The 142,153-nt window shown below is 39.3% G+C and overlaps 13 protein-coding genes and 1 long non-coding RNA gene across 19 annotated transcripts; 9 read left to right on the forward strand and 5 right to left on the reverse strand.

Moving 5' to 3' along the window:
* Window positions 1-3,395: 3,395 nt before the first annotated feature.
* On the forward strand, window positions 3,396-6,199 carry Miox (Myo-inositol oxygenase). The gene is made up of 5 exons (XM_017610089.1): window positions 3,396-3,610; window positions 4,186-4,357; window positions 4,928-5,504; window positions 5,569-6,032; window positions 6,076-6,199. Exons 1-4 carry the CDS (start codon window positions 3,590-3,592, stop codon window positions 5,675-5,677), a joined length of 879 nt encoding a protein of 292 aa, XP_017465578.1. The 5' UTR covers window positions 3,396-3,589; the 3' UTR covers window positions 5,678-6,032; window positions 6,076-6,199.
* Window positions 6,200-7,055: 856 nt separating this feature from the next.
* su(w[a]) (suppressor of white-apricot) lies at window positions 7,056-15,376 on the reverse strand. 2 transcript variants are annotated; one of them, XM_017610082.1, is made up of 7 exons: window positions 14,838-15,376; window positions 13,546-13,718; window positions 12,312-12,511; window positions 11,264-12,239; window positions 10,755-11,201; window positions 10,557-10,697; window positions 7,056-8,801 (listed from the first exon to the last, which is right to left on the reverse strand). In XM_017610082.1, exons 1-7 carry the CDS (start codon window positions 15,125-15,127, stop codon window positions 7,597-7,599), a joined length of 3,432 nt encoding a protein of 1,143 aa, XP_017465571.1. In that variant the 5' UTR covers window positions 15,128-15,376; the 3' UTR covers window positions 7,056-7,596. The 2 variants fall into 2 exon arrangements, with proteins under 2 accessions (XP_017465571.1, XP_017465572.1); XM_017610083.1 differs by having other exon boundaries at window positions 10,569-10,697; window positions 14,838-15,375.
* Window positions 15,377-16,702: 1,326 nt separating this feature from the next.
* Window positions 16,703-18,650, forward strand: LOC108358646 (zinc finger and BTB domain-containing protein 48-like). Its single transcript, XM_017610086.1, has 2 exons — window positions 16,703-17,429; window positions 17,485-18,650. Exons 1-2 carry the CDS (start codon window positions 17,117-17,119, stop codon window positions 18,588-18,590), a joined length of 1,419 nt encoding a protein of 472 aa, XP_017465575.1. The 5' UTR covers window positions 16,703-17,116; the 3' UTR covers window positions 18,591-18,650.
* A 211-nt stretch (window positions 18,651-18,861) lies between these two features.
* Window positions 18,862-19,803, forward strand: Rpp21 (ribonuclease P protein subunit Rpp21). 2 transcript variants are annotated; one of them, XM_017610091.1, is made up of 3 exons: window positions 18,862-19,196; window positions 19,273-19,594; window positions 19,655-19,803. In XM_017610091.1, exons 1-2 carry the CDS (start codon window positions 19,036-19,038, stop codon window positions 19,553-19,555), a joined length of 444 nt encoding a protein of 147 aa, XP_017465580.1. In that variant the 5' UTR covers window positions 18,862-19,035; the 3' UTR covers window positions 19,556-19,594; window positions 19,655-19,803. The 2 variants fall into 2 exon arrangements, with proteins under 2 accessions (XP_017465580.1, XP_017465579.1); XM_017610090.1 differs by having other exon boundaries at window positions 19,273-19,688.
* LOC108358651 (uncharacterized) lies at window positions 19,657-21,809 on the reverse strand. Its single transcript, XR_001846808.1, has 2 exons — window positions 21,733-21,809; window positions 19,657-20,232 (listed from the first exon to the last, which is right to left on the reverse strand). It is a non-coding gene; the product is annotated as an uncharacterized LOC108358651 (long non-coding RNA).
* LOC108358647 (gamma-butyrobetaine dioxygenase) lies at window positions 19,939-21,740 on the forward strand. Its single transcript, XM_017610088.1, has 4 exons — window positions 19,939-20,444; window positions 20,500-20,626; window positions 20,688-20,996; window positions 21,061-21,740. The coding sequence occupies exons 1-4, from the start codon at window positions 19,964-19,966 to the stop codon at window positions 21,386-21,388; spliced, it is 1,245 nt and encodes a 414-aa protein (XP_017465577.1). The 5' UTR covers window positions 19,939-19,963; the 3' UTR covers window positions 21,389-21,740.
* Window positions 21,810-22,248: 439 nt separating the features above from the next.
* Window positions 22,249-24,561, forward strand: Pex5 (peroxisomal biogenesis factor 5). Of its 2 annotated transcripts, none has more exons than XM_017610085.1 (2): window positions 22,249-22,381; window positions 22,559-24,561. In XM_017610085.1, the coding sequence occupies exon 2, from the start codon at window positions 22,559-22,561 to the stop codon at window positions 24,308-24,310; it is 1,752 nt and encodes a 583-aa protein (XP_017465574.1). In that variant the 5' UTR covers window positions 22,249-22,381; the 3' UTR covers window positions 24,311-24,561. The 2 variants fall into 2 exon arrangements, with proteins under 2 accessions (XP_017465574.1, XP_017465573.1); XM_017610084.1 differs by lacking the exon at window positions 22,249-22,381 and adding an exon at window positions 22,388-22,483.
* A 22-nt stretch (window positions 24,562-24,583) lies between these two features.
* LOC108358650 (cytochrome b5) lies at window positions 24,584-28,064 on the reverse strand. 3 transcript variants are annotated; one of them, XM_017610093.1, is made up of 4 exons: window positions 27,785-28,039; window positions 27,622-27,710; window positions 27,029-27,097; window positions 24,584-25,039 (listed from the first exon to the last, which is right to left on the reverse strand). In XM_017610093.1, exons 1-4 carry the CDS (start codon window positions 27,896-27,898, stop codon window positions 24,958-24,960), a joined length of 354 nt encoding a protein of 117 aa, XP_017465582.1. In that variant the 5' UTR covers window positions 27,899-28,039; the 3' UTR covers window positions 24,584-24,957. The 3 variants fall into 3 exon arrangements, with proteins under 3 accessions (XP_017465582.1, XP_017465581.1, XP_017465583.1); XM_017610092.1 differs by lacking the exon at window positions 24,584-25,039 and adding an exon at window positions 25,046-25,389 and having other exon boundaries at window positions 27,785-28,064; XM_017610094.1 differs by lacking the exon at window positions 24,584-25,039 and adding an exon at window positions 25,396-26,902 and having other exon boundaries at window positions 27,785-28,041.
* Window positions 28,065-29,483: 1,419 nt separating this feature from the next.
* LOC108358653 (polyubiquitin-C) lies at window positions 29,484-42,269 on the reverse strand. The gene is made up of 3 exons (XM_017610095.1): window positions 42,049-42,269; window positions 38,727-39,927; window positions 29,484-31,620 (listed from the first exon to the last, which is right to left on the reverse strand). Exons 2-3 carry the CDS (start codon window positions 39,912-39,914, stop codon window positions 29,608-29,610), a joined length of 3,201 nt encoding a protein of 1,066 aa, XP_017465584.1. The 5' UTR covers window positions 39,915-39,927; window positions 42,049-42,269; the 3' UTR covers window positions 29,484-29,607.
* Window positions 42,270-46,425: 4,156 nt separating this feature from the next.
* On the forward strand, window positions 46,426-51,204 carry LOC108358656 (uncharacterized). Its single transcript, XM_017610099.1, has 4 exons — window positions 46,426-46,454; window positions 50,081-50,166; window positions 50,256-50,453; window positions 50,549-51,204. The coding sequence occupies exons 2-4, from the start codon at window positions 50,148-50,150 to the stop codon at window positions 50,890-50,892; spliced, it is 561 nt and encodes a 186-aa protein (XP_017465588.1). The 5' UTR covers window positions 46,426-46,454; window positions 50,081-50,147; the 3' UTR covers window positions 50,893-51,204.
* Window positions 51,205-51,770: 566 nt separating this feature from the next.
* On the forward strand, window positions 51,771-52,457 carry LOC108358657 (uncharacterized). The gene is made up of 2 exons (XM_017610100.1): window positions 51,771-51,863; window positions 51,921-52,457. Exons 1-2 carry the CDS (start codon window positions 51,810-51,812, stop codon window positions 52,158-52,160), a joined length of 294 nt encoding a protein of 97 aa, XP_017465589.1. The 5' UTR covers window positions 51,771-51,809; the 3' UTR covers window positions 52,161-52,457.
* A 6,139-nt stretch (window positions 52,458-58,596) lies between these two features.
* Window positions 58,597-77,436, reverse strand: HERC2 (E3 ubiquitin-protein ligase HERC2). Its single transcript, XM_017610096.1, has 16 exons — window positions 77,115-77,436; window positions 75,078-77,013; window positions 74,118-75,021; window positions 73,492-74,063; window positions 72,877-73,431; window positions 71,905-72,815; window positions 71,697-71,850; window positions 70,677-71,636; window positions 69,511-70,616; window positions 68,917-69,290; window positions 61,550-68,851; window positions 60,959-61,484; window positions 60,400-60,883; window positions 60,110-60,286; window positions 58,818-59,121; window positions 58,597-58,714 (listed from the first exon to the last, which is right to left on the reverse strand). Exons 2-15 carry the CDS (start codon window positions 76,023-76,025, stop codon window positions 58,969-58,971), a joined length of 15,126 nt encoding a protein of 5,041 aa, XP_017465585.1. The 5' UTR covers window positions 76,026-77,013; window positions 77,115-77,436; the 3' UTR covers window positions 58,597-58,714; window positions 58,818-58,968.
* A 1,127-nt stretch (window positions 77,437-78,563) lies between these two features.
* Window positions 78,564-84,978, forward strand: LOC108358655 (gamma-tubulin complex component 6). The gene is made up of 10 exons (XM_017610097.1): window positions 78,564-78,974; window positions 79,032-79,406; window positions 79,467-79,928; window positions 79,990-80,143; window positions 80,205-80,340; window positions 80,394-80,610; window positions 81,432-82,521; window positions 82,756-83,931; window positions 83,987-84,524; window positions 84,595-84,978. The coding sequence occupies exons 1-10, from the start codon at window positions 78,564-78,566 to the stop codon at window positions 84,815-84,817; spliced, it is 4,782 nt and encodes a 1,593-aa protein (XP_017465586.1). The 3' UTR covers window positions 84,818-84,978.
* A 5,777-nt stretch (window positions 84,979-90,755) lies between these two features.
* LOC108358641 (myb-like protein X) lies at window positions 90,756-114,020 on the forward strand. Its single transcript, XM_017610079.1, has 5 exons — window positions 90,756-91,397; window positions 94,476-94,833; window positions 108,579-112,708; window positions 112,774-113,466; window positions 114,013-114,020. Exons 3-5 carry the CDS (start codon window positions 108,583-108,585, stop codon window positions 114,018-114,020), a joined length of 4,827 nt encoding a protein of 1,608 aa, XP_017465568.1. The 5' UTR covers window positions 90,756-91,397; window positions 94,476-94,833; window positions 108,579-108,582.
* Window positions 114,021-142,153: the final 28,133 nt, after the last annotated feature.

Consider the following 142,153-nt stretch of genomic DNA (forward strand, 5'->3'; position numbering starts at 1 on the left):
TGATTTTAATATTCGCATTCGCAATAATTAATGCGGAGCTTTTGCGAATGCGAATGTGGGCAAGTGCACTGATGAAACGTAAATCTGGCAAACAAATTGTATACAAGCATTGTAGCCTGAAACATCTGGTTCGGCTAGTGAGCGGTGTTTAAAGTGTTTAAAGAACGGTATTACCATAATAGGTTTGTTCGTCGAAAATCCAGCAAGAATTATCCAACACTCAAAATATCAGAGAGTAAGAAAAAATTCTCTCAAATTCTCTCTCATGTTGCATTTCAAACATAAAAAATTTTTATAGAATTTTTAAAATTCTTTCGGATGGCCAAAACAGGATATACATGTATATTTCTTGTTGTTCTGACTTTCTTTAACATACATTTCAATTTCTTCATCGTACTAGCTGTCGGGTTTCTTAAATCGACTCTGGTTGCAATTGCATTCCGATTGCGAATACCATTTTTTTCAGCCGAATTAAGTTCAAATCATTGGAATTAACTAAATTAATTATATCAACAATTATTTACTTCCTTTTTTCATAAAAAAATCGCTCGTGTTTATAAATTTTTAAATTTAACGAACTAATTTATTCAAATTATTGTAGACAAAAATGCAACCATGCGCCACAACCACATGTTTTTCGTGTTTGCAAATTCTTGCTGGCAAAATTTTTTCCAGCAAGAATTTGCAACTTCTCTCCAAGAGAACTGTCACTTTGCTCTCACAATTTTTGAGTGTTGGATAATTTTTTGGTCTGCACGAACGCGATTTGGGCAAAAATCGTGATAATTCGTACAAATTCGTACAAATTTTTTGCTCGACGAACAAACCTAATGCTAGATTCTTCAAGTGAACTTGAAAATTGTATGTATCCTCCATTAGCAACACCGACGGAACTTTTTATTCTTGTACCGCAATAAAAAAGAATAAATAAAGAAAGTCCTCTCAGCTGTTGGAGTGTCAATCGAAACGAATTTAAAATATTGGCAAAATTCGCACACAGATATTTGTCGCCTTCACCAGTAAGTACAGGTTTGATTTACGGCCCTTTAAGAAACAGACTGAAACCTGAAAAGGTAGCAACATTATTTTTTATTAAATACATTGCCGCAATTAAATTAATTCAAAAATTAAATTTTTTTCAATTACCTCAATTACCTACTAAATTACTTACCTAAATTATTTCTTAAAAATACTTGACATCCGCATTAGCATACGCGGATTTCTAAAATTCCATATTCGCAGCATCCCTACTACTGATAAAAAATGGTGCTACGGTAAATCTATGAATTGATAAGCCTATTCTTGCTAAACAAAAAAAGTATAATAATAATTAACGAAACACACTTGAAAATTAAGTTAGCAAGGATGCGAAGAATTTTTCGCTAATTCAATATTCATGTCAAAAATATCGATTTCAAGCAACATTTTCCAATAGAACTTATCAAGATTCATAAAGAGCGTAGAGTTTATAAGACTTAGGGAAAATACAAACAGCTGATTAGAATGTTTATTGATGATAAGAGTTTGGAAAGGTTATCTTCATGGAAAATTATTAACTCATTGATTAGGTTTTGAATGCTTTGCGCAAGTGAGAGCTAAATTTATAATTTAGCAACGTGAATGCCTTTATTATAAACAAAAAATTATTTTGAACAAAACTGAATTGAAAATCATCAATCAACCAAGGGCCGGTGATTACAGCAACGGATTGAACGTCATTTAAAATGTGATGCTTTAAAGCGCAGTTAGCCAACGACGTAAAATCGGAGAACGGGTAAGCTGACACGAAGGGCTTTGCTTGTCAACTAAAACTCACCACCGCATGACGGTGACATTGTCGTTGCTTCTTGCTCTCTCTCTCTATTAACAGTAAATTTGATATGTCGCTACGTACGTTTACGGTACGTCGTTAATTAATTTCGCCTTAAAACTGAGTACGTAAAACGAATGATTTTCATGGAGATTTGCATTTTTATGGCTAGTGTGCTTATAATGAAATTTCAACGAATTTAATTAAATAAATTTTGATAAAACTTTCTTTAGGGCCCTAAAATGCTCAAAAAAAATTTAAATTCAAAAATAAAATGCAAAATTACAAAAGAAATAAAATTAAACAAGAAATAATATTAATTAAATTTAAAATATATAAAATACAATAAATGTAATTGGAATATACATATATGTATTTATAAACATAAATTTACAATTTTACATATTTTTTTTTTTTAGAGCAAGGAACTGGTTGAAAAGCTTGTTTTGAGGGACCGGAAGTTACGCGCACGCAATGAAAGATTAAACGACAAGCAGTCAACTTTTGAGTCACTGAGCGGAAAGGTCTAACGGAAAACCAAATTTATTGAAACTGGCTCTGAAAAAAGGCTTGTCACCATGAATTTATATGTTCATATACATATACATACATATGTCTGTACGTACGTATGTACAAATATTTTTGCAAGTCGTTAGATATTGTACTAACTTAAAAACAACAAAGCAAATCTTGATTATCATCTGGAACAAGGATTTACTTTGCATTTCAAGTATTGTTATACATAAGTACATATGTACATAGATGTGTATGTAATTCCTGTAAATAATGTATGTACGAGTCAAAAATGATGGTGGAGGTCATAAGGATCAACGATAACCATAAACAGCACGGACGGTCATAGGCTATATTATCTAAGGTTTACAATATTAATATTCACAGCCTCTCATATTTATTTTTATTTTTTTTAATATTTTTATTTTTTCTGCTGAGATTCGATCGCGCGATTTTTTAAGCTCAATCATGTTGTTGCGATTTACTATTATCTGCATTTTTTTCAATCTTTTTTTGTGTTCAACAACTTAGGTGAATGCCTATCAATGTAACAATATATTAATAACTGACAAAATGCTAAAGTATTTCTAAGTAAACACCATTGATATTATGAAATAGCAGAAAATACATTATTAATTGAAGAAAGTCAGTCCTACAATTGTGCAGTAACAAATGGCGTCAAAACATAAAAGTAAGATTAGAAATTTTTGCATTCACTACATATGTCTGTATGTAAATACTTACGTTTGTACGTACATATGTACATACATACTTGGTGCGCGTATTATGAATAATTGTACCTTATCTCAATTCGTTTTTAATTTTTATATTTTTTTAATTTTAATTTTATTGTTGTACTTTTTTTTTTGCACTTCGATCATTGATTGCGCGCCTCCATCGAAGAGGCACTGCCCCGAACGTTCCAGCGAGCGATTGTAGTGATCAAGATTCGCCGTATCGACGACGCTCGTTAGCTGTTCGGCGGTATATTCCGACGAGCCAAACGAGATCGCTCGTCGATAGTTAATACACATTGATTGACGGCTATACCTACTGGTGAGTATAAAAATTGCCCCGCTCCTTGCTCAAAAATTCAAAAGCGATTTAGAACTTGCAAAGTGCGGATCGTAAGCGAACGCGTAGTTGTGGAAAATTACTAAGCGAAAAAAGAAAATTAAATAAAAAAGGAACTATACTGTTGAAAAATATTGAAAATTTAATAAAATTCCTTATTGTTAAGCAGTGCAATTATAGTGTCCTCAAAAAATGCGTCTGTTGTTGGATCAGGTAAAGGGGATGAGATTTGATATTTTTTAAATTTTTGAAGAATCGAAAAAATATTAAACAAAAAAACAATGCATGTGTACATATGTACATACATAAGAAAATATGTATTTTATAATACGTGACAACTTAAACAGGATACAAAGTGTACGACGACCCTTCTAAAGCAAAAAATATACAAAATCTAAAATGTTGTATATTAAAAAAAATGACAAAATGAGTGTGGCGCAAAAAATGATGAAAGATTTTTTAAGAAAAAGAAATGAAGAGCTAAAAGATTTAAATATTTTAATTTCAACAAAATTATTCACGAAATTAAGACATTAGAGATATTTTTTCACTGCTGGTAACAATTCTTCGTTTCTTCAACTTTTTCTTTTTATGATGTATTTTGGATCCACACCCTGTCGGAAACAACAGCAAATAATAAGGAAAAATTTTATTTTTTACTTGCGTAAAAATATTTTTCTAAAATATTTGAAAAAATTAAGTATTGATTCTTTCTTTTCTCTTTTTTTGTATTGTCTCTAAACACATAATAAACAAAAAAATATTGAAGAATCCAACAATTTTTGCAGCAAATCGAACTCATCGATCCTTCTGAACTCTTGCGCCCCGAAGCGTCATTCGCAGACAAATGCATCTCGAAATTCCGCGACTACAGCATCGATACCGAAGATCCTTTGAAGGAGCGTGTTCGCAGAACCTATCGCGAAATGCATCTGAACCAAACTGTGGATTTTGTAAAAAGTAAGCGAATGTAGTTTTAAAATAAAAAATTTATAATTTAAATTTTTTGAAAAAAAAAAAATAACTACGAAATAAAAACTTTAAGGAAAATATAAAAATAAATTTAATTAAATAAAACAAGTCAAATTAAATAAGTTACAAAATTAATGCAAAATATGAGCGTTTTTGTAAGTTTAATCAAGAATAAAAAAATATTGGGAAAATATTGAAAATTATTCTATAAAAATTTTCTGCAATATGCATAAATTTATAAAATTGTAAGACAATATTCTTTGAAAATTTGGATTTTGAACATTTTTTTTTTTTTTTTTCGTATTTACTTTCCAAATTATTTAAAATAATCTCGAAGTGTTTTGCAAAATTTTTCTTAAAATAATTTACTTTTCCAAATATTAATTTTTATCTAATGTTTTATTTTTGCAAATTTCATTAAGTTGTGATATACATATGTATGTATAATTTTATGAAAATCTCTTCGAAAAATATTTTAAATTTTAGTAGAATATAGACAATATACCTTGTACTTTTCCACACTAACTTTCTCATCTCTCTGCCTTCCCCCTCGCACAGGCCGTCACGCACGATGGCTGAAGTTCAACACCTTCAAGGCCACAGTCCGCGAAGCGCTTGAGAAGCTCAACGATCTGGTCGACGAATCTGATCCCGACATCGATCTGCCCAACATTGTACACGCCTTCCAGGCGGCAGAACGCGCACGCGAAGAATTCCCGGAACTCGATTGGCTACACCTGACCGCACTCATACACGATCTTGGCAAAGTGATGGCCTTCTACGATGAGCCACAATGGGCCGTGGTGGGCGACAGCTTTGCCGTGGGCTGCGAGTGGGGCGACAGCATTGTCTATCGCAGCGACAGCTTCGAAGGCAATCCGGATGGCGAGAATCCCAAATACAACACCAAATATGGCATTTATGAACCAAACTGTGGCATTGGTAACCTGCTAATGTCCTGGGGACACGATGAATACATGTACCACGTGCTGAAGCACAACAAAACCAAGTTGCCACATGTGGCATGCAACATCATACGCTTCCACTCGTTCTACCCCTGGCACAATGGTGGCGACTACAAGCACCTGGAGGCGCCCGGTGACGACGAGACTAAGAAGTGGGTGCTGATCTTCAAGTGAGTGGCGGATATTCGGGAAATTGTGAACTCGAAAATCATTTTTTTCTTTTCCTCTTTTCAGCCGCTATGATTTGTATACTAAGAGCGAAAGGATGCCCGATATTGAAGCACTGTGGCCCTACTACCAGACATTGATTGACAAGTATCTGCCTGGTGTCTTGGAGTTCTAACATTCTGGCTGCTTGATTTGGAGTTGAGTTTTAATGGAGAAAAGCTTTAAAGTCGCATCGCAATCATTTCACGGGGCTAACTATATACCTACAACATTTACATCTCAATATACATATATAAACTATATATAATATGCATGTATACCTCATACTTATGTATGCACATACACTATTTTTATAAATGTAAATTAGCTTTTAAGCCTTAAAACAGCAATGACATGAGCTTTTGTATACAGTGGCTGTCAATAGACTTATAAGTTTAATTTTATATAATGCCAGCGAATTTATAAAAAAATATAATATATAATTATATAATATAATTTTATAAATTGCGTTAATTATTAAAAACAAGTGGTTCATAAAAAATAAGAAAATTCGACCCCTGCACCACGTAGTGGCAAATTTTTTTGTGGAATTATTTCTTTACATTTAAGTAATATAAATATGTTCTAAATACGAAACAAATGGGACCATAAATGCAGGGTTTTCAAATATCTCGACACCTGCGCCACCAGCGGATTACTTCCTCTTTTATAATGCTCTGATCATCATCGGGTTCTGAGTAAATTTTGAAGTTTTACGCCTCTAGATCATCGAGAAAACGGTCAAACATTCATTGCAAAATTTTATTACACACAAGTCAAGAAAGTCAATAAAAACTTGCAAACAAAACAGTTAATTAGAATTAATAGTAAAATAAGTGTATTTGGTTGCGATTGGTATTTTAAAAATTAAAAATTCCGAAAGGGTGCTAATTTTTATATTGAATATTCATATTCACGTAATAAAAATGGCAGTACTGCAGCTCTGATGCAAATTTACAATATTGTTGCAACTTCCCAACTGATAAATTGTTAATAGAAATTCACACCAAATGTGATGCCTTAAAAATTTGAGCGGGTGTGATTGCAACTCGAACAAACCCATTAATTTTTCATTTTATTTATTAAACAATAATAAATTCATTGTACGCACATTCCCCGCAATTTTTCTATTCTAAAAGTATTGAAATTTGGCTGTTTAGAGCAATAGTGGAAAATTCGAATTTTCGAAATTTGCTCCATGTCTCAACTCTATCAATCCGGAAATTGTTTAGTGCTTTTCATAATAAGAAGTTTGAAAATTCAAAATTAGTGTTCGAAAATCCGAAATTTGATTTTTCAACAAATTTTGCAAAAGCTCGGAAATTCAAAATGATGTTCGAAAGTTGGTGCCCAAGTCGGGTAGCAAACCAACATCGTTAATTCTTAATATCTCCATTTTTAGCATTGCAAATGAATTTACACTTTTTGCATTCTCACCGCGCCTGATACCACAACATTTTAATGCGAAATTATTTACCCCACTCAACCCTTATCTACATCACGTTTTCTGTAACATAAATAGTATGTCCGAGAATATCGCTACGAGTAATGAATAAGAAGAAAACTATGAATAAAAATTCCTGCGAACAGACGCCGATAAAATTTTTACTTCCTCTTAGCCTTCACAAGTTCTTGAGAATCAGTCTAGTTTGAAGTGACACGATAAATTATAGTTCACTTCTTCGTTTTATTTGCTTTATTACTTTACAAACTGCCGCATTAACAATTACAGAAACAAGGATATGCAACACGTGCCACACATTCAGCTTACATAGCTAGTACAAAAACAATAAAAAAATCAAAAAATATTTATGAAAATGCATTTGTGTGTCGCGCACACGCTGTGCCGCGTGCACCCAACGGCCAAGTCACACCGCAAGGCAGCGGCAACGCACCCTAAAGCGCGCCACTGCCTTATCGCTCTTTGGAACGACAAACCCACTCCCATGCGGCAGTTATCACCGCCGCCTGAGGTTGCCCAATCTTACACATGTGCTACATACATGTGTTTGTATGTATATATGTAGTGGCTTCAGCGTTGAACTTCACTGTGCGCTAACGTTCGTGTTTCTTCTTCTTCTCCTTGCGTGCTGGTGTGTCGTAGCGACGCGTTGGCGTGTGTGGGCGATCGCGCTCACGTTCACGTTCACGTTCACACTCCCGTTCTCGTTCTCGTTCACGTTGCTTTTCATCGCGTTGCGCGCGTCGCTCACGATGTTGACGATCTCTCTCTCGCTCACGCTCATGCTCACGTTCACGTTCACGCTCTCGCTCGTGTTCACGTTCCCTTCTCATCTCTTGCGAAGCACTGCGCTGCATGCGTTCCCGTCGTCGCTGTAATGAGCTATCTGTGGGGACGGGCAATGTGCTGCGCTGACGATTTTGGTCCTCACTGCGGTGATGACGTTTGCGCCGCTCGTATTCTCGCTCATATGCGTCCTCTTGCACTCGCTCGCGTTTACTGTTATGTGTGCGCTCCCGTGTGCACTCAAGCGCTTTGTAGTCTTTGTACTCTTCAATGCTTCTGTCCTCACGGCTACGCACACGTTTTTTCGATTTCTTCTTGCGCGCTCTGCGACTCGCTGACTTGCGGGACTTTGAGGACTTTCGTGTTTTAGGTTTTTTCCCAGTTTTTGCCATGGATTTGTGTTTCCGATGCGAGCGTGAGCGCTCAGTGTCAGTGCTGTCATCACTTTGATACGTAGACTGAGAGTCAGAAGTACTTGAAGATGATGACGAGGACGTTGACGTTGTTGAGTCTGAAGAGGAACTGCTGTCATCATCATCAGACGATTGGCTGGGCGAAGGACTCCGGCGCCGACGCGCGTGTTTGCGCACGCGTGCTGTGCTGGACGAAGCGGGTGTGGCGTCTGGTGAACTATCGCGTGCACGCGAACGCAGGTTACGTTTTCGCTCTTTGCGTGGTTTGGACACGGAAAGACGCGCCGCCATTGGCTTTATTTCGCCCACTAGTTGGACGTCATCGTCGTCGGAGACGGTCACTGTGGCGGCAGACTTAGTCTTTGGTGCGTCTTTCGTTGCTAAAGTCGAGTTGGTTGGAGCAGGTGTGGGCGTGGCGCCGGCGATATGAGTTGTGGGTATCTCAATCAAACGTAGCTTCTCCTCCTCATCAGACTTGCCATCATCCTCTGGTCCATACGAAGTTATAGGTATTGAGTGTACAGATTCTTCAGAATCAGAGGCATTCTCCTCCGCATTAGTGCTGTTTTGGTCCGCATTCGAAGCACTGGAGGGGGCGCCTGAAGAGAAAAAATATATAAGATCAATCTCTCTGGACGTAGATGGTAAATAAACTTGCAATAGGATCGGAATTCACTTATTTTTAGTGGCAAGCTTCATGAAAGAAATGCGCTCGATAATCGGTTTTTGCCGATTGCTTTTCTGTATACAATTTTTTTAGTCCACGCCATCATACAAATTACTAGTGGATTGGACGTGTTCTTTAAGCTAAGCCAACTCGATTATTCCTCTTAACAACGAAAATATATTTGAACTAAATTTTCTTCGACGATAGATCCATCATACTTCAACTAACTGGAACCCCGAAGAATTTCCGAATAAGCGCCGTAAAATTGGCCCCACATGGAATATTTTTATGAATCTATGTCAATGAATATGTTGATACTTTGACTTTGCTTCTCGAGGCGTCATTATCTTTAATTACTCTTAACACGATGTGCTAAAATGAATGAAGCTTTCAAGCCGCGCGAAATAAAGCAATAAACACTTGTGGCCTGATAAGTGTTGATTATAAATCCAACAAATAGTAGCTCCCATGGCGATTGTAAAATACATACATATGTACAAACATATGCCTTGACGTACTAAAAATGCTATCAACCCAAACAGTGGGCAGGGCAGGTTTAATGTGCCACAAGTAGGTAGGAGGGATGGTTCCGTTCTGCGATTGCTATGCATTAATTTCTCAAAATATTCCAATCAAAATCAAAATATGCTGTTAAAGTGATTTAGAAACGTCTGTGAAATATTTTCAATGTGCTTGATAGCATATCTCTGATGAGTATATTTGTTTATTATGTTGCTGCTATTTTTGTGGATACATAAGCTTTGGATTCATACTGAAAGTCATAAAAGGACGGCAATGAAAATTTTAAAATGGTCTTCAATGGCGGCAGTTGAGGCTGAAAATCCAAAAGGTTTGATCGGCATGACAAATAAAAAAAAAGTTTTAAAGAAATTCTTCTTTCATTAGTTAATTTAAAAAGTATAGTTGAACGTCTAAAATTAATTAAATTAATTAATTATGGAATCATGGTTATTGGGCAACTTTTTTGAATTTTTCTAATTTTTGTACATCAATCAATGGTATTATTTGTACCATACCACGAGTTTCTTTATTTTATTGGAAAACTGTGCTTGTAATGTACTGTAAAAAATGCTTTTATTTTTAAATGGAGATACTGCGAAACAGGATTTTTGCGCAGTAATATTCCTTTTTGTTTTTTTTTTGTCCGACAAACGATATGCACGTTATGACGGATACCAAGGCGAATTTGCGGTGACGAGCATCAATTTTTTAGCACAGAGTTTACAATTTTTGCAATAACATTACTGAATGGCTGATGAAAGAGAGCTCAAACGTACATATCGTCGCCACCATGTCAAACTATCGAATGCGCAAAAATGCGTTTTCATTTACGATAGCTTGCGCATGCGTTTAGAACGTAAGTTGGCAAATCGTCGAATTTCTAGCCTTCTTAGAAGCAGAGGATACTGTCGAATCCCACAATTTTCCCTAATGACAACAACATTTTTTACAACAGTTTCTATGATCTCCTGAAAAGTACCGATTGTCACATTGTCGATAGTTTGACATGGTAGCTAGGATATGTACATAGATACATGTCGTAACCTTAAAGCTTCGATATTTTTCAATAGGCACTGGCAATATTGCTCGGCTATGAAAAATAACTGCCGCTATGCCTCCTATCCTCTTGAATAATAAATAATAAGGGACAAAGTTAACTAAGTACCTGCAGTATTACCTTTAATTTGATTAAGAAACGCCATCGCCTTGCGTTTACGCTCCAACTGCAGCTGTTTTTCTTTTGAAATTGGCCCGCCTAATTTTTCACGTGCAATTTTAGCCAATTTGTCCTTCACTTTCTCCTCGGCTATGTGGGAGAAAAGAATATTTAAAAAAATGTACAGCTGACAACTCGCGCACTCACCTTTTTTCAATTCTTTCTGCCGATTTTGTTGCTGCTGTTCGAACAAAGCATTGCGCTCCATTTCCGCCTTGGAGATCTTCAGCTGCGTCTTTGTCGAGTTGCCACCAATGCTGCTATTATAATCGGCATCGAAACGATTGCCGGTCGACTGCTGCTGGTGCTGAATAGCTGGCGCGCGCAAGCCCAATAACGGGGGCCCGGCCATTACAGCATTGGCCGCGCTACGACTTCCTACCGTGGCCGCAATTTGCGCATTACGCGCCATCAACTGACTCTCCACCAGCTGTATAGCCTTCTGCACATGTTCTGGAACCGAGCGCGCTTGCCCCGTAGCCGCAGGCTTCGCTGTGCACTCCTCATCGTCGTCACTGGGCTCGTGCGGTAGAGCAGGTTGCAAAATAGCCGCAGTGGACTCTTCCTTCGGTTTAATAGAGAAGCAAACGGGCGCTAGAGAAGTAGAAGATTTGAGTCAGAAATTTAATTGAGCAGAAAATTAATCAATCGCTTACAGATCGCTTTTTCGGCCGTCTGTAGTCCCTTTTTACTCATCAGCGCCGCTGCCACTGCAGCTGCCTTTCGCTGCTTCTGCTCCTTCGATGCCGCATCTGGATCACCGGTGACCTTATACAAATAATAGGGATAAAATTCGTTGTCGTAGAGCAAAAATGTAAAACGATCGACACTTTTAGCACGCAGCGTCTCCTCGAACTGACGTCCATTCTTGATGACATATGTCGCAGTCTTATCAATGATGTTCTTCAGAGTCTCCGTTGGGACAGGAAAGTTTAGCACTGGCTCAAATTTAGGTGGCGGTGGCGTTTTCGGTTGCTGCTCCTCCGCTTCCGACTCCGTATCAGAGGCGTAATCCTGCGCCAAGGCCAAAGCGCTGGAACTCATCAACACCTCAACCTCCGTTTTCACATTACCATTCGATTGAGAATTCGAATTCGAGTTGGTGGTGCCCTCTCCCGCCTCCGACTCAGCAGAAACGTACGTGCTGTCATTGTACTGCAGCAACACGGGTGTAAAATTAGCGCCAGCAGCTGTGCTTGGTATGGGCGAATTCGATGTTGGCATATTGGCCAATTCGCCGTCGATGACAGCTGGCAGTGGGACACCCTTGATTTTGCTTATCAGCTGTGTATAGGCGCAATTGGCCGATGGCTTGTACTTGATGGTGGGCACGGTGATGACTGGTTTAGTAGGCATATGAGCGGTATGCCCCGTAGCTGTGCTGCTGCTGGCTGCCCCAGTTTCATGTTTTTCATTGGGCGGTGGCGTCAAACGCTCCGCAGGATAGGTGCCATTTTTTATAGCGTTCAATATGAATTTGTAGTAGGGATTGAGAGCGCCATTTATGGCGAGAAATTCAAATTGTACGTTATTTGACTGCTTGGCTTTCAGCAGTATCTCCATTTGCATACCTTGTGAGGCTATAAAGCGTGCGGTTTTCTCGATAATGGCGTGTTGCTTCATTGTTTCAGGCTGCAGGGCGAGTACAAAGTATTTAGCGATTTAATTTTAAAGTGGCAATAAAGTGCACTGAGAAGAGCTCACCAATAGTATGCTGGCAGGCACTACGAAATCCTTGGGCAGACTAAAAGTCTGCTCGGCTTCCTCGCCACTTGGTGAAGTACAGTGCTCCTCGCGACTCGGTCCATGTGGCACAGCAGCCACGCCATCGTTGCCATATTGGAAGTCCACTTGCGCATAGTTGCCGCCTTCGACATCCTGCTTGAGGCGCTTCAGATCCTCCTCTGTGTAGAGGCGCAAGTAAGACATCGACAATGGCATTGGTGTTTTATGGTTTGAGATATGTATGTACCCAGCAACATCGGCGTTTTACGTTTCAACCAAATAAAACAAAAATGGCAGAGAAAGAGAAACCAAAATGAGTCTTCGTTGGTAGTGACTGAAAAGCAGCTACGCCTACACAAATTGGCAAATGCAGTTGCATTAAATGTGAACTTTTTCTTTTCTTTTTTTTATAAATTTTTTTGGGTGGTTTTTTTTTTTGTTTGATTTTTTAGGAGAAAAGAATCTGTGGTTTATCAAATGCGATCTCAACATAAGCAAAACATCTTACACAAGAGTATTAGCGTATTCGTTTTGTTATAAATTAAAAAATAAACATTTCAAACAAATTGTAACAGCCTTTAGAGCTAGAGACATTAGAGTGAGTTGTACGAAGTTGGCTAATATTTCGGCAACAGGGAAGTGTTGTCTGAACGGTCACAGCTGCCGATGCTACTGCTGCTACTCTTACTGCTGCAGATTTTGATGTTGGCATTTTTGGCGCAGCGATGCGCTTTGATCTGAAAGGGAACATTAGTACCAAGCAATGAAATACACATATTTACCTGGTCACAAGCGAACCGAACATGCAAGCGACGCAGAGGCCCCGTATGGCGAGCACGAGTCCCTCGCTGTCAGTAAACGGAGTTTATCACACTTTTTCGTCGCATTTAAGTTTTAAAGCTACTTACGTGTAAAGCGCACTACAGTTTGTCATTCGAAATTTCGTTTTTATACACGATTCTTAAGCTAAATAAGCTAACATCTAATTAGATATATCGCAATCATAGCTAATGTGTCTCTCTTTCATTGTTTTGAGCATCGTTATTTTTTTGCACGTTCTCAAATAATTACACATACATATGTACATATGTATTTACAAAAAGTTTTTGAACATTAAAGAAACCAACAAGTGGTGATAAACATTCTGTCGGTTGATAGCTTAGCAGCTTGGCGGGCTTTTTGGCATAGGCCTTGTACAGTCACTTTTGCTTACCTTGTCGCAGTATATGGTCCTCTTCATTGTTGTACAAATACAAATAACGCTCTTCCTCGCACAATTGCTCGGCGCGTTGCTCCTCGGCGCTCAGGTAATCGAGGCGATTGCCATAGCCGCCCGGCGGCGGTTCATGCGGAGCCAATTCAGACAAAGCGCCACGTACGTCATATCTGTGCGATATCAACAACCCCAAATAATGCGCGACGAGAAAGAATTTATTTGGATGCATTTTTTGTGTGCGTTCAGGAAGAAGCGTTCGGCGAATGAAAAAGAAAGATAAATTTAAATTAAATATAAATTCGAAACCAAATTTTTAAAAATAAAAGGCTATAAAAATGTTTATAACTGAAAAAATACTTTCGGTAAATGAGAAGAAAAATATTACAGAAAATAGCCGCACTGCGCTTACTGCATTTTGTAAGCATTATTGTGCTTTATTTTCTATAGATATTTAAGAGCTCATATTAAAATATGTAAATTGTTAATCAAAGTTTTACAAATGTTGTATACATACCGTTCCTTTGGCTAAAAAATGATTTTTGCGATAAAGTGATTATTAGAAAATAAATTTGTTTACAATACTACGGTGGTTATGCAAGATTATGAGGTAAGATTTTCAAGCGGTTATGAAACAAGCTGAGTGACACGGTCATAAGTCGATTTGCAAAGCCGCGACTATTTTTCTTTGACGTCAACATTAATTTTTGTGTAGCAAGCAGTTTAAGTTGGAACCAGCATAAGATTGGATTGATATGTAGTAAGAATCAAAATTATGCAATAGTTACAGTCCCTGTGACAAAGCATATAAGAGTAAAACTCCTTGTATTTATCGAAAGTTCGATTCGAAACTAACCCGTATCGAAGGCCAACTAACGTTAACTGTAAAAAAAAATTTGTCCGCAAATATATGCATATTTATATTCAGGTAATAAGTACAACTTCTGCGCCTATAAAATTCTGTTTTACACATTTTAAAACAAAACGAATGAACCTTGCTACATGTCCAAAGCCATTACCGATATAAACATGCTAAAATAAACTCTGCATTGAAACAAAAAGTTTAATAGTCAGCGAGACCTTTTGGCTGTTCTTGTTTTGTACTTGTGGTGCGACTGTTTGATGTTCTGCTTCTTGGAGGTTATAAAACTATTACATACACTGCACTAATGCACGAAAAATCATAATAGTAGACATTACAGTTTATAGATAAATTAATTTTGAAATAGGTACAAAAATCTTACAAAATTGGAATATTTGTAGTATACACATAGGTAGCAACAATTATTAACCTGTCGATCTTGAGCGTTGGGTCGCCCATCCATGGTATCATATGCTTGCCATGATCGATGTCTCGTGCCTTATCATCGTCACGAAACAATTTACAGGCGTATCCAAAAACAAGCAGATCCACTTGACGGGCTTCGCCTGCATTCAGGCCCGTTGTGTTGGATGTGGACGTGTAGCTGTTGTATACGCCATTGTTGGAGGATGTGCTGCTGCCACTTTTGCGTAGTATGCCACCGACGCTGCCGCCCGCGTACTCGCGCACTGGTTGGCGGGTCATATTGTAGTAAGACATCTTTTTCTCATGCAAAATAGATCTCTTTTATCACGAGATCTGTTGTAAATCAATTTTTTGCTTTAAAACACTATTTTTACTGCCGAAAATTCCGATTTTTCAGAATTTTCACACGATTATTAAACTCCCAGTAAAAAAATGTATGTCTGCAATGCAAAATTCAGCTGGTGCAGAGTTGTATTAGCGCAGAGAACGTACGTTCTCTGATTAGAGAATAGGAGTGTTCGCTATGCAACTGCCAGTAAGAATTAGCCAGTAACAAAATTCAGAGAACAAGGTACCTTAATCTCCCAAAGAGAGAAACTTACTAAGTTTTGCGCGAGCAGGAATTAGCAAACATTAGCAAGCTTCACTGCCAGCTGGCGTCCACGGTTGCATTTCGAGCATAATAATTTTTTTAAATTATTTCAGGTGGAAACCAAAACCGGACCTATACGTATATTTCGTCTTATTCTGACTTTCTTAAACATACGCTTCAATTTCATTGTGGAAGTCACTGTCGGATTTCCTATATTGACAGTGGTGTCGAGTGCGTTCCGATTAGTAATACAGCTTTTTCAGCCGAGTACCTATCAAATGCTTGGAATTAATTAAATTAATTGAATAAACGAATATTTACACACTTCTTGCATTAATGAATCGCAACAAGATTGTTCAGTTTTAAATTTAACGAACTCGTTTATTCAAATTAATGTTGACAAAAATGCAAGCGTGTGCCACAATTCTGCTTGCAAATTCGTGCTGGGAAAATTTTTGCCCCTCCAAATGAAATGTCAAAATTGTACTCTCTCCTTGCAAGTTTTACTGGGTTTTTGGCTAAACGAACACGATTTGGTAACAATTGGTACCAACTTGTACACATTTTTTTGCATAGCGAACACTCCTAATACTAGTTCACGGTAATGCCATTTTCCCACTCCCCCAATTACTATCGCGAATTAAACCATTCCTACGAGCACGACCTTAATTCGATTTGACAGTTCTCTGTGTATGGGCCAGTTTTTCAGTGCACTTCCGTGGCTTAAACTCAGTTTAAACGCCCGAGCTGGAGAAAAAATGCAAATTCCGATATGTGAGCTAGTTTCGATAAATTTCCGATAAAAATTAGAAATGGCAACGATTTATTCGTGGTTCGCATGGTAATTGGATCTGAATTACCATCAAACGAGGTAATTCGCTCGCAAAATTTTGTATGGCGAATTACGTAAATTTGAAGGGTAATTGGAGTGAGAATTACGAATGATTAAGCGAACTACGTAATTAGGGTGGCGTGGCAAAGCCATATAAGCAAAGCAAGGGTTTTTTTGACGTTTCGCCTTTCAACTAATCGCTTTCAATGAAGTTGGTCGGCTGCCTTCCTTCGTTCAACTTTTGGTTCAACTAATCGCCTGCGAAAGTTGAATAATGTAAATTCCCTATAACTCACACAGAATTATAGGGCTTTCGCACGCGGCGATTTTTCAGGCAACTTTTGCGTTCAACTCAGGCAGGTTTGCACGAAAAAAAAATGAACGGCTAAAAATAACAAAATATAAAAAAATATCAAAATATTCGCCATAAAAGGCGTTTGCATTGTTCAACTTTGCATTCTACTTTTGGTTGAACGGCCTTTCAACTAATCGCTTTCAACAAAGTTGGTCGCCAGTCAACATTAGCCATTAAACTTTTATTCGTGCAACCCTGCGTGAGTTGAAAGCAAAAGTTGAACGCACAATTGCCAAGTGCGAACACCTTTTTAGCAATAGGACTGGTGCTTTTATAAATCGAGTTTAAAATTTTCGATGCATCGAAGCAAAACATCGATACTTTCTACGCATCGATGTTTTTCTGAAATACCTAATTCGATGTAAACAATACTACAAAAAAAAAATTTTAAGCGCCGAGTGCGTCTTAAAATAGTACAGTGTATAAATCTGAAAGAGAATTCTAAAAAACATACATAGATTCTGGTATTGCTTGGACTAGGTTCATTGCTACATTAAATTAAACATGGATCCTATAGAGATTGAAGATCCATTTTCCGGCGTGCACATGCCGATAGATTCTACGGAGGTCACCATAGAAGACATCAATCGTTTGGATGAAGATTCGATGGATGAAATAGAGGGCGCCGAAGAAGAATTATCCCTTATGGAGATAGCTATGGCAAAAGCCATGGAAAATGTTAACCCAGTAATCTTCACACATTTCCTATGTCCACGCTGCGGTGAAACATTTCCATCATCTGCTCTTTGGCAACAGCATTTGCATAACGTGCACTTCTTCAACAATTTAAAAATGCTGCCAGGCACCTTGGACGAAGGTAATTTCAATGCGAATATAAAGACATTGCCTTAATTGTTTTTTTTTTTTTTCAGATCAAAAAGTTTTTCGGTGCAGAAAATGTCTAGCCGAATTCAATCAACTGGATTATAAAAAAATTTTGCATCACAGCTTTTCACACATGAATTTCAATGCTTTTTACAAATGTAGTTTATGTGATCATTTGGAATGTACAAGCCTCGAAATGGATCGCCATATTAGGCGGCATATGGAAGTACATATGCTTAAAGCGAAAATCAATGGAAAAATCGTACGCCCTAAACGGTTTTCATTGAGCGAGGGCATAGATTACGAAAAATTTTTGCTATATATGTGTCCTGAATGTCAGTCAACCTTTAGACACCGCGATACTTGGATGTGCCACGTAACCGACAAGCATGCGCTCTTTGCGGAGGACAAACTTAAGTTTAAAACGGCCAATATAGACGAAGCTATTGAGAAGAAAACTTATCTTTTTACCACTTGCGAAGTATGTGCTACCACTTTATCTGGTAACAACTTGGAAGAATGTCAGCGAAAACACTATCTGACACATCTACGTAGCAGAGCTTTCCGTTGTGGAATTTGCAATCTTCACTTTAATTATTCCAACGAAATTAAGATGCATATGTTGCTGCTGCACTGTAAAAATGCAGCAACCTACGAGGAGGCCATACTACCGGCAAATTTGCGCCCAAAGAATGCAAAATTTGATATGACCATTAACATTACGGATGCTCGAGCCAAATTTCTACCACACATGGAATTCAATTGCCCGATTTGTGGAGTAAAATTTGGAAGTCCGGAAGGCTGGCGTTTACATATCAATGAAAATCATGACTTCTTTAGAGGACCACATATGGCATTAAACATAGCCAATTTCGGCGCATCGGCCGACACAAATCGGAGCTGCAAAAAACGACGCCTACGACCATACTGCGTTCTTTGTGATCGCGTATTAGATGGATGCACGAATTATCAGCTCTTGTGGGATGAACAATTACGTCATACACCTTATCGCGCCTACAGTTGCCTCATTTGTAAAGAACAGTTTTATTCCATACGAATTTTGTTGAAGCATTTTTATTCTCTGCATAGAAATGCGGATGGTACTATTAATACTGTAGCAAAACAACGTCGAAACAATGCGAAGGAGCCATGATTAAAATAGATAAAATTATTTTCTAGAATATGATTTAATAAATACTGCTATTTACATTCATTCAACGCCATATGCACCTATTTTCAAGATGTATGTATGTGGTACTACCCAATGACTTGTTTTCATGACCAGAAATCAACCACTTTCAGCTGTTCACAATAGTTGTAAACAAAGGCCAACAGGACCTGTAAGCCTAGTCCACTCCTTTCAATTTTTATAGATGTAAATACATATATCACAAAGCGAAAACCGCAAGATAAATATAAAATATAATTTCGCTTGTTTTTACAACGTAGGAATTTCTTCACGTTAGAAAATTGTACAGTAAATCTTTTTGTCTTTTACGCTGGGTGGGTCTTTCAAGAAGAAGAAGAGCGTAATTTTAAGCTTATGCTGGCTTGTGCATATTTTTCCATTTGTAATAGCGTGGTTAATAAATAATAACATGTCCGGCAAAAAACATCAAGCATTTCAAGGAAAAGAATGCTTTAGTCGAATGAATTTTCTCTATCAAGCATCCATGTTGATGGCAGGCAGGAACAACACTTTAGCTGCTTACTATGGCCAGCTGTGTCGGAACATTGGCAAAAAAGCTGTGCTTAGGATGTAAGTAATTGTTTAAAAAATTAGTATTATTTGAATATATGTATAGTACGTATAAATTATCGCAATACAACCACAGTGATCCGGACTTAAAACGACAGTTTTGCAAGCGTTGCTCCCTTGCGTTGCAGCCGGGTATCACCGCTGATTTGAATGCACTCTCTCGTCGGAGGCGTCGAAAATCTGCAAAGATTGCAGAAGACATTGATGAAAACACGAGCTTGCAGTTGACATGTCGCCAGTGTGGATTTAGGCGTCAGTATGTAGTAAATCCGGATCATAAATTCTGGTTGGAGAACGACGAGTCTGTGGTGGAATCTATTACTGTTGGAAATGAAAATACGGAACATAAACAAAACTAGCATATTGCAACAACGCCTTTAGGAAAAATTAACAACTTGGTTAGCTTCTAGGTATAAAGCTCAAATAGCAAGCGGATTTAGACAGTTTTTCTTTTATAGTATAAGAAAATGGACGCTTACTACACAAATTCTACAACGTGAACTAAAATTTAAACTGCACTTCGGGATATTTAAGCTTTCATACATATATCGCAGAGAATAATTTCTAATAAGGCAAATATGCTAAAATAAAGTACATACTTTTATTTTCAATACTCAAAAGCACTTTTTGTAATATAAATAATAATATACGCTTAGAAGCAATGAACTTTCTCTCCCCAACCGCGTTATCAAGCCCAACAATCAACGTACGATTACTTACATATCACATTAATGTAGCTGTCTCACAGTGTATAGTGGTATATAAAGATGTTCACAAGGCAACTTATCAAGAGCATTTTTCACCAACTAACCGCTACGCGGAACTGCTGGCCGTTGCATCGCCAACTTACCGCGTCTGTGGCCGGAGGAAATGTCGTTGTACTGCAGGGACCGGATCTTGGCTCACCTTTAAAATTTCCCAGTGTTTGGTTACGCGACAACTGTCAGTGCAGCGCCTGCTTTCATAGGAATACTAAGAGTCGACAAGCAAACTGGACACGTACCAATGTAGAGGCGCGTATTCGGAGCATAAATGTCTGCCAACAAAAGAAAGTAACAATTGATTGGTGGGACGACCATAGATCGAGCTTCACGCTAGACTGGCTGCGGAACAGAGATTTTGCACCGACGAATCGCAAGCGATACATTGAAGAGATTTATAGACCACCATGCCAGTTGTGGTCAAAGAAGGAATTTCCAAACCTAATTCGTACTTTCGAATTTACAGAGGTTATTGAAAAGGATGAAGGTGAGTTGAAGTTGTGTATACCACCATGAATAACAGAGTCCAAACTTATCTATAGCTCTTTTGGCTTGGCTAGAATCTCTGGCGATAATAGGTTTTTGCTTTATAAAAAATGCACCACATGATATAAGTGTGGCCAGACAACTGTCCGAACATATAGGCTTTATAAAACGTACCACTTATGGGTAATTAATTCCATTATGAAATCGTTAATAATTTAATTATTTTCGTTTACTAAATGAACAGTGAAGAGTTTGAGGTAAAGTCCAAAGAGAATGCCAGAAATTACGCCTACCTAATGGCTCCTCTGCCTCTACATACAGATTTGCCATATTACGAATATAAAGCTGGAATCAATATAATACACTGCTATGTACAGTCCGAGTCGCTTGGTGGCAGTAATATTATGGCCGATGGCTTCTACACCGCAGAAAGATTACGCAAGGAGTTTCCAAAATTTTATGAAATACTCGTAAAAACACCAGTTGACTGGTGTGACTTGGGCGAAGACAATGGCGTGGCGTTTCATAATATTTGGCGCTCACCAGTGATTTGGTAAGCATTCACTCGTTAATTTTAAATTAAACGCATTCACATGAAATTAACAATTTATTGTTAGTTTGGACGTGGATGGCTGTTATCACCGCATCAATGAGAACAGCACCAAACGCGATAGTCACTTCACAGTACCACTTGAGCAGGTTGCACCCTGGTATGAAGCCTACGACAAGTTCGTCGAGTTGGCCTATGCAGAGGCTGTGGAGTTCAAAATGGCATCTGGCGATGTCTTTGTCTTCAACAATAGGCGTATGCTTCATGGACGCACAGCATACGAAGACACGCCTTACAATAAACGACATTTAATTGGCACCTATGTCGACTGGGATATAATTTATTCGAAAATACGGATTCTTCGGGCCCAACAAAATGAAGCGAAACTATATTAGAAAAATAATCGGGTACTCTTTATGAATTTGTACAACGATTTTGGGTTGCTGTGCCCAAACGCGTGAACCGGATGAAAAAACTTTTACACACTTGTAGACAGCAGTAACAAAAATTTAATTTACTAAATTTGTGCACTAATTTAACAATAATGTCGGTTGGAAATATGGTATTTGTTGCAAATTTTTGTTACAAAAATTTGTATATACATTTTTATATACAAGATATTTTTATAAAACACCCAGTTACCAAAATAGACATTACTGGGGCGGCACGCCCCGCCCCCTCCGCCCCACCCCTAAATCGTTGTACAAATAGCTAAAGATTTCCAAAATAATCTACATACGTGTAAAATAAAAGAATGTTGTATGCTGACGCCTTCTCATTGCTTAAAAAAAAAACATGATTTTGCGAAAATTTTAAGTTGATATTAGGAGTGTTTCTTAACTTTTTACAACTGTTGACAGCAGGTTGGCGAAGAGTATAATTTTACGCACAAAGAGATCGAAAGAGGAAAAAGTAAAGAAACGAAAAGTAGCAGCAATTTCCAATCACAGTATACACACACACACACACACACACACCTTCAAATGCATGCACAAATCCTTACATTCTGCAATATTTCAATGTGTTTTGATAACGATGCACTCATTTTGTTTTATTAAAACGAAGTAAAATAAACTTGCGAACTTTTTCCTTGTGCGTTTTGAACAGCTGCTTCTTAAATATATTGCAAATTTCCGTTTGCAGAAATTTGCAGCTCTCTCGGTTTTTCATGCTCTCTTTTTGGCTATCTTCTGCAAATTTTTTGTGTTAAGAAACGCTTTCCAGCAGAATCCAGTTAAAATTTGTGATAATTATCTGTTAAGAAACAAAGCTATTAACAAATTCTAAAGAAAATCAGGGAAAAGAAACGATTAACAGTTAATTTATTATCGACTTTATTTCGATACTGTCAAGTCTACATATCTTTATCGATATCTCCAAATCAGCTGGTAATTGTTGCTATTTATCGGAACTGTCAAAATTATTTACATTTTGTTGTGGACATTAGACTTTGCTTATCAATCAAGTAGAGAATCCTTTGCAGTCCTTCGGTATTATTGGCGACATTCACTACAACTCAGTACAACTTCTATTTTACTAAATATTCTATTTACACGACTTTTAAGATGTCGCTGAGGCAGCTTGTTGAAGGCGATTGTGGTGGCGTTAATCCGCTCATGCAACTCGGTGCCCAATTCACGCGAGATGCCGGTCGTAAGGATGAAGGCTTCACTAATGCCCAATTTGAACGCAGTATGCGACCTGATGAACAAATGGTCAGTGAATTTCTAGGACAAGTGGCCGCACCACCACAGTCTTTTCAAATGAACGCACTACTAGAAGAGATGCGTGAAATTGAACAGGCAAATACCATGGGTGTGCAGCATCGTCAACCGGAGCCAAGTCTCATAGACGATGTAACTAGGGATCAGTGGTTTAAGGAGTTCAACATGCAACAGCAAAAGTCATTGCCTGCCCCTGCTTCACAAATGGTGCACATGCAGCCACAGCAGCAGCAGCTGGTTCTTGTGCGTGAGTTTTTCGATGAAGACGCACCAGGCACATCCGCGTCTTTAATTGGGCATTTGCCTAGAGCGCCCAGTATGTCACTTCAGCCGCTCCCGCCGCCGCACCTTGCCATTTGTCCGCCCTATCAGCCCAGTACAGAAAAGTTTTTTGAGGAAGCCAACGAAGGGTCTGAAAATGTGTTACCACAAACGCAAACTAACGAGTATATCGAGAACTGGATCAAAGATTATCAAGAGAGTGCGCGAGAGAGACAGCAATCTACCAGCAGCTATAATGAGGCATTCTGGCAGCGCCTGCAGGATGAGTGGCAAAAATTATCTGAGGGCTCTGAGCATCCCTGGTTATCCGAATATAGCGAAAATTATGACCCTTACAAAGAGTACGAATTCACCGAGGAAAACCCGATGTCTATGCTAGAAAACGCTTTGGAGAAGGGCAAGGAGTATATGCAAAGGGGCGACATACCAAGCGCAGTACTCTGCTTCGAAGCAGCTGCCAAGAAGGAGCCTGAAAACGCGGAAGCATGGGAACTGTTGGGCCTCGCGCAGGCTGAGAACGAAATGGATCCACAAAGCATAGCTGCATTGAAGCGTTCATTGGAGCTGCGACCGGACAACAATCGTGTGTTAATGGCACTCTCCGTCTGCTACACTAATGAGAGCCTGCAGAGTCAAGCGCTCCGCATGCTGGTCAACTGGATGCAGGTTAATCCGAAATACAAACACCTATTACAGCAGCATCCCGAATTGCAAACTGATGGCGGCGGTGTAGCTTCCTCACTGGTTACGGGTAGTAAACTAGAAGCTGTACAGAATTTATTTCTCGACGCGGTGCGCTTGAATCCACAGGAGGTAGACGCAGACGTTCAGGAAGCTTTGGGTGTGCTCTACAACCTATCCTCCGAGTACGACAAGGCAGTCGATTGTTTTCGTGCTGCGCTGCACGTTGATCCGCAGAATGCTAAGGTCTGGAACCGCTTAGGCGCCAGCTTAGCAAATGGCTCGCGTTCTGTAGAGGCAGTGGAAGCATACCAGCGGGCGCTACAACTCGAACCGGGTTTCATTCGTGTGCGCTACAACGTCGGCGTATGCTGCATGAATCTGAAGGCATACAAGCAAGCGGTTGAACATCTGCTCACAGCGCTGAATATGCAGGCAAACAGCTCAGCAGCTACCCGAGATTTGCCAGCCGACGCGGGTGCCATAGGTGGGGGTCAAGCACAGATGTCAGAGTCCATTTGGAGTACATTGAAAATGGTAATTTCGCTGATGGGTCGCAGCGAGCTGCATGATGCGGTGAATGAGCGCAATCTAAAGGTGCTGAACGAGGCCTTCATGGATGCAGCTTGAAAAGGAGGATATGCGCGAGAGATATGGGACTTTACCTGTGTTAACGACGTATGATTGTTTTAAATTTCGCATGATAAATTGTGGAGAGTGTTGAATGGCTGGGAGCTTTGAACTGAGTTTGAAGAAATTGGTATTTAAAGTGTAGCGTTTATGGTGTTGGCATTGAACTAAAATTTTATATATTCTTCCAAACGAATCACTATGTAGACCTTTTTAAATAAAAGTAATAAAAATAAATATGAGTCACACACAAATAATATAAAAGAGTTTGAATTGAAATACATGGAAATTTCGTATATATACATACACGGTTTTTATTTTATATTCCCGTTGTTACAACTTCCGCTAAATGAAGAGGAATAACCAACCGGATTTTCGTATATATTTCCCCTTGTTTTTGATTTTTCATATAAATATTTTTTACTTTTCATATTAATGCGTATCGTACGTGCATTTTTTTTTTTTAATAACTGCACTAAGTAACAACTCTTGTACAAAATTATGACTACATATTGTATATTACACTTTTCCTGCAGGTCAGGCTATTTATGGAAATGTTGAGTTATTTGTGGCATTTTAGCTAGCAGTTCCAATTCGTTTTAATTAAATTTTCGGTGTCATTGTACTTGCTGCAAATTTTATTGGTTTCACTTGCCGGCTAAAACTTTGCGAATGATGATAACCAGGAGCAGACCAGTAGCGAACGCTCCAACGGCACAGCAAATATGTCTGTTGTGAATTTGAGGAGGAAAAAATGTGTTAAAATTCTAGCGACGGCATAGTAAAATTCACAAAGTATTCCAAAAGAATTTGGTACGACACACATTGAGTTTAAAAAATGCGTTAAGTTCTTGTAAAGTGTTATAACATATATATAAATTTTTAGAGCAATTCGAAAACTGGTTTCATTTAAAGATTAAGCAGATAGTTCATGCGATCGGATTTAAGCGAGCGTGCAACATTGCTTTTCTGGCGGTGCAACAACTTCTTTGCCAACAGTGGGCGTGGCCGTCGCTACCGGCGTAATTATTGCCGACTGGCTTGGTGGTGTTGGTGTTGTAGGTGACACTGATGGCGTGCTGTTTTGATTTATGTTTGAGAAGCAGTAAAAGAAAATCGTATTTTAGCAAAGCAACCAATAAAGACAAAAACAAAGAAAACCCACGAACGCGAGGTGTGCCGTATGAAAGTGTTGATGTTCAGATGTTTTGAGTTAAAGTGTAATCACAGCTATTTAAACATTTTATATTAGGTAAACATGCATACAAATTATGGTTAAACTTACGCATGATTTTATGATTTACAAAATTTTACTTTTTTGGTAGAAAAATATTTGAAACTATAAAAGATATAATTTTTATTACTCCTAGGATTTTACTAATAATGAACTATATTGTATTGTATAGTAATGGCCGTGCACGATGATTATCATATCCAGCCCTAACCGCGAAAATAACGTAACCGACATTCTTTCTCAAATTTTTATTTTTGATGCAGAAATGTCGGTAACCTTATTTTCACGGTTAGAGCTCGATATGTACAAAGTTGGGTTTTCAAATATTACAATAGAATAAACTGGTTCCTAATTGAAAGTGATAATAAAAGCTAGTAGGCTACAATATTTATAAAGAATAGTCTAAGAGCGCTTTCCAAAGTAATGTCGATGGAACGGGCATACAAAAGTATTTTTTCGTTTTAGCCATTTTATAAAACTTACGCTTAGTATTTCACCCTTATTTCGAGTGTGGACTAGTAGTAGATAAGCGACTCTTATTCGATTATAGCTTTTCTATGGTATTTCGATTTCTCGTTCAATAAGCGTCTCGTTCAATAAGCGTCTGTGAATAACTTTTAATTTTAAATGCTTGTTTGTAGAAGGATGAGCGACTATAAACTATTCTCATTCACTTATTGAACGAGAAAACGACTTTGAGAATACCACGGATAATCGATAATCGACTGACAGTCGTTTACCTACTAATAGTGGAGACTCGCAATAGGGGTGTTTATCAGTTGAGGCTTTAAATATTTGCAACAAGAGGGCGTACGGCTATCAGTTTAATTTGATAAGAGTTCAAATATCAAGAGATGCATTTTAATGAGTTTTTATGAATTTATATGGCTTTATGAAGAACACTTAAGCAGGCCTTAGTAAATGAATACTGCAAATGCATACACAAAATGGAAGCTTTATGATTTACATACAATTGTCCAGAACCTCTACTATTATGACGTAATCGTCTGAATATTTATACATGTGTATATGCGTATGTATATGGATATGTAAATATTGGACTATTATATTGCGATCATTGTTTTTGCTGCGCATTTATATATAATACAATGCGAATTTAATTATGGCAAATGAATATACTGCATGCATGGCCACCAAGAATTGATTGTTGTGAGCAAAGTAGAGGATTGGATCATTTTTGGGTGGTTAATTACGGCCAAACTAATAGAGGCACTGTCATTTCAAGATTCTTGTTGCTTTTCAAATTTAGCAGTTTCACCAAACCGGGTTTCCTTGCAGATTTTTTGTCTTTGTTCTTTTTCTAATCAATTATAGCCCACTTTTGCCATTATGACGTGCTTATCACGCAATTTTTTGTTAGTTTAGATTGACATGAAATATAAATTTATTTAACTTATTAATTAAATACGTAAAACATGCAAGCGCAATATCTTGTATGCTATCAAAAGGAGCAGATCACTTACCTTACTGGTAATTTACTTGTCCAGTCGCTGGCCTCCAGATCACCAATGTAGTACTTTTTCAGTATTTGCCTGAAAAGAAAATATCACGCAATTTCAATTTTATTTATGTAATCGGTCAATAAAGTTTAGGTACAGCGAATTTTATACAATACCGGTAAATACTTTTAAAAACTTTATTTTTGGCTAATTTTTTATAAAAATATGGTTAATTATACAACAAAAAAGCCAAAAATCAGAGTTCCAAACCTTATGCAAAATTAAAAAAAATTCTGCAAATTTTTATAAAATAATGTGCGATAATTTTTTTTTTTTCATATGGAAAAAATATGCGACACCTTAAACAAAAAAACAAATTACCAAAAATCAATGGTAGGTCCTAGCTTCCTTATACTTGCACTTTATTGTACTAAAATTGAATGGGTTAAAAAACTGCGTACTCAACTTTTTTCTAAAGAATTTAATAAAAATTGCAATATTTGAATGAAATTTCGCATAATTTTCTTTAATTTTGTACAAGATTTGGAACTCAGATTTTTGGGATTTTTGTTGTAGAACTAACTGTAGGCTTGCGTATTTTTAAATAATTTGCTAACCTCGCCTCTTGGCTATGCCCCACATCCAGGAAATCACGTGTTGCGTCGCGACCAGCCACTTCGTCCAGCGTTTCTTCGCCTCCAGGATGCTATTTTATGCATATTTATATACACACATGAACATAAATGTACGCAAGTTAAAGTCCATTAATCTTTGTAATACCTCGTTTCGGAATTTTGTCACATCATACACTTTTCCCTCGATGACTATCCAGAGATCATCTGGAGTATTATGCTGCTTCACAGCTTCCAGGTTGTATGTTTTTGGTGCCGCCATTTTATTATGAATAGAACCGGAATTTATAACTTGGAATTTTCAGCTTTTTACACGACACGCACCAAAAGCAAGGATGAGCCAAAAGCAGCAAACGAATCTCCAAAAGACTCAAATAAAGAATGACAGCTGCTAGTCAGCTGAGTTGCTTAGTCGATGTTCAGACACGGAAACTTTTCTTGCGTCAACTCGAAGCTTGTAGCTGATTGCAAATTTTTGTCTCTACACTAGTACGGGACAATGTCATCCAAGACGAAATGGCATAACTCTAGGATGTCAACAAAACGAAATGGCGAAAACTATCTCCTATTCCCTTTCGTTTTAACATCCTGATGTACCAAAAATCAATAACAAAATAAACGGGACTTTTATTTATATGCAATTGCCACCACCTTATATGGATGCGCCTTGGTACACGGGCAACACGCTTTGAGCTCTCGTTCGTCTGAGTAATGCCTCAGTTATACATACTTTGCATTGCATAAGAGTTGTCACATAAGAAATCTGTTAAATGCGCTTTGCGTGTAAACGGCTACTTATCGCGGGGCATTACCTATGTACATGTCCGTTGGTTTGGATTTCTATGTAGAAATGACATGCTATGCAGTGCTGCGCAAAATATGCATAACTGAGCTATAATTCAAGTTTGCGGACAGCAACAATTGCGACAACTCGAAGTTTGCGGGAAATGGCGACGAGTAGCTCGTGCTCGGGCAACACGCTTTGTGGTCTCGTTCGTCTGAGCCATTCAAGTTGGCGGTTCACAGCAGACAACAATTGTGTACAAAATAGTTGCTGTGTGAACGCGAAGGGCAACACCAAAGAGAAGTTGCCGAAAATGATAAATAAAAGTTGCTCTGTGTGAATCCAGTCTAAACGTGATTATGAGTGTGGGCTTGTTCGAGTTCCAATCACAACCGCCGTGTTGCGCGAATTATTAAAGTATCAAGTTCTGTTTAGATTTTTGGCAACGTTTTATCAATTGGGAAGTTGCAAGAGTCATGCAAATTTTCATCAGCGCTGCAGTACTGCCGTTTTTATTACGTGCCTCGAACAGGCCCTGTGTTCAGAAATGCATCAAGCCTAAGCATCAGACGCATTTATTTCTGAACCATAATTGATGGAAATGCCCAATATGCGCAACCAGGGTTAAATGCCTAATTGGAACTTAGTTGCGTAAATAAGGCATTTGCTGGACATTTCCAACAATTAAAGTTTAGAAATGAAAAGCGCTGTTTTTTGAAGTAGGCATTTACGAACTGACCCATTTGCAAGAAAAAAATCAAAATATGCCTAATCATTGCTCTTTTCTAAAATCGCCAAATCTCATCGGACTTCCAAGGAAAAAAGATACCACCTTTGCCTAAGCAGGAAAAACAAGGCTGTATTCGAACCATTGTTAAATGAGATCTTTATCCTCGCCCACTTTTTCAAACCAGCTTTGCAAGATATTTTACATTCCTATGCTGAAATAATACCTACCTAGGAAAATGTCCAGTCATCTTTAGATAAACAAACAGATCCAACCAATAAAATAACAAATTTTTCCTCATATAATGCATCAGAAAATTTATTTTCTTTTAAAACATAAAAAACGGTATATTTCAATTTTTACTCAGAACTGATTTAAAGCGTTAAAATACAAAATAGAGCTAAATTAACGAGATGCAATGAATACTCTGAATTTTGAATTTGGTTGTTTCCATTTAAATTTAGAATGCGCCTCCGCGAAGACGAAGCACCAAATGGAGAGTCGATTCCTTCTGAATATTGTAGTCGGACAAAGTACGGCCGTCTTCCAACTGTTTACCGGCAAAAATCAAACGCTGTTGATCTGGAGGAATACCTTCCTTATCCTGGATTTTGGCTTTAACATTTTCGATGGTGTCTGACGGCTCAACCTCCAAGGTGATGGTTTTACCGGTCAGTGTCTTCACGAAGATCTGCATACCACCGCGAAGACGCAGGACCAAATGGAGGGTAGACTCCTTTTGGATGTTATAATCGGACAAAGTACGGCCATCTTCGAGCTGCTTGCCGGCGAAGATTAAACGCTGTTGATCTGGTGGGATACCTTCTTTGTCCTGGATCTTGGCCTTAACGTTCTCGATGGTGTCTGACGGCTCAACCTCCAAGGTGATGGTTTTGCCAGTCAGAGTCTTGACGAAAATTTGCATACCACCGCGAAGACGCAGGACCAAATGGAGGGTAGACTCCTTTTGGATGTTGTAGTCCGACAAGGTGCGGCCGTCTTCCAATTGTTTACCGGCGAAAATCAAACGTTGTTGATCTGGAGGAATGCCTTCTTTATCTTGAATCTTGGCCTTGACGTTTTCGATGGTGTCTGACGGCTCAACCTCCAAGGTGATGGTTTTACCAGTTAGGGTCTTCACGAAGATTTGCATACCACCACGGAGACGCAGGACCAAATGGAGGGTAGACTCCTTTTGGATGTTGTAGTCCGACAAGGTGCGCCCGTCTTCGAGCTGCTTACCAGCAAAAATCAAACGTTGCTGGTCTGGAGGAATACCTTCCTTGTCTTGAATCTTGGCCTTGACGTTTTCAATGGTGTCGGATGGCTCAACCTCCAAGGTTATAGTTTTGCCAGTCAGGGTCTTCACGAAGATTTGCATTCCTCCGCGCAGACGCAGAACCAAGTGGAGCGTAGACTCCTTTTGGATGTTGTAGTCGGACAAGGTGCGGCCATCTTCGAGTTGCTTGCCGGCGAAGATTAAACGCTGCTGATCTGGAGGAATACCCTCCTTGTCCTGGATCTTAGCTTTGACGTTCTCAATGGTGTCGGATGGCTCAACCTCCAACGTGATGGTTTTACCAGTTAGGGTCTTCACAAATATCTGCATACCACCACGAAGACGCAGGACCAAATGCAGAGTAGACTCCTTTTGGATGTTGTAGTCAGACAAGGTGCGGCCATCTTCAAGCTGTTTGCCGGCGAAGATCAAACGCTGCTGATCTGGGGGAATACCTTCCTTATCTTGGATCTTGGCTTTAACATTTTCGATGGTGTCTGATGGCTCAACCTCCAAGGTGATAGTTTTGCCAGTTAGGGTCTTCACGAAGATTTGCATACCACCACGGAGACGCAGGACTAAATGCAGGGTAGACTCTTTTTGTATGTTATAATCGGACAAGGTGCGGCCATCTTCGAGCTGCTTGCCGGCGAAGATTAAACGCTGTTGATCTGGTGGGATACCTTCCTTATCTTGGATTTTGGCTTTCACATTTTCGATAGTATCGGAAGGTTCAACCTCCAGAGTGATGGTTTTGCCAGTCAATGTTTTAACAAATATTTGCATACCTCCACGTAGGCGCAAAACTAAATGCAATGTAGATTCCTTCTGAATATTGTAGTCAGACAATGTGCGTCCATCCTCCAACTGCTTGCCAGCGAAAATTAAACGTTGTTGATCTGGTGGGATTCCTTCCTTATCCTGAATTTTAGCTTTGACATTCTCAATGGTATCGGAAGGCTCAACCTCCAAAGTGATGGTTTTACCCGTCAAAGTTTTGACGAAAATCTGCATGCCACCACGTAGACGAAGAACCAGATGAAGTGTAGACTCCTTTTGGATGTTGTAATCGGACAAGGTGCGTCCGTCTTCCAATTGTTTGCCGGCAAAGATTAAACGTTGCTGATCTGGTGGAATACCCTCTTTGTCTTGAATCTTGGCTTTTACATTCTCAATAGTATCGGATGGTTCAACCTCCAGAGTGATGGTCTTGCCAGTCAAAGTCTTCACGAAGATTTGCATTTTTGAAAGAGAGCTGCAAAATACACGAACAAAATAAACAAATCGATTAGTTTTTTTTAATATTTTAGTCGTTTAGACCTACAGATGTCGAAAACAATCAGCCAGGTAACAGCAGAAAATGCTGCTTTGTTTATAAATACATAAAACATGCAAGCCTACTTGTCGACGAAATAGCCCTAGATGACTTTACAGATTAAAAGACAAATGATTGAACACTTGATACGATTGCTTATTGTAATTCCAGAAAGATCTATTCGATGACTCATCCTTTTTTACACTATCGAATTTTCAGCCAGAAAAAATACAAGCGATTAATTTAATATAGATGTATGTATAAGTATATACAGTGGTGGACAAATAAATAGGGACACAGTTTTTCAAATTTTGCCTATTTTTTCTTTCGTTTATTTCAAATTTATAATTTTTTTTTACCTTTATCTAACAAAAACCAAATAAATTCATATTTCAAACTTTGTGCAAAAATTACAAAAATTCTGCTAAATTTTCAACTTTTTAATCAGATTTTTTAGAATTTTTTGAGTATGTAGTTATAAGCCCCATTAAATTTGAGTGGAATGAAGTGCAAGTTTTAAGTTGCTAAAAAAATGCGTTAATTTTTGGCAATTTTTTTACGCATTTTCTTCCATACAAACAATTTTTTTGTATGAAAAAACGGTGCGTAATACATTCAGAATAAAAATTATAAAAAATCAACGCGATTTTTCAGGAACTTCAAACCTGCACTTTATTCCATGATACAAATATTTATAAATATTTTTATCATGCTTTATTCTACTAAAATTGAATGGGCCATAACGCCATAATCAAAAACATTAAACAAAAAATTTAGGCCGTTTTGCGAAATTTTTGCATAAAGTTGGAAATATGAATTTATACGGTTTTTGTTAGATAATGAGCTATACTTTTTATAAAGAACATAATAAATAGTACACAAAGGAAAAACAGGAAAAATTTGTTAAAATGTCGAGTGCCTATTTATTCCTCCACCACTGTATATACATACTATGTATATGCATAGTGAGTAGCAGAAATGAGAGCACGGTGATTTTTGTTAAATATTTGCAAGGTTTTTTAAGAAATTTTTTTTGTTAGTTTTTCATAAAAATATGGTTCATGCTTTAAACAAAACCATACACATAAATCAAACTTTATACAGGACTAAGTAAAAATTTAACAAATTTTTATAATTTCCATTTTTTAACAGATTTTTTTGGAATTATTTTAAGAATGCAGTTCGGTTGCCCATTAAATTTTAGTATAAGTGCGAGTTAAAGGGTTGCAAAATCGCGTGGACTTTTGATTTTTTTTTCGATATATGTACATACATATGTAAACATGAATTTCTTATCGTTTGCAAAAAAAAAAAATAAAAAAATTCAACGCGTTTTTATAAATTGAAAAGAGAAAAATGCAAAAGCCGTCAGAAAGAAAAGGGAAATTTTACTTATTTGTACAACGATTTTGCGGGGCGGAGGGGCGTGGCTTAGAGATTATAACCCTCACTAAGTAAAATTCTACTTTGTTGCCGAAGAAGAGGCGAACACCTTTTGCAGAGATGTTTCGTAGATATTTTTTGTTTGCAGCTGAACCCGGAAATTTGAAAAATATACCATATTCCCAACCGACATTATTAATAGATTAGTGCCGATTATTTAAAATCAGAACGATTTTGCAATTCCAAAAAACCAGGAGAAAGTCGAAATTTTAATTAAAAAAAACTGTTAATTTTATAAGCGCTGTATAAAGTTGCAGTTTCATTTACATAGTTTTGGCTAAAACAATTTATGAAAAAAAATTTTTTAAAATTTACTTTAAAAACCTTGCAAATATTTAACAAAAACCACCCTGTACTTATTTCTGCTCCCCACTGTATATACATAAATATGTATGCTCATTGAATCATGAGCTGCGATTGGCTCATGCATTGAATGGGGACACACGACGCCATCTTGCAAGGCGGAAAATCGATTGATTTCACAAGCGCAAGGCAAATTGCATGTAGACACAATTCTACTTTTATTCAACTGCCCAAAACGAAAATTTAGTTTATATAAATGCACTTCTCACAATTTTATTAAGAAATAATGCATATGTATTTGCATAACTCACTCACCTTAACCTCTTTTTTTACACAGAAATTGGTTTTTCAATATAATTAATTGATGGTTCTTCTGCTCACGTTTGCTTATTTTCTTAAAAATATTTTCTTTCCCTTTATATATATTTCAAAGCTCACTAGTTTTCACAGAAAATTATCACTATCAACAAGCGCTGGTAAACCTCAAAGTGTTTAATTCACAAATGTCTAATATCGTTTAAGCAGTGTCATACCAATTCTCCGTATTTATAGCAATGGGCGAATATAGGGGAAAATATATAATTTCCTTTATCTGCCTGGAAAGTTGGGCGCAATGGCCGCTATGTACAACAAAGAGCACATTTACTATCCCTCTCGCACAGTTTTTGTTCGGCTTTCAAATTATTTGCCATTTCCGCACTACTTTATTTAATCGCATTAAAATCTTTGCTTACTTTACGAATTTAGTGCGTGGTTTGATCGTGACATATGAAGTGCAGTTGAAATTTGTTGGAAATAATTGTTTTTACATCACATTCGCCAACTGCGTATTTGTGAAAAATTAATTTTCATCGGTTTTCTATCTCTTTCGCGTGAGTGGGATATTTTTCGTGGAGTGTTGGTAACTAGCGCGAAGCTGCGTTTCTTGACTTTTTCCTTGCATTTACGTAACTTACGGCGCGTTTACATTGGACAATGCTTTCAGGACAATGAAGATATGTGTATTAAGCGCAGCGCACAGCGCGATTCTAACGCTGCGAATACGTTGCGAATTCAGTTGTTAACTTCGAATCCGCAAACGTGCGCAATTGCGCATTTTTTCGCGTCGAATTCTGATGTACAATTCACTTAATTTTCCCTTTTTTCTTGTATTTGTGCACTCGGCGTGTTCAAATCGTAAAAAATAGTATTATTACGAACGTGTTCTATTAGTTTTTGGACATCAGACGTTTTTTTTTTCTTTGAATTTATTGCTATGACACATTTCTTCCTCTTCTTTGACGCCTTCAAAATGCTGCAAGCCGCGTTTCGAACGCGTCAAATGAGGGGAACATTGAGACTGCATTTCTTTATTCATTCTGAACGTTTGGAATAAACTTTTTTGTTTATTTATTCTTTAGAACGTTCCTGATGATATGTTGACGTATATTTCAAACGCATTCTGTTTATTCCGGCTGTGAAATTGGATTATCCGGAATGTATAAAGAAACGCAGCCTGAATGTTCGAAAAATTCGCAGCGACAGAATCGTGCAAGAGTGCGCTAGCTCATTAAAATATATCGGTGGCATTGTTGTAAATTATAGCTCTGCGGATTCGCAACGTGTGAATCGTGCTAATGTGCGTTTCGCTTACCGCAGAACTCCATAGGCAAACACCGATGGCCTAACAACTGTCATTTAGACGAGCAATATGATTGCAAGTTTTTGTGTGTGGGCACTTTGATGTCTTGAAATAAGCATTTGCCGCATGACGCCACTAGACAACATTTTCTCAATTTCGGTGTGTAAAACTATTTAAATTTTTAAAAAACTTGCTGAATGATTTCCTAAAACGTATTCATAAATAATCCAATAGGTAACAGATTTTTATTTTGATTTAATATCAAAATTTCATCGATGTTACCACCAACACGCTTTCTTTCAAAATGAAAATATGGCTGTCAAACTATTTTGTGACATGGTTATCACGACATCAGTGTTTTCCTGTGGAGACAGGGCCTTAAGTTGTCAAAATTGTTCCAATGGAAAGGTATGCATGTATTAGTGAAAAAATGTGCATGGATTGCTATTGTCATGACAGTATTGTCCGGTGTAAACCCTGAGTTAGCTCTGATCCGGTCCTTTTCGTGAAAATCCTGTAAAAATGTCACATAGGAAAATTACTCTCTATAGCGAGAGTAAAAAGAGAGTTGCAACCAAAAATAACCGAAACAAAAATAGGACTTTCCTGTAAAAACGTCAAACAGCTTATTGCTTGACTCGTTTAAACGCCGCAAGCGTCGTTCGGCGTGAACTTCATATTTTAATAGAAAAAATAAAGATTTCCATCACTCAAAATAATTTTTTTTTTTTAATACAAAAGTTAATCCATAACAAAATTAGACGATTAATTATGTGCACCTTGTACAAAGTTTAAGTAAAGGGACAGAAAATAAAGAGGGAAAGCTGTTTTATTATGTCACCTGTTTATTGCGCCATGAAAGGGGCCCATTTCAACTAAATATTATACTGAATCCTGCTGTAGTCCCCGAGTATTTTTTATTTTGTAGTTAAATGTTGTCTATTAAATTGTTCGGCAGAATGTTTTTTTTTTTTCAAAATAAAATGAATCATTTGCCTATTCAGTTTTGGCTTTTCTCTTAATAAAATCACAGTGATCACTTTCGTTTAGCGCTTTACAACACTGCCAGAAAAATTTGTCCACTGCTCACCATAATATCCCAATAATGCCCCTGGAAATTATGAAATTATCTAGATAATGTATGTACACATGTATGTATGTACACATATATGTACGTACGTATACAAATATATAAAAATAAATTTCCATATGTTTCTATATATTTAGCTAAGTACGTTTATATACATATCTATATATATGTATATGGCTACATCTATATATGTACATAGATATGTATGAAAGTAAATAATTTATTCATAAAACACAAAAAACAGCTGATACTGGTGTTCTGCTTATCGTATATTGCATTAACTGGCGACGCTGCTTATCTAATGGGAAATGGAAACAATTAAAATACGTGGCGAGGGCACAGTCTGCTTATGTAAAATTACTATTCTTGTACTTTCCAGAACTGCAAAACGTAACGTATTATAAATATCATAACTCTTTTATTTCCAAACCACAGGAGATGAAAGTATATAAATTGCGCCATTCCCACGACAATTGGGTCTACGTAACCGGAGCGAGCCAAATTAACTCGCAAAAACTCCTGTGGAGGACTCATGTTGAGGCGTGTACTTCCAAGGCTACGAGAGCGCTGATGATGTGCAAATGTCTCGTGATGAAATACTGGTGATGGGCCCCATCATGATTGTATGTAGAGCAATAATAACTTTTGTGGCAGTGGCTTTGGCTTCCATGACTACTCTGGCAACAGTAACGCAGGTTTCTCGCCAAGACTCAATGTCTGACGTGTTTGTATCACTGAACCTAGGAGCACATGTCCGAAGGTAGCGCTGGAAATAATCCTTGAACTGTAGCCACTTCATCTTACTGTTGAACAAGCGGCAAGGCGAACTCTCCTAAACTTCGCGAGTGAGCGCTTTGCCAAAGGTAAGGTCCCATCTTCTAGGAACAGGGACAAGCTAGACTCCAAGCTCCCACTAGTGCGCAATAGACGTACTTACTCTATTGATATCTACATACATATGTACATACGTATCTATTTATCTATCCCCTAAAGCGCTGCAAAAAACTATGTACATACATACGATGTACAGATGTATGTATATTGAAATTAAATACATAACAAAACGCATTCGTTCAATGAGATCGACACAAATGACCCTCCACCCCACCACTATTTTACTTACATACTTTTTCTCTGCTTACACTTTATTTGCTTGTTAATTTGCTTTTGTTGTAATTTTCACGTTGCATTTGCATGTGAAGAGGTACGAATTTGGTAAGTTTTATAATTTTCTTTTTATTAACGAAAAATCAGACGTAGAATGTTTCAAATAAGCTTAAACAAAACAAGTTAGAACTTTAAAATTTTCCAGTATATTTTTTGAGGAGTTATCAGTAAGATGGAGAGGGGAGCAAGAATTTGATTTGAGGGGCTTTCTAAGAATTTAAAAATGTTTGTGGAAAAAGTAGAAGTCGTCGTGTATGATGAAATTCGCAGGGGAAAAACGATGATGTGGCGCTCTTGTATCTACTACAGTATTTATACATATCGTCGGTGATACTGCAAAACGGTCTATGTCTATTAGTACCCTTGACACTTAGATGGTCTCTTACTTGCACCGGAATGCATCTGCAAATCGTTACACCCTAAAAAACGAATGATAAAACTGACTACCATTGGCTTATGAAGATAAACGATTGCCAGAAGCGAATCGGATACAGATAACAGATCAATTAAGCACCAAAGGTAATAAGGACATAGAACGTTTTGCAGACATATATGTATATGTATATATGGATGCGCTTTGTCTGCGTCAAGTTAAGTAGCAAAGACAGCAGAAAGCTTTTTGTTCACACAGAAACCAATGAACGCTGGCATTGTGATCCGCAATATCTTTGACGCTTCGTAGAGGAAGCGCTTTGTTTATAATTTTTGGCAGATGTGTATATGTAAATACCTCCATACGCCTCCATATATTTACTTTTTGTTACAGATATACATACAAACATATATACATACATACATATATATTAGCGTGGGCCGAAAATCCGCTTTTTGGAATTTTGATTGGTAATAGCAGAACCATAAAAAAAACTGTGGGAAAGATGAAATTTTTGGTTTATATCTTAGGCTCGCCCAAGTCTATCAAAGTTGAATGTGCTAAAAAAAATAAAAATTAATAAATAAATTAGATAATTATTATTTTTTTACTAAAATTGCCACTATCTTTGGAAGTATTAGTCCTACATATTTGGTATATGGACCTTTTTTGCAGAGGCTCTAAGTAAGCTAAGAGAAACTTTATTTTAGCACCTGAACTTTGATGGACATGGGCGAGCCTAAGATGTTGACCAAAAATTTTAATCTTGCACACAGATTTTTTTAGAGCACAATGAACCATATTTTTGATATACATATATACATACATACATAGTTACGGAGATCAGCGGGTAATTTTGGAAAACGAGGCATGGTANCCCGTCTTCGAGCTGCTTACCAGCAAAAATCAAACGTTGCTGGTCTGGAGGAATACCTTCCTTGTCTTGAATCTTGGCCTTGACGTTTTCAATGGTGTCGGATGGCTCAACCTCCAAGGTTATAGTTTTGCCAGTCAGGGTCTTCACGAAGATTTGCATTCCTCCGCGCAGACGCAGAACCAAGTGGAGCGTAGACTCCTTTTGGATGTTGTAGTCGGACAAGGTGCGGCCATCTTCGAGTTGCTTGCCGGCGAAGATTAAACGCTGCTGATCTGGAGGAATACCCTCCTTGTCCTGGATCTTAGCTTTGACGTTCTCAATGGTGTCGGATGGCTCAACCTCCAACGTGATGGTTTTACCAGTTAGGGTCTTCACAAATATCTGCATACCACCACGAAGACGCAGGACCAAATGCAGAGTAGACTCCTTTTGGATGTTGTAGTCAGACAAGGTGCGGCCATCTTCAAGCTGTTTGCCGGCGAAGATCAAACGCTGCTGATCTGGGGGAATACCTTCCTTATCTTGGATCTTGGCTTTAACATTTTCGATGGTGTCTGATGGCTCAACCTCCAAGGTGATAGTTTTGCCAGTTAGGGTCTTCACGAAGATTTGCATACCACCACGGAGACGCAGGACTAAATGCAGGGTAGACTCTTTTTGTATGTTATAATCGGACAAGGTGCGGCCATCTTCGAGCTGCTTGCCGGCGAAGATTAAACGCTGTTGATCTGGTGGGATACCTTCCTTATCTTGGATTTTGGCTTTCACATTTTCGATAGTATCGGAAGGTTCAACCTCCAGAGTGATGGTTTTGCCAGTCAATGTTTTAACAAATATTTGCATACCTCCACGTAGGCGCAAAACTAAATGCAATGTAGATTCCTTCTGAATATTGTAGTCAGACAATGTGCGTCCATCCTCCAACTGCTTGCCAGCGAAAATTAAACGTTGTTGATCTGGTGGGATTCCTTCCTTATCCTGAATTTTAGCTTTGACATTCTCAATGGTATCGGAAGGCTCAACCTCCAAAGTGATGGTTTTACCCGTCAAAGTTTTGACGAAAATCTGCATGCCACCACGTAGACGAAGAACCAGATGAAGTGTAGACTCCTTTTGGATGTTGTAATCGGACAAGGTGCGTCCGTCTTCCAATTGTTTGCCGGCAAAGATTAAACGTTGCTGATCTGGTGGAATACCCTCTTTGTCTTGAATCTTGGCTTTTACATTCTCAATAGTATCGGATGGTTCAACCTCCAGAGTGATGGTCTTGCCAGTCAAAGTCTTCACGAAGATTTGCATTTTTGAAAGAGAGCTGCAAAATACACGAACAAAATAAACAAATCGATTAGTTTTTTTTAATATTTTAGTCGTTTAGACCTACAGATGTCGAAAACAATCAGCCAGGTAACAGCAGAAAATGCTGCTTTGTTTATAAATACATAAAACATGCAAGCCTACTTGTCGACGAAATAGCCCTAGATGACTTTACAGATTAAAAGACAAATGATTGAACACTTGATACGATTGCTTATTGTAATTCCAGAAAGATCTATTCGATGACTCATCCTTTTTTACACTATCGAATTTTCAGCCAGAAAAAATACAAGCGATTAATTTAATATAGATGTATGTATAAGTATATACAGTGGTGGACAAATAAATAGGGACACAGTTTTTCAAATTTTGCCTATTTTTTCTTTCGTTTATTTCAAATTTATAATTTTTTTTTACCTTTATCTAACAAAAACCAAATAAATTCATATTTCAAACTTTGTGCAAAAATTACAAAAATTCTGCTAAATTTTCAACTTTTTAATCAGATTTTTTAGAATTTTTTGAGTATGTAGTTATAAGCCCCATTAAATTTGAGTGGAATGAAGTGCAAGTTTTAAGTTGCTAAAAAAATGCGTTAATTTTTGGCAATTTTTTTACGCATTTTCTTCCATACAAACAATTTTTTTGTATGAAAAAACGGTGCGTAATACATTCAGAATAAAAATTATAAAAAATCAACGCGATTTTTCAGGAACTTCAAACCTGCACTTTATTCCATGATACAAATATTTATAAATATTTTTATCATGCTTTATTCTACTAAAATTGAATGGGCCATAACGCCATAATCAAAAACATTAAACAAAAAATTTAGGCCGTTTTGCGAAATTTTTGCATAAAGTTGGAAATATGAATTTATACGGTTTTTGTTAGATAATGAGCTATACTTTTTATAAAGAACATAATAAATAGTACACAAAGGAAAAACAGGAAAAATTTGTTAAAATGTCGAGTGCCTATTTATTCCTCCACCACTGTATATACATACTATGTATATGCATAGTGAGTAGCAGAAATGAGAGCACGGTGATTTTTGTTAAATATTTGCAAGGTTTTTTAAGAAATTTTTTTTGTTAGTTTTTCATAAAAATATGGTTCATGCTTTAAACAAAACCATACACATAAATCAAACTTTATACAGGACTAAGTAAAAATTTAACAAATTTTTATAATTTCCATTTTTTAACAGATTTTTTTGGAATTATTTTAAGAATGCAGTTCGGTTGCCCATTAAATTTTAGTATAAGTGCGAGTTAAAGGGTTGCAAAATCGCGTGGACTTTTGATTTTTTTTTCGATATATGTACATACATATGTAAACATGAATTTCTTATCGTTTGCAAAAAAAAAAAATAAAAAAATTCAACGCGTTTTTATAAATTGAAAAGAGAAAAATGCAAAAGCCGTCAGAAAGAAAAGGGAAATTTTACTTATTTGTACAACGATTTTGCGGGGCGGAGGGGCGTGGCTTAGAGATTATAACCCTCACTAAGTAAAATTCTACTTTGTTGCCGAAGAAGAGGCGAACACCTTTTGCAGAGATGTTTCGTAGATATTTTTTGTTTGCAGCTGAACCCGGAAATTTGAAAAATATACCATATTCCCAACCGACATTATTAATAGATTAGTGCCGATTATTTAAAATCAGAACGATTTTGCAATTCCAAAAAACCAGGAGAAAGTCGAAATTTTAATTAAAAAAAACTGTTAATTTTATAAGCGCTGTATAAAGTTGCAGTTTCATTTACATAGTTTTGGCTAAAACAATTTATGAAAAAAAATTTTTTAAAATTTACTTTAAAAACCTTGCAAATATTTAACAAAAACCACCCTGTACTTATTTCTGCTCCCCACTGTATATACATAAATATGTATGCTCATTGAATCATGAGCTGCGATTGGCTCATGCATTGAATGGGGACACACGACGCCATCTTGCAAGGCGGAAAATCGATTGATTTCACAAGCGCAAGGCAAATTGCATGTAGACACAATTCTACTTTTATTCAACTGCCCAAAACGAAAATTTAGTTTATATAAATGCACTTCTCACAATTTTATTAAGAAATAATGCATATGTATTTGCATAACTCACTCACCTTAACCTCTTTTTTTACACAGAAATTGGTTTTTCAATATAATTAATTGATGGTTCTTCTGCTCACGTTTGCTTATTTTCTTAAAAATATTTTCTTTCCCTTTATATATATTTCAAAGCTCACTAGTTTTCACAGAAAATTATCACTATCAACAAGCGCTGGTAAACCTCAAAGTGTTTAATTCACAAATGTCTAATATCGTTTAAGCAGTGTCATACCAATTCTCCGTATTTATAGCAATGGGCGAATATAGGGGAAAATATATAATTTCCTTTATCTGCCTGGAAAGTTGGGCGCAATGGCCGCTATGTACAACAAAGAGCACATTTACTATCCCTCTCGCACAGTTTTTGTTCGGCTTTCAAATTATTTGCCATTTCCGCACTACTTTATTTAATCGCATTAAAATCTTTGCTTACTTTACGAATTTAGTGCGTGGTTTGATCGTGACATATGAAGTGCAGTTGAAATTTGTTGGAAATAATTGTTTTTACATCACATTCGCCAACTGCGTATTTGTGAAAAATTAATTTTCATCGGTTTTCTATCTCTTTCGCGTGAGTGGGATATTTTTCGTGGAGTGTTGGTAACTAGCGCGAAGCTGCGTTTCTTGACTTTTTCCTTGCATTTACGTAACTTACGGCGCGTTTACATTGGACAATGCTTTCAGGACAATGAAGATATGTGTATTAAGCGCAGCGCACAGCGCGATTCTAACGCTGCGAATACGTTGCGAATTCAGTTGTTAACTTCGAATCCGCAAACGTGCGCAATTGCGCATTTTTTCGCGTCGAATTCTGATGTACAATTCACTTAATTTTCCCTTTTTTCTTGTATTTGTGCACTCGGCGTGTTCAAATCGTAAAAAATAGTATTATTACGAACGTGTTCTATTAGTTTTTGGACATCAGACGTTTTTTTTTTCTTTGAATTTATTGCTATGACACATTTCTTCCTCTTCTTTGACGCCTTCAAAATGCTGCAAGCCGCGTTTCGAACGCGTCAAATGAGGGGAACATTGAGACTGCATTTCTTTATTCATTCTGAACGTTTGGAATAAACTTTTTTGTTTATTTATTCTTTAGAACGTTCCTGATGATATGTTGACGTATATTTCAAACGCATTCTGTTTATTCCGGCTGTGAAATTGGATTATCCGGAATGTATAAAGAAACGCAGCCTGAATGTTCGAAAAATTCGCAGCGACAGAATCGTGCAAGAGTGCGCTAGCTCATTAAAATATATCGGTGGCATTGTTGTAAATTATAGCTCTGCGGATTCGCAACGTGTGAATCGTGCTAATGTGCGTTTCGCTTACCGCAGAACTCCATAGGCAAACACCGATGGCCTAACAACTGTCATTTAGACGAGCAATATGATTGCAAGTTTTTGTGTGTGGGCACTTTGATGTCTTGAAATAAGCATTTGCCGCATGACGCCACTAGACAACATTTTCTCAATTTCGGTGTGTAAAACTATTTAAATTTTTAAAAAACTTGCTGAATGATTTCCTAAAACGTATTCATAAATAATCCAATAGGTAACAGATTTTTATTTTGATTTAATATCAAAATTTCATCGATGTTACCACCAACACGCTTTCTTTCAAAATGAAAATATGGCTGTCAAACTATTTTGTGACATGGTTATCACGACATCAGTGTTTTCCTGTGGAGACAGGGCCTTAAGTTGTCAAAATTGTTCCAATGGAAAGGTATGCATGTATTAGTGAAAAAATGTGCATGGATTGCTATTGTCATGACAGTATTGTCCGGTGTAAACCCTGAGTTAGCTCTGATCCGGTCCTTTTCGTGAAAATCCTGTAAAAATGTCACATAGGAAAATTACTCTCTATAGCGAGAGTAAAAAGAGAGTTGCAACCAAAAATAACCGAAACAAAAATAGGACTTTCCTGTAAAAACGTCAAACAGCTTATTGCTTGACTCGTTTAAACGCCGCAAGCGTCGTTCGGCGTGAACTTCATATTTTAATAGAAAAAATAAAGATTTCCATCACTCAAAATAATTTTTTTTTTTTAATACAAAAGTTAATCCATAACAAAATTAGACGATTAATTATGTGCACCTTGTACAAAGTTTAAGTAAAGGGACAGAAAATAAAGAGGGAAAGCTGTTTTATTATGTCACCTGTTTATTGCGCCATGAAAGGGGCCCATTTCAACTAAATATTATACTGAATCCTGCTGTAGTCCCCGAGTATTTTTTATTTTGTAGTTAAATGTTGTCTATTAAATTGTTCGGCAGAATGTTTTTTTTTTTTCAAAATAAAATGAATCATTTGCCTATTCAGTTTTGGCTTTTCTCTTAATAAAATCACAGTGATCACTTTCGTTTAGCGCTTTACAACACTGCCAGAAAAATTTGTCCACTGCTCACCATAATATCCCAATAATGCCCCTGGAAATTATGAAATTATCTAGATAATGTATGTACACATGTATGTATGTACACATATATGTACGTACGTATACAAATATATAAAAATAAATTTCCATATGTTTCTATATATTTAGCTAAGTACGTTTATATACATATCTATATATATGTATATGGCTACATCTATATATGTACATAGATATGTATGAAAGTAAATAATTTATTCATAAAACACAAAAAACAGCTGATACTGGTGTTCTGCTTATCGTATATTGCATTAACTGGCGACGCTGCTTATCTAATGGGAAATGGAAACAATTAAAATACGTGGCGAGGGCACAGTCTGCTTATGTAAAATTACTATTCTTGTACTTTCCAGAACTGCAAAACGTAACGTATTATAAATATCATAACTCTTTTATTTCCAAACCACAGGAGATGAAAGTATATAAATTGCGCCATTCCCACGACAATTGGGTCTACGTAACCGGAGCGAGCCAAATTAACTCGCAAAAACTCCTGTGGAGGACTCATGTTGAGGCGTGTACTTCCAAGGCTACGAGAGCGCTGATGATGTGCAAATGTCTCGTGATGAAATACTGGTGATGGGCCCCATCATGATTGTATGTAGAGCAATAATAACTTTTGTGGCAGTGGCTTTGGCTTCCATGACTACTCTGGCAACAGTAACGCAGGTTTCTCGCCAAGACTCAATGTCTGACGTGTTTGTATCACTGAACCTAGGAGCACATGTCCGAAGGTAGCGCTGGAAATAATCCTTGAACTGTAGCCACTTCATCTTACTGTTGAACAAGCGGCAAGGCGAACTCTCCTAAACTTCGCGAGTGAGCGCTTTGCCAAAGGTAAGGTCCCATCTTCTAGGAACAGGGACAAGCTAGACTCCAAGCTCCCACTAGTGCGCAATAGACGTACTTACTCTATTGATATCTACATACATATGTACATACGTATCTATTTATCTATCCCCTAAAGCGCTGCAAAAAACTATGTACATACATACGATGTACAGATGTATGTATATTGAAATTAAATACATAACAAAACGCATTCGTTCAATGAGATCGACACAAATGACCCTCCACCCCACCACTATTTTACTTACATACTTTTTCTCTGCTTACACTTTATTTGCTTGTTAATTTGCTTTTGTTGTAATTTTCACGTTGCATTTGCATGTGAAGAGGTACGAATTTGGTAAGTTTTATAATTTTCTTTTTATTAACGAAAAATCAGACGTAGAATGTTTCAAATAAGCTTAAACAAAACAAGTTAGAACTTTAAAATTTTCCAGTATATTTTTTGAGGAGTTATCAGTAAGATGGAGAGGGGAGCAAGAATTTGATTTGAGGGGCTTTCTAAGAATTTAAAAATGTTTGTGGAAAAAGTAGAAGTCGTCGTGTATGATGAAATTCGCAGGGGAAAAACGATGATGTGGCGCTCTTGTATCTACTACAGTATTTATACATATCGTCGGTGATACTGCAAAACGGTCTATGTCTATTAGTACCCTTGACACTTAGATGGTCTCTTACTTGCACCGGAATGCATCTGCAAATCGTTACACCCTAAAAAACGAATGATAAAACTGACTACCATTGGCTTATGAAGATAAACGATTGCCAGAAGCGAATCGGATACAGATAACAGATCAATTAAGCACCAAAGGTAATAAGGACATAGAACGTTTTGCAGACATATATGTATATGTATATATGGATGCGCTTTGTCTGCGTCAAGTTAAGTAGCAAAGACAGCAGAAAGCTTTTTGTTCACACAGAAACCAATGAACGCTGGCATTGTGATCCGCAATATCTTTGACGCTTCGTAGAGGAAGCGCTTTGTTTATAATTTTTGGCAGATGTGTATATGTAAATACCTCCATACGCCTCCATATATTTACTTTTTGTTACAGATATACATACAAACATATATACATACATACATATATATTAGCGTGGGCCGAAAATCCGCTTTTTGGAATTTTGATTGGTAATAGCAGAACCATAAAAAAAACTGTGGGAAAGATGAAATTTTTGGTTTATATCTTAGGCTCGCCCAAGTCTATCAAAGTTGAATGTGCTAAAAAAAATAAAAATTAATAAATAAATTAGATAATTATTATTTTTTTACTAAAATTGCCACTATCTTTGGAAGTATTAGTCCTACATATTTGGTATATGGACCTTTTTTGCAGAGGCTCTAAGTAAGCTAAGAGAAACTTTATTTTAGCACCTGAACTTTGATGGACATGGGCGAGCCTAAGATGTTGACCAAAAATTTTAATCTTGCACACAGATTTTTTTAGAGCACAATGAACCATATTTTTGATATACATATATACATACATACATAGTTACGGAGATCAGCGGGTAATTTTGGAAAACGAGGCATGGTACCTCCCATACAAACTGAAATTCTCAAATCGCTTTCCTATTGAACCCCTAATTCGACACAGCTATTTATGCTCTCAATAACATACTTATGGAAAATTGGGATTTAGGCCCAATGTTGACAAAAACCCGTGTAAAAGCGCCGTTAGAGAAGGACACTAGCACAACTTCGCTCCGGCTACTGCACCAGGTTAAACTCCTACCTGAGTAGATTGAATGAGGATGTGCCAAATGAGTGTCCGGCATGCGGAGAGACCCCACATGACTCGAAACATCTCTTCGCATGCCCGGAAAACCCGACAACCCTAACGACCTTGTCCCTGTGGACCAACCCCACAGAAGCTGCGCGCTGAGATACCAACCGTCCTGGGCGGGGTTGTTGTAGCCGCTACAACAACAACAACAAGGATATATTTAGTCTGTTCCAATAGCAGTCCGGTTTACAGGATTTAGTCAGAACTTACAGGAAGTCGTTCCTATTGACATAAAACTGTAAGTGGGAACACATTTGAGAGAGTAACTGAGCAACTGTTCCTAGTCAGAAATTACAGGATTTAGTCCGGAGTTTTTTTCCTGCAAGTTCATGAAAAGTGTCAAACGATCAGCTGATTTGCATGTGCAAGCTAAAACAAACAGCGGTGAAAGCAAAGTACCTGTTTAGTCTGTTCCTTTGAACTTCGGAATAAAACCTGTGGAACTGTCAAACTACAATTTTACGCTCTCAAATGAGAGTAAAAGAAGAACAGATGCAGAAGTGCATAGGAACGCAAAAAGCACTATTTCCTGTAAAAACGTCAGACGGTTTGTTTACATATCATTGGTACTACACTGATTTGGCTGAAATATCACTAAATAATTATTAAAATCTATACATATTCAAATATTTCGTTGTTTACTTCCATTTTTTAACAAATATAAGGTTCTTTGCTTTCACCGCTTTCTGTTTTTGTTTGCACATGTAAATCAGCTGATCGTTTGACACTTTTCATGAACTTAGTCTGTTCCAATAGCAGTCCGGTTTACAGGATTTAGTCAGAACTTACAGGAAGTCGTTCCTATTGACATAAAACCTGTAAGTGGGAACACATTTGAGAGAGTAACTGAGCAACTGTTCCTAGTCAGAAGTTACAGGATTTATCCGGAGTTTCTTTTCCTGTAAGTTCATGAAAAGTGTCAAACGATCAGCTGATTTGCACGTGCAAGCAAAAACTAACAGCGGCGAAAGCAAAGTACCTTATATTTGTAAAAAAATCGAAGTAAACAACGAAATGTTTGAATATGTATAGATTTTAATAATTATTTAGTGATATTTCAGCTAAATCAGTGTTATACAAATGACATGTAAACAAACCGACTGACGTTTTTACAGGAAATAGTGCTTTTTGCGTTCCTATGCACTTCTGCATCTGTTCTCCTTTTACTCTCATTTGAGAGAGTAAAATTGTAGTTTGACAGTTCCACAGGTTTTAGTCCGAAGTTCAAAGGAACAGACTAACAGGAAAAAAACTCCGGACTAAATCCTGTAACTTCTGACTAGGAACAGTTGCTCAGTTACTCTCTCAAATGTGTTCCCACTTACAGGTTTTATGTCAATAGGAACGACTTCCTGTAAGTTCTGACTAAATCCTGTAAACCGGACTGCTATTGGAACACACTAATTATATTTTGTTTCACACCTTCGAGGTACTTTTTTTAACCTCTACCGATTCTGATGAAAATGTGATGGAAGTGTAGTTTTTAACCTTCCAAGGGGATCGCGGACCAAGATAATCGAATAACGCATTTACAGTCTGAATTGGTATTTGTTTAACATATAGACAGTGAGGAACCGATAGGCATCTCATCTGTACATACAAGTACATATATATGTGTATTTGTTATAAAAGAAAATTAAGGTTTATTTTTTTCTTTATGATTTCGAAAGCTACTTGAAGAAATTTAGTTTTAGGTTTCCTGTAAATTCGCCATAAATTTTGGTGGTGGACTTCAAAATCGTAATTCGCATAAAAGAGTCAATATTGGTGACAAGCAAAATTCTAAAGTGTGTGAAAAAAGATGTCGAGTTTCGACAACCGAGCGATACTTGTATACATAAATGTACATACATATAAGAAATTAAATAGGCAATAACCGCAATGATAAGCTGTAGAACAATAGAAATTTCGTTCTAGAAGCGTTTGTTTGCTCGCGTTTTTCTTCAAGGCCGATTTAACAAAAAAGGCGATTTTTTAAACTGATAAGATTATTTATATGCCTGAGTTCAACAGCATTTGAATTGAACACAACAACTTTATATTTTTTGTCTCATTTTCGGCATCTGCGCCTTCCTCAAGGTAAATAAAATTATAGTTAAAAAACTAAAAACACGCTTTTACTACAAGAACTAAAAAGTATAAAATAATTTGTAGATATAGCGATACCATTTAAGAAGAATAGGAAGTTCCCTAACCTGATTTAATTTAACTTTTTTAAATTAGCTAAAAATAGGATTAAAGTGGTCTATAAATTATTAAATAGGTCTAGGCACGTTACCGAAGATTTTGTGACCGGAAAATTGTATTACCAAAAAATGTTGCCACTTGCCACCGCGATTCTAGGTACGTTGGTAATGCAGTGGAAATATCTAGCAATTCAGCTATGAAGATTTGTGGAAATTCTTGTACTGCATATTTCACGGGGCAATATTTTGTTACCAGGTTATGAGATGGTATCCAAATTTACCGGTTACAAAAGCGCGCAGAACGCAAAAAAGGTTTAAAAATTGACAGACACTATAATTACCGGTTACAAAATTTATGTTACCAGCGCAGAATTGGCCTGTAAATCAAAATAAAAATCTGTTCTCTATTGGATTATTTATGATTACGTTTGAGGAAATTATTCAGAAAGTTTTTTAAAGATTTAAACGTTTTTAAACACCGAGAGAATGTTGTCTGGTGGCGTCATGCGGCAAATGCTTATTTCAAGACATCAAGGTGCCCACACACAAATACTTGCAATCATATTGCCCGTCAAAATAACAGTTGGTAGGCCATCGGTGTTTGCCTGTGGAGTTCTGCGGTAATGACGGCTCAATGGGCTAGAAATTTCAGTTTTCAAAAAAACATCGATAATCGATACATCGACTATTTATACACCGAGTGTAAAATTTACGATGCATCGATGTGTTTCCGACATTCCTAATTCCAAGCGACGTTTGAATGTAAACCGTTACATTGCTCAAAGCGCTTCGGTTGCAGAAATAAATTAATCCTTGACAAATTAAGTTAAAATCTGTACAATAAACAAAAAAATGGCTGCAAGGAGAAATGGTAAGTTCCGCTCCGTCAAGCACTAGCGCGGTAGTTTTTGTGCCGCTCGGAAAAGCCCCACGTATGTTGACCTTTTTCCCTTTGCACAGGTAAAAATCGCTCTTCGGCAAAGCTTCGCAGCTTTGGTCCTTTGTTAAATCAAAGGCCCACACAAGGCCTCTTGGCTTACAATTCATGGCAGGCGCAGGTGTTCATCGAGATGTTGGGCACAATGCTGACGGAGCAGGAGTTCAGCGATGTGGTATTACAGCCTATCATCGAAACTTATGCGCGCTTTGTGCGAGAAGGTAATAAATGCATATTAATCATGTGAAAGGGAATTTACATAATTAAACTTTTTCGAAGATTAAATTGTAATATTTTTATTTTCTTTGCTGCCTAGCACGTCGGAATATTTGGTCATTGTCGTTTAGCCACCGCCTGATGGTGCGCATGAAATACCTCCGTCATGCCCAGCGACTAGTTGAACTATTGGGCGCAATTTTACCATGGCGTCAATTTAACAATATGATTTTAAATCCAATCATCATGACATTTATAGAATTATATGCAAAATTTGTTTTGGACATATCGTTAACCGGTGATGGTCTGCAAAATAGTAAAACATTGATCGACATTGATTGGAATTGCACAGTAGAGGCTTTTTCGTCCACACCATATCGAAAAATTCGTTTAAATGAAAGCACTTGTGGTAATTCACGTTCTGAGTTGTTGCCGTGCGATTGAGGGACATATGGCATTGCACTAATTACGTTTTATAAGTATAACATAAGCTAATCTTTTAGGAACATGAACACTTCCTTGTAAAAATAAAGTAGCTTTCAGCTTTTGAAAGTGTTACAATTAAATTGTATTAGTTTTTTCGTTGGTTTTCATTCTGGATTTTATTAAAAAAATATAAAGGAGAGAAGAAATCTATTTTCTATGAAAATTAACGTGTTTCGAAATAATTCGCGAGTGGGATGGCTGGCAAAATCCTGGCCAATATAATTTTATTTAAATATTCTAAAATTAAATTTATTTTTAATTTTGCACTGATTACATATGTATACGCTAATTGAAATCATAAAGCCTATATATTGTGATATTTTATTATTACCTAACTTACTGAAATTGCTATTATTACCTAACGGCCAACCCAATATGTAGGCCAGGAAAAAATAGACTACAAAACGTTTTCACATTCCCTTGGCTTAATATTTTCGATTGTTATATACATATATAATTTTTCAGTAAACAAATGAGTGCAAAATTTAAAAAAAATAATAATTTTTGAACATTTAATTAAATATATCCTGGCCGGGATTTTTTCTGCCAATCCACTCGGGGGAAATATTTACTTAACTATACGCCCCAAAAATGGCAAATATATGTGTCTTATCTGTTTTTTATACCAACAATATGAATTGATAAAACTGCATTTTCCCATGGTCAAAAATATGTACTAATTTCCTTTATGCGATATTTTTACATCGTTTATAAAATACTTGAATATTTTATAGACTGCTGGGTTAATGAAAAATCAATTAAATATTACAATTGTTATAAGAATTTGTAATTTTCCTTTTAATTCATTTGTAAAATAAACACATTTAAAAGGAAATAGTGCCATTTTCTTAATCCCAAACACAACTGCATTCAGGATGTCCAATTTCCATAAATTGTTCAATAGTGAAACTATCACTGGACGAGCCAACGTGAGTAATAAGAAAAACGTGTCACTCGAGCCTAACACTAACTAAACGTATTGGCAGGTTGCCAAAGCCACATACGCCTCATTCGCAGTGCTCTACATAATGCATCGCTTACGAAAACGCTCAAAAGCAAGCCATAGCGATACACAAGCAGCAGCAGCAGGCAAGAGTGTGACTGAAGGTAAATCTGATCCAGAAATTTGGAAGGGCGAACTTGGCAGCGAGAAATCTCCGGCGCCACCTGGAGATGATGGCGATACAAATGAAAGCGCTATAAGCGCTGTAAGTATCGGCAACTAGAAGTGATGGAATTGGCGGTGGAGAGGGTGTTGAAGGAAGAGCAGATGGCACGCACAATCAAAATGTCAAAGTGAATTCACGTGAGCACGAACCCCCCGTGGTGAATGCAGTCTGGGGTTGCGACATCTAAAGGCTCCGTTGGTTAAATATATTTTTAGAAATTTTGAATGCACAATTCAAGGAGAATTCGTACATATGTATAAGTTGTACTTATATCGCACGTTTAATAATATAGGTATATAATTCAAAATTTACGTATTTTGAGATTTCATCATACAATTATATACACAATTAATATATATACATATATAGATATTATATAGAATATGTTCAGCAAAACAGATGACTAAAGTTCCCAAAAATGGCGAAGATGTGTGCCTTTCTATCTGTCTTTTGGTATACCGAATGTATGAATTGTTCAAACTTTGATAACGTTTTCCCACAAAATTGAAATTTTGAAATAATATTGTGTATTATTAAACGTGCGATATGTATGCATATATTTTCATATGCATATGAATTCGCCTTACAATTATTTATTGGAAGCAAGGCATATTATTCTATTCAGGCAGGTTCCGCAATTCACTTCCGAGTGAATTTCGACTAAACTAAATGGAGTTGAAATTCAATCGGAAGTGAATTACAGAATCTGCCTGATTTTTGATATGCAGTATACACATAGTTAAAATAAATTTAGTTTCAAAGGAAATATTAGTTTTTTAGCCTCTGTCAGTTCTCTTGTGGACAACATGCGTACATATCGTCGCCCTTATGATAGCAGCATGAATGTGTAAAAATGAAAATTTTGGGAAATCAAGTTTGAAAGTTTTTTGACCACACTTAACTCTACATTTATGTACATAATTGAAATTGTAAAAAAACGTGGTTTCCGTGGACGCATGGTACTCTGGGTTTTGGTATAACATAGAACATCTAAAGGTTAATCAAGTTAACCCAATAACTCGAGGCTGATAAATTTGCACATTCATGCTTCTTGCAAAGAAGATACGATATGTCTTGTGAAAGATAATAGGGACGCGATATTTTGGGCAGTTTTTGCTACTTTTCTTACGTTTGGTTTAATGTTTATTATTTATTATTTTTAATAAAAATACCACTCATTACCTAACAAAAACCATATGCATATGTAAGTGCAAATTTCAAACTTTGTAGAAAAATTAAAAAAAAATCAACAAAAATCAATCAGTTATTTTAGTCCTTTGTTCAAATCTAAGGCATTTTAATTAAATGTTTACCTTTCACTTATGTATACGTAGGTAATTATACTAGTTAATAACGATGTAGTGTACAGCCGATTAGCGTAAATGAATGAATAAATAAATAATTTTTCAACAACAAACTTTTTATTAGGAACTTTTAGAAAATGTATGTATGCAGTTTAGAGCCAATTAAATTTTAGCTTTTGAAAGTGCAAGTTTCAAGTGGCTAAGAATTCGCGTTGATTTTTGATATTTTTTTTGCGGATGGTGTTATTATTTTCATCCATACCGAACACGCTTTATATACAGTATCGGTCATATCTATAGCACGCCATTTCAAAGTAATATAGTGTGCCACTTATGTTTATTTATAAATTTTTAAGAATTTTCAATTAAAATATAGTTCATTCTCAGACAAACCCGATACAAACCCAAGCTTAATTATTTGTTGAAAGCTACAAAAAAGTACAACAAATTTTCACATAAATTTCAAACTTTTTTCTCGGAAGTGTTAGAATTTTTTTGAGTACACAGTTTTTTAGCCCATTCAATTTTAGTCTGATAATGTGCAAATTTGAAGTGGCTACGAATTACCGTTTATTTTTTAGAATTTATTTTGTCGCATTGGCTTCCATATAATGAATAAACTCAATTTATTTGTATATGGAAGAAATCCGCAACACCTTTGGCGAAAAAAATTAAAAAAAATCAACGGTAACTTTTAGCCACTTGAAACTTGCACATTATCAGACTAAAATTGAAGGGGCTAAAAAACTGTGTACTCAAAAAAATTCTTACACTTCCGAGAAAAAAGTTTGAAATTTAGGTGGAAATTTGTTGCACTTTTTTCTAGTTTTCTACAAATTGTTACACTTGGGTTTATATGGGGTTTGTCTGAGAATGAACTGTATTTTAATTGAAAATTCTTAAAAATAAATAAATAAACATAAGTGGCACACAATATCACTTTGAAATGGCGTGCTATAGATGTGACCGATACTGTAGAAGAAAATGCGTAAACCCTCACAAAAAAAAAAAATTATTGAAAATGACGCGAATAAACTAGAATTTAATGGGCTGTAAAACTGCATACTCAGGTTTTCTCTCAAAATTCTTAGTAAACTGATTGTTGTTGTTCTAAATTAATCTACAAAGTTTGAAATTGGGACTTATAAGGTTCTTGTTAGGTAATGTACTGCATTTTTACAAAAAAAAAAAAACATACAAACAATACAAAATTAGCCAACATTTGTTAAAATGTCGTGTCCAATTATTTTTCACATGACGATATATAAATACGTAAAAGGCAAGTTTTTATGCATAATGCTATTCTAGAAAAATCTTTAGGCTCTTATTTCGGGTTCGGATGGTGCATTGGTTCCAGCTCATGGTATTTTACCCGACTCCCGTTCAAATGCCCTAGATCTAGATAAGACATTTTTTTTTTTTAACTGGGATTAAAAATGTAACAGATGACTCAACAAACCGGGACAAGTTCAACTTCTACAATAAAAAAATAAAATTTTTGTACTAAGACATGACCAAAAAAACAGTTCCAAGTTTGTACAAAATTATGAAAAATTCTTCAATGTACGAAATGCATCAATATCGGACTACTTTAAAAAACATTAACCTGTTATTACATATTAAATAAAATAAAAATATTGAAATTATTTTTCTGGACTACAAAAAGTGTTTTCTAAATTAGTATCAAACTACGAATAAAATATTAACAAATGTTTTAATTTGAATTGTTTTTTATTATTCATTTCCAGCTTAATATTTCATAAAATTTCCATCGAATCGCTACACAACAACTGCCAAATTCAAATACATTTCAGATTTATAGTTCTCTTACAATTCTTTTAATCTCTACTTTGCAGTCGCTACATAAATTCTTAATTTTTGGCAAATAAGTTAAGATTTTCTTGCCAATGCACAGCTACATATGTACATTGTAAGCTAAAATACGTTAGAAATAAATTGTTTGCTAATTTTGCGTGTAGAATGTGAAAAAGGGTATTTTTAGCTGTAAAATGTACATAAATATTTTAGGTTGTGTATGTGTGTGTGGGTGTGTGTTAATGTGTGCGCATCTAGTTAGACTGCAATTTGCCACGAAAAACTAAAACTAATTTTATAAACTAGATTATTTCTACTACTAAGTTTACTAAAGATTTTAGGTTTGAATCCATCTTTGAAAAAAAATTGCCAAAATCGAAATTCAGCGGCTTAGCAAAAGAACAAACGACACACGCGCACACGCGTATAAACATGTGTTGTTTTTGTGCTCTCTACTAGGTGAACTGCCATTCAAAATATTTTAAGCAAAACTAAATGCTACCGAATCTTTCCTCCAATGAAAATATTCCTTTTTAATGGCAATTTCAAACACAATGAAGCATACTTATTTTTACTTCGATTACAATTAATTTTAATAATTATGTATAATAGGCGCTAATTGCTTCTGGTTATAATAAATATTTTTTCCAAGGCGATTTCAAATTTTACATTGTAATTCTTGTAAAAATGTGGTTGTTTCTACAAAATTGCATTAAAAATATAAAAAAAAAAANGAATTAACTAAACTTATTACTTACCAAACTACGTTCGCTGCTACTACAAACTACAATTCCATTCACAAAATTTATATATGTATGCATGAATATTTATCCAATATATATGTATATTTAAATATTTTTGTTTTACTGTGAAAATCACGTTCACGTTCCACTAATAGTTAATTTTGATTTAGGCCTCATTACTCGCAGCCGATTCCAGATCGCTGTCGTCCTCACTGCCCGTCGCTTCGGTGGGATCACCCATGGCAACGCGCGCATACTCATCCGTATCGATACTCTTGCAAAAATGTATAGCATACTTTAGCTTCTCTAGCAGCACAGCCTGAGGGAATAGAGAACGAGTTCGAAACATGTGAAAGAGTGAGGTTAAAGACGATGTACTAAATTGTTTGATGAGGGTAAAATATGTATTAGGTTGTATTGTATAATAATGAGCCATGAAATGGAAGGGCGGTTTGTGAGGTTTATATTTTCATATTCGAATTTTCGAATTCAATTTATTTGTTAATTAAATTTTTCAATCTTTTACTATGACCAAAATAGGGGATTAGGCGTAACTTTAAAAAATTTGTTATTCTAACATTTTTCTCGAATTTTCGTAAGAGGACGATCGTAAAATAAGTTATTATAGCTATAAACTATTTTGACCGAATCTTTCACTAATATATTCATAAAATTGAGAGGAAAATTAATTTGCGACGAAAAAATGAATAGGGGTATAGCGCAGAATTTTTGACGATTTTTTCAAGATAAGCCATTTGCAAACTTCGAATACTTATCTTCGAATTTTCGAAATTTCGAAGTTGATTTATCTGAAGTCACTTGGCAAAATTTCAGGCTGATATCTTTGAAATTAATCATGCAAGGAACCAATAGATGGTTGAGACCAGGTTTTAAAAATTTTCTTATTAGGCCGTATGAATAAGGACTAAGCAATTGGGTTTTCTTAAAATTTCAGACCTTTTACTTGGTTTGTTGAATAAATTGAAGTTAAAGGTCAGAAGTTTTAAGAAAGAGCACTTTCATTTTTTAAGCTTTGCATTATCTTTGATTTTTATGAAAATATTCAAAAATTCTGAAAGTTATGACTGACCTTTCCACTAAAAATGTCATCTGGCAAAATTTCACGCGGATATCGTTCAAACCAATAAATGCTAAAATAAACTTAGAATAAAAATTGGTCTACCACCAGAAAAAAACAATATCTCCAAAACGGCCAGTTTTGCTGCTAAAAAAAAGAGAGTTATCGCGAGCCGCGTTAAGTGTCGAGCGTTTGGTTTTAAGTTTTTTTTTTAAATNAAAAATAATTCCAATTAAAATTTTAAAATAGTTTAAGTTATTTAAGAACAAAAAAGTTTGAAAAATAATTGAATTAAAAATGAGCTAAAATAAGAGAAAAAAATTTACTAAAAGAAAATGGTTAAACATGAAAAATAACTAGAAAATTAATCTTACGAAAACTTTTGATATTTCAAATATTTTGAAAATGAAATTTATCTCAAGAAATTGTCTTCAGTTCGGAAAACTGGAAAACCTAAAAGCATTTCTCATAGAAATTTTTACAACCTAATCAAAGTTTCGAAAGTTTCAAAGTTTTCGAAGATTTTTCCATCCTAAAGGGCCGTCTGCGGTTCTCAAGGAAAAAACAGAAGAAATACTTTCATTATTTCTGTTGCTTGAGAAAGTACTTTATACTTGAGAGCTGCATAGTAAGCAAAAAATTTCTTTTCCATTTCCTGATCGTTATTTTATATGTAGCTCGTTTGTGTAGCTCTACCAAGGCGAATTCATATGTAAATTCGCCGCCTTGTTCTCTACTGCTAATGACGGACGTATATTCTCTACCAGTAGAGAAATAATCGGTAGAGAAGAGTTACAGAAACGTGCTACTGAGCTGCGAATACCCCTGTCGTTTTTTGTTTTAGTACTCTTCCATAAAATATACTTCAACATTTTTTGTGTACTTGAAAGAAAATATTTTCATTAAACTAGGAGCTAATTAAGCTAAAACTAAAACGGTAAAATTTACAAAATAAGCATGTTTTGCGCTCATAAAGCGAAAACTAGCATTAGTAAATTTTTGTTACATTCTTTTTCTTCGTTTTCAATTAAAATTAACACATACATTTTTAAGTAAATATAAATTTATAAAATTATTTTATTCTATTTCTTGGTTAAAAATTCAATTGCAAAGATTAGAATGAAGTGTCACCAGCTTATATATAAGTTAATGTTAAACTGGTTATTATTATTATTTTTTTTTTGTTGTTATGAAAGTTCACGAAAAATAATACATAATAATAAATTCATTGAAAGTGCAAAAAATTTTATGGAATCTCATTAAACGGTAAATAAATGTATGAATGTGGCAAAATCGTGTATGTATGTGTGTTAATGCGTATTTAATAATTTTTAAGCTATAATTATGACGCTGATCTTTGTTGTTATTGCTGCATGACGTCGCTACTGCTTGCGGGCAGCACTGACCAAATGATTTTACGCCATTTCCTTTCTCATCACAATTAAAATTTGTAATACTATTTTGTCTGTTTTTTTTTAGAATTTTGAACTTCTCAAATGAATTTGCTCGCCACGCAACAACAACAGTTGTTAAATAATGAGCGAAAGTTTTTGTTTATAATTCAATTGAAATTTCTCTCGTTTTTAGACGCCTTTGAGGCCTTTATATTTCGCTTGGGGGGTCATCTGTTTTTTGCTTTGCTTCTGTGGGGTTGAGTGATTTTGTATGGTGCTGGAAAGCAAAAGAAAAGTTTATTTTGGATTTTTTTTTTTTTTAATTAATATTTCTTGAAACAATTTCATTTCGAATTGAATTAACTAAACTTATTACTTACCAAACTACGTTCGCTGCTACTACAAACTACAATTCCATTCACAAAATTTATATATGTATGCATGAATATTTATCCAATATATATGTATATTTAAATATTTTTGTTTTACTGTGAAAATCACGTTCACGTTCCACTAATAGTTAATTTTGATTTAGGCCTCATTACTCGCAGCCGATTCCAGATCGCTGTCGTCCTCACTGCCCGTCGCTTCGGTGGGATCACCCATGGCAACGCGCGCATACTCATCCGTATCGATACTCTTGCAAAAATGTATAGCATACTTTAGCTTCTCTAGCAGCACAGCCTGAGGGAATAGAGAACGAGTTCGAAACATGTGAAAGAGTGAGGTTAAAGACGATGTACTAAATTGTTTGATGAGGGTAAAATATGTATTAGGTTGTATTGTATAATAATGAGCCATGAAATGGAAGGGCGGTTTGTGAGGTTTATATTTTCATATTCGAATTTTCGAATTCAATTTATTTGTTAATTAAATTTTTCAATCTTTTACTATGACCAAAATAGGGGATTAGGCGTAACTTTAAAAAATTTGTTATTCTAACATTTTTCTCGAATTTTCGTAAGAGGACGATCGTAAAATAAGTTATTATAGCTATAAACTATTTTGACCGAATCTTTCACTAATATATTCATAAAATTGAGAGGAAAATTAATTTGCGACGAAAAAATGAATAGGGGTATAGCGCAGAATTTTTGACGATTTTTTCAAGATAAGCCATTTGCAAACTTCGAATACTTATCTTCGAATTTTCGAAATTTCGAAGTTGATTTATCTGAAGTCACTTGGCAAAATTTCAGGCTGATATCTTTGAAATTAATCATGCAAGGAACCAATAGATGGTTGAGACCAGGTTTTAAAAATTTTCTTATTAGGCCGTATGAATAAGGACTAAGCAATTGGGTTTTCTTAAAATTTCAGACCTTTTACTTGGTTTGTTGAATAAATTGAAGTTAAAGGTCAGAAGTTTTAAGAAAGAGCACTTTCATTTTTTAAGCTTTGCATTATCTTTGATTTTTATGAAAATATTCAAAAATTCTGAAAGTTATGACTGACCTTTCCACTAAAAATGTCATCTGGCAAAATTTCACGCGGATATCGTTCAAACCAATAAATGCTAAAATAAACTTAGAATAAAAATTGGTCTACCACCAGAAAAAAACAATATCTCCAAAACGGCCAGTTTTGCTGCTAAAAAAAAGAGAGTTATCGCGAGCCGCGTTAAGTGTCGAGCGTTTGGTTTTAAGTTTTTTTTTTAAATTTGGTTTCTAACCTTGCAGGAATAGCGTGGCATTTTCAGCAAAAAGAAGCACGTGTAACTCTCTGGTAGAAAATTATCCGGTGGACTCTTTTCCAAAACCTGCAAAACGAAGTCGCGTCCTCGAAAATCGGCAATTGTACGTGGTAGACGAGTACGACCCCAGACAAAGCGCAAAAACAGCGAACGTTCCTGAAAAGCAAGTGGGGTTTAGATAAGTCACTGATTTCTTTAAATAAGTAGGAGTTGAAAATCGCTACAGCTTGGTCTCTATAAGCAAGCCTACGAACTTCACTTCAACTCACCTGATTGGAGAACTCTTCCATTACTTCCCAGAACCACGTCACTAACGCCGAATTCGGATCGAAACCCTTGTAGGTGGCCACCGACTTGAGCAGTCCCAGCGGTATGTCAGGCGAACCGCAAACCATCGCTTGCAGTTCGGGCGCTGAGAAAAGTGACAGCAGCGGCACTGGTATCACCTTCGACATGCCATCACGCACAGCCTTAACCTGTTCGTCAAACTCATGCAGACGAAAATTCAAAGCCAAGCGCACATATTCTTGGCGGTTCTGTGGGGAGATGCGCGTGTAGCGGGTCGACAGTGGCACCTCATGACCTTTGGCGGAGGAAGTTGAGAAAGGCAGCTCGAGCGTGCTGAAAACCTTCGGATCGTCGTCCATGTTGCGTATGCATAGCAAGCCAGCGACATAATCACGATCGACTTCGGTGAGATCGGAGGGGCGTAGTTGCTCGCCGGCCAATTGGCGCCAGACGGCCTCAGCCAAGCTGAAAGTAAATTCAACGTTAATCATTTTTGTCGAAACTCCTAACCTTTCAATCTCGCGCGTTTGCTCCACTCACTTCAGACTCAGCGGCGAGCCAGTGCGCACCGCTATTCCCATCAGCACGCCCAGAAAGCGGAACATGTTCATCTGCAGTACAGAGCCGAGCGTTGGGTCGAGCAAGAAGCAATCTCGATTTGCGCCCGCTTCACCACGTCCGTTGGGTGTTGTGATCAGCAGTGGCACGCTGCCATTCTGCAATTCATCACACATCTCCGCAATTGATTCGCTATAGCCTCCGCCGCAATCGTCTACGCTTTCGCCCACAAACTTCACCTTCCAAACGCGATGCGGCAGCGAAAGCGCCTCTTGTGTCAGCAGCGGCAGCTTCTGCACCATCTGACCGAAAACGCTCTTCATGCCGTCGATGCCGGCTAGCCCATTGCCCGACTTGTTGCGCGAACGCTTTACCTGTATGCGATTTAGCTCAATGACCGGTCCGTGTTGCTTGTCGCGCACCATGGTTGTTTGTATGACCTTGCGGAAAGCGGCCTCTTTGATGGTATACACGAGCACATCTTTCAGCGCGCCCAAGCTGAGTTCACCTGTGGGAGAGTATAATGGAAAATATTAGTGCCTTGCCTTGGACTCAGCTGAGCGTCGTGCTTACCTGTGATCGGCAGCATGGCCAGGCAGGGACAAAGCAACTCGGAGAAGTGATGCAGCAGCACTAGACGCGCATGCAACGCCTCCGGCGGCATTTCGCGCACTAAATCATACTCCAGCGGCGGATTGGGTGGTGGTCGCATGCGATCTGTCAGCTGCGATGTAGACATGGCAATCGTGTGCGCCGAACCACAGGTGACTTTCACGATGTGTTTGTTCTGCAACGCCGCCACGAGTCGCGGACGTTGTATAGCGCTCACAGTGCCATCGCCCAGCTGGCCTTCGTCGTTGTCGCCCCACGTGTAAACCTCGCCCGCGTCTGTGCAGGCTACGCAATGCAGCGACCCAGTCGCGATAGAGACGATCTTTTTGCCCTGCAGCGCGGCCACCTTCTTTGGCCTTCGGACATGGTCCACAGTGCCGTGACCGAGCCGATGGAAATCTCCCTTGCCCCAGGTGTAGACAGCACCGGATTTGGTAAGCGCCACGGAAAATTGAGAACCACATTCCACTTTTATAACTCCCAGACCAGCGAGACTTTCGATTTTGTATGGCAGCTTGCATCCATCCGATCCGCCGCGTCCCAATTTGCCATAGTCCCCATCACCCCAGCTCCACACGTTGTCGTCGTCGGTGATACAGAGCGTTTGCGCATCACCTGAGCCGCAAGCGACGTCAATAGCACGATAGCCAAGCAGTGCCTCGACTAATTTAGGACGCAGCTGATCTTCAGAGTCGCCATGTCCAAGGCGTCCGTAGCGCCCTTTGCCCCAGGTAAGCACATGGCCCGAAGATGTGATGGCCGCTGAGTGTGCGCTACCGCAAGCAATGTCTACAATGCCAATACTAGTGAGATCCTCGATCAGTTTCGGACGATCGTAGCTCATGCGATTGCCATGGCCCAGTTTTCCGTCCTCACCTTCGCCCCAGGAGTACACCTCGCCTTCAGTGGTGAGTGCAAGACAATGCTTGCCGCCCGAGTTCACGGCCACTTTCTTGACAAAAACATGCTGCAGTGAGCCGATTAAAGTTGGTATAGCCCAGGAGTCTGTGCCACCCACGCCGAGTCGTCCGCCAGAGCCGTAGCCGGTAGCGAAGCACTTACCATCGGGTGTGACAGCGAAGAGTGTCTGCTCGCCGCCCGCTAGTTGAACAGGACGCAGCAAGCTGAGCGCCTCACACGGTGTTGGTGTCTTGATGCGACTGCCTTCCAATCCGCCTAATTGTCCACGATGATTATGTCCCCAGCCGTAGATGGTGCTGGCGCCGCCCCAAGATAGTGCCCAGTCGTCTGGGCGACGATTGAGCCACTGCAGCAGCTGGCAGTCATGCGCGCCCTTGAAAACGCTGTGGTCCTCATGCAAAAATTGTAGCGTATCATTGCCTGCGGAGGGCGCCAAAGGTGGTAGGCTGGTGCAGGCAGCAGCGCTGGCGCTGTTCGGTTCATGCAGGGAAAGTGACATCATCGAGTCAATGTATTGTATAAGGTTGCTGGTGCTGGGCGTTAGTGTGTTTACCATCGTAGAGCTGGGCAGCGGTGGCGGCGGTGTAGGATTGCTGTTCGTACTGCCCGCAGACGAAAGCGATGTAGTCGAGTTCATCATTGAACCCCCGCTGCCGCCGACAGGTGAGTGACTTGGTTGCGGCGGTGGCATCATTTCGGCGAACTTCTTGCGCACCTCCATGCAGAAGAGGCGTGGCAGTTCGGTGCGCTTTATCAGTGATTGCGCCACGCGCACTGCAATGCAATACCTTTTGAACCATGCCCACTTATGTACGTCAGCTGGCGGTAGCGCGGCATCTAACTGCATGTCGCAAGCAAGAGCTGCCAGCGTTTTGAAATAGTCTGAGTGCATAAGGTGTATTCCGCCGCGCACCTGTGGCTCCTCGTACTCGTATTGCCGCAGTAGCTCTGGGATTAGTGGCATCAAAATGCTATTCAGCGATGGATCCAACGGCCTCGGCGCATGTTTGGAGAGGAACACAGTGTGTAGTTGCTTCAGCGACCAGATGCGCTGCGTAGTCGTGAGCGAGTTGAGCTGCGCACAAGCAGCCAGCGCGGCTGCCAAGCGCAACAGCACGCTCGTGTTGTGCGGCCCTAGGCGCTCGTTCAGCAGCGCCATCACAAGTGGCATTGATGGCTGCGAGAGCACCGCACGATCGGAGCCGCGTTCATGCAAGGCGGTTGCTGGCATGATACCGTGCACCCAAAAGCGCCAGCCCCAGCCGTTCACCGAACTGTCCGAGGTGAATTTCCAGCGCATTTCATCGCCGAGTATGCGCACTTCAGGCGCCCACTGGGCGTATTCGCGCCCGGAGCGCACGGCAACCACGCGACCAGAGGCGTCCATAATGACCAGCGGATCGTTGCGCTTCTCGGTGGAACACTGGCTGTCGAATTCAATGCGGAGCGACTCGGCGCCGGGTATCTTTACTTGGCCGACTATTGTCATGTTGTCCACATACGGATGACTGCTCTCGCGCATAACCGGTTTCGGCACCTTGCCCAGGCTGTAGCGAGATGTGCACAAATCTTCAAGCTCCGTGATACAAGTCTCGAGTAACATTGCGCCGATTGTGGGTGAGTTCGAGCCAAGCGCGATGAGTGTGTCAGAAATGGTCTGCGAAGTGCTGAGCAGGCCTGTGCGCCCAGCGACACTCAGTTTTAATAGCTCCACTAGGCTTTTCGCCTCTGATTCGCCTAGCAGTGAGGTGAAGTCATCCAAACCGGTAAGACTAATTTCTTCGATGATCTCCTCCTGGTTGGTCATTGTTGCGGCGAGTGCAGACATGGCACTGGCCGACATCTTTGAATGTTTATGAGGCGCATTGCTGGATATGGACGCTGAGAGCGATAGCGATCCGGTTAGGCTTTGAAACGCGCTCAATGGACCGGCTGGCGCGGGCACGATTTCCGCTTCTGGCGAGGGTTCGTGTACGGCCGGATCGGTGGCATCGGCTGGCGCTTCTCCACCACCCTGGGCAATCACTTCGTTATTGCAGTGGTTGTTGTGATTATTATGTCCGCCAAGCGTGCCGTGTGGAGTACTGCCTGAAGCAGCGATAGTCGCCTCCTTGCCCAAAATAACGTTTCCTTCTGGCACATCAAAATCGTTCGATATCTTCTCGTGCAGATTCACTTTACTGTGACTAGTGAGCGCGGCGACAATTATCTGACGTGCCTGCAAAATACTCATAGCGTTGAGAACGTAGTTAAGCGCAGTTTGTCGTGCGCCGTCCGTCTCGAGTGAGAGCAGCGTCTCGCTAAGGCTCGACTTCGAAGTCGGTTTCGACGCACTAGCTGTTGTAGTTGTTGCTGTTGGTGTGTTCAGTTGGCCATCAGTGTCATATATGCCGAGGCTGCTGCCGCCCAGCGGATCTTTTGATGTCGTAAATGGCACAGGACCCTTCTTCTCGTCATCCGATGGCGATTGCGGCAACCCCCAAGCGACAGCGTGCGAACTGCCACACGCGACTCGGTTGACAAACACAGAATCCAATCCAATGACCAGAGCCGGTTTCTTGTTCACCACCGTATTGCCAGAGCCCTGCTGACCGTGGTCATTGTCGCCCCACGCATACACTTGTCCGGTATCGGTGACGGCCAGGCAATGCAAAGCACCTACTGCAAGGTGTATAACCTTCCGACCCCGTAGCGCTTGAATCGGCTGCGGCTTTCGCACGTGTTGGTCGCTGCCGTGACCCAAACGGTAGTAGTCGCCCTTGCCCCAGGTCCAAACCTCACCGGTACGTGTAAGCGCGAGGCTGAACTGCGCGCCACATTCAATTTGTATGACACCGATGCCGGTTAAACGTTCGATTTCGTGTGGTATCGAGGAACCTTCCGAGCCACCGCGGCCCAACTTGCCAAAATCGCCATCGCCCCAACTGTAGACAATACCATCCTCGGTTAGCGCTAGTGTCTGCGCATCGCGGCTACCGCAAGCCACCTGTATAACACGCTTACCACTCAGAGCCGCGACCAATTTCGGCTTCAGCTGTGTCACATTGTCGCCATGACCAAGACGTCCATATTCGCCCAAGCCCCAAGTATAGAGTTCGCCCGCAGAGGTGATGGCCGCGCTGTGCGATGAGCCGCAGGCAATATCACGTATTTTCTTCGCACGCAGCGATTCAATTAGTTTTGGCTTGTCCATTGTGAGGCGGTTGCCATGCCCTAGTTTGCCATCCTCCCCTTCGCCCCAGGAGAAAACTTTGCCATCCAGTGTCAATGCCATTGCATGCTTGCCGCCCGAATGCACAGCCACTTTCTTTACCACATACTGGTGCAGCACTGGCACCTGCCGCGGCACCGACACATTCACGCTGATGCCCAAGCCGAGACGACCGTTCGTGCCCTCGCCACACGCGTACACCTTGCCGTCCTGCGAAACGATGAACAGCGATTTTGAGCCGCCCGCGATGTGTATGGGGCGTAGACGGCTAATTGTCTGCGAGAAGGTTGGCACTTTTACTTTTGAGCCCTTGAGGCCGCCCAGCTGCTCCTTGTCATTCAGACCCCAGACCATTACGGTGCAGGGCGGTTCACAGAGAGACGATGATGATTTGGGATCGGCGTTGCTGTAGCCGCTGGATAAGCATGGGTTGGAGTCGCTCATTTGCTCGTATTCACAGGCTAAGAACGAGGCGTTCATCAGCAGCAGATCGAGATCGGTTTGTTTACGACGTCCAACGATGTTCAGGCCATGCACCTTGCACTGGATACCATTGTTGCGACATTGCTTGATAACTATTTCCACCCAGGGGTAGTACTGGCGCACGTCGCTCATAAGCGTCACCGTCGTGTCGGTGTTCTTGATGGAAATCCAAGAATAGTCTTTAAGGTTGCCAATGCTGTCGCCGACTCGTACCACCACTAAGGACGGCTGATGCGAGTGGTCGCCCGGACAGACGACGATCGAGAGGCTGTGCACTAGCACATGTTCGTGCATCTCCAAACGAATCCAGTGCTTAGTTTGGCTGCTTGATGAGCTCTGCCAATAGTAGGGACTGCGATCCAGTAGATGTTTCGCGGTCCCTTCGTTGGAAGACACCGTGAGCGAGCGTAAGCACCGCGACCAATCTTCAATGAGATCGCTAGGCGTGGGCACTGCACCGGTGTGGAGTCCAAGTAGACCACCGGAGGGACCTGTAATTTGCCCTCCACCCATCACTTCAATGTCGTTCAGCGTGCCTTTCCAGCCAGGGTGTTGTGGAAAGTCGACGGTCACATCCTTGCCGCGAACCGCTGTCACCGTACCAACGCTACCGCGCAGAACATAACCCCACTTGTAGCGCGACACGGCGCGCAGACGCACCTGCGTTCCTACACTTACCTGCGCTGCGCGCTCACATGTCGTCTTCTCGCGCGGCATCTCCAGTAGCTCAATATGCACGAAGCAAACCCAATAGGTGTTACCATGCAGTTGCCAGTCCACCTGAACGTTCAGATCATGTAAACCTTCGGTGTCTACCTTAAGAACAGTGCCAATATCGCCCTTCTTGATCTCCTCAAAGTCGCGGCAACATCGCACCAGCATACCAGGACATACCAATCCCCTTACATACAAAGCATACTGATCGGCAGAGGGGAAATCTTTGCGCGTCTCGAACTTGACCAGTTGTTCATGTATGGAGGAGCCCTCGACGGTGTCCGAGCTGCTGTCCAAACTCTCGTTGTCGGAGTCGGCTTCCGGATCGTGCAGCGTCTGCAGCTTTGATTGCAGTGAAGTGTCGCTCGAGGAGCCGCCAGCGGTACCACTTCCGCTCACCAGCGTCGGCTCTAGATAGTCTGTGGCATCTATGGTGTTCGCGCAAACGTCTGGGTGCTCGAGAATCCACTGAACGATTTGTTCGGGCGTTGGAATGACCTCTGGATGTATGGACAACTGCTTGACAGCCAATTCAACTGACTTCTTAGAGAAACCCATTTCCATGATCTGTGCAATGAGCGGCGTAGCATCGACGTTGTTCTTTGATGCTTGTGGTTGACTGCCACCCGACGCTTCGTCCAAGAGACCCACATTGTACACTGGCACGCCGTGTATCATTGTCGGCTGCATTGGCGGTGTCGGTGCGGCAAAGCCGCCCCGTCCAGTGCTCGTCGAAGCAGCCTCATTCAACTCGTTATGCACTTTGGCGGCAAGAACTTGTGCGCAATTCAGCGCTGCGGTTGACAAATCTGTGTAAGAATATATAGCCTTAACAGGCGATGGCTGCGTCGCGCGTATCAAAATACTTTGTATAAGTAGCTCAGTGTCGCTAACAGCAGGCGGAGCGCTTAGTTCATTGATAACGGCGGAGTTTATTGCCTCAGGATCGGCGCAAGCGTCTCCTTCAGCGTTTGGTTTGCCATCGCTGCTTGCATTAGCAGGTGCAGCTTCCTCTGAGAGACTCTCTTCTGAAGAGTAGGCACATAGGCCTGGTGAACGTTGCTTGAGTATTTTACGTAATGCGGCTTGATGGCGATACAGAACGCAGTTCGCATTCAACACAGAAAGTTGTATTTGCTGCGAGCGCAGTAAGCTGATGTCCACGCCATTGGGCACACATTCCTTGCGCTCGCCTGGACCGAAGAGTAAAACTGCCCAGGAATTTAGCAGCATTTCATTCAACGGCAGCCGCGAGAGACTGAAAACCGAGTAGTCCGCGCACTCCAAAGCCACGCTTAGCGAAATTTTGCCAAACTCGCCGTTCAAGGCTTGGCAGTCGGTGCTAAGCAAACACTTGCCCTTGTTGGTAAAGCCGCAAATGGTGGCGGTATTGCCTTCATAGCAGACCTGTAGGCCAACGCGTGGTCGTATGTCGCAGCCGCCTATGGTACAGAGCACGCCCATCACGTAAATGTACTCGTTTTCTAAGTGCTGCAAGTCCAAGCCATCTTCGCCAAACAGCTCTGCCGCCACGCACAGTTTCTGCGCGAGGAAAGAGTTAATCGCCGCATTCCAGTAGGGTAGTGTATGCAAGCGGCGCAGCAAAGTTATGATCTCTTCCGCAATGGTGCTCGAGTGCGAGGCTGTTAAGAGCACGCGGGTTTTGCAATCGCCAACGTTTTGGGCCAGCGACATGTCATGAGGGCAATAGAGGGTTATCTTGCCCAGCGTTGAAAAGAATTGTCGCACTAGCGTAGCCATACGTTGCATATGAGAATCATCTGTCCAATGGATAAGTATGCTCTGCAGCAAGCGGAGACAGTGTAGGTTGCGAAAAAGTTCCTGTTCGCGCGTCACTGGTTGCTCAAGAAGGCTAATGTAGAAGTCAATCCATGTGGGTGAGGACAAGTACTTGGCAAGTGACTTTGATTCGCCTAAAAATGGGGAAATATGCAAATAGGAAAATTGAGCATTAAGATTGAGACTAGTTTAAACTCACCAGCTATGGCTTTCAAAAAACCCAAAGTCGTCCAATTGTCCAAGCCGTATATGTTGCCTAGCGTCGATTTGGGATCGAGTATGGAACGGAACATGCTGGAGATGCAACTCACAGCATTCTTATCCATCTGTGCGCTGTGCAATCCTATGCCCACCGAGATGATTTGCAGTGTCTTTGTGCAGGCGTAACGCAACAGTTTAGTGGGATGGGAATCACCGTTTAGCTGGGCATCGCAAGAGAGTTCATCTTTTTCGGTCTCAGTGTCAGGAGAAATAATATTCAAAGCGCTATCGGCTAAACGTAGGTCGTATTGACCTTCTTTACCCATACGATAGGAATTGGTGGCGCCAGTGTACCACTCAACGCGGACCCAACTGAAAGAAAGAGGGGAGCCGCATTAGAACGTATGTTCCGACCAGGGAAACAAGTTTAGGAATGCGGCATTTAGAAGGATATGTCTCTAGAGTTATTTAGTATTGTGCGTTATTCCAGCACTTAGCAAGTACATTCCACTTCTGAGTTATTATCGCATGCATTTTTTTTTTAAAGCCAATTGAAAGTAGCATTAAATCAACAAAGCAATTCTCCACTTACCCATCATCTCCAACTTCACTAATTATGCGTCCTTCCCCCGGTGGATTACCATCTTGGTCGCCCCATTTCCAGTCCGTGCCGCGCACAATTCGCGTGCCAATCTTCATCAGTTTTGCCAGCTCCGGTCCAGACAAGTTCGCTTTATTAGACTTCTGTTTCAAGATCGTGTCTTCATAAACCACCGACAGGTCGTAAGTGTTCTTCACCGTCGGAATATCGCCACCGGTTTGGCTAAGCAATCCTAGAACTGTGCCCAACGTGCCTGAATTCACGATTAAACTCAATTCATTGGCGCTCATATCTTTAGCCAGTATGCCAAAAATGCTAAGCAGAAAACGGGCGCGCGGCAGCTTTTTCAAGAACACATAAGTACCCAGATTTGAGCTATCCTTGCCGCTGCCTGCATTGTATTTGCCCTTTAGCTGTATAAGTTCCTGATTGACAAGCCGTTGCAGTTCATGCACAGCCCATTCGAGCACACGCGATTGTGCTAACAAAAGATCGGCCTTCTGGAAAGCCGTTATCATATTAAGGTCATATAATACGTTGAGTGTTGCTTGTTTGCTGTTGGCGCTCTTCAAATGCAAACCCAGGTAACCGTTCAGCATATTGTACTGCACAGCGTCGAGCAGCCCATGCACCTGCAGCATGGCATGCAACATTTCCAGTCCTTGGCGCCGTATTTGATAGCGCTGCACTTGGCAGTACATTGCGCGACGCACTGTTTCTACGTCGCACACCTCTTGCATCACGAATTCCACGATCTCGTGCATGATGGGCATGTTCAATTCACCGGAGAAATACCATTTCTCGCGTAACTTGCGTAATAGATCATTATTGAGACGCGGTTCATCGTCCGCGGGTTTCTTGTCTTCATCAAAGTCGAGTTCATTGGCATGTAATTTTATTTCTTCGGTGGATGCTTTGCGATCGCTGAGTATGACATTGTTGTCGCCAGCATCTAACAGATTTTCATTGGACGCATTACCACGTAATGGTGGAATGAGCACCGTGGCGCTCGTCAGAGAGCCACTATCGTTTGTACCGAGAGCAGAGTCTTTGTCTGTGGCATCGGAAGCGGCACCGTCAGCTTGTAATAGTGATTCCTGTAAGAAGTAGAAGAATTAGTATAAAATGCACACGTTTTCAAGACGAATCAAACTAACATGCGAATGATTCAGCTTCTGCGCAACATTCTGACTTTGAATGGTTACGTTGAGTATGTCCTCGGGTTTGGCGCATGCCAATTGCTTCTTAGCCATGCGCATTTCGGCTATTATACGGCGCACGACATGTTTGAAGCGCGGCCAACGATGCAATATGGGCAATTTACGTAAAGCCTCCTGCTCCAAACTCACCGCCGGGCGTACTTCATACAGTAGGAAACGCAAGCGCTCCAGCATGGGCGCGCACACCTCCTTATAGCTGCGATTCAACTGCTGGCGAATGCGTACCACCGACCACTTGGTTTGGTAAATGAGGCGTATCATATCGGCGATTTGCCTTGGAGTTTTGGATGCTGCTACGCCGCTCAACTCACGCTCCAACACGTTCAACACTAGACCACCGAGGCTCTGATGGCGTATAAGCACTGCAGTTAGCAGACGTTCCAGCTCTTGTACTGGATGTTCGGGTGGGAATTCTTGGTGCCAAATTAAATTATTGTCTTTGCAGTAACGTTCGGAAAGCGTCATCCAAGTGACCACAAGCGGATCGGTTAAGCGCGCCTCACTGAGACCGGCAATGAAGCATTCAATGCGCTGTTGCACGCTGTTAATGACGGGGTGTGGCACTGCTACGCCCGTGCCGCCGCCGCCGCCGCCAGCTGTGCCGACGCCAACGCCAACACAAACTGTCATGCTGTGCACGGGCGGTTCGGTGGGCGTGCTACCCGCCGTGCTTGCGCTGCTACGCGCCTCTCCCTTCTCTTCGTCGAACGGGTTGCTCGGCTGAAGTAGCTGTAAGCCACCGCGCAGTATGCTGGAGCGTACAATTGTCTTGCACTGCAACTCAGCAGGCTGCTGGGCAGGACCGCTCTGTAGAAGGTTTACTACAAGGCCGAGGAGATAAGCAAGCGCACGCTCCGAGTTGAAATGGGTGAGCACTTTACTCTGTTGCACGAGGGGCTGGAAATAAAAAGCAAGAAAGTGAGTGCAGAATACTCCAGTCCCCATTGAAGGGCTTACCTTCTCTTCAGTTACATTGACTGCATAACGCCCGACTTTGTAGTTGCTTAAAATGTGCTCCAAGCAGTTTCGATAGATTGGCGTATTCAGTTCAACGGTCAGGTCCTTACCAACGTTCGCCGATAGCAGCTCATTGATGGCGGCGTTGTCACCTCTAAAAATATGAAGTAAATGATAATTAAATAACATTACTTTCTCCGCCACTTACAGATAGTCAGCGATATCGCAAACGTAGCCATTCAATATGATCCACCTCCCGCCGTCGAGTATTTGATTTTCGAAATCGTTTTTGCGTATAAAATTCACATCGTCCACTGGCTGCGCATAAGCACTCTTCTGATTTCCTCGGCAAATTATCCCTGGCCAGCCCATGTCGTCCGAATCTTGCATTTCACTATCGCAAATGACGCGATTCAAATTATCCAGCGCATGTAGCAATGGCTGGAACACCGTGATCCACTCGAAAGCCGGGAAAATACTTGGTCGATCGCGCTTTAAAATAATAAGACCGATGAGCAGCTCGTACAGCAGCGTGTCTGATATATCAGTTTTGATGATATCCGCGACACTGTCCTTGCCTTGTAGCGCAATTTCATGCGCCTTCTGTAGCGATAGTACACAAAGCGAGACGGCACTCTGCACATATTTGCTGAGTAGTGCCTCAGCACCGCTTATGTCCTCCGTTTTCGATTGGTTTATGTGCGAAAACAGCAGACGTTGAAAACGATGCAAGAGGTCTAGGCTGGGACTGGTGTGCTCAGCCATGGTGGACTGAACGGCGGGTAGAGAAGAGAACGATTCTTCCTCGGGCTTTGTAATACCCGCATTTAGAAGAAGTTGTGTCAAGCGAGCTTGTGTTAGCGCAGAGTTGTTGCGCAGCAGCTGCCTGATAAGATGCAGTAGCGGCAGATTGTGGCCGCTGTCGGCGCAGTCGTTGGCCTCGAGGCGTATAGCTTGCTTCAGTGCAGTCTCCAGGCCACCCTCGGCCATTAGGGAGCCAACAAGCAAATCGGTCATAAAACGATGACCTGAAGAGGAAACTCCCGACTCAGAGGGCAACAATGAAGTCAGCGTTTGTGCGCGCTCAGAAGCTGTGGGTAACAATACACTCCAGCCGACCTTGAATAGAAATTTAAAATAATTATCTACCAAAAAAATATACTTTAAATTTTCAACGCACCTGTAGAGTCCATTGCGCAGCCTCTTGCATGGTTTTAAGCACATTTGATCCGCCCGCTAAGCTCAGTATACGCGTTTTTAAGCTGACCAACAGGCGCGAGCCTTCCGACAAGCCAACAGACTTGGGCGGCACAGCATTTACGATCAGCGCATGTAGCTGTAAACGCAGCAGATTCAAGCACGCCACTGCAATGCACTCCGATTCTTGATTAGGCGTTTGCCGGTTGTTGCTGTCCTGGCCGCACACGATGCCGATCAATTGATCGAGTAGTCGGAAAGTGTGTTCGCTGAGATCAATAACAAACTGTATCTTCAATGGCACACCCTGTACCGAAGTCTGACTCCATATTATGCTCTGTGCTGCGCCGCAAGCTATGCCAAACGCCTGTACTGAAGGGTGGGTGGCTAGTATTGGATCGCGAAGTATAGGCTCTTTCGATATGGCGGCCGGACAAACCTGTTGAAAGTCATTGCGACCCCAGCCAAAGACCTCGCCTTTACTGCTCATAGCCAGACAATGCCACACGCCGACCGATACGTCCACTATTACCTTTGACTGTGCGGAAAAAAATATATGTTTTATACATTTTAGAAATTGAAAAAATGTTCAACGCACCTGCAAAGCGCATATCTGCTTTGGCGTATTGAGACATTGCACATTTTTGTCTAGTAGTCCATGTCCCAGTCGCCCGTCGTAGGCCTTGCCCCACGAGTAGAGTTTTCCATCGCAGCTGAGCACCATCGAGAATTGCGAGCCGGCAAATACTCTCTTTATAGGGGGCAGAGCTTCGATTAGCAGTGGCACTTGCGATCCATTGCAGGAACCGTTGCCCAACTTGCCATAATCACCATCGCCCCAGGCAAACACGTGACCCTCGGTCGTCAAACAAAGCGTATGCGAGTCGCCGCTGCCCAGCGCAACATCAATAATGCTATGCTCGCGTAAAGCATGCACATGTGTTGGTAATAGCTTGTCATCCGAGTTGCCATGGCCGAGGCGCCCATATGTGCCGCGACCCCAGGTATAGAGGTTACCGTTCATGGTGATGGCCGCGCTGTAGGTGCAACCGCAGTAAACCGCTTTAACGCTATGCTCCAGTGATTGGATTTTGGTTGGGTGTTCGCGCAGCAATGAGTCACCATGGCCCAGGCGGCCACCCTCGCCACAACCCCAAGAGTACGCATTGTCTGGGAAAGTATAATTAAAATGAAGATAAAAAAAATCATGAATTTAATAATTACCCATGCTGTCCACAGCCAGGAAGTGACGTCCTTCACAATGCGCGGCTACCGCTGTTACGTGCACATCTGTCATTTCCTCGATAAGCATCGGCTCTGTCTCGGGTTTGGCTATGCGCCAAGTGTACATTTTGCCTTCGTGCGTGAGGAAAAGCACATACTCCTCGGAGAAGACTACTTGCTTAACCTGGAAATAGAAATTCAATACAGGAGCTGGATAGTGCCCGCCCGCTATGACATTCCCGGTTGTTGATAGACCCACTGCTGGTTCCGCTGTGAAACCATATTGATCGTGGCACAGCGATAGCCAGCCGAGCGCATATATGCGCTGTTCATGCAGCTGTGGTGTTGAAGCAGCCGACATGCTTTCCTGTGAGGCCTGCGCATGCAATAAAGGTTTTGTTGGCTGCACTGCACGAATGGGGAGGGGTGCAGTTGAGGTGCTAGTTGGCAAGTGCGGTTTGGCCAGCCGATCGAGGTGAGAAACAATGACCACTGCGGCCTGCTTCAAGTCTACGTTGGTGGTGTCCTGTTCCGGTAAAGTGAGAAAACGTAGGAATGACTCCGTGGCGCTGGCTGGAGCTGCCTCCGCGCTGTTATTAAATCCATAGTTGCCGATGGTTTCGTAGCGGCGTAAAATGGGCACCAAAGGGGCGCCAGTATTCTGGGGCACATCGCGGTTGTCATCGGTTTCCTTTTCTTTCTCCCATAGCGTCATTAGCAACACAATAGATTCTAATGTGGCAGCGAGCGTGCCTTTTTGGGCTCCAAGCTCCAGCAGCAAGCAAAGAGCGGTATGGCGATCTTCTCGTGGAGCTGTACACCGGCCACCCAAAGGGTCGCCAAGCGCCACCTGACGCAGAAATTTTATAGAACGCTCCAACACTTCGATCCACAAAGTAGAGACCTGAAAACAGGTTTAGTCTATATTTTTGGACAAAGAAAATATGTTTTTGTACTTACCTGCGTGGCATCGAACAGAGAAGCTTCCGGCAGATCTTGCAACGATTCCAGGGCTTCACTAAGCAGTTCACTGCACATCTCCGTGTCCTCACCCGAACGCCAAGCGCGTCGCAAGAATGCAAAGGAAAAATTAAGCGCTGCACGCGTGCCTACACGCGCTAAACCTAATGTAGCACGCTCATTTTCCTTTATTGGCGATGGCACGTCCACTGTTGAAAAATGTCGCAATTTATTTGCTGTCAGGTAATTTATTTCTCTGCCTCGCATCGCACATATACCGCTATTACCACTAATGCGTTGATCCTCATTAAACTTACACTTTTCGGAAGCTGTGGTAGCAACACTGGAGTGGCATTGCAGCTCCTGCTGCTGCTTCCAGCGTGAAAGCGCGACAAAGTAGCGTTCGTAAATGAACAGTTGTTGACGTAAATGCATTGCTGAGAGACAATTGCCTGCCGACTTTAATGAGATATCATGGAGTTCAGCTAGAAGCGTGTTTTGACAATTGAGTTTGACTGCTGTATTGGGACACTGGCCCCATAGCCAAGACTCGAAAATCACTTCAGATGAAATGCGGTTGGCAGCAGCATTTTGGACCGCCGTAGTCATTTTTTTGATAGCCGAATCAGAGTCCAGCGTGCGACAGGCAGAGCAATTGCATGCTGACAGTGGCCCACAGTAGTCCAGAGGACAGCACGAGCATTGTAGCTTTTGTACGCCACAATAATGCTTGCCATCGTCGCCAAGGTAGGATAAGTGACCGGCAGCGTTGAGAACAGGAGTTGCTGGGGATGAGACTAATTCGCAATCTTGTATGAGGTTATTCCAGAGCACAGCAGCATCTTCAACGTTTCGCAAGCTGGCAATGAGATCGGCACGTAGCCATTTGGAGTCGAGAAAAGGCAGCGGACGGAGGTAAAGATCAGCAGATGCATTACACGAGGACATTATTGACGTCACTGCTGCTCTTGGGCTACAGTGATTATGCTATATTAATATTTTTGCAGGTTTTAGCTCGTTTGGTAATGTTACAAAATTAAGTACTGTGTGATTGATTTAAAATCGAATCCGGTGGTGGTTACAGTGTTTACAACGTGATACAATTATATATATATATATATTTTAACAAGTGAGCACCCGCAGTGTTAGTCGTTGCTGTCAAGACAGCAGAATTTTGTTTACATTTTATGGTTGCTTATCATGTCAGAGCTTGTTATGTATGGCCTGATTCGTTTTATTTCGCTGGGTAATATAGTTCCAGTTATGCTAACTCGCTGTACATTTAAAATATACGTAAATTAAATTGCAAGCAAATTTCGAAAAAATTAATTCAATTGAAAAACGTGCGCATGAACCTCGCATTAACCTCCACAACTTCCCCTGCCCCTGCAGTCTCTAACGAAGCGCAACGACTTTGATACCACTCACAGTGCAAAGTAGAAACAAAGCGTATGTGTGACCGTATGTTTGCACGATTTTACGCTTACTTCTACACAAATGCACGGCGCACCACCGCCCACCAAGCTTCTCACGACGAAAACCTCTTGTTCCGTTGTTTCGTTACAGCTCCTCCCTTGGATGTTATTATGCGATGTCGCGGCACTAGCTTTGATGTCGTCACTTTCGCTTTTGTCGATTTGTTTTGACCGTGTAACAATTTGTGTTGATGCTTCTACTATTCGTGTTGTTTTTTTTTCCTTCCCCTCGATACTAGGTACTATGTACATATGTATTTACTTCCACCACTAATCGATGATGGCTTGTGCGACTGTGGTTGTTTTTGTATGTGTTTGGGTTCGGCCTTTGGGAAAATTCAATTTTGCGATAACTGCGGGCCACTAATGGGTCTCCGCCGACCACAGTGGAGTCTTCAATTGACAGGCTGCTTTCATTCACATTCGCTATGAAACTACTGGCACACTGCTTCCTCCACCGCCTTAAAAAAAAAATAAATATAATTTTATTTTGGTATTATGTACTATTGGTAAAACTATGGAAGTATGCATTCCTCGCACGACACGAATTCGATCTACTTACAACCCTTCCGCACTATCTGCACGCAACTATAGTACACACACACGACTCACAAAATTTTCACTGCTCAAGATTTTTCTTCGAATTTTCAATTGCAATTTTTTCGCTTCAAACTCGAAATTTAGATTAAAATCTATACACCAACTTGTTGTGCTGCTCGTCTACTACAACTATTTAGTCTTTTGAATAGCGAATTTTAACTTTTTCTTGGTAAAATTCTCATTAAAAAGAGCGCTGCAGTTTTTCCAGCCAGTTCAATAAAGAATCTCGAGAAAATTTTCGATCGACTGGCATGCTGCCGGACGTCTTTTCAATAATTGTTGAGTGTTAAAAAGAATACCCAAAAAATTTCCAAAATAGAGCAGTAAAGTTTTTTGGGTAAAAAAGTTTCGGAAAAGTGCGTATTGAATACGAGTTTTTGAGATTTGTTTTACTGAACTGATACTTTAATCCGGTGTTGTGATAAAACAAAAAAATGTTCAATAATATAAGCGTGTGTTGGTAAAATTTTAAAGACATTTCTGGAAAACTTTCCCGCGAAACGCCTTCAAAGCAGAAAATGTTTCTGCGAATAGACAGATCGATTGACTGCACTAATCAAATAAAGCAGTTAGTGTGTTCCAGCACGTCTACGATTTGCAGGATCCCGTCGTTCCCGTACGCCAAAATTCTGTATCTCGGAACACTCTCATGAGAGTAACTGAGCAATTGTTCCCAGAATGAAGTTTCAAGATTTAGACCGAAGTTTTTCTTCTGGCAAATTCATGAAAAGTGTCAAGCGATAGGCAGAGTTGCATTTGTGTACAAAAATAGAACACGGTGAAAGCAAATAACCTAACATTTGTTAAAAAATGGCAGCAAACAACAAAATATTCGAATATACATATATGTAATTATTGTATTAAACTTGCTTATAGCATAACATCTATTACTTTTTAAAAACCCTTTATATTTTGACTTTTTGTTCCGCGATGGCAGCACTTGAACGATATGGCAAGAATCCTCCGACTGAATCTTTTACATTTCCAAGTCCCATTTTTTTTAACCCAAATCTCACCATTCGCGAACAGCTGTTTTTTGTTTACAAACAAATGCAAAACGCCGGTCGTTAAAAAATCATATATTATCGTTAAATCGTGAAAGAAACATAAGTTAAATCTGAATGTTATGTCGATCTATATAATTTAAGTACAAAAAATTGGTCAAAACTCATTGAAATTCGTCGTTTAAAAGAAAATAAAGTTTGTTGTCATTGTTCTTATTGTTTTTGTAACAAAATGTCAACAAACAAATTACAGCGTCATCTGCAGGAAAACATAGCGAACTGCATTACAAAAAACAAAACGAGCGAGCAAATATCGAACCATGGGCGTAGAATTTGTTTTGTGAAAAAATTTTGATTTCCTATATTTGCATCCGTTTTCCTTACAAATCGCCACTTATTTTGACGCAATGCACGATAACGATCTGGTGGAAAATGCAGATAGTGTCAATTACCTCATAACAGAGCTTTGTCGCAGTCTCGCAAGCCAGCATGGATTGGAGGAGCCCGAATGCAGCACAGCTGTCAGAAAACTGAAGCCACTTGCCTTTGAAATCCTGCTAAAAAAGTCAACACAGGCGCATTCCTATCCGCCAGCAGATGATGAGTCCGAATTCGATCCACAACGCGCTGTTGATATGCACATCTTTGCCGCCAAGCTCCATTCGCGCGCCGATTCACAGGTTTGTGCGCGCTATGAGGCTCTCGAACAGCAGATGGCAGACATAAGTCATGTGCCGTTTTTTACTGACGGTCCGGGCTGTGGGGTGCTGCAGCTGTTGCTCTTGCTGCAAGGTAACGTGCGAGAAGAGGAGCAAGTAGTAAGTACATACATTGTAGATGAAGTTATTAATATTAATTGCTACTGCAATTACTAGCCTGTGCCAAGTCCGCCCGCGTTACTGGTGCCCGGACCCTTTACGCTCTTCGCCAGCTATGAGAATAATCGATACTACCCGAAGCCACAAACATGCGATTGGTTGCATCCACAACCGCGTTTTTTCAAAGGAGTGCAAGACGTTAAGGCTTTGAACAATCCATATATGCCGAAATACTTGCTGGGCGAAGAATGCAATTTGCTGGCAAAAATCGAGCAGAAGTATGGTGCTAGGGTAGAACGCCCGTCAGCTACAGCACAAGATTGCACTTTTACGGCCATGACTCGTCGAATGCTAGGAGCTTCGGTGCGCGTTAATATGAATGCTTTTCGATTGTTGACCGATTTTGAACCACAGTCTGCGGAGAAACTGAATGTATGTATAAATTACCATATTCAATAAAATCCCTACAAATAACTTGTAAATGTCTTGAAGTTTAAGTTTAAAATGCCCTTGCCACGTGAACCTGTGCCTGTGATTGAAAAACAGCCAGTTATTAAGAAAGAGCCTCGTATTTTATCCTGGGATTGGCAAAGTTTGGGCTGCCGTGGTGTGCTGCGTCAGCGACCCTTCGCCAGTGAAGCGGAAGTGATGATCGACCTCAAGTGCCATTTGTGGCAAGTGCGTGGGCGCAAGTTCGAAGTGAGTCTCATGAGCTGCGTCGACTTTATGCACGATCTTAAGGCACTAACTGCTGGAATACAGTCGGAGACATTTCAGCATGACGAGCAAATGGTGTTTACCATGCGGCCAAATATTACTGTAGAAGGCTTGCTGCCGGAGACGATTAGAAGCTATGCGGAGAGCTTCTTGGACTGTGGCACCTGCTACAAGCGGCTGAATACGATGATACAGAAGAAGGACTATAAGTTAATGTTTGAGGGATTTATATTTCGGGTGGGCGTGATTGGTCATATTTAAGACAAGAAATCGTTTTTAATTTCTGTTTGATGCACAGGCACTTTGCAGCGCTATCGATGAGTACCTGCTCACTTTTCGCCAGTACGTGTTTGCGCATCATGATGACACCTTAATTGCTTACTATGCACGCATGCGCAAAATTATGCGGCAAATAAGCAATTTGTCATTTACGCTGGCCATACACACGGATGGTAAACGTACTCTAGTAACGTGAAATTATCTTTTAACGCAATATTTTTTTCTGAATTCTAGTTGATTCACATGTTACTCTGCCTATGGGATCGCAGTTTCTGGGCTACCTGTACCGCGAGATAGTACACACCACCGAGAAGGACTATATAATGCTGTTGGTTTACATATTAAAGTCGTGCTGTCACGTCTACTTCAAGTTAGTTGGTTAAGATGCTTTTGTAGAATGCGTTTCATTTACGTTATTCATAGGCATCTGCAGAAATGGATTTACTATGGGCTTTTGGACGATCCCTCAAATGAGCTTTTCATCTGCTTCGTGGACCACTATCGGCCCAATACTAAGTACTTCTATGACAAGGCCTACTTTGTGCGCAAGGAGTCTGTGCCGGGCTTCTTTCAAGGCTACGAAGACGATATTTTGCAGTGTGGAAAGTACACGATGTTGCTGAAAGCCTACAAACCGAATGTACGACTATGTGATTTTATGTTATTTTATTTTTATTTTTATTTTTATTTTTATTTTTATTTTTATTTATATATTATTTACTTTTATTTATTGATTTACTTTTATTTATTTATTTACTTTTATTTATTTATTTACTTTTATTTATTTATTTACTTTTATTTATTTATTTACTTTTATTTATTTATTTTATTGCTTTTATGAGAGTTTACTGCTGCATCTAGTTGGCAGGTAGTCTGCGCTTCAGTGGCTATACTGTACTAAATTGTGCTAGAGATATATTTGGAAAGGCGATTCAGGAAAGATATGATATAGGAAAAGCCATGATTTTTGCAACGAGGTTTAAAACATTTATGCGACAACGTCTCTTTCACGGTTGTAGCCTAATTTGTTGTATAGACATCTCGAGAACTTCAGAAGAAAATGCCTGGGGAAGTCTGTGTGCGAAGTTGAATTTGCGAAAAGTAATTTCTTTGTTAGGTACAACGAGAGATCCATGACAAAGGGAGGGTTAACATGAAGAAATTCCAACATGTAATCAACTTCTCAAAAAATAAGTTTAGAAGCTCAACAAGTGTCCTTCCAATACACTGCAGTAAGAGATGTCATCTCTGTTGCTTTTGCGACTCGACCAAGGAGACACCATTGTATAATTTCATTGACTGCGAAGTCACCTACAGAAAATGTGAAATGAGTCTAAGCTTGTATTATTAAAATCACTCTCTTCCCCCGAAAGCTCTTATTAGCTTTCTGAGGATTTTAGGCTTATAATACGTGTTGTGATGAGTTAGAGTCATGTTTAATTTCTTCTAACCTCTTTCCAGCACCCACTTTTCACGCTTGACTACCCACTTATTTCCGTGTGCCTCACCTACGATGAGATTCAGCGTCTAAAAAGAAAATGCGTGAAGTATAGAGAGCGCGCACAAGCAGCTTGTGGCATAGCAGAAGTCAGTATTCGCCGAATATTCGAGGCCCGTTCCGCCAAGAAGCGCGAATTCTACCAACGCGCCTGCCAACGCACCCGTGAGAATCTCGAAAAATGGTCACTAGAGCAGCATGACCGCGCCTTGCTGGCTGCCGAGCAGAAGAAGCGGCGCCACCATGAGTTGACGACACAGCTGCAAGATGCAAAGCAGCGCAAAATCGATGAGCGCCGTGCCAATGTGGAGTTGGAGTTGCGTTTGTTGCGCGAAACCGAGAAGATAGAAGAGCAGCGACTGTTGCGTGAGAATATTAACCTACGCAAGCGTATTGAGTACTATCAAGAGCTCAGCGATATGATGCGAAAGGATGAAAGCGAAAAAGTGGCGCCAAATCAGCCATCTGAGCCACAAGCCAAACAGGAACAGCCGCCGAAATTGAGTCCGCAGAGTGATGGCAGCGCTGATAGCGCACACGCGCCGCAGACACCCTGCAGCGGCGGCAGCGGCGGCACCGACACGGACTTTGAGTCGTGCTGCGACGAGGAGGGCAAGGTTGGCGATGCCCAAGTTGATGCGGACGCTGATGCTGACTCAGCGTCGCTGTATGCCGAGTGCTTGTCAGAGGAGTTTGAGCAAAAATTTGTGGGGAACGAAAATGAGCTGAAAGCGATTTGTGCCAAACTAGTGTGCAGTGATAGCCCGCTCGAGACAGATAAGACATTAGTGTTTCTAGAAGATCCTGCGGCTGGCGCGACGCAGGAAGTCAGCTCGGATGCTAGTTTAGATAGTGCATTGGGCTTTACACAATCAGACACTACTGGCCTCCTGGTAGATGCGTCCAAAACAACATTCCTGAAGCGTAGCGCCTCTGACGTGATTAATTCGAATGAGCTGCCAATGGGCGGTAATGTGAGACAAAACATCAGAGGCACCACAGTGACCATTTGTCCGGCACCCACTGCGCTAGCCCCACCAGCAAACGAGAGACGTGAGTGCGTTTTTATTAGTTAGAGCCGATTATGGGCAGTTAACTAAAGATTTTTGTACTGAAGATCTGTAGTTAACTGCCAATTCTGAGTTAACTAGGAGTAGGAATTCGGTTTAAGACTAAGATTGAAAACAGATTTCCACAGCATGAGATGAACAAGAAATTAATCGGTTTTCTAGGCGTAACTATTAATTTTTTTTTATATATTTTTTACACTCTTCCCTCGCATTTCAGCAATCACCGAGGCTCAGCGCAACAAGCTACGCGTTCTCGCACACGAATTTGGCACCTATTGCTCAACCACACCCCAGCAGCCAATCCAACCTGACATCAATCTGAATACGCTCCCGGACAGCGAGTTGACGGACTTGCAGCGCAACCGCCGACGCATGATGCAGAACGATCTTTTCGCTGAGTACAACAAAAGCCCGCTAGCCGACCGCGCACATCTCAATCTCAACTTGGACACAGAACGCGCACGCAATCGACGTCGTGTGCTAGAGAGCGAATTCGATATACTCACCGGAAAGACGCCCTCAGAGCAGGCGGCCACACCGATGTCCACCACCTCTGATACGCCGCTCACAGAGAGTACTTCGGAGCTGACTGTCGCAATTGCCCAGCAAAGTGATCGCGCGAACGGTAATACGCCCACGAAGATGCCTCTGAAAATTAATGTTCAGTTGGCGAATGAGCAGCAGCCAAAAGCAGTGGAAGGGGTGTCCTCCGGTGCTGGGTTGCTCGGCTGCCAAACTGCGGATGCCCATGATCCATCTGCGACACCTGAAAGCGCGCTAAACACCGCCGGCTTGCAGGCCAAGCACGGTTTTGATTTTGTTGACGCTGAGCGCGAGAAGAAGCAACAGCAAGCAATAGCTATGGAGGCGCCCATACAGCCGGACGCTATGCCTGTCTCCTCAGGTGCCGAATCAGAAGAGGAACTCGCCATACCAGTGCAAGATTACAGCGATCCCTACAAACGTAGTCGGGAGCTGCTCGATAGCAACTTCACCTGTGCCACGCGCAGCCCTTACATGCGCCTGAACATGAGTACCACGCCAATGGTAGTGGCGGGCAGAAAGTCACGCGAGTCGCTGCAGCAGTTGAAGGTCAACAGCATGAGCGTCATAACGCTAACAGAATTTCTACAAAAATCCGTCATATTGCCAATGACCACACATCTCGGTTTGGTCAACAATGAGGTGATGCGTCTGTTTCTCGAAGAGCTGCGGATCCTGGATCACCTTCGTAGCTTGCGCCACTATTTCTACCTGATGGACGGCGAATTTGGCTCGATTATTTGCGATGGCATCATAGGTAAGCTGGAGGGTGGGGCTACACCTGCGAAGCTGCTCAACTACCAGATGCTGCATTCTATACTCGACACCGCGCTTGTATCGAGCATCACGGGTGAGTGATTTGCGATAATTTAATTTTTTTTTTGTACTAATTGTTTGCATTGCAGGCAATGACAAAAATGCCGAGAATCTCTCCTTCACCATCAGTGATGTGCCTCAGAAATTCGATCTCACCAATCCGGGCGTGTTAAACGTGCTCAGCCTAAGCTATCGCATCGAATGGCCGCTGAATCTCATACTCAATCCCGAAACGCTCGAACAGTATGGCAACATATTCAAATATCTCATCAAGGTTCGTCGCATCAGTTGGGTATTGGAGCGGGCCTATCAGTTGCTCAAGGAGGCTGTGAAGAAGCATGGCAAGCAAATACTCAAATCGCCGCAATATCGGCACGTGCAACTGATGCGCCACAAATTCTATCACTTTGTACATGCACTGCAGAATCACATCACCGCTAATGCATTGCAAGCGTCGTGGAAGACATTCAAAGATGACCTGCTGCAGGCGAAGTCCATCGAGGACATCTATCGTAAGCATACAACCTACGTGAAACGTATTCTCTTCCTTTGCATGTTGAATCGACACAGCGCCGAGTTTTACAATACCATCGAAAGTATATTCAAAATCTCGCTGAAGTTCTACAAGTGAGTTTTGTTATTTGCGGATAAATTAAACTCCCTTAAATCTATATTTTTGCTCCCTCTTCTTCTATAGCAACTTGAAGTCGCGCGAATTCAAGCAACGCAGCGGCGACGAGCACTTTACGCATTCGCGCTACGAAAAACTCGCCAACGATGAACAGGAATTTGATAAATTCATCAAATTCACTATATATCTGGGTAATAAGATTGTACGTCATGGCTATCAGGAGGAGATTGGCCAGTTGATTGCCTTGATTAATTTCAATCAGTACTATAGCGCAAGTACGATTGCATAATGTTAAGATGTTGCTGTTGTTGTACCCAAAAGGTTTTGGGAAGTAATGTCCAGATATTAATCTACGTCGTTCTGGTTACGTAGAGCCGGCTGACGTGAGAACGGCTATTATTGGCTCAAATGTCTTAAATGTAAACGCTGAATTTATTTGCTTATATAAAACTCGAATTTGAAGTGTTACTATGTATTAATGCCTACAAAGGTATGTATGTATATTTAGTTTTATTATTAGTTAATATGCGTTGAATTAATTAAAAATAGTTAATATTACTTCGTGCTAAATTAAAAATATTTATTTTTTGGCTGAATGGTAAGAGATGCGTACTATCACTTTGTAGGACCCTAATCAAAGCAACATAAAAAAAATGGGAAAAAGTTGTTTTTATTCGACAGGTAATGGCAAACTTCTGAGCGCATTTCTGCTTTGACAAAGGGTCTCATAAAATCCATTTGCCGTTCGGAGGAGGCATACAATTGTGGGCCCCTTCACTTGTGTTAACGATATCAGAACGTACGCCACAAATTGGAGGAGATGTGCGGCCAATCACATAGGAAACAAGTAATTTTTAAGCAAAAAACAAAACCGACTTCAATTGTCATATAAAATTTTAAGATTATCGTTAATTTCTTCTCGATCCAATTATCGGATTAAAAAAAAATTAGCATGGGACCACCCTTGAGTGTGGTACCACCTCTCCGATGAAAAACGAATTATCGAAATCGGTTAACGTGGTCCAAAGTTATGCGGTAACATACATACAAAACAAAGGCCCCTATTATGAGTTGCATTCGATTTTCGACTGTGGTCGAAAGTGCTGAGCGAACGAATTTTCATTTGGTATTATGGCGCTCATTCGATGAAGAATAGCGCTATTGTGAATTTTGCTCGTTTAGGTCGTTCACAATAGTATATTTTTCACCGCTGAGAAGCTTTGTTTACAAATCGAGCAAACTAAATAGTGTGCTTATACATATTTATGTAAATTTGTTCTAATTAAAATGAAGTAAAAAAGAAAGCAAGTTTATAAAAACGTGGTAAAATGAGTACAACGAGTTCTGGTTCAACGATTCGTCAGAGGATGAGAGCTTAGTAAACTGGCCAGGAGTAGCAAATGTTTAAGAGAGTTTAAGTTTATTAGTCTTTCGAATATATTTTGATATAAAATATATTTAAGAAATTTGTCTACAGATTCATTAAAAAGTTCCGACCATCTAAAGTGGCGTTTGTGAGCCAAATCTATTTAAAATATTTTAAAACTATCAACAACGCTACGATTTTGTTCTCAGAGATCGTGCCAACAGTATTGGGTTTTTCTTTCACAAGTAAAACCAGCCTTTCGAGTTTGTGTTTAGTATTCACGATGTTAGAACTGCATGAAATTAATAAAAATTGTTTAAAATTAGTGTCTAGCCGCCAAAATGTAAGAAAACATATACAAAATCATACATTTTTCACAATTTTCTAACACTTCGCTACACCATCGAAAGCAAAATTCTGTTCGACAGAAAATTCGATACTCAACGAAACTTTCGACACGCTTGCATAGCTCATAATACGAATTTCACTTTCGATCTTCGATAGCCAGCGAAGATCGAAAATCGAATGCAGCTCATAATAAGGGCCAAAGCCAAGCGTCGAGTGACCAGAAGGCTGCACAATAGGGTGGTCCAAAAATACACGTGGAAAAGTAAAGTCGGAATTTTTATGCTCTCACCCCCTAGGATTGTTCTATATCGAAAAAAATATACCCCTATTTTTTTTATTTTGAAATAAAAAAATATTTAGAGGTCGCTCAAAGCGCTCAAAGTTTTCCATGTATTTTTATATGGGGAAAAAACAACTTTTCGTAGAAATGGTATAGAATTCTTAAAAATCAATATTTTTCTATGAGAGAACTCAATTTGTCTGCAGCAGATTCCCAATAATAATACCAAAATTTTTATTTAATCATTTTTTCATCGCAACTTTAATTTATAGGTCCGCCAAAACCCCCGAAAAATTCAATGGGGGGACCAATAAAAAATCGTTAGTATTAAAAAATGGTTAAATAAACAATTGGGTCTTATTACTGAAAGTCTCCTGAAGAGAACCAGTGTTTTCCGATCGAAAAATATTCGTTTTCAAGAATTCTATACCATTTCTACGAAAAGTTGTTTTTTTCTCATATAAAAATACATGGAAAACTTTGAGCGCTTTGAGCGACCTAAATATTTTTTGATTTCAAAATAAAAAAATAGCGGTATACTTTTTTTCGATATAGAACAATCCTAGGGGTGAGAGCATTACAATTCCGAGTTTACTGTTTTTGGACCACCCTACTGCACAAACTGCCAACAACCTGTGCCCCCCTTGCTTTCGCTTGTGGTGAAGTTCAGGTGGCCATCGGGAAGGCGAAAGCCTCCAAAGCCATGGGTCCCGACGGAATATGACATGCAGAATTATTGATCTCGATTTCGCAATGTCAAGGTCCCATTTCAAGGCAGATATTGAATCTTACTACCGCGATAATCCGCCATTGATTTAATATTTTATTAGTTTTAAGTTTAAGTTTAAGGAATCTGTAAATCTAGTCAGTAAGGCTTTTTGCCATTGACTTAATAAATGAATTNTTTAAGTTTAAGGAATCTGTAAATCTAGTCAGTAAGGCTTTTTGCCATTGACTTAATAATAAATGAATTGAAATGAATTGAATTGAATATGCATGCTGATGCTGAAAAATTTGGGTCTTGCGGGGATAGCGTACCTAACGGAGGTCCTCAATTTGTCTATGGCCACTCTCATCATCCCAGACATCTGGAAGGTGGGGAGAGTGGTCCCTCTGCTCAAACCGGGGAAACCTGACAACAAAGGAGATTCTTATCGGCCGATAACACTCCTTTCCCCGGTAGCGAAGACACTCGAGGCGTTGCTGCTCCCGTATTTCACAAACCACATGACCCCAGCAAAGCATCAGCATGGTTTCCGTAAAGTGCACAGTACAACAACAGCACTTAACGCCATAAACACTCAGATAACTCGTGGCTTTAACCGAAACCGTCCCTGTGAGAGAACGATTCTAGTACCGTTGGATTTGTCAAAGGCGTTTGTCACCGTCTGCCATTCCACGCTACTAGAAGATATAGTGGTCATAGAGGTTCATCAAGCAACCTCTGGACCCGTCAGCTTACCGACTGACCTTGAACGGCATTCACAGGGAGTCAGTCTCGAGTTATGTGGACTCTAGACCTGTGAATGCCGTTCTAGGCATGCCACCAACGGAAATAGGCGAGACGGAGCTTCATATGCCTCGGGAGACACGAACGACAATAGCCCAACTTCGCTCTGGCTACTGCAGCAGGTTAAACTCCTACCTAAGTAGATTGAATGAGGATGTGCCAAATGAGTGTCCGGCATGCGGAGCGACCCCACATGACTCGAAACATCTCTTCGCATACCCGGAAAACCCGACAACCCTAACGGCTTTGTCCTTGTGGACCGACCCGATAGAGGCTGCACGCTTCCTAGGGCTGCCGTTAGTGGAACTTGACGACAACGACTGAGATATCAACCGATCTGGGCGGGGTTGTTGTAGCCGCTACAACAGCAACAACAACAATAGGTCTGGCGGTTAACGAGGACAAGACGAAGTAACTCCTGTCATCAAACAAACAGTCAGCGCATTCGCGCCTTGGCACCCACGTCACTCTTGACAGTTATAATGTTGAGAAAGTAGAGAATTTAGTTTACTTGCGAACCAGCATTAACACCGATAATAATGTCAGCATGGAAATCCAACGCAGAATCACTTTGGCCAACAAGTGCTACTTTGGACTGAGTAGGCAATTCAGAAGTAAAGTCCTATCTCGACGTACGAAAACCACACTCTATAAGTCACTCATCATGCCAGTGTTGGTATATGGCGCAGAAGCATGGATAATGACAACATTCGATGAGGCGGCTCTTGGAGTATTCGAGAGAAAGATCTTGCGGAAGATTTACGGGCATTTACGCCTTGGCAACGGCGAGTACCGCAGACGATGGAAGCTGCACGAGCTTTACAATGATATAGACATAGTGCAGCGAATTAAAACACTGCGGCTCCGGTGGCTTGGTATGTGGAAAGGGACTTGGCTTCACTTGGCATTTCCCATTGACGACAGTTGGCACAGAAGAGAAACAACTGGTGTGCTTTGTTGAACTCGGGCAAAATCGCTCGGTTAATAGATTGGCGCTTACTCATATGTTAGTGTTTGGCCGCGCTTCTCCTCCAATTTATGGCGTCCGCCTTGATGTTGTCACACAAAGGGGAGGGACATACAGTTTTACGCCGACTCCGAACGGTGATTGTATTTTTATGAGAAGCTATTTTTCATGGCAGAAATACACTTGGAGGTTCGCCATTTCCTACCGAGGGACGACCGCTGTTAAGAAAAAACCTTTTTTCTATATTTTTTTGCGATGTTGCTTTGACCAGGGCTTGAACCCAGGCCCTGCGTAGTGGAAGCGNCTTGACAGTTATAATGTTGAGAAAGTAGAGAATTTAGTTTACTTGCGAACCAGCATTAACACCGATAATAATGTCAGCATGGAAATCCAACGCAGAATCACTTTGGCCAACAAGTGCTACTTTGGACTGAGTAGGCAATTCAGAAGTAAAGTCCTATCTCGACGTACGAAAACCACACTCTATAAGTCACTCATCATGCCAGTGTTGGTATATGGCGCAGAAGCATGGATAATGACAACATTCGATGAGGCGGCTCTTGGAGTATTCGAGAGAAAGATCTTGCGGAAGATTTACGGGCATTTACGCCTTGGCAACGGCGAGTACCGCAGACGATGGAAGCTGCACGAGCTTTACAATGATATAGACATAGTGCAGCGAATTAAAACACTGCGGCTCCGGTGGCTTGGTATGTGGAAAGGGACTTGGCTTCACTTGGCATTTCCCATTGACGACAGTTGGCACAGAAGAGAAACAACTGGTGTGCTTTGTTGAACTCGGGCAAAATCGCTCGGTTAATAGATTGGCGCTTACTCATATGTTAGTGTTTGGCCGCGCTTCTCCTCCAATTTATGGCGTCCGCCTTGATGTTGTCACACAAAGGGGAGGGACATACAGTTTTACGCCGACTCCGAACGGTGATTGTATTTTTATGAGAAGCTATTTTTCATGGCAGAAATACACTTGGAGGTTCGCCATTTCCTACCGAGGGACGACCGCTGTTAAGAAAAAACCTTTTTTCTATATTTTTTTGCGATGTTGCTTTGACCAGGGCTTGAACCCAGGCCCTGCGTAGTGGAAGCGCGCACTGCTTACCACTACACCACATCGGCCGGCGGTTACAGCGCCAAATAAGAAGAAGAGAAGGGTGCTCGCAATCAAAGTCGCGGAATGGGATATGTTCTTCTTCGTTGGCACTTTAACACAAATAAACATTAGCCGGATACTAGATTTGCCAAAGATATTCCACATCTATATCAAAAATAGTCCTTAAATAATGATAGTTTACTTGACTATAAGTATATTATGTATATGCAGATACATATAAATTAATTAAAAACATTCCTAATGTAATTCACATCCGATTCAGCTTTAAAGCCAGCCAAACTTTGATTAGTTGGTACATCCGCTGGACATTTACCAGCAGCAGTGCTGCCAAGTTAGCGTAAATGTCAACCTCGATAGCAAAATATCAGCTAAAAGTCCGTTGAATGGCCATCAACACTCCCTTGCAAATGTACATACAAATGCATGCATACCACTACCAAAACCCATGCATATGCAAGTACGTACAAGCCAGTGATCACAGAGAACGCCATTGCATTTGCCATGCGTACATGAGCATGGCACCTCCTCTGTATGTGTGCGTGATTTCCTCTCTCTGAACGCAACTTTGTGCCTTAGTGGTGGTGCAGCTGCGCTCGCCCGTTTGGCATGCAAACAAAATTTAGTATTAAATTGAAAATCTCGTTGGTATGTTGTGTGCGCACGGTTGGAATTTTTCGGATTTCCACTTATTGGCGCCCCCACCCGCCCCGCTTAACACCAACGCCAGCGCAGTGCGGTTACAACCAACGACGAACTAACCAAACGGTCGGCCAGGCAGTCAACCAGCAACAACGGGCCACCCACCCACGGCGGGAGTTGGGTGTATTTAGGAGAAGATTGTTCAGTGTCCCGTATTTCGTGTAGTGAGTGTAGCTGCAACAGCTTGCAGTATTAGGACGACATTAAAAACGCTATTAACTTTTAGTTGAATTAAAAGTAACGAGAAAAATTGCAAAAAAAAAAAACGTGAATTACAGAAGTGCTTTGCATGCGTATGGAAATGAAGTGAAAAATAAGCAAATTGCGAGTGCGAGTGCTAACAAATAAAGCGGACAGGAGTGCGCGTTGACTGGACAGTAGTGGTGCCGCAGTGTTGCAGTAGTAAGACAAAGCGTGTGGGGCAGATTACTCGTAAAACAAAGGACTAAGCACAGCTAGTGCGAGTAAATTACAGAAAATAAATAAATACATACATACATACATAAATCGTAGGCAAATTAGTAAAGTGAGTGAAAGCACTGGCGTACCTATAAGTGAAAAAAAAACAAAGTTTGTATAAAAATCCACCAAATAATTGAAAAAATTTAAGTGAAGAAAAAGTGAAGACGCTAATGTGAAGAAAAATTTCCAGTCAAACGTGCGACGAGCGGAAGTAGGCAGGGGGTGGAAAAAGCATTGTGGCGCACAAAGTGTAGTTAGTGTAGAGTAGGTATGCTGTATAGCCTGTCGTTTGTTGAGGGGGTGCGGGCGGCGGGAAATGAACGAGTGGCAATCGCACTGTGCGATGCGAGCGCTGGACGCACATCCATACAAACATACGGAGACACTCGCTTGCATGCATACCATAAAACACACATACACAGATACATATGTATGTGTTGAATATATGTATGTGCATACAATCTTGTTGAATAAATGAAATGTGCGACCATAGCGCACACACACGCACACGAAGGCAAGGGCGCGCTTGAAAGTATGTATGCATTAGCACAAAAAGCCAACATACTTACATACATACATAAATACGTACATATGTATACATGCATATTTACTACTGTACAAACGCGCGCACATACAACGAGTGTTGCCGCTGCTGCATGCCGTGCAACAACAGAAATGAATGTAATAAAAAATAAAATAGTGGCAGACGAGTTGGGCCATAAAAGCGGCTGAAATTACTGGCTGCCTTACTGACTGATTGACTGCCTGACTGCTGCTGTGGACGTATGTACATATGTGGTACATATTGTATGTATGTTTGTAAGCTACTATGTATATGCAGAAAAAGCGCTTACGGCTAGCAGCGTAAAAAATAGCAAAAACAACAATGAGAATCTTATTGGACAAAGAGCGCAGCATAGCAGATTCGTATATACATATATTCTCCATTACAACTCAATAGATTTACTACTTTTTGCCATGACTTTCCTTGCATATAATTAAAATTTGCAATTTCATGTCTGCTGAAGTTTAAATAGAAGTATGTAATTTGTCAAACATTATGTGCGATTTATAATTTTCTCAAACGCGCCCACTTTTTAATGAGTTTCTTGCCACCCGCTTTCAGCTCGCCTCCACGTCGCAGGGCACAAATGCATAGTAGTAGCGCTCACACACATATGTACGCGTTCATCCAAAAGGAGAGAGCGCACAAACACGCGCGCACATGCAAGTATGTGTAGAGTGCGGTCGTTGGCGCATACAGCAATGCTCCTCCAGTTAACGCAACTTATTTTTTTTAATTTTAAAATTTTTTTCTGTGTGCGCTTAACTTTTTTCGGCTACTAAATCTATTGTTTTACGACGCTTTATACGCTTTTGTGTGTTTTTTCCCCTACATTTTACTCTACATACGCTTCATCATCAGTTTCGTGTATCAGCACTTCTCTGTGTATCTACAAATTTTCTTGTTGAACGAAAAAAACTATACACAGTGCCAATTAGATTACTGCTGAGAGCATTTTTATTGCCACAGCGCCACGCTCTCACACACGCACATACTATACGTGTACAGCGTGCGCTTGTATGCGTGTGTATCTGTGTGGGGCATCTGCTCGCTTGTGAAAGGGTGGGTGGGCGCGCACGGCAGCAAGTAGCAGACAGCAGGCCAATGCTGCCCAGTCAGTTTATAAAATATAGCGAGCTCGTGCGCTCTCTCACCTGTTTTTATGCACAGCTGTCACTTGGCTAGTAGACAGCGTTGCCGTTTTGCTTGAAAATAAGCAAAATTTATTAACTTTTTCCTGCCTGTTAAAATGCTAAATTTTTCTTCGTTTTGCAAAATTTTTTTTTATAAAAATAGTCAACAGAGATTATTTTCCTCAAACGTTCATAGTCAGAAGAGTTACCATTTCAATAAAATTTTCAATTTTATTTTAGGAAGGCGCCCAATCCAGGGTCGTCGCATTTTCAAACCTCCGAGTGTGCTTCTGCCATGAAATCGCTTCTCATAAAAACCATTTGCCGTTAGGATAGGACGTAGAACTCATTTGTGTGACAAGATCAAAACGCACATTATGGATAACATGATACCAAACTGGTTTTATGCATGCGTCCAAAAAACTAGTGAAAGGGCAGCTAACTATTATATTACATATTATTATTAAAATTTTAAAAGCCTAAAAGAATGTGTAATTGTTTTCAAATTGTCCAAATCCTTACTTTTGACGACAAAAGTGGGCCTTATATTGCCTCCACTTACTTTTTATTTCTATAAACTATTAACCAAGCTTGGTAAAAATGCCCAAATACGGCTTTATTCAAACTAGTACTTATGTATATCCAAGCATTTATCGTTTTATTAAGGCCCGTTAAATAAGTTGCTTAATTTTAACAGAATTTGGTAAATTTTTTGAACGATTTTGGTAAATTTTATTTTTGGGCAGCGGCAACACTGCTAGTAGAGTGCCATTATAGCTGTCAGTGAAACTGTGGCTACGATACATGGTATTTATGTGCCTTGGCTACGATAAAGTTTGACATTTACATTTTAAAATCACGCTCACGAAAAGTCAAATCTACACGCACACTACCAAACGAGATTCAGTCTTGCTCTTGGCACTCTCTGCTTCGGCAGGAAATGTTCGACATTAATGCTCAGTTGCTTCCTGCTCTTGCTCTTCTTCCATCTCCGCTCACGACGCGTACATCTTCATTTGTTTATTTACGTTGCAGCATTGCCAGCTTGCAGTGCTCCTTTTTTATCTGTGTAGGTGTAAATGCGCAAGTTTTTGTGTGTTTGCATGTGTGTGTTCACGCGCAACTTGATTACGTCTATTAGTTAACTATCCGTAAAATAATAAAACTGGTAGTAGTAAATTAAATTAAATTTTTATATTTTTAATTGAAAGTCACTTTTAATTAATAAATCATGGTAACCTCAGCTGGCAAAGGCGCAGAAAAGGCATCGTAGTGACAGCAGCTCCATTAACGGTTATTAAATGTTGATGTGCATGTGTCAAGTGTAAAACTCAATTGATTTGCATTAAGTTAAGTAAATACATACTTGTCAATTAAAATAATTGAGTAGTGTGGAAGCAAAAAATTATTAAAAAGTGTAAAATTACTACGTACATACATACATAAGTACGAAAATGTGAAAATTAAAAAATTCTGCTGCAATAAAAGGCCGCTTTAAAAAAGCCTGAAGCCATTTGGGGACGTTAAAATTTGGAAAAATGTGTCGATAATCATAAGAAAGTAAAAAAAAAACTAAAAAAATTTAAATTGTCTCTGTTGCAAAAAAATAAAACTAAAACGGCGTGCATCACAAAAGTGTCAACGAGTAAATTCACTCAGTTAATTCTACATTTAAACTAAGATGCAATTAAATTATTCGATTGCTGTAAGAATCACCGGCTCTTCTGCCGCAACTCATCGAATGTGTCACTAAATTCCCGTAATTTGAATTTGTTTACACACAAACCAACAAATGTCAGTTGGATAGAGAAGAACAAGCATTAATCAGCTGTTTGCAAGCGCAAAAGTAAGTCGATTTACAAAAAAGCACTTAAGTATAGGTAGTATGTATATTATTAAAACTTATAAAAAGAGGCAAAGAAAAAGAAAATCGCGGACTCTCTTTTACGCGTTTCGTACGTTATTTCATTTCTATGTTTGAAATGGTTTTGTAACATAAACATCAAAAAAAGTCTTATATTACGGCTTCTTTCATTTACCTAAACTAAGCTTTCAGTGCACTGATGGGCGAGATCTGAATTTGAGTGGGCGTTCTGGCTAGAATATCCAGCTCTCTGCTACAGTATAAGTCACTAACTCTCGGAGCTTCAGAACCATATCTTCTCCGTCTCCACTCCCTGACGAATCCATATGTTGCAAACATTTTCAAAAACGAAATTCGTATTCGACCAACCTGATCGCTTAGAGAAAAGACGGTACAAAGGATGGCGCTAATCCGTATCAGTAGTGCCTTGCGGACAACACGCACATCGGCCATGTTATGTTCTGAATCAATTCATTTAATGTGCCGCAAACGTTGCCTTAAGGCTACAAGAACTAAAAAGTTGGAAAGAATAACGTCCACAGGGATAACAAGTATAGAATTATGGTCAGAATGGCATATAAATTCGATCTACACTGATAGATCCAAACTTGATAACAAGGTAGACGGAGTAGTATAAGCTGAGCAACTAGGGTTGGCGTCCTTTTTCTGCCTCCCAGACCTCTGTAGTGTCTTTCAAGCCAAAATAGCGGCTATGCAAGAAGCTGCTGATTGTATACGTCACATAGCTGTCACAACAAATATAATTTAAATCTACTCCGAAAGTTAAGCTGCTATAAATACACTTGATTCCGTCATGATAAATTCACATACGGTAGCGAATTGCCGAAAATCCTTCAATGTCATAGCAGATCAGTTCGCTTTGCATCTGGTATAGGTACCAGGACATTGTGATATAACAGGAAACGAGAAAGCAGGCGAGCTTGCAATACAGTGTACTTCTGCGCCACTTTGACTGTCCTGAAAGAGGTTTGACATGCCGCTCGCTTCCTCAAAGCTCAGAATTAGGGAATTTTCCCAAAATAGGAATACTCTTGTTTATCTCACTCAGCTAAACTAACGTGAGCAGAGTGCCCACAACGACTTCTGCATGAGCTGCTTTGATAAAAAAATAGCACGAAACTATTAGGCATTTACTATGTGAATGTCCTGAACTAAGGAGGAGGCTACACAAATTTTTGGGCAAAGTTGAGCATAAAGCAGCTGCTCAGATTCGATGGCTCTACGGATAGGTTCGGCGAAAGTAGTGGTTTTCGAGATCCCCGTGGTATTACAAAGGGACCATTTGCAAACTAAATGTGCTGGCAAGTTGATCAGCAACCACGTGAACCAGTTCAGGTACATATCTTATCCGCTTGAAAGCTGAGCGATAAAGCATTAAGTCGCATTGCATTACAACTTTCAAGCCATGTTATGCAGTAAAACTCGAGAGTAAAAAATTTTTAAATCAATTGACTGAGATTCCCTTCAAAAGTGAATAGCTTTGCAATCTACTTTGAAAAACAATAACGGACATCTCACTATGCTACCGATCAAAAGAGGGCGCGTTTCTAACGACAAAGGCTAGTTAGGTTAGGGAACACTGGTTGGGAAAGAAGAGTCTCACATAGGTTGAAATATGTTGGCGTTCAACTAAGTCGCCCCATAATTTTTTATTCGACTACTTGCTGGATTAATTAATTGGAGGTCAATTGCATACCGGCGGTCTGGAGATCTGTTTCCGTTGTCTTTATTCCAAAAGCCGGTAAGGCTTCACATACAAATGCAAAGGGTCTCAGACCTATATGCCTTTCCTCCTTTGTGCTTAAAACCCAGAGAGGATAATTAGTAATTACCCATCTGTCACCATTGACAGTCGACTACGGTCTAACAATCGACATGCCTAACAGAAGGGCACGTCCACAGAGACTGCGCCGCACAGCATGGTAAGCTTTATTGAAAAGTCTTTCAGTTACAAAGACTATTGTCTTGTAGCCTTTCTAGACATTAACAGAGCTTTTAACAACATAAATTCAGAGGCCACAACACAGACTTTGAGGGGTCTGGAGGTGTACGATTCTCTGGTGGAGTTTATAAGGCAGGTGCTCTTGTGCAGGGTGATCATGGCACACATCGTTGAGAACTGGGCTTGAAAATATGTGACAGGGGCACACCGCAGGGTGGTGTGCTCTTGCCACTCTTTTGGAACTAAACCGCGAAGTCCATCTTGTGGGAGACTAAATCGGTAAGCGCCAAGATTGTCGCTCATGCGGAAAATTACCGCAAACTCTATGCGACTTGATGCAGAGGCCTCTTAGCGATGCATCAAGATTGTCCACGCGTTGTGGCCTCTGCGTTAATTCGGAAAAAGTGGAACTATTTCACTTCACGGGAAGACATCGCTACTGACTCCGCCGGAGCTAAATGGGCGACTTCTAAGCTTTACGAATAAGGGGAAATTCTTATGCGTCATTCTCGACAGAAAACTGAACTGGATTATGTTTCCAGCGTTATGAGAATGCGTCCTTGGCACGTCCATTGGTAACAAATGGGAGTTGAGACCGAATGGATTCTCCTTTATGGAATTATATCATAGTGGTCTGCCTTTGACAAGGCCTCTATTCTTAATCTACTCAGCAAAGTACTGAGGACTAGCATAATCTGCAACAGCGGAGCAATCCGGAAAACACCAAATGATGCTTTAAATGTCTTCTTGGATCTTATGCCACTAGATCTAGCGGATCAGCAGATGGTATTTCTTGCTGCACTTGGGATAAGAGAGACATGAGAAAGTAAATCGGGGTTGCAGGATCACTCCTGTATTCTTAAAAAATATAGCTTTCATCCGGAGTATACAGACCGTTGTGTAGAAAATAATAATAATAATAGATTGGCGCTTACACATATGTTAGTGTTTGGCCGAGCTTCTCCTCCGACTTGTGGCTTGCGACTTGATGTTGTCACACAAAGCGGAGGGACCTACAGTTGTACGCCGACTCCGAACGGCGATTGTATTTTTATGAGAGCTGTTTTTCATGGCAGAAATACACTCGGAGGTTTTCCGTTGCCTGCCGAGGGGCGACCGCTGTTAAGAAAAAACCTTTTTTCTAAATTTTTTTGCGATAGTACGCCCTTCGCCAACTGCAAGCTGCTTTTAAGAGAATTTATCTATAATTGCGGGAACGAGAGTTGGATGCAAACTACGACCTGTCGAATCCGAAATCCTAGGCAAACTTGGCCTAGGTGAAATTGAAAAAGGTCTCAAAGATTATATTCTCTAAAGAGGTAGGATATATATCACACAATTGGTGCTCTAACAGGCAACTGTGTTATAAATAGGTAAACAGGCTGAGCAGCTCCGACTGCCTTACCACAGATGCTGCAGAAGTTGCAAAAACTAAGAGGAGGAGGCGACCGTTTTGCATCTCCTCTGTAACTGTCCGGTATTATAGAGTAGCACATTGCGCTTTCTGGGGTCTCCTTTCTTTAGTGACCATAGGGTGCCTGACCAGTTTCGTCAAGGATTGAAAATTATTCAGCAAGGCGTAGTTCTGATATCACAAAGGGCCATCAACTGGTGGCCTATGTGTGTCCATGCGTAGCAGTGGCAGCAACACCGAGCTACCTACTTGCCAGATTTGCAAATAGCACTTCCTAAGGTATACATATGTAAAACATTACCTCTTTGAGCGTCATGCTCTATGTATTACATATTTTCCTAGAAATTATTTCATACGTTTAATAAATGTTTGCAATTCTCAACCTGCATTAACTATTGTTGATACCATTTACACTATACAAAGATAAACTGCAATAAAAGCATGCGCCTTCGCAGTTAAGTATTGGTTAGATCTCCTCCCTGAAACTTCAAGTCAAAGCAGCTACTTTTTTATGCTCTAAAGGATTCTCACCGGCATTAATAAGTGCATTATTTATTAGAAAGTTTTCCCCTGTCTTGAGCCATATCCTGAGTGCGTTAGATCAACGGCCACTCTGCTGTTCAACTCCCCATAGTATGTGAATAGCTTTAATTCTATAATCTGCTCCACTTGCTAGCGCAACAATGCTAAATAAAGTACAAAAAAGGTGCTCCAATTCTTCTCCCACCATGACTTCCTATTTCATTCATTACACCTCGATTAGATTACCGCCTCGTATAAACTCAGTGACGTGGTGCCCATTTTGCCCACCCACTTCACAGCTACATATACAACTTCTAAACCCTAACACTGAAAACAAAACGTTTTTTTTTTAATATTATTTTTGTTGTTATCCTCATATTCAGTTTACTCTTGTGTAGTACGCCGGCTTGTTTTTTTTTGTTTGTTTACAGGTGGATCGCGTGTGTTGATTTTCGATTTACTACTTAGCTTCATTATCTGCTCACAAATTTTCTATTTACGATAATAATGCAAACCACAACAACGTAAAAATATCTAAAAAAGGAACTGGGTATTTATTTATTAAAGCAATGCACACAACAACAAAGAAAAAAACGAACAAAACGAACGAAAAAATAACAAATGTGTTGTAAAGTAAGATTAAATCAAAGTAAATTATTTATTCTCGTTGATTTTTTAATTGAAAAGTAAACAGCACCGCAAGGTCGTTTTAAATGCTTGGCGGCTAAGTGAAGGGGTTTTTGATTATGCCGCTTTGTTCTAATTGCTTTTGGCATTGTTGTTGTTGTTTTGACTGTTGATTTTTATTAGAGTACTAGTATTTTGTAGCCGTCGGTAGATTTATGTTATCTGTGCGCTATCTGTGCGGCGCTTTTCTTGATTTACTTATTTGTTTTTCGTTTTTCGTTTTTTTGTTTTAATTTGTATTTGCCTGGTGTGAAATATTTTTTGCAAACCACTCATACCCGCACGGTTTCAAACGGTTAGTGAAGGCAGCCGGAAGGAAGAAACCATTGTTAGTCATGAAAAATTACATACATATATTTCTAAGTAAAGGCCCTTATGCAGTCCTCAAGAGAAATCGCAAGAAATATTTTTAATTTTTTTCTGTTGCTGGGAAAAATACTTTGCGGTTTGCGAACATTTTTTACCTAAAGGTATTGGCCCAATGCAGGCTTGCTTTGCTTGCCTCGCTTTGAGAACTGTCAAAAGTTAGTTGGAATATACTAAAATGTATGAAGGCTGGCCAAATGGCAGCTTTGCTTTACTTGCTTTAAGCGCCTCAAAGATTCAAATAGGCAAATGTTTTATTTGAAAGCGTTTCGTAGGCTTTTGACAAAAAGGTATGTTCCCGTTCTAAATCATTTCAAACAAACTGCTGCATACTTTTATGTACAAAAATTTTTTTACGTAATTAAAAAAAATATATATAATATAAGTTATTCAAAGTTTAATAAAAATGATTATATGTTTCCATATTTATATTTAACATATCGCTGGCTGAAAAGTTGCTGAGTCCATTTTTACAAATTTTACAGGAACTTTGAATACAACATTTTGCGTGTTTAAAGCAAAGCAAAACTCCATACGAATCAAAAGGATTCGATCTTTATTAAAAGATTTCGTATTATTTTGGCCTTATCGGATTTTCGGGGCCTCTTCTGGACTTAGAAAATTTGCCTTTCATTGAATATAAATAAGAAAAAATAAAACAAGTACATTAATCCTTAATTTCTCTTGCTAGCTAGAGATATTTATGATGTCAAACTACTGGTCAGTCGTCTCTTGAAGAATTGGATTTTTTTTTTGTTTTTAATAAATGTACCTATGTATAATTATCATTCCTTTGAAATGCATTCAAATTCGCATCAATTTAAAAATAAATCTGAAAAGATTGTTTGTATTTTTTTTTTAGTTTTCTGGAATTTTGTGGGAGAATTATTCTTAGTGTAAGGGAACAGACCTTAATTTTTTAACTACACAGCTGGTAGCTTTGACAGCGTTCCAAGCCGTCATTTGGCCAAACGAGTTTTTGAAGTAAATCAAAGCAAATTAAAGTAAGTAAGGCGTGCAAAGCAAGCCTGCATTGGGCCAGCGCCTTAAGAGTTGCATACTGATATAAAAAAATTTGATAGAAGAAAATTTCTTTTCCATTTCTTGTACGTCATTTTATACATTGTTTTTTGTTTTTTCTTTAGAGCTGCAGACAGGCCTTAAGATAGGAAAGTAAAAAAAAGTTCCTAATTCATTATGTTCATCACTGAAGGTCCCTAATTTATTTACTTCACTCGCCTTTTTAATAGACAAAACGAGTGGCATTAACACTTCTGTATGCCCATGGGGCTACTTGTTGAAAACAATTAAAGGTCATTCTGTGCAGGGGACCTCTAGATAGGAGTGTATTTCTCTGTAGAGAAATTATGCCTGCAATTGCCGCTTTCACATTCCAGTCCGGAAGTTAAATACTAGTAGCAGGTAGTCTTCTTTGCAGAAGACAAACGAAGACGCCTCATTGAAGTAAGCCTAGCGGCTAAACAAGGCGCAGTAATGCCCAAGGACTTCAAAAATCAACAGTTTCCCTGCCCTTTTCAAATCCAGAAACCGAGTTAATTACTTTTATACCATTCCATAGCTAGTGAATTACTATGCTCAGGAATTCTTTTCCCTCGTCACGAAGTCACTTTACTTTCTCCAAACAATTGGAATCACTTTTGGCCCGCCGATTTATGTATGTTTCTGTATTATATTGACTACTTAAGGGATTTGAGTTCAAAAAACGTCGATGAATTTTTTTGATTCATCAATAAATCTAGATAACTGGCTTCTATTTAGGAAAACTACGGGCAATACGCTAAAAAAAAAAAATGCATCAGGACGATGCTATTTAGCCATGAACGTGAAACTTACAAGTATCTATTTTACATCAGTAATCATCTTATCTAAATGATTATTTTCATTGAAATATTTTTCGTTGTTACATTGAAACTAAAAAGAACAAAAGACTATACAGGTGTCAGGTGCAATCCTGTATTCCTCGGACTAAAACTAGTAAAACTGTAAAAAAATTAAAATTCGCTCAGAGCGAGAGAGTAACACTGAAAATTACGTGATCGATTTCTATTAAAATATTGTGACTTCTGACAACTTCAACATAGCCTCAAATTTTTAGGCTGTAAATTGTTTTGCTTATTTTGTATGTAAACTTACTCAGTTCACACATGTAAATAGCAAAAATACTTTCAAATTCATTAGAATCCATGCATTATCAGAGCGCACTTTTCTTTTGTTTACAATTTGGTTGTCAAACACACTACAGCTGATCGTTTGGACACATTTACCAACAAAAAATCTTCGGAGAGAGAGAACCTTATTTAATCTCCTTTTTGTAATCTCAATTGTGAGAGAACCGAGGGCGGGATCGATTTCCAGTAAAATCTGACTAATTCTGACTAGTCTGGACTCGTACGGGATCGCAACTAAAATGTTTACAAGGAGCTTACCTACCAGTCCATGTGCGGTTCAACGCCGACCAGATTAACCCAACCTAACCTTACAAAGAGCTTAAGAATGCTTTATCTCTCGGTTGGAACAAAGATGTTTAAATTTTAAGTTTAGCGAGTATATTTTTTATGACAGAAATGCACACAGCACATAGTGTGGAGAACGATTTTTTTTGTGATAAAAACCAATATCTCGAGAACGAGAGCAGTTAGTGAAATAAATGTAACACAAGCTGCAATCGAAGCTAATGAGCGGAACTCAAAAATAGCGAGCACAGAAATGTTGAATCGAAGTGGGCTATATTCTAAACCTTTGAGATAGAGAATTCAGGAAAAATAGTCTCGTTGGATAAAAAATTACCCTGACCTTTAAAGTAACCTCCAAAAATATAAGGTTTTAATATATATATATATTTTTTTGATGTGAGAACAGTATGCAGTGCGTCTATTAAAAAGTTTTAAAAACATAGTTTGGCTGTTCTTGTGTCAATGAATCCATTTCCATGAACCAAAGAACGCATTAAAAAAATCAAAAACTTTACTTTTGAAGGTCGGTTTTAAGGTCAAGCGGATTTTTCATTCAGTCAGACTTTTTAAAAAGTACTGTTTTCAAGTCAAAAATATACAAAAGAATTAAAACCTTTTATTTTTGAAGAACATTTTAAAGGTAAAGGTAAATTGTTAATCGAACGATAAGTATTTGTTCTCGTTCTCGTGATATTTGATTTTGTCACAAACAATTTTAATTTTCTATGTGGGAACTTCCTCTATTTGATATATCGTTTGTTATGGAAACAGAATAGATCGGCTTGTAGAATTTGAACAAAAGTTTAGCTTTTAATGGCAAAAGCCATAAAGAAGTTGTCACTGACTTCTGTGAAAAAGTTATTCCATAAGCCGGTTGAGAATCGCTCATACATACATATTTATGTATGAAGCTTTAGAAATATATGAAAATATTGCATACTTTTAGGCCACATCTTTGATAATCAAGCAAATTAGCAAATATAGTATGAAATTAACTGCAAATTGGGGTAGGAGTTTATTCCGACAAAATTTGAATTCTTCAAAGGGCTAAAAGCTTCGTAACTGTGCTGTGCAAAAGGACAGAAAAACTTCCCAGATTCATATCCTTTAATTGCTCAATTACCATCAACCAACGTCTGCCACCAGACAACAGACATAACTGTCACCCGAAGCGATAGTTCAGCGCCAAATTCACACCTACACACATCGCCCACCACAACAACTCGTCTCATCGGTCATTATGCGAACACCCGAAGCGTAACTATCAACACCTGTGTCACATCCGTTGTCAGGTGAAATTATTTACAAGAAAAGTGCAAAGGCAAAGCGTAAAATGTAAGCCATGGAGAAAGTAGCAAAATGGGTTGAATAAGGGAGCAGACGGACGGAAGGAGCATAAAGAAGCGCTGACTATACTACACTACTTCCTGTCTACCCGCCACAAGCGACTTGTTTCTCTACCACTTACTCCCCAAGCACTTAACCCATCCTCTGCACGCACACACAACCACACGCGTCATATGTCGCGTCTCTACGGGCCGTTGACGTGCAATTGTAGCTGACGACTGGCGCTCGAGTGTGCCGTAGTAACCATAATTCATGACAGGAATTGCGAATATAGTGGGACATAGCGCCGGTTTGTTGCTGTTGTTTTCGGCTGTCAGCGCAACATATGACGTGTGTCGCCGCGCAGAGACTTAAATCCTTCTTTGCCGTCGCTCGGGGCGCTTACAAACAAACAAAGAAACACACAATAACTACCAGCGCAACGCTTGCGAGGTGAGCGTAAGTGAGTGTGGATTTCCGGTGACATTATGCGATGGCTGACATGGAACATCCGTTGGATGTGTGTGTGTGTGTGTGTGTGTGGTGCTGAAGGATGAAGGAGGTGGCAGCATAAATGGGCAAACAGTCAGTGAGTTATGTATTTGTTTGCTATAATTGTCTTTGTTGTTGTTGCAGTTGAAAATGAAAAAAGCAGCTAGCAACTGCTCCGGCTGCCATAATTCCATAGCTATCTATGTAGATGATGGCTGGTGTACACTGCGGCATGCATAGTGCCCCGACTCCGCCAGTTACAAACCGGACATCGCTGTGCTGTTGCAAAGCGGAAGCGTTGGCGGATGAACGCACACGCACACAGGCCAAGGCACAAGAACAAGCACGCAAAGTACTCGTATCATACTTACTTAGTGCACTGCTTACATGTCACACACACACGCACGCCCCTACGCACTCATACGCTTGCATCATTTGCTGGCTGCTGTATTGTTGCCTTTATTTGCATGCCACCAACAAGCAAATAGCCTAGCAAACAAAGAACAAACAAACAAACAAACAAATACACACAGACGAACACAAAAGTGTGGCGCATTCATGTTGCCACTTACACCAGCTACAAATATGTATATGTATATTTATGCACCTACTGAATTCCACACGCACTGTGGCTGCTGCTGTTGTTGTTATTGTTGTTTGCTGCGGACGCAGGCATTGTTGCTCTGTTTTATTTATTTTTTCTTCTCCGTTTTTTTTTGGTATTTTTTGTTTACATGGCGTTGGCTTTTTCGCGCTTCGTTCGGTTATGCGTTGCTGCATTGCTGCCGGGCAACCAGCCAGCAGCCATATGTCCGCCTTCAACTCCTCTTGCCGCATGCCACACACACTTTTTTGGCACGCAACAACGCGCGTACAGCTTTTCATTGCATACTTACAGGCGTTATTTGCTGTTTTTCGCACAAACAGTCATTGAGTTTTCGCCCCGAACATGCACTTGTTGCTGTTGTAGTTGTAGTTGTGTGCCCTGCAAGTTTCGCGCACATGCATTTCCTCTTCCGTACGGTCATGTGCAATGTGCAGGTACAAATGTAGGGTTGCATGTACATATGTATGTATGTATGGTTGTGTGCGCTTGTATTTTTCGCGTGAAAAAGGGCGCGAAATGTCTTTTTGAATTGTTAACGACCCATTTTTTGCTGTTTCTGCTTCTGATTCTGATTCTGGTTTTAATTTTGCATTTATGCCTTTGAATGCATGTGCATACGAGTGCTTAAATAATAAAGTGGCAATTCAAAAAAGTAGGGGATTTTAATGTTAATTATTTTTTGAAGCGAGACTGTTGAGCAAAACTATTTCTACTGGTTTTATTCGTATTCGAATTTTTAATTCCGAATATGCGACAAGTCTTGGCATGTTCTATTTACTCGGAAAATCTAACAACTGTATTGCGTGTACTCATACTCAATAAGTAGTAACGAATCTTGTATACTCTGCATCGGTTTCAAAGAATCCCAAAAGCATTGTTGCAGAATACGCCGTCATAAAGCTTTGCACGAATGCCTGATTATGCTCAGACTATCGGATATCAGGTAGCCGCGCGTCGGCGGGATGAAGCTGGCATTTTCCCATAGGCTTGCTGCGAATGATCAAAAAGTGTCTCCAACTAAGAGCGGCAACAGGGCGAGGGTTTAGCTTAAAAAGGCCAACGATGTTCGGTGTCAAGACGAGTAGTCGTCTTACTTTAAGAGGGATTTAATCAGAATGAAACACGATAGCATGCTCTCTATGCATAAGAAATAGAAAATGCCTCGGAGTACGATGCCAATAGAGATCTGCATACATATATGTTTGAAAACCTTTTATGATTTTTTATGCTGACAAACGTAACTTTCTAGATGTTAGGACCTAGCCTTTGCCAAAGCGCTCTCTTGCGAAATTTTAACTGTGAGATGCAATAGCTCGATCTGAAGAATTACCTCTAGCGCCCCCGTTGGGCATGTGTGCATAGCCTCCGTGATGCAAACCCACACCAAACGTTGAATAACAAAAGGCAAAGAGAGTGTCGGTCTTTGCTAGACTCTCAGGGATTAGTAAACTTTGTGATAAGAGCTATCGGGTGTGAAGTAAATAGCAATTCGTATTTGTGCATGTCTCCGAGCTTTTAACGATGCAAACTGAGCCTTCAAAGTGCTTAGACTATACAGATCTCGTCTCTCGTCTCGTCGTCTCCAATTTAAAATAGATTCTATGTCCACTCAGCCTCTACATTTGATGCAGAGTTTGTCATACCACCTAGTCTAGCTGGTAGGTCAGCTTTTAGTTAGTATTCCCGCATGAGGTCTGGTGCTCTGTAAGCTCTCCGTAGCGAATGTTGCAGATATACGGTTTCAATCCGTTACTTTACTAGTGAAAGTATACATTTCTCCGAAATTTTTCTTCGTGATATGCCTGAAGCTTTTGTTCCTTCGCTATGGTTATATAATTCCACAACAACGAAAATGGTTATATAATTCCTTCAGTCGACAGACCACAACTCAAGCCATAAACGCAAGCAAATGTTATACCCAAAAGAATTTTGCTCACCATTAACCTCATTCCTTGCCCATTATGAATTCTTTTCTTCAAAGCAACTACATAAATTACTTTGCTTAGCGCACAATGCGCCCATGCAAATATTTACAAAGCCTTTCAATTAACAACGCGAGCTCAGCGCGAATTCTTCAAAATCCATGTAACTAATTCAGGATTTTGTGCAGCGAAAACTCCTAACTGACTTGTCGGCACACAAACACGCTAAACTACATAAAAGCCAAAAAGTTGGAAGCACTACATGTTCCATATGCACACTTGCCACAAGTACTCGTATGTTCCCATTGTGAGCTCATAAAGCAGTCATTGTCTCCGCGCGACAGGCGAGCCAGCACTGTGCTTAGCTGCGAAGTTGTGCTGCGGGAGCGCATCGTGTTGCAAGGCGCTTGGAGTGGTGTTTTCTTTCAAATACTCGACACCCAACACACAGCAAAACGGAAAAAATTGCAGAGGACGCTGGCGCGCGCAAAAACAATGCCAAATGTGTTGTATAAAAAATAGTGCCGAGACCAAGCTCAGAAAAAAATATGCGAATGTGGGTGAAAGAGTACTTATATTAACAGCAGCAGGCACGAGCTCGGTGGCGATACATAGCAGGCAAGTTCCAAATCCGTCTAACAAGTGGATTAAGCGCGCGAAACATGTCACCAACAGTCGACAGTACTGCGATATCAGCGATACCAACAGCATCAGCGGGCGAACGCTGACAGCCGACAAGATGTGGGGAATGTGCGAAGTAAGCTATGCGAGTCTGTTCACGCCGCGTTAGCTTGCTTATGTGGCACACTCACATGTCACTTGTGGTTACTCGGTTGACAGTTTATGGACTGAAACGGTAAGCCACGAACCGCCAGAGCTCATGCTCATCGTATCCGACAGCCAAATGCAACTTGGTGGAGTGTTACTGACGCTTACAGCTTGTATGTGCCAACCAGCAACGCTGATAAGTACTCGCACTAGCCATCTTCCACACACTGCCACCATGGCAGTAATAACTCGTCCTAACGTACCTACTCATAAGTATGTTTGTTGTTCCACTTTTGCATTTTTTATGCCATTTTTTACGCTACTCAACATTCATTATCCGCACGGCCTGCACGCCAACGCTTCGTCTATTTTGCATGCAGCGTTGCATTTGTAGAACTACTCATGTAAGGACCGCGTTGAAGTATTGACATATGTTGATTTGCTGCCGTCACTTTTTCTCTGCGTTTTTTCGTCCTTTTTTCCCTCAATTTGCTACCAGGCTGTGCCAGTTTCGCCGTTGTCGTACGAATAGTTTCATGGCAAGCATTTACAATCTGCTTATTTTCAGACATTTGCCTGACAATCCTTTGCAACGTTCGTCATTTTATTTTTATTGTTATCGACTTTGTTGTTCTTGTTGTCGAATGTAGGGACTTAATTCACTAAGCATTCGTTAGGTTAACGAATCAGTGCCACTGGCGAGGTGAAGCGCATGAACAGCTCAACTCTGAATGGGTGTTGAGGAGACAATTACTGGCTGACATGTGTCGTTGAGGCGATTAGGCACAGATAGACGGTTGGATAGATGGACGGTTGGTTGGATGGGCAGGGAAGGAAGTGCGCAGTTGAGCGGACGCAGGAAAGAGCTTACGGTAGACCAAGCGTCGAGTGTGTGGGGGAAAAAATGCTCACAAATTGCTAAACCTCACTCGAGTATCTGTTCAAGAGCAGCGTCTTGTTGTTCTTCTCTTGCGATTTCCGTTGTCTTCTACGCTTTCGCTTGCTGTTTGGCACGTGTGAGCGCTTAACCTGTTAGTCCATTGACAGTAAGGACACCGAAAAACTATGACGAGAACTGAATAAAGTTTAATTGTCAGCACACTTAGGATTTGTCTCCTATTCATTTCCCTCCGATTTAGTTATTTTAAGCACTTTACTAATAACTACTTTTCTTTTTTCGTTTCAGGGGAATGGGACCTAAGAAGCGTCTCATCACTGCAGCTGCCGCCGCCGCCGCTGGTGTCACTTCCACTGAGCGTCAGCCACGTTCGTCTAACAACACAGCTGCAGCGATAAAGAAACAACGTCCCACTGCGGGCAAAGCACACAGTTCCCCAGCGGGTCGCAAACCGGCTGCTGCTAGTAATGTGACAGCTGTGAAACATAGTACTGCTGGTCGCACGCCTTCACCAGGTAAGAGGCAGCAAACAGCGGTTAACAAGGAACGTGAGAAGGAAAAGGATAAAGTGAAAGGGAAGGAAGAAAAGTTGGAGCAAGTGGAAGGTAAAGAGTTGGAAAAGGTAGTCGCAAAACAAACCGTTGTAGCGGAAGACGCTGAGATCCCGAAAAACAACGACGAGTGTTCGGAAAAGCTTAGTTTAGTATCAAAGCCCAAAGATCAAAGTAAACATTTCACGGATTCGATCAACGAGTCGACTCCCGCGCCCGCGACTAACCGCAAACCAACAAAACGCACACCCTCACGGGAGAATGTGAAAAAATCGAACACTTCCGAGACGAAAGAAAAGTCTTCCGGCAGCTCCAACAAGAAAATTGAATTGGAGAAGCACAAGGCGGATTCAGAACCGCCTACGAGCACTTCCGCCTCATCTTCCGTCGGTGGCAGTAAGCAGAAAGCCGAGGAACGCAAAGATGGCAAGACCAAAGCTATAAGTAAGATGCTTAAAAGTCTCGATATACAAATAACCGGTTTCGATAATATACTGCCAAGCGAAGAACGCATTCAAGATACGCTCAAGTCCTCTATTTCGGAGAATGTGAAAACAAAGTCACGCGCAGCTGCGGTCAAGGTGATAGCGAGTTTGAATCCGCCAAAGTCGAATATAGCGCGTATTAAAGCGCGACAGGAAGACGAGAGAAGGGAGAAAGAAAAGGAAAAGGAGAAGAGTAACGAAAGAGAAAAGGAGAAAGAAAAAGAGAAAAGTAACGAAAGGGAAAAGGAGAAAGAAAAAGAAAAAGAGAAGAGTGAGGAAAAGGAAAAGGAGAAAGTAAAGGATAAAGAGATAGAAAAAGATAAAGAAAAGGAGCCAGAAAAGGATAATCCTCCGTACAAGGAAACAGATAAAGAGCTTGAAACTTCATCGCATTCTAAAGAGGAGACAAGCGCACCAACAAAAGAATCTCGAGACTCACAAGAAGAAATCCAAAAATCAAAAGAATCTCCGACGAACTCTTGCAGTGAATTTGAGTCTTCGAAACGTAACGAATCTCAAGAGCCTCCCAGTGATACGACTACAAATCCTTTAGCCAAAATGGCGCCCAAGAAGAAGGTAACGGCCAAGCGTGCCAATAAAGCCGAAGCCAATCAGAAGAATAAAAAAGCGGCAGGACAAAAATCGAAGGATGATAGTTCTAAAATGCAAACGGCGGCTACAAAGCCCACAAATGCCGTCGAAGTAGGCACACCATTAAAGAAACGGCTACTCAAATCAAAACTTATAAAGAAAGATGACGAAGAGAAGAATAAAGAAGAAGCAATCACGCCAACTGGATATAAGTCAGACACACAGTGCAAAGCAGTGGAACCACCCGAGCCACCGGACAAGGGTGTCCAAGAAGAGAAGGCTGCAAAGACGCCTAAAAAGACGCCATCGCCGAAGAAAGTCAAGATGAACCCAAAGAACACGGACAAGTGCAATATCCAGGAACCTGAGGCGGCTGATGAACAGCCAGAATTTTTGGAAAAGGAAGAGACATTAAGAATAGTATTAGATGCCAATACAGAGGTAGTGCAAATGGATCTTGAAGAAATGCCGGTATGTGCAAAAGCTCCAAAAGAAGTGGAGCTCAAAAAGGAGAAGACGAATGAGGTGCAGCCAAAGGTGGAGGCTGATGCGAAACCGCAGTCGTTAAAGCAAGAAGAAGCGACAGAGAATGCCACGACCTCGGCCACAGCCTCACAACTGGTTGAGAAGAGGCAAACTTCGAATATTAAGCAGCGATTACAAAGCAAATACAAGGTGGCACCAATCAAGGCCAGCGCAGCTAAAATAGTTGGCAAAAAATCCAAATTTGCACAAAAGCTGGTGAGCGACAAGGTTGCCAAAACAGCATCAAAAGACATATATGACTTTAGATCAGGTTCTGAGGAAGAAGATAACATTAAAATGGTGTTGCCCACGTTGAAAAACCTACGCGAGTTTGCTGATGAAGAAAATAAAGCGAAGTCGGCCAAGGAAGCTTTAAAGAGCAAGCAAACGTGTGTCGTCGCAGATGAAAAGGAAGAAAAGAGCTCGGAAATGCTTGAAGAAAAAGATATACCAATCAAAAAGCCAATGGAAGGGCCTAAAAAGAACTTGGAATGCGCGGACGTTGAAGAAAAGGATGAGGACGTTGAAAATAAAGATGTTGTAGAAGGCGAAACTAAGAAGGATACAGAGCTGAACCCAAAGTCTGCCGCTAAAGCAAAGAAGATCCCCAAGCCGAAAGTGACGCGAAAAGTTTACAAGAAGAAACCATTAATTACGAAGAAAGTGCTTAAAGTAGTCAAAGGGAAATTATTGCAGAAGGCAACTAAACCGAAAGCCAAAACCACCAAAAAGGTGCAAAGGGAATCTTCAAGTGCCAGCAGTGATTCCGAAGATGAGAAAAAGTTGATTGATTTTGGCCCCAAACGACACCGCATGGCATCATTGAACGCGCTAGCCAAAGTGCAGTGTCTCTACGAGAACGAATCGCGCACGGCCTACGAGTTGGGCCTGTCCAAGGCGACTCAGTTGCCGCCGAAAATTCGTACTGTTGATGGCAGTGACGAGGAGAAGGACAAGGAAAAGGAAATCGATGAAAAAGTTAAAGTGACGAAAGAGAAGAAAACAGAAGACGCTGCAAAGGTGGAGGAGTTGCAAAAAGCAGAGTCCGAAGACGAACCACCGGAGGTGGAAACGAAGCGCGAACTGCGCTATGTGCCAGGCGGACGTGGGCTGGGTAAGCATTGGGAGTTCGAAGAGAGCGGCGACAGTGAGGACGAGGAAATCGACAAGATGAAGCTTAAGCGTAAGAAGCTACAGAAAAAGTTGGCAAACAAGAAAGAAAAAGAAGCAGAAAAGCTGAGAGAGAAGGAAAAGGAAAGAGAAAAGAAAGACGACGAGGCATCGGGTAGCAAGACTGGCAAGGCAAAAGAAGCCAAAGACGGCGCGAAAGAAAAAGTCCCTATCAAAGTAAAACGCAAGTACACGAAGATTAAGAAGCCACTCAAAAAGTTAGTTAAATTAAAAACTGAAAGCTCTGATGGTGGCGAAAACTCAGAGGCAAGCGATAAAGAAGACAAAACTCAAGAGAAGGAAAAGTCGAAAGCGCACAAAGCCAAGTTGGAGGCACGCAAGCCGCCAAAGAAGCGCAAGCGTATGCTGCGTGAGGAACTAATCGGCGATTATAAGGGCATTTTGGCACGCAAACGCATGGCTAGCCTGAATGCCAGCGCTATAGTAGCTGCCACATATGAGGTTGAGCGTCACCTGGACAAGAATTTGGCTTACGGCAGCTACGAGAGCTCCGATGGCGAAGAGAAAACATCCACACCAGCCAAGAAATCCAAGGATGTGGCAAAAGAGACCAAGAAAGCAGCTGCAGCCATGGCAGTAACCGAAGAGCCATCAGTTACAAAAGAGACCGTTGAAGCCACAACAAATACCACAGCTACAGCCAATAGTTCGAATGCGTCTACTGCAAGCGGTACAGCTAGGGAGTCGCGACCGCTGAATATAAACGAGGAGAGCAACGACTCAAAGTACTCGAAGGAAACCAAAGAGACCAACACAGACACAACAACTACGGCTGGTTTTCGTGACTCGGGTAGCACAAAGGACGCAAAGGACTCCAGTCGGCCTACCTCGTCGAGTGTGGTCATTGTTCAGGACACAGACGTCACCATAACGGGTGTATACGTCAACTCTACAACTGGCTCAAGTCAGGAGGCCTACTGCAAGATGCAATATCGCGTACAATCGAGCGTCACCGAGGAACGAGTGCTGCGTCCCAGTTCAGTGGACCCACCAAAGTCCTATACGCCATTGAGCGCGCTCTCGAGCATGCTGCCGCCGGGCGCAACATCAGGCGCAAGTGGAGGAATGGGCGAAGGTAAGTTATGGCGCATTTCTTTGTTCTTCTATATATAAATTACTAATTAAATGAACCCTTTCCAGCGCAAGGCTCACCCCCACCACTGCCACCGCCCACTGCAGTCAGCACCGCCCTGCCGGACGCGCTCAGCGCTGCTAGCATCTACCACGCCAACGACTTGGGTCTGCATCCGGAACATGGCGCACCGGAACATGGTCCGCCGCCACCCTCATACGCTGCCGCGGCCGCAGCCGCTGCTGCCGCCTACCATGCACATCACATGTCGCCAGCCGCCGCCGCGGTCGCTGCCGCCGGCATGCACGTACACCATCAACATCAGTATGCGCACGCACACGCGCATCAATATCCCCCAATGGGCAGTGAACACGGCATACATGGCGGACTGCCGTCACCACACACAGCCGCAGGCCCACCGCCGCCGCCGCCGCATCACTATCAAGCACCGCCACACTATGGGCCGCCGCCACCACCGCCGCCCACATCGAGCGTGGTGGGTGCGGGACGTTGTGAAGTTGTATCACCGCCGCCAACCTATCGTTCCAGCGTCTATGCGCCGCCAACTGGGCCGCCACAATCACAGGCGCCTAGTGGCCTGCTGCCACCGCCACATTCCTCGCTCTCAATGACAGCGGGTGGTGGCTCGAGCGCTTTCTGTGCGCCCAATCTACATCATCAGCAAGCACAGCATCAACATCACCAACAACAACAACAACATCATCAGCAGCAACAAGCAGGTCAACAACAGGACGCAAGTGGTGAGTCGATACAATCAATTTGCTACATTTTTATTAAATATTTATAAGGGAATGTGCGGTGGTGTATTTTATATACTACAAGTATTCTTGCCGATTCAGTGAGAAACTGAAAGTGCCGTTAGTATGATTTTATATACTCCATCAGCTAACATTAGATGTCCTCGGCCGCGTCTTGCCTGCTGTGTGGCGGCCCATTTCGGCTACCAATTAAATATTTAATTGGATTTCTAGTTGGTCGTGTTGCATATCCGTTGAGCTTAGTTCATTTAGGTTAGTTGTGCTGAGACTGGCCTCTAGCTGACCTGTTCATTAAACTTAAGTAAAAACCTTTTAACGCCCCGACGTAACGGTACACAAACAATCATGTTAATTTATTTCTTCCAAAAACAAGGGGACTAGAAAATGTGTTTTTTTTACATTTAATTTTAGTTAACCTTGAAAATTGTCCTTTTTTCGAATAATTTCAAAAGTGTTTAAAAAAGTTCATGAAAGCACTTCTGAACCATAATTCTCATATCTTAGAACTTGTTTCAATTTCATAAACAGATAATTAATTTTTTTTCGAATATGGCAACTCCATTAAATTTTTCTCTTAAAATTTGTTTAGTTCTAACATATATTTCGTCGATATCCGTACTTTAAAATGCCTTTTTAAATCAATTTATTCCAAAAATTTTAATTTTTAGACAGGCGGCAACCCTTTTAAAAATATATAAGTATATGTTAAAAATAATTTTTCGACTAAGTTTAATTAATTGATAACACTGTTACTGCGATTTTAATTTAATTATGTAGATAACGTGCATATGTGTTTTCTAGTTGGCAACCCTATTCGAAAATGTATCTTTCGAAAACTAGATATGTATGTATGCATTCAATTTTCTTACTAGTCGATTTAATATAAATATAGTATGTATGTGCTAGAATTTGCACATTTTGCCGCACCTGCCCGTTTGAGCTAACCAGAACGCCTAGAATACGCCTGCCGCTTGTGCGCCTCCATGCATTCGCATTTGCACCTACACACACATACATACATACATACCTCAGCATAATACAACTTCATTCATATTTTAGCGTATGCCTGCTTATCCTTTTGGAATGCCCGAAGCTCACTATCCGTGCATGTGTGCTCACTGTGGCTGCCTATCCTTTCCCATTTCGCTGCCGCCTTGCTCCTTTCCCAAACACACACACACACACACATACATTTGTATGTATTGGCATTGTCGCATTTGCATTAAATGCCATTTAATTTGTCATTATCAGCAGCGTTGCGATTGTCTGTCTATCCATGGGTCTGCCTAACTAAATGGCTGGTTGATTAACTGATCGACTGAGTGACTGACTGACTGACTGGGGTGACGGATGAGCGTGTTGGGAATTTCGTTTAACGAGCTGCCGAGCCTTGTCAACATAATTTAATGGCTGCCAGAGTATTACGAGTATTTGGCAGGTGGTGTTGACTTCTCGTTGTTGTTATTGTTGGCCTTGTTGATATCGGAGTATTAGGCATTATTTAAGTACTTTGGGGCTTACTTACCTAAATACATACAAACAAACAACAACATATGTTTTCATTTACCGCTCTAGCGTTATTGTGCCTGTTATTATCCTTGTTCTTGTTGTGTAATATGTCAATAAAATAGAAATCTATGTTAATTATTACTCTTGCGGTGACACTTGAGGTGTTGGAATTTATGTATTAAGGTCACATTGGTTCTGAATGATTGAATGAATGTATGTTAGGAGTGGTGGCAGGCAGAGTTAATTGAAGTATCTCAGCTATAAAGAGTTTAATGATGTTCAATATATGTATATCAGGAAATTACAAGTTGACAAATTGCAAAGAAATAAATGATTGATAAATAATATTTATAAACAGGTTAAGCCAATAATAGGCTGTAGTTCGCAAAATGATTAATGATTAATTTAAAAAAGTTTTCTCAAGTATCTATTAAAATTAAGCTCCCCTTTAAACACAAATTTTGTTCTTAAAAAATGTGTTTGATTGGCAGATATATATTAAAAGCTGCTTGAGAAAACTGCCCTTACTTTTGCGAAATAATTTTTTTTTTTTAATTTTGAAAATTTTCAAGGACCTTAAAATTTAAAATTTTTTTGAAGACTTCTGAATTAAGTCTTTTATTTCAGACTTTTTAATTCTCAAAATCTTTTCGGAATTGGTTTTTATTGAAATTATTTAAAAATTAAAATTTTGTAAATTTCTAAAAAAAAATTCACTTTAATATTTCAAAAATTCTCAAAAGTTAAAACAAGTTATTGGAAAATTTTTTAATTTTGAAATTTAAAAGATTTTTAGATTTAAGCTTTTTATTTTTTAAATTCTGCAAAATTTTTTAATCAACAAATTGTTAAAGAAATTTAGTTTATTTTCATTTTAAAATGATTTAATTGTGAAATTAAGATCAAATTAAAATTTTGAATATCAAACAGATAAATTAGAAGTTGTGAGATTTTTTTAAATATATAGTAAAATTTTTAAATTAAAAAAATTAAAATTATCAAATTTAGAAAATTTTTGAAAATGGGAAATTTTCTTAAATTGGAAATTTGAAATTTCTTTCATAATTTTTTAATCCTCCCCTGCCAGAAGAACCAGGAAACACAAAAATATATAGACCTTAAGGCGGATTCATCGTTCTAGTTCTGAACTATTTCTTCCATGTCTTTTTTATGGCGTTTCTCTCCCTCCGCCTCAATAGACTTCAAATCACTTAAAAGTGACTTAACACACATAAATATGCTTAAAATTAGACTAAGTACATTTAAAATTATGCACATCTTATTTGGCTTGCACTCATAATAAAAATTATGATTCAAAAGAATAAGTTGAGCGCCTAAAAATAGACTTCTCCTACAATTTTCTCACACACAGAGTGAAATAATCATTTCAAAAACTTAAGCGCCCAAAACTACTGACTTTAAAAGTCAGTGAATCAGCACTTATTGCCAAATCAATTAATATTTTTGCATAATTTTTGTATTTCCGTTTTCTAAACGCCAATCAAATTCATGTTTACGCACGATTGCCGCTAAATTGGCTGCACTTAAACTTTTCCTAGTGTGAGCGAGTGCATAGTGAGTCATTTTTATGCGAGCGCTTTGATGTAGATATTAGAATTACGAGGATCTGAAACCGGAGACATCTGGAGAGTAGTTAAACGTTGTAGTGGTGTAATGATATTAGTAGACTTAACTAAGGTATATATCTCGTTCTAGAAATTGTTCGAGGAACTAGCTAGGAGATTTTTTGATGGAGGACGGAGAAAATAAGGCTGCTTACTACAGAGACTTAAGGCTTTTAATTACATATCTTCAGTTTTTCATGAGTGTTTATATGGTTTCTCTATAGGGTCTGCGCATTCAAGTTTTCACTTTATCTCGACAGTCTAGTCGCTAAAATCTAAGTAATTTAGTTCTAGCAGCAAGCTCATACAGTTTATCGTACCACATTTTTCGGCCTCCAGGCGTTTTGGCCCTAAAGTCTATCTTATTCGAAGAAGGCATCCTGTTATCTAAAAGTTCATCCGCACCCTACATAGTAAAATTTCCATACTTATGATTTCCTAGTTATCCTTCTGACTTCCTAAAAGCTGAACTAACCAAAAGCTGCATGCCAAAATATCGTTTTAGCAAGGCCGGACTGTCCTGTATAAGATACAGGATAAAGCTGATATTCTGTCCTCCCTGGGCCCATTTCGATAGCCCAAAGAGTTGCAAAGCTACTTCGATCCATCTAAAAATCATCACGTTTCCAAGGTCTATGGAGATAATGGTAGGAAGAGCTCACAACTTGAGAACTTCTAGGAAACTTGACTGTTTTAGAAGGGATTCCAATAGCGCAGTCACAAGGGGAGTACTCATAGTTCCTTTGACCGAGACCGGCCATAATCTGTTAGCTTTGATACTTTCGATTCTACATAGATGATGGAGACTTTTTTGTTCAAAGTCAAAAGTTTTCAACCGCAACATTTATTTGTGGCTGCCTCTTTAAATAGTTGCAGAACTTTCCAGCTTGGGGCAACAAAGCACCATTTTAAATTTTATTTGTACGAGTACGCACTTAAAACTTATGTAGGTACATTTAAAAAAATTAAAGCAACACAAAAAAGGAATTAAAGTGTACAATTTGAGAAAGTTTGAGTTATATGTACTTCAGCGTACAGATAAATATAGCACACATTCTACGCGCTTGCACACACAAGTAAATAGGGAAAACTACGACACACGGAAGGAACTGGCAACGAGATGTGTGAACAAATTAATGAAATCAATTTGAAAAGTTCTTTAGCTAACAAAATACAAACATACAAGCACACACATACATACATATGTATGTATGTACCATACACACCATGTGGGGAAACGCGCTAGTGCCGAACTGGTTCGGTCCTAGATAATTAAGAACCATGACTACATAGTGCGCGTTAATTCTCTAGCAACTGGCGAACTTAAAATAGCTTTGTCTTAGCTAGCGATATGTTCAGATTAAATCTATGTATACATTGATACGGATCTAAATTAATATATAGGGGAAAAAATATTTAGAGAGTTGCCACCTGTTTGAAAATTTCAGTTTAGGTACATTGATAAGAAAAAGTAAATATCGCAATATGAAGGTCAAAATAAAGAGGTTTATGAAGGCTTACAGCGAAATTTTTTTGGGGAAGGTTACCACCTGTTTAAAAATTTTAATAATTGATAAGATAAATTAAATATTGCAATATGGGTATCAAACTAAAGAGGTTTACGAAATGTTACCGCCAAAAATATGTTTGATGACGGTTGCCACCTGTTTGAAAAATTCTATGGAATTATTAAATTCGTAAAATAAATCAAATAATACAACACGGGTTTAAAACTAAAAAGGTTCGAAAACTAATGCATGGAATTGAATGCAGTTTTCAGCGATACATTGCTACAGGTCTAACTTAAAATATAGGGAAAAATAATTAGAGAGTTGCCACCTGTTTGAAAATTCCAGTTTAAGTACATTGCTAAGATAATGTAAATATTACAATATGGCCGTCAAAAGAAAGAGGTTTAAGATAGCTTACAGTCGAAAATATTTTTGGGAAGGTTACCACCTGTTTGAAAACGTTAATAATTGATAAGATAAATTAAATATTGCAATATGGGTATCAAACTAAAGAGGTTTAAAAATGTTTACTGCCGAAAATATTTTTGTAGCGGGTTGCCACCTGCTTGAAAATGATTATTTATGCGGAAAAATTTTATTCATTTTAGATAAGGTAAACCCTTGAAGGAAGTGGCTTTATGTAGAATCGAGTTATAAGGTAAAATCCCACTTCGCGCCATAAGAGTTTGCGAGGGAGTAACAAAAAAAATATTTTAAAGCACGCCGGGTGTTTGCTAGTAGTAAAAAAATAGCTTTGCTTTGGAACTGGTGGAGATCTACATAGTTATTATCCGACTGGTTCGTTTTTGGCGATAAAGATCTAGTACGGAACTAGAAATTTGGTTCACTAGCTCGCGGTTTGCCTGCTAGGCAGCGATGCATCCCTGCACGACGACTCACACACACACACACACATACATTCACGCCGTGCACTAATGCAGAGCGACAGCTACAAGCAGTCTCAATACGCTGCTTTAAAGGTAACTCTGCTGGCTGTCTGGCTGATTGCTTGCGTCGCGTTGGTTGTCTATTTTCTGTGATATTTTTTTTTTTAGTTTTAATTTTCTCCGATATATTTCTGTGCTTTAGCAAATGTAAAAGAAGTTTCTCCACACTGACAGAAACACGAAGTTTATTCCTTCATTAAATTGTTTTACTGCTTCAATATTACTTTTCGATTTTCCTTTCGACATTCTTGTTTTTTTTTTGTTCGCCGCTTCTATTTATTGTTAAGTATTTATAGTTGTTATTGTTACACAAACGCACGAAGTTGTATAAAGTTTTAAGCGCTTCATATAAGATTGTCTGCCAAGTGTTGATTGGGAGTGCGCAAAACGCTGCTGCTATCCTTATTGCAAATAAATATGTATGTACATATGTAGATAAAACGCTGCATATACAGAGGCGTACATACATATATGAAATATGCAAGCCTGAAGTATCACACAATGATTTGCAGCTTTGCATTACTTATTTTAATGGCACTTTGCAGTTGAGATGATTAAATCAAACTCAATGCAATTTAGCTCAACTGCCGTCGATAGAGTAGAAAGTAGGGTGATTGACTCGGTTTTCTTGAACCAGTTTCAACCGTTTTTTTTTTTATATTTTAAGAAGGTTTTTTGAAATCTTGATTTTTCGAATACCAAGTAGACCGAATTTTAACAATCGAATAAACCGGGTTTTTACTCAATTTATTTATATACCAGAATCTAAAAGTTCTAAATACATATTTATTTAATTGAAAATATACCTAGAAAATTTTTATTGATTTAATATCTGAATATTGGAAAACGTTTCCACTGCAGAGTCACATAAAAATAAAAGTAAAACCAAACGAAAATCCTTTAACAATTGTTTTTGTTGTAGCAGCTTACTAAACTCTGTATAAATCACTGACAACATGTTGTCATCTAACAAAAGGCTCAGGAATAAAACGAAAACCGGTTTTCGAAAAAAAGCCGAATAACCGAATAACCGAACACCCTAATTGAAAGGCAGCAACAATAATTGGATGTAAAATTACGCGAAAAATGCATGTCGAAGAAGTCAAATTAAGTTAAAATGTAATAAATTCAGACACGCCAAGCGCGCAGGGTTGCCACTTTGGTAAATTGTTACCAAAATTGGTAGAAAAAATTTGGGTTGTAAAAAGGTAAATTTTTTCTCATTTTGGTAGATTTTTGATGAACCTTCCGTTCCCGATTTATTTTTCGTAGTTATTTTTAAATACATTATAAATTTCTTTGCATACTTTTTATATAATTACATACGTATAAATGTATAGCGATATAAGGCGAACATATCGCGCTCCATTCAAAACTAATTTTACTGGAATCGCGAGGAGCTTTTGATTGCCTTAATATTTTAAATGATTATTTAAATATAAAGAAAAAATTGACAGGTATGTAATTACGCAATATGATTGTTCGCAAAAAAAATTAAATCAACGCCATTTTTTATCAATGGAAAAAAAAAATCAACGGGAATTTTAGACAGCACATTGTTGGCTATACTCAAAATAATATTTGCTTTATAACTCCATTCCTTAAATTGTTCTAAAAATTCCGAGTAAAAAATTCGAAATTTAGCCGAACATTTTTGGAATTTTTCTATGTTGTATATAATTTGAATCTTCGATTTTTATGGGTTTAGTTAAAGCAATAAAAAAAATTTTACTCGAAAAATATTGCGAATATTAAAAAAAAAATAATTTTTTTGAGTCACTGTATTTGTCTATAATAACTCGAGTTGAAGTTTTTCAAATAATGAAGTTTCATTGTTGCCTTTAGATTCATCACTTCCGCTTTTGGTTGAAGGAAACTGAGAATATGCCAATAATATGACTCAAATACCGTATAATTAGTTAAATAAAAAGTTCTTAAAAAACAATTTTAATTCTTATTGAAATAACTAAAAAGAAAAAATAAAAACACTATAGTTTTAATTAAAATAAATAAAAAAACAACAAAACTATAGTTTTATTATAAAAAAGTTATTGGTAAATATTTCCCAGATTTGGTAGATTTTTTCAAGTGGATGGTAAATATTTTTTTTTCGTCAGTGGCAACCCTGCTTGCGAGCGATACAAAATTTAATGAATTCAACCCACTAAAATGTAAAATAACGAATGAGTTCGCGAAAGCGTCAACAACTGATTGATTTTAGTGAATGTCGTATATCGATAGTCAATAACCAACTGAGCTGTGTGTGTGTTGGGAGAGTAGAGTATAGGAGACTTTTTAATTAAATAAAATTTTTTTTGCATGGAGAATGCAGGATATAAAAAATAAAGTCAGATAATTTACTACTTTATTAGTTTCAGTCACACATTCTTTCTGCTTATATTTCTCTACTCTGCTAGCATCCTACACATAGTGTACATAGTATGTGTGTCAATAAAGTGTTAATATCCACATTCAGCCTGCAAGTTATATCCAACATAGTGTCACCCACAACTATTCGCCCGTAGTGGTACATCCTTCTCGAGTCCTGGCTTTTCTCAATTTCTCAATATCCGCTTTATCTTCCACCCCTCGTTCATACATAAAAGTTATAAAAATATGCTGTGCTGCCTCTTCACTGGCAATATTGAGTATTTAATGAAATTATTATTGCACTTATAACTTGCCCTGGACACCGTCTGCTATTTTCGCACTCCCGTGGCGCTGCGCCCAACAATCCCACTCTATTTTATTCTTAGAAGTGTTAAACTGAAATCAATTTAATATGAGTGTAGCGTGTCGTAGCAGCAAAAAAAAAAATAAAAAATAAGTTACCTAAAAGTTCTAAGTTGGCTTGAATGGCTTGAATGGCAGGCTGAGTGACTGAACGCGGCAGAAATTGATGATTTGGAATTTAATTCTTCCTTTTGCTACTTCGCTTTTTTCCCCTTACATTCATTTGCCATCACCTGGCGCATAAATAGTTGGAAAAGTGTTAATGGAAAGTGTGCTGCTGAGAAAGTGGCAATTGGATTAATGAGCTGGCAAAAGATGTTTTAATGTGCTGGAATTGAATAATTTTGCTAAGTAATCGTGGGATTATACGTAAATCTATGTATGCATGTATGTATGTATGTATATGTCAATGATGCAAACAGCAGGCAGGTGAAATTGCTTCTCTTCAGCCGTCAGAGACAGAAAATGAGGCAAATAAGTTGAGAAACACTCAAATTGTGAATTTTAATCTGATTAATCCCTGCTAACCTGGAATTATGATCACACTCGTTTCCATTGCCTGTCAATAAGCCAATTTAAACTCACTTTTTTGAACTTAGCGCACTTGTAAAAAATGGAAAATTTAAATATTGTGCGAATTTCTTCATAAAAAATATTTTTTTATGGTCAATTAAAAATGTTGCTCCACCAAGATTTTGTAAGATTATTAATTTTTTTCTTCTTTTTAAATTCAATAATTTAACAAAATTTTTTTTTGCTACTTGGCAACTATATTTACAATATTTTTAGAATGCATTGCAAAACCTTACTATCTAAACCCTACTTTTTGAGCTGGCAAATCTTCTAAAAAGAGATATTTTACAAAAATTTATTTATTATTTTTATTTTTTGTTAGTTAAAAACGCTATTCAAATATTTTTTAATGAAAATTTTCTAAAATATCTTGGATTTTATTTTGAATTTTTTAGTAGTTTGCAATATTTCTAAAAAATGTGTTAAACATCTTTGACCACCAATTAATTTTTTTGTTAATTTTGCTTTGTTGTTGGTGACTATTAAAAATATTTATGAAACCATATTTTACAAATGTTTATACTTGATTCGTTTTACATTTTCAAAATAAATAAATTTAATTGTTTTCCTAGCTGGCGACACTATTTGAAATTATTTCATGAACAAAAATATCGATTAGCCTGAGGAGCGTATTTTAACTCGTTTAATTAATTTTTTCTTTAGTAAATTGAATATCCATTTAGGCGGCTTTCTTTTTGATTGTTGCCAATTCCGTCAGGGTGGGCATATGATGTATTTTGGAATGAATTTTTAAAAATTAAATTAAATTTCTTATTAGGTGGCAACGATTTTTTTTGTTATTTTTAATTAAATGGCAACTCTATTTAGATGCATTTGGAGTTTCAGTAGTCTCTAAATACCTTGGACTATTTTAAACAAATTTCTCGTCTAATAGTTAACTATTGTTAAGTTAGGTGGCAGCGCGATCCAAAAGAATATTGAAACTAATTAGTAGTGTACCTTAAAATCCATTTGCGTCATATTTTGGAAAATATCGCTCCCACTATCAAGAAATTATGTTCCAATTGGTAGGCAATCAATGAAATAATTCATAAAATGCAACTCTGAGCTATTTTTGGCGTTTATCGATCCCATTACTTTTATTTTATTCTAATTTGCCTGCTATTTGATTGCCCTTTCTTATTTATGTGCCTTGCATTTCCCTTCACAAGTACACAGTGGCGAAAGAGAAGTACTTAGCAGTAAAAAAGTGCGAGGAAAGGAGATCGTTAAGGTTTACGCCCAAAATACAAAATGCTTGGCGTTTGAGTAGAAAATGTGGCTCGCTGGTAAATAACAGCAGGTGCAAGAATCGCAAATATAACGGTCATCAAAAAGATTGCCTAACGGTAAACAATCAAAAAAGTAGGTGGAGTATAATGAAACAACATCCGACACTAACGGTGTGACATTAATAATTCCATTTTTTTCACTTCTACTTTCTTTCAATTCCGCCCTGAAATGTTTGTAAAAAAAAAAACTTTAGCTGGTAACATAAAAGGTAGTTGGTTAATTTGTGTCCCCAAAGCTTTTATTTTCACTCATTTCAGAAGTGTGTGTGTTTGGGTGCTCCACCCAGAAGTCGAGGTTGACAAACGAAACGAGGAATCAATTCAAAAATTGAATTTAGTTCACGAATTTCATTTTATTTCACTTGTCACACACTCCAGCTGCGCCTAGAAGGCTGTTATGTAACTTAAGTAGCGCACAAAGTTAAAAAAAGCAGCACTCGCGCCTAAAAGTAAGCAGCAATAGCTGCTTAAAATGCATACACAACAGGGTTGGCATAAATCCTTTAATTCTATTTGTGATTTCACCCAGCGCCACTTTACTTTTCACTGGCTTTTATTTCATTTCACCGTTATTTCATTTCACCTCGCAAGTTTGAAAAGAATTTCTATTACCGCCATTCGTCGCCGGCAGCATTTCATCAACATTTTAAGCGCGCTTAAAATAAGGCTAAAGCGCGGCTGCTCAATTCAATGAAAGCGTCTAAGAAAGTAGGCAGCAAACAACCAGGTAGCGAGTGACTTGAAGTCTTTTTTTTGTGGCCGCCGTCTGTGTAAACGAAAACGACAAAGGAGGAGAAGAAAAGGGAACCGACAGAATGCTATGAAAAATGTAATGAAAAATGAAATTTAAAAGCATTGCAGTGTAGGTAGCTTAAAAGAGCGGCGACGCGACGCCGCCAACGGCCTATTTGTTATGCAGCTTTGCATATTTTTAGGCGCGCGCACACACGGCCACACAAACATGCTGCTTGTAGAACTCGACTTTTTATAGTTCCTACAAATAGTTGCTGCTGCTGCTGTTGCTGTTGCGTCGCAGATGTCCTCGTTACTTAACATGGCTCACACCATTGCATTCGCCATAAAAATGCTTGTACATTTTAAATGAGCGCTCGTGTCTCTGTATGTGTGTGTGTGTGTGAGTGTCTATGGCAGTGGCGGGGCCTGCCTGCGCGCTTGCCTAAATGTAAAATTTTCCTCCACTGCTTAACGTGTGCATGTGTATTAGTAAAGGTAAATGACATCAATAGAGGTTGTGCGGCGACGGCGGCGGCACAACACATTTCTACACAAAGCTGAAAAAATCAAACAAATAAAAAGCAAAATGTAAAGTAGGCAAAAATGAAAAGGAAATGCGCGTGAAAGCGCTCTGGAGTGAAGCAGTGTGCTGTGTGCCTAGGTAGGCGGTCTGCCAGCTACCGACGTCCTATTTCCACCTTTCGGCGCAGCATCGTGCTACACTAGTAAAAAAACACAACAGCAGCAGCAGCAGCAGCACAAAGGTGGCAGTTCGCTTAGCTGTGTAGGCAAGTTATTGCTTGCTGCGCTGCCTTGCGCGCCTAAATGTATGCTTTGTAAACAAATGAATGTAACTTTTAACGGTGGAAGTCAGCGGCAGTAGTTCAAATATTTGCCGTAGGGCTACATGCGTGCACAATGCAGCGATGGGTGTGTAGATAAAATATACAAATGCCTAGTTATTAAAACGTATCTGCATATTTTGTAGGCAACTGGGCGTGCAGTCGCCTGGCTTGCTTTTTTGTTTTTTAGGGTGGAGCGAAAGCGTTCGCGTCGTTTTGTGTAGGCGCATTAATCGCTATATAAGCCCTCAAATTACTAAGCATTTGTACATAACAATGCCACAAGCTGGCAATGGTTTTGATGAAAATCTAGAGCTTAGCTTATTTTTCGGTAACAATAGAAATATGTATACATAAAAAACGTGAGCAAAATATAAATAAATTTTTTCATGCGGAAATACATACATACAAATCGTAACTAATTTTGTGTGCGCGATAAATTACCAAATATAAGTGCGATTTTCGTTATTTTACTTTTAAATTTCGCTACTTTTGCCTTAAAGGACATTAGTATAGTTCTTCTAGAAAAACGAAATTTTTTCAGAAACATTTTTTTTTCCGAAAAATATAGAAAATCCTATGTTTGAGAATTGGTCCGATTTTTATGATCACAATATTGAAACCTCTTTGTTTTGCTTCGAAAGGGCATGTGGATTTTTTAACGAAATTTCGCCTTACAATTTACGCTCTGACATTTATTTACATTGGGGTGATTGACTCAGTTTATCCCAACCTGTTTACACCGGTGTTTTTTTTTGGGAATCTATGTATAAGCGGGTTTTTTGAAATTTTATTTTATTAGTCGGATTTTTTAATCAAGCAAACCGGTTTTTTCCATTTCATACAAATTTTGGCCACTATTTGAAAAAGAAACAAATTTTTTGCGGAAGGCATGCTGATCCTTCGCTGGGTTCAGGTGGTACTTAAAGTACGGACGTAGCAGAGCCTCTAATGCCTTTGTGTGACGGGGCAGAGGAGTTCGTTCACTTAGCGGGTTTCTGCGATTCCTAATCGACGCATGAAAAAAGGTTTTTGAATTTGTTGAGTGATGGCATTCTCTACTCAATGGTACTGGCTCCAATTACAGGATCAAGACCTCATATTTTCCGAAAAAATTGTATGTCCATTTAAAATTAGAACATGCTGCAAATCAAGGAGGTAAATCTTCATTTCATTTCTCTATTTCACTTAATATCTTCGTTGACTGTCTGGGAGCCAAAAAAGACTGTAATGTCTGCGAAGTTCAAAGAAAGCTTCCTCAATATCATAAATACTGTCTTGCCAGCGATGAGAGGAGCCGGTTAGAGTTTTCAATATTTTTCAGGATTGTAAATGGTTATAGCTTAGTTCATTAAGCCTTAAATTGCTCACAGATGGATCTTTTGGACTTTTCTCCCTTCGCAAGCCTACGACAGTCTTTATTTTCTCTGACTTTACTAGGCTGGGCGCACTAACATATATAACGGCGCATCACAACGGCATTGGCTCGTTTTCCTCCTAACACCGAAAAATGTTATGTATTTTAGTTCATTTTTGATATTCCTTTTCTTAAGATTTAGGAATCGGTCTTCAGATGCATATTCAGCTGCTGAAATCTATATAGTCTTTGCTAAAAAAACCGGAGCGTTTTTCCTACATTTGATCATAAATTTGTATATTCCACTGCTGAGATTTACGAAAACACTGCCTTTATCGCGCTCAAAACTTTCTTCGCCCATCGCTACCGAGTTAAAGCCACGCCAACGGTGCAGAAAGTCCTCAACGTCACTCGATTTTCATTACACTTAAGCTTTCACTGCGGTTCGGTCAAACACTCTTAGCATTTTTCCTTTTCGTGCACCGTCTTTCATGAAGATAATTCCACACTTTGTCTGCTTAAATGGCATTTACCTTGCTTTCGGCGGTTATTTATTTACTGGACTTTTATGAATAATTAAAAAATATTTTTTTTAAGTACTCTCTGTGACAAAAGGATATTAATTTTCGCATGGCACGAAAAAACGAAGACGAAATCCACACGCGCGGTTATTGCAGTGCTGACTGGCAACTATGAAGTTCCAGCAAAGCCGTAATGAAGAACGCGTTGAATACGGATGAGCCCCCAAGCTGCAGATCACATCATTGGATTCGCACTTAAAAAGCAATAAAATGCTTTTAAATGGCAGCTTGTGACTCCTCAGTTACCCTTAACTCTTTAATTGTTTCTCGACCTCCGCTGGATGGTGCTGCTGCTTCATTTTAATTTTCATGGCCTTGTCACCCCTTTCTGCAGCTGTCATAAACACTGTCATGGCTTGCCAGATTCGGCGGTTGTAGTTGAAGGCCACATTAAATACAAGAATCTGTTGTGACCGCAATAAAAGCGAAAAATAAAAGCGCGCAGGTGTGTTGCCGATTTTCAGGCGCACTGGCCGAGGAGGCAAGACGCAGCCCAACTGTCGACGGGCCGCAAGCTACTGCGGCATTATATGAAGCAATTAATTTAAACATGGTTCATTAAAAAATTATGCAGAGTCCTGAGCGCGCGCACCGCCGATAAGCTGCGATGAAGCGCCTTGAATTATGCTACAAATGCAGCGAAGGTTGCGTTAAGGCGAAGGCGTTTTATTGCTTTTCAGTTTTTATTTTTTTTGTTTTATGAATTTATTTAAGCCCACGCTGGCATGGGTGACTACTGAAAAAGTATGTTGCAAGCTTCCTTACTTCTTCTTCTTCTTCTTGCTTCTCTCGCTTGCCGATGCTGCGATTTTGTTGATTGTTGTTTCTTGTTGTTATTGTTGAAAACAGCCATAAAATACATCATCGCAGCGCATGAAAGAATTCACACAATAAACTTCGCATATGCATGCAACGTGCCACAAAAGGGGGAATGAAAACGAACAAAAAATAAATACACAAATAAGCAAAACAAATGAAACTCAAAATGTACTGTAAAGCAATAAAATAACAAACACACGCGCAGCTTAAAAAGCCATAAATTAATAACAACAATAAGCCTGGCAGCGCACGGCAGAGTTCGCGTGTTGCAAGCGCAGGGTAATATTGCTGCGCCATTGCAGCTGCTGTCGTTGCCGCCACTGTTCTGAAACTGATGTGGCAAGGTTATTGCGGTGCTGACCTTGTCCCAATTTTTGTTCAGCGTTGGTTGCTGTTGTTGTTTATTCACTTTATATAGGCTATTGTTTGTTATTGTTGTAAACCGTCTTATTCTTACAGCTATTTACGGGTTTTTTAGCTTTCTTTGTTTGCCGAAAGTCAGTCCGCTGCGTCCTCGCTGTTAAATGCTACATGATTCACTCGTTCAGTTGTACGATTTAAGAGGGCGCGTGTTGTTTCATTTGCCCAGTTTTACGAATTTTAAATATGTGGACATAAATTTTAATCAAAAATTCAACTCCTTGAAATTTTAAAAAAATTTAATTTATGAACTTTGGTCCAAAAATTATGAAGTTACAGAGTATTTAGCAGCAAATTAAAAAGTTTTGATTGAAAAAAAAAATAAAAATAAAATGATTCAGCTAGATATTTAGTATTTTACTATTGTTATAATTTTTTTGAAATCTTTTAGACTTAACAATTTTTTAATCTTACTTTAATTTTACTTTATATATATTTTTTGCTAAGAAAATTTTTATAACAATTTTTGATGGCACTCAAAATGTGATGCGATGGAATATTTTTTATAAACCTTTTTTTTATTTAAATTTTTCATTTTAAAATCCTTATTATTTTTTTTTGTTTTTTTTCTGATTTTATGCGAGGTTGTTTTTGAATCATATATAAAATATATGCATACGTTTTCCGCTCTAGGCTGATAATATGTATAAACTCAAAATTTTTTGTTTAGTTTATGTTTTTTTAACTTGGTTACTACAAACAAAGTTTTCACGATTAAAGTTTTTTAGAAAATACTTTTTTTACCTCTAGTTTTTTTATTGTTTTTACTTTTTAGGCGTAAATTTTTTAATTTACTTAGATTTCAAAATCATATTTTCTCCTACTCCTGTGTTTTTATTTTAATTGAAATTGTTTAGTTGTTGCATAGTTTTTTCCTTTTGTCACTCTTCTTTGAACTTTTTATTAAAATCTAAAGATTTAAATTAATTATTTAATTTTTTCGTTCCAAAAAAAAACTTCCAATCGAAAAGTATTTATATACTTAAAAGATCTTGACATGCTGCTTTCGTTATTGTCCTTAGACTCTGTGATTTGTCAGACAAAGATTTATGGAACATTTGGTCTAAATCCTTTATTAAAATTTTCTTCCTAGAGCTCAAAATAATTTTTCTGCCTTCTTTTCTTTTTTTATTTTCCCGTTTATAAATTTATTTTTAATACTTTTATTTTCACTTTTATTTTGCTTTGCTTTGCTTTCAATTACGTGACGATACAAAATTTAAAATTGTATAGGCATAATTTAGCAAAAAAAAATTTTTTTAATTTTAGACTTCTTTGCACTTTGTATAAAGTTTTTTTGTGGATTCTCTGTAACGTTGTTACGAGTAACTATTATATTGTAACTTTTCTAAAATTAAAATCAAACTTGTTGCCCCATTTTTTTTGTTTATTTTCCCTTTTTCATACGAAATTTCGAAATTTGTTGGTATATTTTGCATGTGTTCCTTTTTTTTATTGCGCCCTATTGTTTGCCAAGCAAAGCTTTTGTTTAAAAATTTTTCAGAAAATTTCTTTACAGGAACGCATACAAATGCTAAATTTGAAATTAAAAAAAAAAAATTCCTACAAATCTGTGACAGTTCAGCATAAAAGTTGTCAGTTTTCAAGATTTTCCTCAAGGCTGCCCTCGGTTTGAGTTCATATCCATATTTTAAATTTTTTTAAATTTTTATATTTCACTTCCTTAGGATAGGTCAGGTATAAGGGGCTGCCTGCTTCCCCAATGTAGGAGCAAAAGCTTACCAATTGTGGTACCCAATAAGAGTTCATAAATATATTCGATCCCGTTCGTTCACCTAGAAGCAGAACCAGTTGGATAGGTTAATAAAGTGCGACAATTCATGAATGCCTGCTTCGGTTAGGTCCGCCAGACAGGCCAGTCATGAAATTGATAGTACAATTGTACTTTTTTGGTACATTTTGAATCCCAAAAGTACATTGGTACTACTTGGACATTTTAGTTACATCTTATCCAACTATCTAATATGGAAGCAGCTCCAAAATTTATACTTATTTTTTTGGCATTTTTTTTTGTCAAAAACATTGGGAAATTTGTTTTCTTTTTCTTTTTTGCTACCAATATACTCTCATGCTCATGCACTGACGCCGAAGCCTCATCAAAATGTAGCAGTCGTAAAATAATGGCGTCTACAAGCCGCGTCTCAAGAGAGTAGACGCACCCTATAAATGTTAACGGAGGCTAGTAAAAAGATATGGATGTATGTATGTATGTATGTATATTAATCAGGCACTGGACAAACAATTAAGCAAAGTAGAAGCCTTCTTATACAGCTAAAGCGCACCACCCATTAAAATTGGCCACAACAAAATGCCGTTTGTGCGCTGTTACCACGTATAGGGCGGACGCAGTGTTGTAATCGTAACTTTTTATGGCATTTTATTGGCAATTTTGTTGCGTAGAAAATAACTTCCCACTCATACTAAAAAAAAATAGTAGACGATTAATGTGTTAATGGGACGCGTGTTGGCACTAATTTACGCATAACATAAATGCTGTCATTATACTGGGTTGCATTTTGACGATTTAGTGCTTTATGCGGCGACGATTTAATGGCTGTATTTTTTTTTTAATTGAGTTCACTAACTGACTTATGTCAATGTATTTAGCGAATGTATGCGTGAAAAAATAATGCACTTCCGAATTTTTCTTTTTCGATAAAAATTTACTGCCTATTTGTAAATACATACATACATACATACATATTTGCTGTATGAGCTAATTTTAATGTCACTCATATACTTAATGCATTTATTTGATTGCAAATTTTTTTAAAGCATTTTGTTACACGCACATAGGTATGTAAATATGTATGTATTTTTCTTACAACTTTATGACAGCATACGCATGAATACTAACGTAAATAGACAGTTATAAACAAACATATTAAAACATTACACGCAGGCAAATCGACTGAGTAAAAATAAGTTTAATAAAAATACGGAAATCAGGGCAATAGCATCACATACATAGCTTTTTTGCTCATTTCATTATTATTCTTCTCACAGTCGTCTCTTTAATGCACATAATTTATTTTGATTTTGCACTTTTCATAATTTCTGCATAACTAATAAAGTGCTTATGACGTTGACACTAAATCAATTATGCCCCATACTGCCTCCGAAGGTACTCACATATCTACTCTAAATGCATTTTCCGCCCACACTGCACTCTTTGCACTGGGTTGGCTTAAGGCGACGGTCGACGGTCGACGGTCGGTGGTTTGAGACATCATTTCTAGTGTCCAACCGCCACATTGCCTGTAATTTATTATCCATAATTGCCGGCTGATATGTGGCTTTTAATTTAATTTATTAGTTAGTTTTTGCAAATTTTTTACTATAAAACTCAAAATGAGTCTGAGAATTTAAATTTCATTATTGTGGTTATACATATTAGGCTGGGCTATTTGCTCTGGGCGGTGCATAAAATGGCGTACGAAGTGGGAATAGTAAAAATGAAGGATTTTAAAATTTTCGAAGCTTCTAATTTTTAGTATATTAATGTCAAACCATAACTTAGGTTTCGAAATTCGAAATTAGAAGAAAATTTATTTCCAAGCTACGTTAATTTTTCAGTCAACTAGCTGAAATTTTGCGAAAGTTTAGCTTTATGTTTTAGCTTCTGAAAGAAGTTCTAATTTGAACTTAGGAAATCATGTACATACATACCTTTGGAATGAAACTTTTTTTTAAAACCACTTCCTTATACATATGTACGAATATTGAATTTGTAGTATGTACATCCAAACGTCACGTTTATATGAAATTTGGAAGAAAATATACTTAAAATGGCGGTTTGAAATCCAAGTATCGTTTCCGAAAACCGATTATTTGCTCGTTTGTTTCCAAACTGAATTCAATAAAGGTGATGAAAATTCTTTTCAAAATAAATTATTTTCAGTACCTTTTCGTCGTTTTATTAATTAAAAATATCATATTTTCCAACTACGGAACCGTTTATAATTGTTTTTTTGTGAAAATTGGAATTAATTTTGAAATCGGCTTTTGAAACTCATTATTTTCTGACAAATGGAATGATTCAAATGCTGAACTGCTTTTTGTTGAACTGCCCGAAAAAATATACCCCTTTTTTTATTTTGAAATGAAAAAAATATTTAGAGGTCGCTTCAAAGTTCTCAAAATTTTCCATTTATTTTACTTGAAAACAAAAACACTTTTCGTAGGAATGTTATAGAATTCTTGAAAATCAAAATTTCTTCGATCGGAAAACTCTGTTTCTCTTCAGGAGACTCCCAATAATAATACCCAATCGTTTATTTAACCAGCTTTTCATAGTAGTTATATTTTTTAGGTCCGCCAAAAACCCCAGAAAATGCAATGGGGGACTAATAAAAAATAGTTAGTATTAAAAAAAGGTTAAATAAACAATTGGGTATTATTATTGGAAGTCTCCTCGCACTCGTAGCCCTCTCTTTGGAAAGGTTTATGATTGCCCTGTACCTTGTAAGGAGGTAGTTCCCTTAGTAAGCCCGGCGCTGACGTGCGGTGTTACGCCTCTGTTGATCTCTGAGTCTGTTCATCTCCTTCCCGAGCTTTTCCATGATTGTGCTGGGTCTGATCGCAAGGAAGGGCTCAGACTCCATAGGCGACAAGGCGGCCGCCGTTCTGGCTAGCCAACCAACAACTCCAATGTGACCTGGTACCCAAATTAGGTGGATAACAATGTGCTCCGCCAGGACGTTCAAGCTATCAATGCACTCAAGAACCAAGGAGGACTTTACTATAAATTATGAGAGGGCCTTGAGTGCCGCCTGGCTATAATTAAATATCAGAATTTTGTAATTACATTAATTTCTGCATAGGTTAATCTTTGAAAGATACACGGGTATGCTCCAATGGGTACCGAGAGCTTTAGCCTTGGCCCGTAGATACCTGCCCCAATGCCGTAGCGTAGTTTTGGAGCTGCCTGTATACCATTGCAGTGAGCTAGCTTGTATATGCCTTTCCATAAGGGAGGTACTCCAAGTGGCCTTGCTGAAAAGCTCTATTTCGAATTTCCTCTCAAAGTCAACTGATTTGGGTCTTTCATCTCTGGGGAGCAAAGTTAATGAAATTTTGAGCCTGACTTTTCTCTGTTTCTCGATGATCGGGTTTTGCCTTTGCCAAAGCCTTCTCTCACGAAGTTCAGTAGCGTTCGCTTTGCTACCTGTTTTATAGTAAGACGAATCAGCTCGAGCCCGGGAATCACTCCAACACTGCCATCGGACATGTGCGCATTGCCCCTGTGATGCCCACACTCGCCAGACGTTGAATCTTGGTATAGACCACCACCAAGGCCACCGCCCCATAAGTGGCTATGTACCACAGCCCCAAGTCTTGCCTGCCAGACGTTTGCATACCATTAGTGCCCTCGTAGCTTTGGAAGTGATCGCATCAACATGTGCCTTCCACAGAAGACTGGAATCTAGTATTAACCCTAGGCGCATAACTTCGGTGGCGATATTGACAGCGACCCCATTCAAAGTAATGTCCCTCATACCTGGAAGTGTTCTTCTTCTATAAAAGGAGATAATAACTGTTTTAGAGGAGTTGATACTCAGACCCATACCCACGCACCAGCCTCTTGCTAAGTTTAATCCCCTTTGAACTATATCACAGAGAGTACTCACGAACTTAACTCTAGCAATAATCACAATATCACGCTGTCCACTTGCGGATAGTTGTCTGGCCCCTCCATATCTATGAAGGCACAGAGTACCGTTTCACCACACTCAAGGGCACCTTGTACTTCCGTAGATAGAGCGTACAATGCAGTGTCTGTGGACCTGCTCACTCTGTAGGCATGCTGGTCAGGCGCCTATTTCACAGGGTTTTTCCTGATTTCATTGTATATAAAGTTCTCCAATGCGTTTAGCAGAAAGCAGGTTGGACTTATCGGCCTGAAGGACTTGGCGAGAGAGTAGTCTATCTTTCCTATCTTCGGGATAAATATAACCCGAGCCCTTTGCTAAACCTTGGGCATGTTGGCATGCACTAGGCTAGCCCACATGATGTTGGCAAGGTGCAGAAGTAGACACAACTCAGCCTGCTTCAGCAGCACTGGACTGATGCCTTCCACTCCAGGGGATTTATACCAATCGAAAGAGTCCAAGGTCCAGAAGACTGACCAGTGAATGAATAGGGTCCTAGCCAGCTTCCAGTACGCTGGAGATGACCTAATCAGTCGGCACGATACCTCCCCCGAAGTCGGAATGACTTTCAGGAAGTGGGCGGAGAGCAGGGTAAGTGACCTTAGTTAGCCTGACTCTATATTCAGCCCAGTGGCCTGTACGCTTTGTCCTATTATATAGTTTGCGTACCTCATTCTTAAGCACCGATAGCTGCCGAGACCCCCACCTCCTGGTATCATCTCGGGGGACAGCTTGAGTGAAAGTAATCCATTGAATTTGAATGTTAGGTTTTATACATTAGCCTTATCGCTAAAATCACACGCATTAATTGAATATTTTGTTACTAGAATATTCCACCCATGAATTCTATGATATTAAATGTCGCACCAACAGCATATTGCTTTCATAATATTAAACGTTTTCATTTTGTCCACACACAAAATTACTATTTATTAAGTAAATGCAATAAAAATAATTGCCAGTTGTAAGTTGTAGCCGCAACAATGCTGACGAAGGAAGTTCACGTGCGCAATAACTCAATCAAAATGTAACAAAAATAAAATAATAACAATGCCATGCAACAACAACAGCACAGCAACAATAAACACCCACAAAGTATGACTTATAAACACGCATGTAATCAAATATGTAGATATGTACATATGTATGCACATAGATATGCATATATGTACGCGTATGCAGAAATATACACACACTCCTAGTTGGCTGAGCTGGGCGGGAAGCTCGTGAGTATTTATATCAAAAAGCGGTTGCCTACAAAGCCACCGACAGCAACGCAAAATGAGGAAAAGCACCAAACCAATTTAGGCCCGCATACCGCCCACTATGGCCCACTCACCCACTCACCATGGGTGCACGGATATCATAACTCACACACTCACTCACCAGCATACTCGCTCATATTCGTTCACCGGCCCGTTTTACTTGTCTCGACTGGCGCCTCGACTCACTCACTGGTTCACTGGCTCAAGTCAAAACGCCAGCAGTTAGTTGATCGATCGATAAAATCGTTTTGAATGAAAATGCAGCAGGCACACACACACTTCCATATGTACGTATGTATGTGTTTACATACATAGTGTAAAACGCAATAGCAACAGCAACAGCAACAACAATCAGCAACATCATTATCATCAACACCATCGCCATTGGCAGCGTCGGCGTCAGCGTCAGCGTCAGCACCATCAACATCATTGCAATCATCAACATCAACACTGCTGACAGACAACAATGAAAAAAAAAAATTAATAAAAAATAATAATAATAAGGGCAATAACAACAACAACTAGACATTCCATATAACCGGCACATTTTACCAGTTCCCTCAATATTCCCACTGTACCACGTTCTTCCTGCTTTGTTGTTCGCCGCTCATTTATTTCATTTAGTTTCAGCCTTTTTCGCTTCGCCTTCGCCGCGTATTCGCAAATAAAAACAAAAACAAAACCTCGAGATACAACGAAGAGTATATGAAATTGTAGGGAGCAATAGAAGCTGTGTGCAACCGATTGCCGTAAGGTCTCGGCAACTTTTTGTTTTTTTCTTTCATTCTCTGGTTGAGAAGTATGTATGTAAATACGCGTCGAGTAGGTGAGCACTGGACTAAATTGCTGTGATTGAGAGGAGAGAGAGAGGTATACATATATATATGGACTTTTGCCAGAGAGCAAGCGTCCGCATGAGAGTGCGAATAGTTACGTCTAAATTCGCTGAGAGTGTGGCGAAAAGCGTACATTTCTATAACCATTACTTTTTCCTTTGTTCAAAGTTTTAAGATTTCCTTTGGGGTTGTTCGAGGAGATTCTTTAAAATTGCGGTATTTTTTTTTTAAAGTTCGGTGGGCAATTGCTTGGAAAATAAGCGTATGTTTTGGTGCAGGTTCAAAAACTCGAAAAAAAAAACAAGGTATAGCCCAAGGCGCCGGCTCTAGGTAAATAAGTAAAAATAATGAATCGAGTTTGTTGTGCTTATACCAAATATAAGCATTGTTTATAAATAAAAAATTTAAATTCTGAGAAAAAATATTTTAAAATTTTGCGAATTCTTTCTAGTCCCTTATTAAAATGAACAAAGCAAAGCAAGTTAAAAAAAATATATTATGCATTTAATTTTAAAATTTAAATTTTATTTAACTAAAATTTTTAAATATTATTTTACATTATCGACAAATTTTTCCAATAATTGGTTTTCCATTTTTTTAATCTTTGTCCCTAATTGTAATCTTATCAGAAGTGAAATGTTTTTAAATAAAAATAATAATTGTAATACACAAGTGGGGACATATACATATATATACATGTGTACATACTTATGTGCATGTGTACTAAAAGTCTTTTTGTTTTATTTAAGAAAATGTCACTTCTGAAAAGAATAGGGGTCTACACACCGAGCATGGTACTCGGTAACTTGATGTTCGGTAATATTTTCCCATGTATTTTATTTGTGTAAAATTATTTTGCGATCGGTTTACCGATTGTCGAATTATCGTGGTGGCAGCCCGATAAATATTCTGATAGTTGCTAAACTATAATCAGCTGTTCGATATTTGTTAAATTTAAATCCGCCCGCTGCCGAAAAGCAGGGCGCATGTGAGTAAGTAAGATTCATTAAATAAAAAATTTTTTAATCAAAAACGTTATAAATGAAATAAAAATTTATATTCCTAACTTAAAACTAAATTATCTGATCGTGTGGGCCATAAAAGTAAGGCTCCTTATTTTTTTTTTTTTACTAACATACGTACTGTTTATTCTGAAAAAAAAAATAAAATTTTTCTAAAATTTTAAACTTGATACGTACATTTTTTGTATTAAATGAGTCTCTTGTACAATGGCAAAAGTTCGAATTTTTTTCGATGTTGAAATTTTAATCTTAATTAGAAAAGTGAGCTAATTTTTGTGTTGGTTAAATTTTCTAAAGCTTGGCGTGTGAAAAAAGTCATAACATTAAAATCGATTAGAAATATTTTAAAATTTTTGCGATTCTTTTATTTTACCTAGATATTTACATTATAAGTGCAAGTTAAAGAATTCCTAATACCGCTTTTAATTTTTTTTTTAATAAGTTTATAATTAAAAAAAAATTGTTGGGAACTTTTAAAGGCATATATTTTTTTTGGATCTTTTTTTATATTTTTTTTTTTTATTGAAAATGCCACTTTGAAATATGAAACTAGTACAAAAAATCTTTTTTAAATTTTTTTGCTTTTTATTTTTCCCAAAATTTCTAAGTAATCTATAAATGTGTAAGGCAAAAGACAACCACCTTGTGTCTTCATCTTTTTTAGTACATATTTCCCTCTATTTTTTTAAAATAAAAAATTTCAAATATGTGTCTACAACTTGTGTGAAAAATGTGAATTTCAAGCGCACACACATACCGACGCAGCAACAACCAACATTCCGAACGTTTTGAAAACAATAACCTTTGACTTGTGCTTTACCCTACTAGTTATGCTCCACAGGAGTACCGACAACAACAATGTACATAAATATAATTGGAGTGTGCGTTTGAGTTTAAGTGCGTTCACTCACCACACCATACAGGCACACACACACACACACGCACACAGTAAGTAGTATTTGCAAATACTTTAATTTAAAAACTAAATTTTATATAGCCACTTGCATATGTGTAAACCTATATATAATATACATACATACATATATACATATATGTAGAGTAAGCCACTTATTTACTACATTTTCATTACACCAATAACACACATTTATGCTCTGCCCTGAGCGCTCACTAACTAATTTTATTTATTATCGTTCGCTCTTTAGTATCACATTTTATTTAAACACACACATACACGGCACACTTGAAGGCATTCCATCGCTTTGCCTTACTTCCGCATCGAGAATAATGTTGCCTACATATAGGCGCTTACACACTGCCATCATTCTTTGCTTCATACGGTTATACTTGCCCTTCATTTCGCCTGCTCTCTTCCCGCTTATGTGTCGACGAAGCACATAAATCACACCCAGTTTTTTTGCCAGCGTGTTGCAAACGACAAGCGCCCGACGGCATTCGAGGTGTGGTGCGGACAAAGGTGCACACATTCCTGCTGCCAAAAATTCCATTCCACAAGAACAAATACAAAGCAGCAAAAAAAAAAACAAGCGGCACGGAAGAGTAACAAAATAAAACAATAACAAAAAAAGAGCAGTGCTGCTGCTGGCTGCTTGGTGGTCGTCCATTTCCTCAACTACCAGCATCCTGACTGACTTTCGGCTGAGTGCAGAGTGTGAACCTTGCAATACCGCCTCCACTGTAAAATATTTTCCTTTACAGCAAGCGCTGAGCGAAGATGCGCGTAAATTTCACCGTTAAAAGTGCTAGAATAAAGTAGGAAGGAAATGTGTGATCACCATCATTTATAGACTTTCTACAGCGGCACGCCTGTAAAATGGTGAGGATGCCTTCGCTGGTGAGGTGGCGGCAGCATTCGCTTTCTACTTGCCGGCAGAATAGAATATTGTCGCCGAAGTCAGTGACCAGCAGGTCAGTAGAAAGACTGAGGCCAAGACCAGCGAAGCGATTGTGTTTGGTCAGCAATCATTAAAATGATTTCAAATATTTACAGCGACATACCCATATTTGCAGCAAAACGCTCAGGCATCCGCAAACATCTTCCCAACGCTTCTTCAAGCCTTTAGATACTTTCTCGCGTATTTATGAAGAATTAATTTCTCGAACGCCTACATCTGAAAAGCATATGAGGCGTATAAGCATGTCTTACTTCCTTTATGCGCCCACAACACAGTCAATAGATGGCTTCAGAGTGCCTTCGAATATGTTAACTTATAATCGCATGCTTTCGTAGCATATGCTCAGGCTTTTACATATGAATCTCAATGTGGCTGTGTGCCTTGCGGCAGGTGAAATCGATAATGAGCGTTATAGGAGTGCGCATAAACTGAAAGTAGTGGTTTGCTGGCTAAATGATTATTAAGCAAAGCTGTTCGACAGAATATGAGCTCTTACTTTTAATGGGGGTACAAGTTATTATTTTATGGAAAGTGGGTTAAGGAAGAAACAGTTTATTCGATTGGCTAGTTTGAGCAAACCTTGGCAGGAAAACACTTAATTGGCTAAGGAGAAGAAAGTAAGATAACTCCAGAACATTAACTGTGCGACGGCCTCGGCAATGCGAATGTGAAATACGTATTGAAAAATCTTACTGAGCCAGTTATCCAAAGAAAAAGTTTAAAAAGCCTGGAATGAGACCTCATACTTTCGATTAAGAGTACGCGACAATTGATTAAAAGATTATAATTTGAGGGAATGACCTAAAATATACTACCATTTAATGAGAATGTGGCCTCTGCAAAGCTGGTTGATTTCACCGGGAGGGCTAAGTGTTATGCCAGACTAGCCGTCCAAGAAATTCGTTGAACGGAACAGGGTGAAAAGAATACATGCGACTCTCCACAACACCTATTTCGAAAATGAGTAGAAATTTGGTAGCGGACTCGAGGTGAAGAAGGTATTTCATCGCCAAGTACTGTTGGAAAAATCGATCATGATAATTTTGTCCCAAAGATAGACAATAACGTTCTGAGGCCGAATGCTTGTTCTCTTAAATGACTATTGAACAAACCAGACATGCGCGAGCTTTGGTACAACACTTATCGTCTTTTTCGTTCCATAGCCGAACTATCATTGGATTTCTTCAAGCTGCGGAGAAAAAAGATGCCGTCTATAGGGTACTAGGAATTGAGACTACGTATGAGTACCTTTGACTATATGTGGACGGAGGCGGTCAAGGGATATCTACCTAGCGCTACACAGTCTATGGGTTTTTTTGACAGGACACTGTCCGATTCGAATAATTTACCCTCACCCTCCTTGCCACCGCGACTTGCAGGGGTGCACTGAAATCATCTCAATACTTTTTGATTAGCCATGAGGAGCCTCCCGCGACTGATATTACTACCAGGAACCGAACAACAGTTATTGATGAAAACTGTCATTGAAAAATTCAATGTGAAAGAAATGTTGAACAATCGATTTCTTTTTTCACCGAGAATCAAATAATAATTATTTTTGCTTTTAATTTTGTAAAGCCCAAATAACAATTATTTTTGATGTTTATCTAAATAATCTGCAAATAACAGATTTTTTTGATTTTTTTTATTATGTGTCATGGACAACAGTTATTGAAGATCCTCATTTTCGTTGTTGGTGTTTCTGACAGGGTAGGAGTGTGATGTAATGTGGAACGATTTTCCGTCATCCCTTGTCAAATTACATCAGTTATTGAAGACTTTTATTTATAAAAGTCATTAACAAAAATCGGTCAGTGACTTTTACTTTTAAAATTCATCAGTATAAGGCAGTCACTGACTTTAATTTTTAAGTTATACGTATAAAAGTCACCATGATTTTTCGCAGTTAAGAAGGCGTTGGAGAACGAAAGTTTACTACGACTTATACAAATGACTTTTATAGGTTTGACTTAAAAAATAAAAGTCAGGACTGATTTATACTGATGACTTTTAAAAGTAAAAGTAACTGACTTATTTTCATTGATAACTTTTATAAATAAAAGTCTTCAATAATTGTTATCTAAAACATATAATGTAAGAATCAAAAATAATTGTTACTTTGGATTTGTAAAATAAAAATCAGAAAAAATTTTATTTAATGAGTAGTTAAATAAAAGTCAAAAAATAACTGTTAGTTAATCGCTCTTTTTATTGGAAAAGTTGTAACTGTAACGGTCCCTGATTACTGCTCAACATACATTGGTTGTAATGCCAGTTATACATATGTAATAGATATCGGTAGTTTAAGGATGAGGAGAAACGTTCCTTACCTACTTAAATCGAAAAGGGAAAAGGTTAAAAATATCCGAAAATTCCATTGGAAAGTTAAGTGATTTACAGAACATTTGGAAAGATAGAAAGACCTAATAACCTTATTCCAATGCACACCTCACTCGTAGGGTGAGCATTTCTCCAACTTACTGATTGGTGATAATAGTGGTGAAACCATTAAAGAAGATGAAGAATCCGTACCCTCATTCTAGTAGGAACGGGTTGACGTATCAGCAGGCGACGTCCCAGCACATGTACGTAACAATAGATCTCTCAAAAACCGAAAGCCTGACGGAGACGAAAACTCATCGAGAGACGAGATGAAAACTCATCCACAAGAAAAGCGATTCAGCCATACGCATGGATGGCATGCAAAGGCCTTTTCAAACGCATTGTCTTTCGCAATAAAGCCGTTAACGAGCTGATTAGGTCTTATCGGTGTGGTTTTAGACCAGGTTTAGGGATACGCTCAACCTTGAAAAATTCTGCTCGAATATCGACACTAAACTGTATCGCGCCTAGAGCAACACCAACAGCTCCGTCAGAGCAGATATGCTTCAGCTCAAAATCTTTTTGGTAGACATAAATTGCTACTAAAGACTCTGGAACTCTGATGGAAATTTTGTGGTTGATGAACTCGTCGCCTTGGTTATATATAAATGCCAGACCGAGACATAGCCCAACAAGAAACTGTAAAATGCGAGGGAGAAGAGGAAGAAGAATTA

Source organism: Rhagoletis zephyria, unplaced genomic scaffold, assembly GCF_001687245.7.
Source record: "Rhagoletis zephyria isolate East Lansing unplaced genomic scaffold, Rhagoletis_zephyria_1.1 Rzeph_scaffold_00280, whole genome shotgun sequence".
In the NCBI taxonomy this organism is placed as follows: domain Eukaryota; kingdom Metazoa; phylum Arthropoda; class Insecta; order Diptera; family Tephritidae; genus Rhagoletis; species Rhagoletis zephyria.

Coding starts and splice junctions, on each gene's coding strand:
- Miox (XM_017610089.1), top strand. CDS start 3,590: ATGCGTCTGTTGTTGGATCAG. Junction 4,358..4,927: donor AACTGTGGATTTTGTAAAAA/GTAAGCGAATGT, acceptor CCCCTCGCACAG/GCCGTCACGCACGATGGCTG. Junction 5,505..5,568: donor AAGTGGGTGCTGATCTTCAA/GTGAGTGGCGGA, acceptor TCCTCTTTTCAG/CCGCTATGATTTGTATACTA.
- LOC108358646 (XM_017610086.1), top strand. CDS start 17,117: ATGGATCCTATAGAGATTGAAGATCCATTTTCCGGCGTGCACATGCCG. Junction 17,430..17,484: donor GCCAGGCACCTTGGACGAAG/GTAATTTCAATG, acceptor TTTTTTTTTCAG/ATCAAAAAGTTTTTCGGTGC.
- Rpp21 (XM_017610091.1), top strand. CDS start 19,036: ATGTCCGGCAAAAAACATCAAGCATTTCAAGGAAAAGAATGCTTTAGT. Junction 19,197..19,272: donor AAAAAAGCTGTGCTTAGGAT/GTAAGTAATTGT, acceptor ATACAACCACAG/TGATCCGGACTTAAAACGAC.
- LOC108358647 (XM_017610088.1), top strand. CDS start 19,964: ATGTTCACAAGGCAACTTATCAAGAGCATTTTTCACCAACTAACCGCT. Junction 20,445..20,499: donor GGTTATTGAAAAGGATGAAG/GTGAGTTGAAGT, acceptor ACTTATCTATAG/CTCTTTTGGCTTGGCTAGAA. Junction 20,627..20,687: donor ATAAAACGTACCACTTATGG/GTAATTAATTCC, acceptor CTAAATGAACAG/TGAAGAGTTTGAGGTAAAGT.
- Pex5 (XM_017610085.1), top strand. CDS start 22,559: ATGTCGCTGAGGCAGCTTGTTGAAGGCGATTGTGGTGGCGTTAATCCG.
- LOC108358650 (XM_017610092.1), bottom strand. CDS start 27,898: ATGGCGGCACCAAAAACATACAACCTGGAAGCTGTGAAGCAGCATAAT. Junction 27,711..27,784: donor TGACAAAATTCCGAAACGAG/GTATTACAAAGA, acceptor TGCATAAAATAG/CATCCTGGAGGCGAAGAAAC. Junction 25,390..27,028: donor ACAAGTAAATTACCAGTAAG/GTAAGTGATCTG, acceptor AAATCAAAACAG/CACGCCATCAGTGTCACCTA.
- LOC108358653 (XM_017610095.1), bottom strand. CDS start 39,914: ATGCAAATCTTCGTGAAGACTTTGACTGGCAAGACCATCACTCTGGAG. Junction 31,621..38,726: donor GCAAAACTATAACCTTGGAG/GTTGAGCCATCC, acceptor ATCACTCTGGAG/GTTGAACCATCCGATACTAT.
- LOC108358656 (XM_017610099.1), top strand. Junction 50,454..50,548: donor TGCGCGCTTTGTGCGAGAAG/GTAATAAATGCA, acceptor TTTGCTGCCTAG/CACGTCGGAATATTTGGTCA.
- LOC108358657 (XM_017610100.1), top strand. CDS start 51,810: ATGTCCAATTTCCATAAATTGTTCAATAGTGAAACTATCACTGGACGA. Junction 51,864..51,920: donor CTATCACTGGACGAGCCAAC/GTGAGTAATAAG, acceptor ACGTATTGGCAG/GTTGCCAAAGCCACATACGC.
- HERC2 (XM_017610096.1), bottom strand. CDS start 76,025: ATGTCCTCGTGTAATGCATCTGCTGATCTTTACCTCCGTCCGCTGCCT. Junction 71,637..71,696: donor TCAATGTAACTGAAGAGAAG/GTAAGCCCTTCA, acceptor TTTTATTTCCAG/CCCCTCGTGCAACAGAGTAA. Junction 60,287..60,399: donor TGGAAGAGTTCTCCAATCAG/GTGAGTTGAAGT, acceptor CTTGCTTTTCAG/GAACGTTCGCTGTTTTTGCG.
- LOC108358655 (XM_017610097.1), top strand. CDS start 78,564: ATGCACGATAACGATCTGGTGGAAAATGCAGATAGTGTCAATTACCTC. Junction 78,975..79,031: donor TGCGAGAAGAGGAGCAAGTA/GTAAGTACATAC, acceptor TGCAATTACTAG/CCTGTGCCAAGTCCGCCCGC. Junction 79,407..79,466: donor AGTCTGCGGAGAAACTGAAT/GTATGTATAAAT, acceptor AATGTCTTGAAG/TTTAAGTTTAAAATGCCCTT.
- LOC108358641 (XM_017610079.1), top strand. CDS start 108,583: ATGGGACCTAAGAAGCGTCTCATCACTGCAGCTGCCGCCGCCGCCGCT. Junction 112,709..112,773: donor AAGTGGAGGAATGGGCGAAG/GTAAGTTATGGC, acceptor AACCCTTTCCAG/CGCAAGGCTCACCCCCACCA.